Raw genomic sequence first — 123,985 nt, forward strand, 5'->3', positions numbered from 1 at the left:
GTACAGATATACAACACATATAACGTGTTAATTAGTGAGTTTTATAGGCTAGCTTTTCCCTCGTCTCTATTCTTTATGCTAAGCTATGCTAATTACCTCTAGGCTCCAGCTACATGGACATACATGAAAGTGATATCGATCTTTTATTACTTTAAGACATACATTTTTACAGCTCCAGATAGATTCAAAAGCACAAGACTAATCAGTTTGTAGTTTATAATCCTCATTGCAGATAATCGGACTTGTGAGTGCTTCACTTGTGTGTGCTTTACCTCACACATGTTAATCAGCCATGGTGAGTTATCTTTGTAAAAAACTTGTAAATATTAAGTGTATAAGAATTAAAAATATGTCATAATGGAAGAGTTGAAGAATCATCGATTTGCTGCATAAATGTGGCTTTCATTTGATCTTAGCTTAAATATTTGACAGGTCTTGATTCTTGGGCACACTGACTGTTTCTGGAAATATTCAGCAGAGGTAGAGGAGACGTTGTAAATGCATCAGTTGGCATAAGTCACCCTGCCTGCTCTGCAGTTCACACTTGGCTAATGAGAATATAGTGAGTGTGTGTCTGAACCTGAAAAGCTCCTTGTAAAGTGAACCTGTGGGCCATTCATTATTCATTGTGATCAACCGTTGCCATGACTCTCTGTCTACTTGGGAGGACCTTACAAGTTTGGCATGACGCCTTGAGTGTCTGTTTCTGCTGCCAAGTGTTTCTCTGAGGGCCTGAAAAAAAGAGGCCAGTCTCAGTGATACATACAGCGTCTGTTAAAGATGCGGTATGCGATTCTAATCCAATACATGTCTTTCTGTCAAATTCAGCAAATATCTCCTTGCGGTCCACTAGCTGTCTGTGTGTGCGCTAAAAAAAAATCTGGTGTTTGTACGCAGCTCTGGCTCTGTAAATGGGAATTAAAAATGTCTCAGACCGAGCCACACAACACCATACCAGCCATGATTTGTGTGTCAGGTAACGTGAAATTACTTGCCCATGGACTTCAGCTTATTTTCTAGTTTGCCAAGATGGCAGGGGTAACTGTTAATCATATTTTAATTTGGCCAATCAGAGGCTTACAATCCTCTGCCAATTAAAAACTAATTTCACCAATACGCCGACAGAACCAGTTGTCAATCATTTTTTAATATGGCTAATCATTGTTCTCATAGGAGAAGGGGGAGGTTCGACACAAAGAAGCAAACTTACCTGTTTCTCAATGTGTAGATTTCAACTCTAATCAAAGGATCAAAGCATCAACAGACAACAACGTTTTTAATCAACATTTTAAAGTGGAAGTAGACAACTTTTGATCATGACAGAATATAGTAACTTTCACCACTGCTCATTTTAGAAATCATTGCAAGTTTTGTTGGAAAACTAGACGCTGGCGGCTAATGAGCTACCACAGGCTGTATGCAGTAAACTGCAAGCTAATGTTAGCTCACTTGCTACCCTCTATGGGAAATTATGGTTGTAAGCTAACAGGCTAGAAAGTCTGTTAGCCTTACGAAAGTCAGAACAAACTTTTAAATTAGGCCTTGTAGATCTATTATGAGTGAAGATTCAACAATTGGACTGCTTATTTCTCATCTCAAATTTGTTCAGAAACAGATTTTGGTGGACTACTTAGGTCAAATAAGTGAAAGTTTACATAGCCCACTTCATACAATAGAACCCTCCTATGCATGCTCAAACCCCACTGGCTCACAGAACTAGTGGCCTCACAAGGAGAGAGGACTGCTGTTGGACCTGGATCCTTCTCCAGCCACCGGGCATGATCCTGGGAAAATGAAGGCTCGCTAGCTTTGCCAGCCAATGCTTGAAGCCAGAAACAAACAGCTATGATCCATTGTCCGTTTGACAATCTAATCAAAGAACATGTTTTCTTGCGGTGGCCTTTATGAAATGAGCAGTGGTGAAAGTTACTATATTCTATTATGATCAAGGAGTTGATAAGCAGACAGCGTTGAGACAGCTGGTTCAGGCTGCATATTGATGAAATTAGTTTTTGACTGACAGTGGATTGTAAGCCTCTGATTGGCCAAATTAAAAATGATTACAGCTACCACGCCCTCTCAAAGTCTCCGGTCTGCAGAGATACGAACTTGTGTTTGCTGGCTCTAGGAAACTGTCTCGTCCTCTCGAGCTGTTAGCTTCGCAGCAGAAATTGTAGGGATAGTTTGCTAACTTAGCTAAGCTAACCCACAACCTAGCTAACGTTAGTTACATTACTTGGTGTGTCGTTGTTCGCTCTATCTCATGGTATTTGTCATGGTGTTGGTTTTCTCCAGAATCGCATAACCTACCTTTAAGAGACATGCTGAGAATATCAGCTGTGCTACTCCCACCTCATGGCAAATTTATCGTCAATGCAAGAGACTCAGAGTGACAGAGGAATGATGTTTTTTGTCAGGCTTGACTGATAATGTGCTTCATTAGTCACTGCAATAATTTGGGGGGTTGTTTATGCAGAACTTTGTCATACTTGATGTACTTGAAGGCTTTTCACACAAACAAACAAGTCATTTCATCAAATGTTGAAATATCAAATATGGCTTGATGTTACAAAAAGGTGAAAATAACACTTTTCCGAGGTATTGTTAACTTTCACAAAATTTTATTAGGCTGTGTTTGATATGAATATAATCACTGCAGTGGATAAAAGTTTGAAGACACCATGTGCTTGGATAACAGTAAATGCCATTTTGATAATTGTAATGGAAAAAAAGCTCCCATGAAAATGCTGAAGTGACATTTAGTATTTGTCTTGTCTGTCTCCAGGAAGAAAGTTATGAAACAGTTTAGCAGGTTGACTTCAATAAAGGCAAACTCCCGTGATTAATGTCGTACTTCCATCGAGCTGGGGGGCTCGCAACAGATAGATTAAAACAAGATTATAACTACATCCATGGTACTTAGGCACAGTGCTCTTAAATTTTTTTTGATAAATAAAATTATTATTTTATTATTATTATTATTATTATTGTGCTTTGAGATAAATGTTAACATCAGCATGCTCACAATGATAAAGCAACCATGCTGATATTCTGCAGGTAAAATGTTTACCATGTTCATAATCTTAGTGTAGGGTGTTAGCATGTCACTGGTTAGCTTTAAAAAGAAGAGCACACATCTCTGTGTTTTGCTCACAGTGGGCGATCTGACAAATAGACTCCCAGCTGCTCAAAATAACTTCTATCCAATAAATAAAGCTGTCAATGTTCAGCTGATCTGCAGTTGAACAGCTGGTCTTTGTGTATGTTGTTGTTACTGAACAGATCCAGACTTGCATAAAATGTGCAGAGTAAGGAGTTTAAAACCAGTGGTGTGACTTTGCCCTGCATTAGCAGGTGGCTAAAAAACATTATCTACCTCATCTAGGGACTGTTTTTTTTTTCAAATATAGAATTGTGTAACTTGTGGTGGTGGAGGTTTTTATATATTGTTAGAGTTTCGCAACTGAGGATTTAGCTTGACTCTTTTGTGATCCAATTTCAGGCTTTTCCATTTCTTCTCTCTGTTCTCAGTGGCTATAAAACCAGTCATCCTTCTCCTGGCCTGCCTTTGTCAGGTGCAGCATATCCCCCAGTTCCCATTTATAATCAGTATCTGGTCTCACTTTTCCCTCATCAAACACAGTGAAGCGCATCTCTATATTTCTCAGTGCCCTAATTTCTTCTCTTCCTTCTCTGTTGTTTCTCTCTGGCTCTGAAGAAACAGGGAGGCATTTTTTAGCTCGTTCACCAGGATGTCTTTCATGTGCCTTATCAGACGCCTTCAGGAGTTCAACCAACCTACCACTTTTTAGCACAGTTTACACAGTCAGTCTAGAGTTTAACTGACTTGGAACACATTTGTGAGTTCCCAAAGTAAAAGACAAAACACAATGGTTCTTCCTGTGATTCTCAATAATGTAGACCCCAACAGAAAAAGGACTACTATGAAAGTGATATAGATAGAGAATTGAAAGGAAGGATTTTTTCTTCCTTTGACCTGCACAAAGAAACTGTTATAGATATTAGCAGGTTGTTTTTTGGGGGAGGGGTTAACCATGCTAGCATCATGGTGGCTCCAGGGATGACAATGTCGATTTGTCTGTCGATTCACCACTTGGTTCCAGACTATACAAAGAAACAATCATGGATATGACCAGGAAGTTAAGCATGTTTTTTTTTAACCTGTCTTGCCTGACTTGATGATCTGTCATCTTACCCTTTCCTCTTTCAAGGACTTCAATGACAGTAAGCTTTTAGCATTATTGTATTTTTATCCTCAACTATTTTAATTGTATGTCAGGACTAGTTGATTGTAGTGTTGTATTTACCTTTTTACATTGTCAAATCAATCTATTATTGTCAAATCTGTTTCTGTCCCTGGAATGATCTTAATCACGCTGCACAAACTCATTGTAATAATGAGTAATCACTGATGCAGCAGCCGTTTTCATGAGTATGGGTTACTTTTGTGTATAAATTTATACAGGTGATATGTAGAAATGGCTCTCTGCGCCTCTGTTTTTATGCAGTGTCAGTCATCCCTGCTTGTGTCAAGCTGTAAATAGAGCCTCTCTGGCAGCTGCTTCGGCTTTCATCTCCTCCAGGAAACTGTCTTCATGACAGCTTTTTAGAGGTTTCAGTCTCTCAGTGGTTTGTTTGGAGTGTGTTGTCATCCGAAGCCGCCGCCTCCTGCAGACGATGCCGGACAACCGTCACCGGCTCCTTCCTGGAGGTCAGCTCTGTGACATCTGACAGGATAGTCTGCCTGACACAGAGTGATACTGAACAAGGTTTCTGTTTTTAGTTCGGTGTAGAGCTCGTAAGAATCAGGTTTGGGTATTCAGCTATCAAGTCACAGATGAGAGGATGCGCCTGACTGCATCATTTTGGCATAAGGTCAAATCCACCAAAGGTTTCCAGCTAGTGATGATATGTACAGGGTTATCAGAGGAATTCATGTCCCTTAAAGGAATAGTGTGACATGTTGAGAAATACACTTAGAAGAGAAGCTCATTACCACTCTAACTGCCAGCAGTTGCTTACCTTAGCTTAGCTTAGCACAAAGACTGGAAGCAGGCGGAAGTGGCTAGCCTGGCTCTGTCCACAGGTAAAAAAAAAATCTACTTATCAGCACTTCTAAAGCTCACCAATTAACAGGTCATCATTACAGATTCACAGTTCTTCAGGAAGTTAAAGTGTTTCTTGGGATCTTTAAGAATTCCCAGAACCTAAATTATCTCAATGCGGATACTTTATTTGTTCTTCCTGTCTGATTGGTCAGATGCTGTTAACAAACCCTCAAAGTTTTAGGTTTCAGGCCAAATTCACAATCATGTCTTTTTTTTACTCAGTGTAAGTTTAACAAGGTTTTAAAGAGTTTGCAAGACAATAAATAACTTTTATTTTATCACTGTCTGTCCAAAGTCTTTCATCATCATTGGGCAAAATCCTTAAGCAAACACTAATCCACACAACTCATCTACTTGCACACACATAACTGATTCACACACATACACAGACTTACCAAATATGGTGGTCACTTTGTTGCCTTCCATTGCATTTCCTCTTTGGCCTCAATAGAAAGTTAATCATTTCAGTGCAGAGTTATGTGTCTGCCGCATCAGTTTAACATGTGAATGATTTGAAAAGACTCCAGACAGGACAACGACCAGACTCCAGCTATGCCACAGTACTTATCACTCCTGGTAGGTAATATTTTAAATTATTTTGTGTCCACTTCACATTTTTTTCTTTTAGGATGAAGGTTCAGAAGAAGCTCTGTTAAATGAAAAATAACCCAAATACTAGTACTTTCTGTATCTTGCAGAAGCAACATAACCAACATAAATAATACACAGACACTGACATAAGCAACATAAGCTTTGGGAAATGTGTTAAATGATCTAACATGTTTGATATCTAACAACATGTACTTACATTTGTCATTATAACTGTTTACATGCTCAATTTTTGCAGCTAGACTGTCCTGTTGTAATTGCTGCCATTTTTGTCTCTGGCATTGGTGGGACATTTCAATATGGATTCAGTATATCTGTGATGATTTCTCCGTCTGCTGTAAGTAGAACTACAAAAAAATCATGGTAAAATGTAAAGAAATGTAAGGTTTTTTTTGGTATAGTGTATTAATACTTTTCACATCGGCTATAAAGACAACTGTATAGTACTTCTATAAAAAGAAAACATGATAAAACTTGCTTTATGCTGCCATAACTAAAATGAGACTAACTCTACATGTAATAATTGCAGTTTATAAAGGAGCTGGTGAACAAAACATGTCTACAGAGATACAATGTCTCCTTGGAGCCGTGGCAGGTTTCTCTCATCTGGTCCTTCACTGTGTCCATTTTCTGCATCGGGGGATTACTGGGGTCCCTGGTGGCTGGTCCACTGATCTCAAAATTTGGCAGGTACAGTGTACATAAACAGAAAAGACACAACTTCAATTAATGTAGCACCATCAAAGACAAACAAAATGTAACTTTTAACTGTGTTTCCTGTTTTTTGAAATGATGGACACAGGCTTAACACAGAAATATCTGTCTCTCTGTCCCACAGAAAGCAATGCCTTTTGTTAAACAATTTTGTGGCTATAATTGGAGCTGTGTTGATGCTTTTGAGCCAAACAGCCATGTCCTTTGAGATGATTATGGTGGGACGATTTCTCTATGGCATCAATTCAGGTGAACCTACTGTATCAGGAAACTCATTACATGCTTTTTTCTTAAATGTATTCACAGATGGCTGCTCCATCACTCTTGGCTCCTCTTTTAACCCTACATACATTTGATTTCTATTTATACTTATATATTTATACTCACTATTATATTTAAGGTCCCTATGTCATTTGTCATCCAATTATTCATCATTATTGACTCTTCCCAAAATGTATGATTCACTTATGTATGCCTCCAGGAGTCAGTCTTTCAGCTCACACCATGTACCTTGTTGAATGCGCCCCCAAGAAGCTGCGAGGGATGGTGGGTGTGACCATCGCTACCTTCATCTCCTTGGGGAAGTTCTGTGGTCAGCTGCTGGGGATCAGGTGAGGTGGCCAGCGTCATAGATACTGTGGAGAGTCGAATAAGTGGTCAGGTGGTGGTAGGTTCAAATGACACAGAACTCTCCTAAAGACCCATGGTCTCCTCTCTGGGGAGGGGGGTAAATCATCACATTGCCCAAACCTTCTTCATGTAAAAAAAAAACACTTCTGTAGAAACAAGCCAAGTTTATATGATAATCACTGGAAACTCGACTCTCCCCAGTTTACTAATAATAAATCTAATAGTATTATTAAGAAAAGAAGTTTGATTTCAGTTTGAACTTTTAATTGATGGTTTCACGTATAAGTCCCTTTAGATTTCTGTTTATCCAGTGGGAACGCGACGTCGGCAGCACTGCAGTGAAACCAGACTGACGGTTAGAGAACAGATGTTGCCAGATCTCACAAGAGTGTGTGGTTGAGACAGAGACAGTCTCGATGAAGTAAATTTTCTCCTGATTTGTCTGTCTGAAAAATGCCATTTTAGTGTCAGAATGGTCGGAAGATATGTGGCTTCTGAAAAATGGATCCGATATTTACTTTGGTGACTATGGGGCAAAATAATCTGTCATAATCTGTGCTCACGTTCACTTCTCCCATTGGATTGAATAGATTCAGGACCTGTCGCTGGTCTCCTAAAGGGGCGGGGCAACAGAGAAACCCACGTGACACAGTTACAGGAAATGGCTCTCAAGTGAGCCGTCTCCTTTCTAAATCGTCTCTGTTACCATGGTTGTAGACTCTTAGTGTTGTTTACAACTTCGTCCTCATTTTCAAGGTTTTGGTCATCACTTAAATTTCACTTTAACTGTGATAGCTCTATTGTTGCATGATGTTGAAAATTATGTTGGCCTTGCAGTGAATTACTTGGTACACAGGAGAGATGGTCCTGGCTGCTTGGTTTCAATGGTTTCACTGCGTTACTCCAACTCTCCACCCTGCCCTTCCTGCCAGAGTCTCCCTGCTTCCTGCTGCTGGACAAAGGAGACCGCCAGGCCTGCGAAGGTGTGAAGCAAGGGTGTATTTGCATATGGACAGCAGGGACATGTCCCTACCAGTATTTTGGGAGGACAGAATTTTCCCTACCAATATTTGGACGAACTTGTTCGCATTATCTTTAGAGTGAAGTCATATTAGATAATTCCAATGTTCCCTCAAAGAGGCTACGTCAAATTATTGATAAATGTGACTATTGCTTAGCTGTTGTTTCAGAACAATGGACAGCTCTGAGACAGAGAGAGAGCTGTGAGCCGCAAACAGCCGTTTCAACGTGCCTCCCCCTACTGATTTGGACAGAGAATTGTTCATAAATTCAAAAAATAGGCTTATTTAGCGCTCTGCTAGGGCTAAATTCTTAAGTGAGTGCTCTGATTAATAAATGTATTCTTTGATTTTGAAACAGTAGCCCTAGGGCTTGTGTCCATATAGCATTCGTCTCTCTCACGACACAAGTGCTTCATCCAAGTGCCCCCCAGCGCCCTGCCAGCACTATACTGCTAGAGAAAAATGCTATATGGACACACACCCTTATGTTGTTATGTAGCCTTTCTGAGTCTATTGCATGGTTAAATCAATTAATTTTGTTTTATGAAAAAAAAATTTGTCCCCTCGCAATTTTTAACAGCCCCCTCAGTCACTTCATCCTGGTGCTGGGGGGCTTTCTGGCTTCAGGGGATCCTTTCTGCAAATAAATCCTTTTTCAAGTTTGTTTTAATGGTCACTACCTTAATCTCCTGCTTTGTCACACTCTCCTAGCTTTAAGGAGGCTATGGGGCAACAAGGACTACAGCAGGGAGGTGGAGGAGATGTTGGAGGAAAAAGCTGACTTGCAGAGCATTCGCAGCTACTCAGTGATGGAGCTGATTCAGAACCAAACAGTCCGCTGGCAGCTCCTCACCATCATCGTTACCTTCACTACACTGCAGCTCTGTGGCATCAACGCCGTGAGTGATATGTAAAACACTGAACACTCTTTTGCACAAGAGTAGTGAAATGTTAACTGCACTTTGGGCTACAGTACATTCCTTTGCATAATTTGACATTTTACTTCTTTTTAGGTAAAATAGTGTGCAGAGTTAATGATGAGCATTAGGCCTGTATGTCCCAAACATGAGGACTATTGATTGCATTGTTTATTTATTGAGAAATATTGAGGCTATCAGTCTGATGTGTTCGTATGTTAGCAGTGTTACCTGAACAGAGCTGTAGATAGAAAGTTGTGAGAGAATATATATGTAGGACTGAATGGGAAATTCGCTTACTGATTCCGGTGAATATGAGACTAAACCCAGGAGCAGGTTAGCTTAGCACAAAGACTGCAAACAGGGGGAAACAGCTAGCCTGGCTCAATGTCAATGTAACAAAATCTACCAGCACCTCTAAATCTTACTAATGAACAAAAAACTAAATGTAAATAGGACAATTTGCCATTTTACACAGGGTTGTAGGAGCAACATGTAGGTTATAAAAAGCCTCTATAAGTTACATGGCTTTTATCATAAAACAGTTAAGGAAAAACTAAAAACAAAAACAACCTTTCAACCTTTCCGTCTTCATCAGGAAACTTTGAATCCTGACAAAGACCTAAATTGCTCCTTTTTGTATGTATGAGTGCCTAAAGTTTGCCTTTTTTACATTTTGGATTTTGGACATTTTGGATGTGTTTTAATCAGTGACATTTGATAAAAGTCAAATCAAAACAATTAGTTAACTAAGCTCAAGTTGGCATTAATGCTTCATTTTCCCAAAAAGCCCCCTTTTTCCAGTCAAAGCACACCAGACATTTAAATCACACTTTAAACAAAAATGAGAATATTAACTTAAATAAAAACAGAGTGAAATAACAACACCCCATTACCCACTCCTCACTGCACTGCTGCACTCAAGCCTGCCATGCCTCTTAAACTCAAAACTTTAAAAAAATGAACATGTATGAATTTTAGAAGTCTTTAATTTGGGGGCTTTACAAATAGACATGCAATGTGGTTCTTATTTAAATACTTCTCTCCAGGTGTACTTTTATTCTTTTGATGTGTTTCGTGCGGCAGGAATCCAAGAACACCAGTTACGTTATGCTGCCTTGGGAACAGGGCTGTGTGAGTTGTCCACCTCTGTGGCCTGTGTAAGTCCCATTTCACTGATATCCCAGCATGTAGTCTATTACCATAATAGATGTTTGTTTGTTTTCTATTGCTTCTTTTTGTGATTTAGAAAAAAAACCGCTGTGATCTGTGACACCTGTCCTAATGCATAGTTATAGCTCCCCCCTGTGGTTTACTGCTGAACATGTGCTTTGATATTGCAGTTCATGACTATTGAGAATACATGCAAAAAAGTCCTGTTGTTCAGAGGATACATAGGAATGTCTGCAACACTGATCCTCCTCACCATCACTTTGTACCTGCAAGTGAGTCACCACAAAACCAGCAAACCGTTTGGAGATTATTTCTGCATATTATGATGCTTAAAACATGACAAGTGATGACTGACAGCAACTCTAATCACTCATAAACTCAAGCAAACAGATCTTTTCATTTCCCCCAGAGTCAGGTCTCCTGGATGCCGTACTGCAGCATGGGTCTCATTTTCATCTGCATTTTCTTTTTTGCCAGTGGACCAGGTGCGTTTATCACTCCGGATCTTAGCTATTTATCAAGGATTTTAATTTCAGTATTCCCTCTTTGAATCAACAATAATTACATTTTACTGCAGAGTGTCCCTGTCAGTTTTTTACTATTATATATAAGGTTTTTGGATTAATAGTACTGGTGCATTAATGTGTATGTTGCATTTTGCTGCTGTTTAAGGTTGTGCTAATTTTAACTACTCTATATACTGTTGGGTACTTAAGAAGTAGGAGAATTTTCTCAAACCTTAATCCTTAATCCAGTTTATGAGAAACATTCAAAATCACCATATTTGGAGATACAGGCTTTTCACTGGACAAGAAGGGTATGAAAAAATGTAATCTGAAAAGTAAGCTGTCAGACAAATGTAGTGGAGTGAAAAGTAAAATATTTGCCTCTGAAATATGGTGGGGTAAAAGTTGTATAAAATGGAAAGACTCAAGTAAAGTACCTTGTATATGTACTAAAGTACAGTACTTGAGTAAATGTACTTAGTTACATTCCATCACTGCAATCCTTCCTGTTCTTGACCTTCAGCCGGAGTAACAGCTCCTCTTCCAGGGGAAATATTAACTCAGTCATTCAAATCAGCTGGATACACCATCGCCTGCACTCTCAACTGGGCAAGCCTGTTTGTGCTGGGGATGCTCTTCCCTATCTTAGTGGTAAGCACATTATTATCCTGGTGCAATTAAGAAAATAATAGATTATTCAGGTGAAATCAGATTAAATGCATCACTCACACCAATTTACAACTGTCCTCCAAAATGCTTCCTTTCCAGGAGCATCTGGATTACTTTTGTTTTTTCATATTCCTGTTTTTCTGTGCCGGCTGTGGGCTGTACGTGAGGTTCAATGTCCCAGAGACCAAGAATCGGACAGCGCTGGAGATTGCTATAGAGTTTCAGAGGATGCACTGCAAATCTGCAGAATCACAGAGGAAAAACTCCACTGAACAGAAAGTCAATGGAATCAAAACATACGAGACCAAATTCTGATTATATTCACTGAGGTCATAAAGTAACAAACAGAAAACATTTAGCTTGAAGAAGACACTTTATATCACACTGAGGACATTTAAATTGCTTGAATGTAACTAAAGCAGAAATGCAAGATAAAACTTATATACTCATACAGTTTAATTGTATTATTACAGACTGAACTGTACCATGACATTAATAAAAGTGGCTTTCGTGTGTTCCTGTTTTGTGTTTGTTTGTTCTTTATTTTAGTGGTGAACTCTTATTATTGGACTTTAAAATGTCCTTAAGTGGATATTGGATCCAGTTCAAAAGACAAGGCTGTGTTCGTCTTTGCTTTTGTAGCTTAAAACAAGGTTTGGTCCTTGAGGTCATCAATTTTGTCTGCGTGTTTAACCTCAGGCTAAATAGATAGGCATGAGAACATCCAATGTCCAGTTGCATAAAGTTCATGCTGCATGCAGGACAAATGGCCTTGTGTGTGTGAGGGTGTGTGTTGTTGTGTGGGTGGGTGGGGTTCAATTCTATTTTATTTATATTTATTTATATTTATAACAGAAGTTATCTCATTGTACTTTTCCTATAGAGCAGGTCTGGACCGTACTTTTTATAATATTATTTACAGAGACCCAACAAATCCCACCATTAGCAAGCACTTGGCGACAGTGGCAAGAAAAAACTTCCTTTAAGAGGCAGAAACGTCGGGCAGAACCAGACTCAATGGTGGGCGGCCATCCGCCACTGCTGGTTGGGTTTTGAGAGAGAGAGAGAAAAGGGGGGAGGTGGAGAGGGAAGCACAATGCAAATTCCACCTAGAAATTTAAAATAGTAATAATGTAATGGTAGTGGTAATATTAATAAAGTAATAACAATAGGAATGATAGTGATAGGAATAATAATGATAATTATAGTAAAAAGACTAATAACGACAACTGTAGTAGCAGTTGTCGAGCAGGAACGCAGGGGCAGCAGGTGGCCCACAACCACAGATCCAGTCTCTGCAGCTCCGGAGGTAGAAATACCTGCTGAAAGCGACAGAAGGAGAGAGGAGAGAGACGAGAAAGCACAAAACTTTGGGAGAGAGAACATGTTGAGTTAGTAACATGCATTAATGGGATTAAAATGCATACAGATGGAGAGGGAGAGAAGGAGAGAGGAGCTCAGCACATCATAGGAAGTTTCCCGGCAGTCTAGGCCTATAGCAGCATAACTAAGGGATGGTTCAGGACTCACCCAAGCCAGCCCTAACTATAAGATTCATCGAAGAGGAAAGTCTTAAGCCTACTCTTAAATGTGGACATGGTGTCTGCCTCCTGAACCCAAACTGGGATCATTTTGAGACAGGATTTGCCTGATTTTTGCAATGTTGCGTAGGTGAAAGAAGGCAGTCCTTGAAGTTTGTTTCATGTGGGAGTTAAAGGATAAATCCTGATCAAAGATGGTGGTGTTGGAGGCCAGGGCAATGCCATCTAGAGTAACAATTTCTTTAGATAATGTGTCTCAGAGGTGTTTGGGACCAAGTACAATAACTTCAGTTTTGTCAGAGTTTAATATCAGAAAAATTGCACGTCATCCAGGTCTTTATGTCCTTATGGTATGCTTGAAGTTTAGCTAACTGATTAGTTTCATCTGGCTTGATCGATAGATATAATTGGGTATCATCCACATAACAATGAAAGTTTATGGAGTGTTTCCTAATAATATTGCCTAGAGGAAGCATATATAAGGTGAATAGAATCGGTCCAAGCACAGAACCTTGTGGAACTCTGTGACTAACTTTGGCGTGCACAGAGGACTCACCGTTAACATGTACAAACTGAGATAGATCTGATAGATAGGATTTAAACCAGCTTAGTGCGGCTCCTTTAATGCCAACTGAATGTTCCAGTCTCTGTAAGAGGATGTGATGGTCAATGGTGTCGAATGCAGCACTAAGATCTAACAAGACAAGGACAGAGACAAGTCCATTGTCTGATGCAATTAAAAGGTCATTTGTAATTTTCACCAGTGCTGTCTTTAAATCCTGACTGAAAATCCTCAAATAAACTATTGTTATTTAGAAAGTCACACAGCTGATTGGCGACTGCTTTCTCAGGGATCTTAGAGAGAAAGGGAAGGTTAGATATAGGTCTATAGTTGGCTGAAACCCCAGGATTAAGAGTGGGCTTTTTAAGGTTTAATTACAGCTACTTTAAAAGACTGTGGTACATAGCCTGTTAATAAAGACAGATTGATCATATCCAGTAAAGAAGTGCTAAGGGTAAAACTTCTTTAAGCTGCCTAGTTGGAATGGGGTTTAAGAGACAGGTTGATGGCTTAGATGAAGAAATTGTTGAAGTTAGTTGAAGAAGGTTGATAGGAGAAAAGGAGTCTAAATATATCAGGTTTTACAGTTGTTTCTAAGGTTCCTGTGTTTGAAGATAAATCGATACCGGTTGATGGCAGGAAGTGATGAATTTTTTCTCTAATAGTTTAACTTTTATCATTAAAGAAACTCATGAAGTCGTTACTACTGAGAGCTATAGGAATACGTGGCTCACTAGAGTTGTGACTCTCTGTCAGCCTGGCTACAGTGCTGAAAAGAAAAGGGGTGTGTGTTACATTTGCATTGTGTGTGTTTATCTACAGGAAATGTGTGTTCATCTACCACTGGAAAAGCAGTTCTACTCTACTACATTTCAGAGACAAATATTGTACTTTTTACTTTACATGCTTTTGCATTATTTGACAGCTATAGTTACTAGTTACTTTACAGATTAATATTTTACACACTAACTGTATCATCATTTCAAATATGACATGTTCATATAAATTAAACTACTCAACAGTATCAGTTTATACAGCACAGTAAATTTAAAATTATTTCCACCTTGAGCAGCTGTAACATTGAAATACTGCTCACATATTGATGCATTAGTTATTATAGTCCATTATTAATATAATAATTTAACACTGACATGAGTGTTCCTCCCTTTGTAATACTGTATAGTGGAGTTGGTTAGTAATGCCATTTTTTTATATCATGCAAATAAAAGACCCAGCCCACAAGAAATTACAGTAGCATAGGACACCAAATATTCTGTTGTGTTGGTGAAACAACAGTTGTCAGAAAAGACTGTAACTTCTTACATAAAACATTAAATTTCAAACAAAGAACATATCTACCCTCTGCCCAGCTCCACCCACGCAGTGGGGACTTACGGCCCAGGAGCTAAAACTACAACAAGGTGATGAAGTTCCTGAATTTCTAAAAAAGTTCCTGTGATGGAAAAGAGCCATTAAATCAACCACTAGGATGCCTAATAATGTCACAGAAAAGCAACACCAACAACAAAAAGGTCTCTTCACCGTAGATGACTTCTTCCCTTCAGGCCTACATGAACCTCTGGGTAGAACTGATGCAAACAAGCTGATAAGCAAAGACCCTACTGCAACGTAGTATGCGATGAACCCAACACATAACATCTCTGAGGTCTTGTGATTAAACATATTTTCCTGGTCATGTGTCTGCAGATTTCAGTTGTGCTGTGTTTGATCACAGGGTATTCATCAACAGAAGTCTGACACTGGAAAACATCAAATGCTACGGCTTTGACATGGACTACACCGTGGCAAGTATGTAAAGGCGTCGCTGCAACAGAAAGACCTTTGTTTGTAAAATGTTGTATCATTATGAGGAGGTTATTTCTGGTGTCTGTTTATAAATCTGTCCAAAGCTTTACAAATAAAATCTGTCACAGAAAATGTCCCCTTCCTAAAACATACAACACAACAAAGAACTAATCAGACAGACATGAAGATCATCATACAATGAGCAATAAAACATGAAATAGTCTTCAATCTCAAATCACATAACAAAGTATTTTCTCTTCAGGGAGAACATGAAACCTGCCTGTTTCTGCAGCTAAATGTACCTGAATGCAACTGTGCACACAGATCTTTGACTTCATTGGTTTCAATTCTGCTTCACATATGTTTCTACACCACAGGTGTTTTTCATGAGGCAATTTGTTATTTAGGTTTTTAACTTTTAATACTTTAAGTATGTTGCTGACAATATTTGTGCAGTGCAGCTTTTGGTGAAAGGCAAATTAATCATTCAAATATCCGAAATGTTTTGCTTTTGATGATTGTAGTTTAGCTGTCAGAGCGGGACTGACAGTCATCGGGAAACTCCTACCAATTACGCAGACGTGCACATGTGTGCGCCTCTGATAACACAATCTACACGTTCAAAGCCAAATGTCTTGCAGGACGAATGTGTGACAAATGCAAAAGAAGAGAGGCTGGGTGCGCGTGTGCCGCAGCCGTTTACATCACCAGCAAGCAAAAAGTCGCAGGGAGGAGTTCCAGCCTGCGTACGAAATAGACAAAAACACTCCACGCCTACAACATTTTGGTACATTTGGTCATTTAAATGCCTCTCCAATGACTAACAGCAAAAAGTGCTGAGTGCAGACCACAGAACAGTTGCATGTGTATATAAGGAGTCCATTAGTTTCAGGAGACTTCCTTTAAAGTTTGCAGCTGCGCCGACAAAGGACGCAATGGACACAGATCCCATCATCTCCCCTGATGTGCCCAGGATGAAGAGAGGCTTTGACCAAAAGTGAGTCCATTTGAGGTTAATATCAGTGTCATACACATATATACTCGGAAGTTAACAACAGCACTAATGTTTTAGATATCCTTATAAATTAGTGGGAAACTGGTATTTACATGTTCAACAGATAGAAATTTGTTAAGTTTTGTCATTTTTTTAAATCCTTTTTTGTAATTTCTGTGTTTCACTGATCACAACGCCAGGTCAGGAGAAGTTTCTGTATTTATTTCTAAATTATTAACAAGTCATCATTTTCAGTGATGTAATAAATAGGCCATTACAATTTAAAATAATTGTCTATAATATCCACTGTTGTTTTTCCACAAATCACAAAAGCTTTTAAGATTTTAATCAGCAGATACTGAAACCAGTAGCTGCTCCTCTACAGTAAGTGTTCCTGCAAGCTTTTTATATATTTGCTGGATTGATCTCAGGAGAAAGATCCTCAATGCTCAGCAGCAACACACTTACAAAACAAGAGCTTGCAGGTACATTATTTACAGCAACGCTGTAAGTATGAACTGTCAGGGAGGGTTGAGACTGTGCCATCCAGACTGAAGGTGCTGCAGATAGGCCTTTCTGTTTCTGTTAGGGTGTCACTGATAAAGAGCAGCATCTGGTAGCAAGTGACACAAGAAACAATGTGCAGTTACACCGGTGAACAGACGGTTAAAAATACATCATGGACGTAATTGGTAGTCATTTGAAACAGCGGTGGAGATAGTTGAAGGTAATGATAACATCTCTAACCTCCGCCCAGCTCCACCCATGCATTGGTTACTTACGGCCCAGGAGCTAAAACTACAACAAGGTGATGAAGTTCCTGAATTTCTAAAAAGTTCCTGTGATGGAAAAGAGCCATTAAATCAACCACTAGGATGCCTAATAATGTCACAGAAAAGCAACACCAACAACAAAAAGGTCTCTTCACCGTAGATGACTTCTTCCCTTCAGGCCTACATGAACCTCTGGGTAGAACTGATGCAAACAAGCTGATAAGCAAAGACCCTACTGCAACATAGTATGCGATGAACCCAACACATAACATCTCTGAGGTCTTGTGATTAAACATATTTTCCTGGTCATGTGTCTGCAGATTTCAGTTGTGCTGTGTTTGATCACAGGGTATTCGTCAACAGAAGTCTGACACTGGAAAACATCAAATGCTACGGCTTTGACATGGACTACACCATGGCAAGTATGTCGCTGCAACAGAAAGACCTTTGTTTGTAAAATGTTGTGTCATTATGAGGAGGTTATTTCTGGTGTCTGTTTATAAATCTGAACTGGAACTGTGACATCTGTATTAGATTCAGAATCTTCTTTTGAACTGGCTACACAAGATTTACTGGCTTTATGCTAATGTTTTTTGCTGTATGTGTTTTTATGTAGTATATACGTCTCCTGACTACGAGAGCCTGGGCTTTGAGCTGATAAGAGACAGAATGGTGTCTGTTGGATACCCTCATGAGCTTCTACGCTACACATACGACCCCAGCTTCCCCACACGGTTTGTTTTAAGTTTACCTCTGTAACTGAGGATTAATGCAACAATAAAGTAATCTGTATATCTAACGTGCAACAGAAGATTACATTCAAGTGAAAGTTTGGTGAAGCCAAAAAATACATTTTTACATGTTTAGTGCTTTTAGATTTTCTTTTTTTTTCTTTGTCTCTTGCCTAGGTAACACAATTTGGAAAAGACATACGTTTTTATATTGTACGGATGATGTAATCAACGAACCACAGATTTTTTTTTTTTTACCAAAGACAGCTATTTTATTTCAAAATATAAGGATAAACCCCTTGAAATGAACCATCTTGTTTTCAGTTGGGGTCCAGAGACAAATTCATTAACAAAAACTAAAAACAAGGGAAAAATTAAACTTAAAAAATTGGTTTATAATTAGATTACAAGGGCAGACGTTTGTATGAAATAAGCTGAAAATAAGATCTGAAGAGATCAGTCAATTAATTGATTAGTCGATCGACAGAAAAATAATCAAAAATAATCATAATCATAATAATAAATGCAGCTATTTTGATAATCGATTAATCGTTAAGTCACGTTTCAAGCAAAACATTTCCAATTCCAAGAAATTTGATAATATCACCTAGTGCTTTAGAAAATTGTGAAATTTCTGACATTTCATAGATCAAAGGATTAATTGAAAAAATTACAATAATTATATTCTATTTAATTAGAATAATTGCTAGTTGCAGCCCTGAAATAAACATTGTTGCCTCCTTTATATCTGCTTCAACTCTCAGTTCATGTCGTGTCTTGATAAACTTGTTCACACTTCCTCCTTTTCTTTTCTTTTTGTTTTCCACCCTCAGCGGTTTAGTGATCGACACCACATACGGGAACCTCCTGAAGGTGGATTCAAATGGAAATATTTTAGTCTGCAGTCATGGCTTCCGCTTCATCAAAGAGTAAAGTCAAAATCTTTACAGAATACAGTACAAAAATGTTGCCACATACTCTGTTGAATGGTTGTTTTATGATGGACATCTCTAGCTGTGAGCTCGAGTAAGGTCAGACAGACAAAAGGGAAGAAGGAAGAGAGACAGATCAGAGACAGATGTATATACAAAGATAAGAATACAACATGTTTAATAATCGATAAAGGCCATCGTAAAAAGTTCTAAGAAATTACAGAAGAAACACTTTTACTTAAGTAACATTTTTAATTCAGGACTTTTACTTGTACTTTTAGTTCTAAATACTTCTTCCACCACTGGTTATATAATTCAAGAAGAAAATCAGAAGTGTTCTATTCTAAAAAGAAATTCTAAAGTAAATTATGCTGAGTGTGATACTTTCAAATTCAAAAAAGAAAGTTTTGAAATTGACCATGATTTTAAACATACAGGTTAAACTGAAATCCATAGAAGTAGCTTGGATCCAAAAGTAAAAGGGGACATTTGTTTGTATTTTTACAGTGTTTTTGCTGTGAGTGACTGACTGACTGACTGACTGACTGGAAAAAAAATGTACAACTACAGTTTAATTAAAACCTGACTCTCATGTTTGTTTGTGTTTGGATGCTATTCATAGTTATTTAATAATACAGGAAAAACAGACAGCTAAAAATGACTGCAGCATGACAGTCAGCTGGGATAAGCATGGTCAATGGCGTTTTACTTAAAAAACCACAACAGCAGATAATCATCAGTGCGTCCAATTTGTTTTGTTTTTAATTGATTATCCCACTTTTTTTTGTAAATTTGTGCACATTTGCCATCTCAGTCAGTCAGCTTGTGTTTGTGCATCTGTAATATTGACCTGTGTTATGTTTGTGCTCCACAGGGACGACATTCACAACTACTACCCCAACAAGTTCATTCAAAGAGATGACACCGACCGTTTCTACATTCTTAACACTCTCTTCAATCTTTCAGGTATAAAATTTACCAGTCATTAAAAATGTTGACAGTTATATTATTTATATATTTTCTGTGTAATTCTGTAATCTTTGCTACCCCTGACTCATCAAGATTACAAATAAATACTTTATTTGTCTGAATTTGAAACTAATAAAAAAAGGAAATTATATATTGTAAGTTATGATATCAGCAACTTAAAAATGTTAGCTAAGTGATCTGTGTTTCCATGCACCCTGCAGAGACTTATCTTTACACCTGCCTTGTGGACTTCTTCACCAGATGCACCAGATACACAAAGTGAGTGGACTCATTTTTTTCCTCCATACTGAACTATTATAAATTAACCAATTAGTTATTTGTCAAATAACCTTCCCCACTTTTCCTCTGCTGTTAAATTTCTTCCAGTCTCCTGAAAGGTTACCAGCACGGCGACTTGTTTATGTCCTACAGAAGCATGTTCCAGGATGTGCGAGACGCAATGGACTTCATTCACGATACGGTGATCTAACAGATTAAAAGATATAGAATTGTGTCCCATTGTTGGCATGGGAAATGACACTTTGTCTCTCTATTGTATAGTAACTGTTATGCTGTATCTGTGCGCTGTATAGGGAACCCTGAAAGAACGAACTCTCAAGAATTTGGAGAAATATGTTGTCAAAGATGTGAGTAAACTGACAGGATTATGCACCAAAAAGTCTTTTAGCTTTTTGACCAAAGAAAAGTTGAAATATTAAACAAATTAATGTGTTCTTTACAGCCAAATCTGTCTGTACTCTTGATGCGGATTAAAGAGGTGGCCAAGGTCTTCCTCGCCACCAACAGTGACTACAGCTACACTGAGGTGAGCTTCTAAACATATAGTGTACCATGACTAAACACTCTTAACAACAAATTATGTGAAAATAAAGTGGAGACCTTCAAAATGACCAATAAATGTGTTTTTTCTCCTTCTTCATTAAGGCCATTATGAAATACCTGCTTGAAAGTAATGCTAAGGTAAGTCAATTTTAACTTTGGTTTGAGTATTCAGAAAATGTCCATTTAACTGAATCAGGTGAATTTAGTTTTTCTCTTCATTCTAGTCTGGAAGTCCGAAAAAGTCCTGGCGCTCCTTCTTTGACCTCATCGTCGTGGACACCAGAAAGCCGCTGTTCTTTGCAGAGGGGACTGTGCTGAGACAAGTGGACACGGTATCAAAAAGTCTCTCATACTGTAGATTTACATGTTAATGTTTGAACCACAACAGATTTCAGTAATATGTTGAATTTTGGACACAGGACACAGGAAAGCTTCGGATTGGGACTTACACAGGCGACCTCCAACATGGAACTGTTTATTCCGGAGGTGAGATTCATTTATGTGGTTTTGTTTAGTCATTGTTGTGTTTTTTCCCGATATTGTCACATAATATTAACCAAAGTGGTAAATAAGAACAGAACTAGGATTTTGGAGCTGTAGAAGCTGTGACAGTTCTCATTACGTCTACTCTGATTAAGCCAAGTGGAGAAGGATTCCTCTGTCTGTTGTGGCTGTGTACACTTTGGAGAGTTTAAATTGTAGTAGAAATGTGGGTGAAAATGGTTTGTTAAATCCAACACTGAGTGGAAAAGAAGAATATTTAGCCTAGTACAGTTTTTTACACATTAGGTGATAATTGATATGCCCAATTTTGGCCTATTTTGACCATTGGGTATGTAGTTTTCCGGACAGAAAGTCAATGGGTTTCTGTACAGACAATAGTGCAACAACTGGGATTTGACTCCTACAGGCTTATTATTAGGGTATGGTTGTAGTTTGGGGGAATATCTGGGGCTGTAAATTAAGATTATTTATAAGGAAATATAATTTGACCCCAAAACAAGGATAGATAAATAAATGTGTATGTATGTAAGCAAAAAAAAGGCCGTAATAATTTAAATTTCATAAGAATATTAAAATGTGAAATTTAATCACTACTAAGTACTTTTATTAATGTTAACCCAAAGTTTTATTTGTCCAGTTCCACCCTGTTTTATGCATTTTATTTGTTTATTTTTCAGTATTTCTTCTCATTTTATTGTATTTGGGGTATTTTATTCTATTTTATTCTGTACTTTTATTTGCTGGATTTTATTTAATTGTTGTGCATATTTGTTTTAATTTTCTTTTTCCTCTGTAAAGCACTTTGTAACATTGTTTTGATATTTTATTTCTTTTATATTATTTAAAGATGATGAAATTTTTGTTTTCGGGTTCATGAATTCAGATATAAAATATGAGTGTCCGAGGCTTCTGCTTGCTCATCTAAGTGTATTTTTCTTTTCTTTGATCAAAACGTATTCTGATAGGACAAATGCCTGAGTGATCCTCGGCAGCCAGATGTTCGAATTTAACCAATAAAATTTTAATATATAATTAATAATATAATTTTTTTGGCCAGACTAGAATTTTTAGATCCAAAAATGAACAAATAAATATGAGCAACTTAATTATATATATTTTCTGGAAACTTTAATTTTCTGTCTGAGTTTGTGAACCCTAAAAAAGAAAATAATTTTGTGCAAAATCTTAAATGACCTTCTGGAAATGTCAAAGAGTAAAATTCAAACCACAAATTCAGTGGTTCAATATTAATTATTCAGCAGTGGTTCAATTTCACAATTAAGTATTCAGTTGCTTATAAAATTCTAATTATTGCAGCCTTTCTTTACTTCTATATAAATGTGTTTTTATGTGTGCTTTTGATGTGGATGCATTCGCACATTTTTATAATTGAATCCCTCCTCCATGTTAGTTTATGTAATATTTTAAATAAACGTCTGGTTGCAGGATCTTCGGATATCGTCTGTGATCTGCTGGATGTCAAAGGGAAGGACATCCTCTATGTTGGCGACCACATCTTTGGCGACATCCTCAAATCTAAGAAACGTCAGGGCTGGAAGACTTTTCTGGTCGTACCGGAGCTCACCAAGGAGCTGCAAGTGTGGGAGGAGAAGAAAAGTAAGAACTAGTAGACAACATCTGGCTGTTGTATAATTATTGTTAGCATTTTGGTGGTTTTCAAAGTCTTGATGACTTTCTTGGGTTTGCAGATCTGTTTGAGGAGCTGAAACGTCTAGATGTCTTCTTAGCTGAGCTTTACAAGTGAGTTTGTGTCCATCTGTACTTGTAGCATAATTAACAATTTAATGTTTATAAAGTTTATAAATATTAAAATATGGACTATTAAAAGTCTGTGCAAAGTTTGTTGATGTTTTGCAGCTCCTGATTTAAGCTGCAACAACTGACATTTATCAAAATCTTTACTACATTTTTGTAACATTGCTGCCATGACAACATTTTATTGTTTACTTTCTACAAGTACTATGGCGCAGTTACATGAAGTAGCTGTTAATTGTTTTCTGTTTGTCATCTGAAGGCACCTGGACAGCGGCAGTCCAGAGTGTCCCGACATCAGCACCATTCAGACGAGAATGAAGGTGAGCTCCACATATCAAAACACAACGTCATTTTTTCAAGTTTTTTCAGGTAGTTGTACGCAGGGGGATTAGGAAATGGACGTGCCACATTGCTAAAGAAGTTGCTGTTTTAACTACATTGGAGGTTCTTAAGATGTTTCTTTCTTGTTGCAGGGAACATTTAAACTCCCCAGGAGTTTAACACAGCTTCACTATCATTAGAAATGAGTGCAATGAGAACTTTGTTTATTGCAATAAATTAGATCATTAACAACATATAATAATATAGAAATAATGGGACATTTGTTGCGTACTAGGAAGCTCTTGGTATGTTGTCAACTTTGTACATTGCACCAGAATAATAATTTCAAAAACATTCTTAGTCTTAGTGACAAGTGCGTAGGATCAAAAACTATTGACTTGAAAAGAAAACCAAAGAATCCTGCACACTGTCCATATATTATAAAGTATTATATATGTGATATCTATAAAGAGCGACTTCGTAGCTATAACCTTTGTTAAAAGGCAGTTATTTTTCTCTGAAATTATGAATAAAAACAATAATAATGTGGAATATTGTGGAACAAGCTTCCTGACTACTTGACGTCTGCTGAAACCGTTTTAAATCAGGGCTTAAAACATTATTGTTTACTGCAGCTTTCCAATAAATTAGATACATAATTTCATTTTAGTCTGTAATTATTTACTTGCTTTTGTTTTATTGCATTTTGAATGTAATTTCTTTTTAATCCTTAACTGTGTTATTTGCTTGTTTTCTCCTTTTGTTTTACTGTCTTTGAAACGTAATTTCAATTTTTTTATGTATTCCTGTTCTTAACAACTAACCCATTTATTTGTTAGTTTGTTTTGTTTGTTTTATTGTTTTTATTATTGTTTTTATTCTGTGTGCTTTTTATTGTTTGTTTCATTGTTTTTATAGTTCTTATTATGTGTTCTTTGTCTGTTTGCTTTTATTGTTTTTTATTCTATGTGCTCCTGCTTGCTTGCTTTTGTTGTCTTTAGAATTTATTTTTGTGCTTTTGCCTGTGTTTTCTGTAAAGCATGCCTTTGGGTATGAAATGCGCTATATAAATAAATTTGCCTTGCCTATTATTATTATTATTATAAAGTGGGTTTAAGTGATAGACAGTGTGCAGGATTATTTGGTTTTCTTTTGAAGACCAGAATAATAAGTTAAAAAAACTTTGAGAATGCATTATTGCAACAGTCACCGAAAACAGGGCCAAGCGATTGTTTTTCAGGTGTTTTTCATGATTTATTACACTCTGTCCAGATTTCTTTTGCTGATGTGGTTGTTGTTTGTGTTTGCAGGTGCTGACCTACAGAATGGACATGTCCTATGGCCAGATGGGCAGCCTCCTGCGCAGCGGCTCCAGACAGACGCTGTTTGCTAGCCAGCTGATGCGTTATGCAGATCTATACTCCTCCACCTGCATCAACCTGCTGCATTACCCCTTCAATTACCTCTTCATGGCTCCCCCAGTCCTGGTCAGTCTTCTCCCTCACCCATACATACACCTGCACTTGTTTAGCATGATGGCCATTCTTCATCTCACTCATGAACTCTTTCAGATGCCCCACGAGGCAGTGTCTCAACACACAGCAGACTTTGCTTCATCCGAGCTCAACCTCACCAACAATATTGTCAAGATGAGCATAAACTAAGGTTATTATCATTATGATGCAGTGTTAAACGTTTACTTGATCTTCACTGAATTCTCTTAATAGTTTATTAACATTTCTCTGTCTTGCTGTGCTGAAGACAGCTGACCGAGATGTTTCAGAAGAAGAAGAAGGACACGTGAAGAATCTTCTAATGTGCAACATGGACAGTTTCTCACTGATGAAGGTGACTGTTTGCATCTGTGCATGATGCCATGATGTGCCTCCTTTACAAGAAAACAGATTATTGCTCCACCTAGTGGATATGAATTGCTATGCCATGCAGCCCATAAATAAACCCCTAAAGAAATGATGTTGAGATTGTAGGATTCAAAGCAAAAACAAACTCAGGGTTACTGTATATATGAGTGCAAATTTGTCTTAATATGTTGTTACATAGTGGTGTACATGCACTTTTAATCTCAGGTTTGTGTAATTTTTTTTAAGAGGTAACTATTTATTTGTTATTTGTGCAACTTCTGTTGAATCGTTTCAATAAATTATTCACATTATTTGTTTTCATTGTTTTCATTGAAGTACAGCGTCTTTAACTAAACCTGCCGGTGTATATGGCATTAGAGGATCTCGTATACATAATCATTTTACATTGTGTTAGTGGCTTTTGAGGCTCACACAGACATGGGGACTATTTATTTTGTAGAAAGTAGTTCCAATGAAAACTGTTCACAGTGAGGTTTGTGGATTATCCAGAGTAACCAGGACACTGTTTCTGGAAAGATGCGTTACTGTTGAGTGTTTCAAATGTAATTTTTTCAGTGCTGTGATCAATTCCTCTGTATTTAAATAAGGTGGAGGCAGAAATCTCAGGGACAGATTATGTGAAACCTGGGGAGAAAAAAAACAGAACTAGAAGTACTAGAAGTTACTATAGGGAAGTTAGGTAATGTTTGTGTTTTTTTCATTTGGCTTTTGTACTACATCTGTTGTCCACTGGGTGGCAGTGAATCACCTCTGCTCCAGACCGGAAGATCGATCTGTGTGTGTGTGTGTGTGTGTGTGTGTGTGTGTGTGTGTGTGTGTGAAGCTGCTGAACGAGTAGATTATTTTTTAGTCACTGGAAACAAATTAAAACTGTTTTGTCTGACAAAACAATGATCCATCTCAATTTGTCCGACAACATGAATCATGTGTTAATAATAAAATATAGTAAAAAACAGTAGTATACAGTAGACCTAAAACCTCAACAGTAAATGCAGCAGCTCATCAACTGGCAGGTTAAACTAATGCATGTGTTTGTATATCCCCTAATAAAACTAATGCATGTTAATATCATGAGCCCTCAGTAGTATCTTCACTCCTCAACAAAAGCATTCAAATAATCAAAATGTGATATTTGTACTGCTATTAAACACATGCACTCATACACACACACACACACACACACACACACACACAACACACACACACACACACCTGTGTAGTACTGCAATACACACACTCTTGTTCTCTCTTCTGACAGTCCTGCTCCCACGAGAGTTGAACCTTTATCAAGAGAGAGCTGAGAGGAATTTGTTGTCTCTCTGCCGCTCACACACACACACACACACACACTTGCATCCTGCTGTGCTCCTGTACAGCTTGCTTATGGAGAATCTGCCCAACATTTCACTCTGCAGAAAAACTTCAAATTCATAGTAAATCATTCACTGCTCATATGGTATCTGTCTGATATCAGGAAACAGCATCATGGGAGGGAAAACAGAAAGAAAACATAATGTTATCAGTAAGATCCAGTGCTGAATTTGACTTCACTGTGTTCACTAAAATGTTTCAAATTCTACATACACCTGCATTCAAAAATTCCTTTTCAAGTGGGGACTGTTCAAACACCTTGACACGATTCAGATAACTGTGTGGGAATCTATTGGTAGTCTAACTTTATTATCAGTGAAGCTTGGAAGCTCTCTGGATTTTGAGACACGACTTCCTGCTGCTTTGGTCTTTCAAATTAAACATTACAGGCAAGTCTAAATTAGGATACACCCACTGCATTTATTGGCACCTCCCCCTTGCAAACACACACACATATGTTTCCTAGATGATTTAATTTCCTGTATCAGGGCTATTTCAGTTTATTTGGATTTCCCTCATCATTGTCTGCTTGTCACCTGGATTTATTGTTGTTGTTTTTTTTCTTCTTTATTCAGTTTGTCATGTTTTATTTTCTCACCTGCACACTTCCTCAGCTTTCATCTCTCCTACTAGATACTATTTAATCTGTTTTTTTAATAACTTCTCCACTATGTTTTGCCACTGTGCACATAAACAAACCTCAGAGTCCACATCCTTAATTTGATGCAATGTTCTTTATTTAAACTTTAATTTGATCATTTATTAGTCCTTGTATCAGTGAATAATGAAGAATGACTGATTGTCAAAGTCAGTATAGTCACCAAAAATGAAGCCAAATCTTCGATTCTGCACACTTTAGATGGCATTAAGCTGCCATTCTGCAGCAGACTTGATTTAAAAACAGCTGAATGATTAGCCTGACACCAGACTAAGTGCTACCTATCTGTGTGAAGATTTTCATGAAATCTGTACTGAAGCTTTGTATCTTAATTTATCTCTTAAGAAACTAAATTGTTGTGAGAAACTGTAGGAAATTACATAACATATATCACAGCCCTGCTGGTGATATTTAGTCTGCAAACAAGTCTTGCGTCTGGTCCAGAGTGTAGTAAATAGTGCTTCAAACACCTTTAACCTCAAAAACAAAAACACTATTATTTATTTATTTATTTATTGTCTTTATGTCTTTAGCTCGAATGGGAAGTGAATCTTTGGCAGGACAGAGCTGAAATTAGCTTTTGGTTGCAAACTTATCCTGACAAACACACACACACACACACCTTTTCTTACTCTATGACCCCTCCCCTTCCTCTCCTTGAGACAATATACTGCACTGTGATATAAGAGCTGTCTTCTCACATACAGCGTACCTGTACTGCAGAGGTGTGAAAAGCATCAGTTTCTCTGTACTGTTACATTAAACTAATACAGCACTCGATCACACCTTTAATAATGATATTATTAACATGGAGGAGGAAGAGGAGGCTGTTTGCACAATGCTGAGGATGTCTCCGAACACGATTTCAATTTCATTGTATTACAAAACATGAGAAAACATTTGTGTATAGGACAGAGTGACGCTATAATGTGTAAACATGAACCCACCTCCAACTCAAAAATAGAAATCAGTTAGTGGCAGTCAGCATCTGTACAGCTTCATATTTTATTAAAATATAACAACAATTAGCATTTTATGTTGTGGCTTTACATTTACAATGTATGCTATTCAACTTTAAAATCTATTGATTTTCACAGAAGACACCAAACACTCAACTTTGTTAACCTTTTCAACTTTAAGTTTCTTTAAATCCAGAAAAATTACCCTTTCCCACACTATATGACAGAATGTTCTGTATCTTTTTTTCCGTGCCATTACACCAACCAGACATATTCTATATATATATGTAACATAATTTTCTACACATTTCCCCCAAATTCAATCTGAGTATTTGGTGTCTTTGGAAATGTTGTCATTTCCTTTAAAACTGAAAACAATGTGTGTTTGAACAAAGCTTGGCTGCACATTATGAGTTTACAAGAGTGAATTAATGTATTATGAGTTGGTTATGAGATGACTATTGTTGGGGGACATCACTTTGTTACTGAATCAAAACTGTGTGAACATTATTAAAGATGTACTCTAACAAAACCTATTCACACTGTGATGATATATTTTCACTACTTTTTCTAAACAACCATAGAAGCAAGCAGGCCGTTAGCAGGCCTAATGTTTTCAATGTTTCAATGTATTAAGAAGATATACTAAGATTTTTATGGAGGAATCACGTTCTTGGTTTTTTAAAATGTTTTCTAATTCTTTAATACAAGAGTCAGTCAGGCATAAAGGTGCTAGATTGCCTATTTCAAGTCTATATCACATTTTTACATCTGATGGTCAATTAATTGATTTCTTTTAAACATCAAATTCTGTTTTTTTTATTTGTTTTTCCAAGAAAATAACAATGAGCAATTGAAAAGATTAATTTAATCATCTTTATTCAGAGAGAAAATAACAGCGGTTTCCTTCATCAGAAATGTTTAAAAAATAATTAATTTAACAAATATAACAAATATACATTTAACTGTTTATTCCATATTAACAGTTCATCTTTTATTTCCAACACATTCTCTAACAGCCATTTCATTTATGTTTTTATAAAAGCTTCATTAACTGAAGTGTCATGAAAACACACATCAGGCCCATAGACACATTACAAAGGGGAGAAAAAACCCTAAAACATTTGTTTTATGCGTAGCAGTTTGAGTATGTTGTGTCTGATGTATTTAATGAAATGCAGATGTCATTATCTCATAAGCTTGTATTTTCTGTAGTTTCATCTGCGCATGAAAAGCAGCTCAAAAAAGCACTGCTGACATGTTGGGTTTCATTGCAGGATACTTGCTGCTCTATGCAGTCAGATAACTGCAGAAGCACCACCGTCCCCCATTCCACACATTCCAGGATTTCCCAGCAAGCATTGCAAGCAAGCCTAAACAAGTCACGTTCTTTACTCAGGGAGAATTTCACACAGTCGAGTGACTGAGGTCTCCTTTTGCCTTCCCTTTAGTGTGCAGTCACATAAATGCACTTTTACTTCTTCTAAAAATCTAAACTATTTTTTTAAAGCCACACAGAAATGACAAGACTTGGCTTTAATACACAGTCACCACAATCTTTTCACCTGCAGCAGGGTAATCTGTGCCCAGAAATATGTTTCCTTTCTGCTTTTAATAATTACTTGTGTCCTTCTGCTGCAGCTTGTAACAGCAACTGGACTGTGGTTAAAAACAATTCCACCCAGAGACGTCTGCTGGCAGTCATCAAAACAAACAAACCTCTTTACTCTCTTACTTAAAGGTTCGGACATGAGGTGCACACACAGGAGCAGCGACACCTAATCTCAACACAGAAAGAAAGAAAGACAGAAAAGAGAAGGCAAAACGCGAGGGGGAGAGAGGGCCTTGCTCCCTACATTCCTCCCAAATGTCCCCTCCCCCCATCGACCTGCTGCTACCACTGAGGATGCTCAAAAACACACATCAACACCCCCCCTCTTCTTTTTCAATACCTGAAAAATTAAAATGCATCAGAAATATATTTTTGTTTACTGTTTCTGGTTTTATTTCAATTTGTCTTCACCTATTGATTTGCTCTTCTGGTGTTCAGTGTTTTTACAGTTCTCTTTACATAATTAGCCACATTTTTAATGAGCTGTGGTGTAAATTAAAAATTATGTAATTTGTTTTTTTTTTCCTTTAAAATGCCTTATTTCTAAATGTACATCGGTTTGACTGTACGTACCATACTTTAAATTTAGGTCACATGTTAGCCTACAAATGTGTGTAAACTCTCTTCTGTAAATGCAGTTCTGGGTAAATAGTTTAGGAGGCTTTGCTCTGCGCCACCACCTGCTATCAGTCATCAGCTCCACTTCTACACAAACTCGTTTGAAATGAGCCCTTTAGCACCAGTTTAGTGTGAGCTGGGGCCAAATGCTATGACAATACTATTGCACTGCTAGAATGGATGGTACAGTAGTGCAACATTGTCAAAGCAGCTGACCTCAGCATGTGTCAGCACGTGGACATGGGGACAGCCATTCTTCACTGCCAAACTCCAATTACATTTAAATAAGCAACAATGCTGTTTGTCTGATCGACTGTTGGGTGTAAAAAAAATAAATAAATAAAAAGGCAGGTATTGAAATGCTCAAATTGTGCCGAAATTTGAATTTAGCTGATTTCTTTGGTGTTTAAGTGATAATGGCTGTTGAGTGTGGGCTAGAAATTAAATCTGAAGTTGAGATATCAACAGCATATTTACTCCTACAAAATAAAGCACAATAACAGAAGAGAAAAGGGGTTTTTTTGTTTTTGTTTTTTTAACATTATGATACTGGTAAGTAGAGACATAGTTGCTCACAAACACACACCCAAAATCACATTTAAGGACACCCTCATAGCTCCATGTGCAAGAGTTAAGACAGTAAATGGAGGTGTGGGTCTCTGTTTCATCAGCCAATGCCCTTTTAATATTGCACTGCTCATCTCAATGTCCAGTAGTGCAACAGAAAAAGGGCAGTGGACAACAACATGGACACCATCAGACTCCACTGCACATACTGACTCAACTATCCACCTTTTTCTCCATAAAAAAACCCCCAAAAAACAAATCACATAAATTACACTGATAGCACTAATAAGTGGCTTTATAAACTCCTGTTCTTTTATTTTTAAAAACCAAATCAAAACAAAACTAAAGTTCGGTCACAGAAATAATCTAATCAAGCAAAAGTCAAACTGGATTTTAAAGTTTAAAGTTTCTTTTGCACAAAATCAACCTATTAAGGTGGAATTTTCCCCCACTAATTATGCCTCTGTGGGAGACAAAAGTTAGGACATTACAGTTTAACAATATAACTTTTCAGTGGTGGAGTTAAATGAACTTCCTAAATTTAACAGCATTGGTTACTCTCTCCCTGGGAGAATGGGAATTTCCCAGCATGTGGGCCCATACTATTCTCTCCGGTGAATGACATGCATTCTAATTTTGGGGGAGAAATGGGAGGTTTGAGACGGGGGGGGGGGCACACACTCCCAAATCTATCTTTCAGAGAACTACAGGCTGCTGCCCCCAACACCTAAACTATCAAATACATTTCACCATTTCAGTATTATGCGTCCAATTATGCGTCCAAATTAGCGCTGAAAATCAACACAAAGAGGTTCCGACGAAATAACTGATTTCTTAGACAGAGGGAGAAAAAGACTTTACAGAAAAGTTGCTTTGCGCCATTATAGTGAAATTACTTAACAATAAACTGTAACAACACCTTAAAAAAACGCAAAGTAGGTCTTGCAAGTTTGCACAATCAACGCGTTGTTACACAACACAGCCTACAGGATCTATAGCCTACCATTAAAGAAAAAGGACGCTGCAAATATCTAGAACACCATGTAGCTTTCTCATAACTGATCCGCCTGCTTATTCCTGTAAAACACATCAAGGTGTTCTTGTTTTGTTTTTTGTTTGTTTTTTTTTTTTTTTTTTTACCTGTTCTTGAAAGCTTTACGTTTTCTCCGCCATAGGCTACCTCTGTGTGAGCGGCCTATACGCCTCCTGCACGTTAGAAGCACTGGATCTGCTCTGCAAGCCATTCCTGCCAGCTCACAAGCCCACGGTACAATACTGACGACTTGTTAGATTGCACAACAGCCTATAGGCTGCACGCACGCACACACACACACACACACACACGCTAGCGCCGTGAAAATGTACCCCTCAGAGACCCATTACACTACGATAACAGCCCAATAAGGTGCAGGACGCGTTTATCTGCCCACAAGGCGTTAAATCGTGTCCTGATCAAGTTTTGAAGCGAGCTTCCAGATGCGCAGCGCACGAGACTGTCTTAACTCTTACTGCTGTTTTTCCTCCCTTAAGTCGCATAAATAAACCCTCAATCTTCGCGTCTCGACCTTTGCAACTTCCAAGTTTGCACTGCGCTCCTGACAATTTACGCAAAATCGGTTACAACTCACAGTGGACAACCTCACCCCCCCTCCCCTCCCCTCATCCTCCTCCTCCTCCTCTGTCTGCACAACCACCTCCTCCTCCAAAACCATGAATAGTATCTAGCCAAGGGAGGGACAATCCGTTATAGGCAAAAAAAAAAAAAAAAAAAGAGAGAAGGAAAAAAAGTTGTCCATTAAACAAAGAAAAGCAACCCTCTCCACAAACCACACCTCGCGGTCCATCGTTTTGGGGATTCACGCCGTCGTTCCTAACAGGATGGGAGCGAGTACGGATCAAATGTGCGGAGCTTGAAGAGTCAGAAAAAATCGCAAGTCTTCCCCGCACGAGCACACGGCCTCGCAGATCCGGACTCCATCTTTGAATACTTGACATTCAGAGCCTGTCGGAGCAAATTCCTCGTTTGCATGCCTCCCACTGATTGGCCTCTTCTTGCGCTAGTCTTTGCTGTATGATGAGCCATTGGTTTGGTTTCGGCGTGTTCAACATTTCCAGCGCGCACGGGATTGGCTGCGCGCGGGGAAGCGTCACACCGTACAACGAATACCTGAAAAGTAAGGTCCCATTCACAAATTTCTCATCATCTCCCCCTCGCTGTATCTGGATACTTGATCGCTAATTATTTTATTTACTTTTCGGCGCAAAAACCTTTTGTGCGATTACAAAGGGGATTATAATTAGCCTCTGACTCGCCTCTGGAGGGACTATAACGCTATTCATTAGTTTAAATATGGACTCAACCCGGCTTATCTTCTAGCACAGGCAGCGGGGACCAGGACTACAATATTGATCGATTTAAAAAAATCGATTTTATATTAACAATAGTCATGTAGACATACATTTGGCTCTTAATTCCGATCTTTATGTCTCTAATTGTGCACTACAAACAACATTTATTACCATGATAATTATCTTCAACTGAGAAAAATGATTCTGAAAGTTGCTCAAAGATCGCAGTTAGAGTATGCAGAATGAGCATGTGTGATCTGGTTTGTGAGGGATCAATGGTTGGATCAGATCACACGGCTGGAGGCGGACCCAGTGGGCGCCTCGGCCCCTTGCGAAGCTTTGATTGACGCACAGAGAGGAGTAGCGGGCTGTGAAATTTGGCATTCCTGGCCAGAGGAGCTGAAATAATGGCATTATCCAGTGGGAGAGGGCCCACTTTTTACTCCCCTCACACCCACCCGACTCCAGCCCACTCAGAAGGGATCTGATTGTGCAGCCAGTCGGCAAAAAAAAAAAAGTTTGATGAAAGGCGGGGCATGATGGATCCGATGAAGGTTTGGAGCAGTGATGCCCCTTCTGCCTCTCACAGACTCTCATCAAACTGAACTGAAACGTGTCCTGTCAAAGTGTTTGACACAAAAGTGAAGTTTACTTCTGAAACATAAAGACTTGTGAGACATTTTGTTTTTGATCTAATTGTATCTTCTGTGTTCCAAACTGCTGATAAAACTGTATCTGTACATATTTTTCTTTCCTAATTCATAAACTAATAAAAACAGACAGAAAGGAAATGAATGCTTAAGTGCATTCATGATGAGGTTATTAAATTCTTCTGAAATACACGTGATGAACATTTAAAGACACTGATGATTATTGATCTACACAAAAGCAGGACGAGCTGTTCATACTGTGGGAATGAGTGAATCCAGATTAAGTGGAAGTAAAAAGCTGCAGCTATTTTGCACATTTTATGAGATTAATTTCCGAGATACAAGAATTTGAAAATGTATTTAAATAAATGAATTGATTCTGTGTTGATTTAGGAATGGTTTAAGGATTTGAAATCTGATCCCACAGAGAATACAAATGAATCATTATCTACCAGAACTTCATTCCCACTTTCCTCATAAAGTGATTAAAAAGTATTTATAAAGAAAGAAGTTTAATGACTAGTTGCTTTTCCCTTCATCAACACTTGTTTGTTAAAATCATTCCACTATGGAAAAGGACACACAGGCAACATAACTAACGTATAATATGAATAATTGATTTGTTGAAATCATTGGTTGTTAATATGTTTTTGTGGCTTTGAAACAGAATAAACTCAATAAAAGGTCATTCACACATGTTAGTTTATCTACTCTGGTAAAGTAAAATGAACCTACTAAGAGATTTTCCACCAGATTTGTGTAATTAAAATGTCAAATCAATTATATATTTACATTTTTAAATAAAACATCATCAAATAAAAGGAGATAAAAAGCGTATGAGTCAATTTTTCCTTTGTCTAATTTAAAAATATCTTCAAATCATTTTTCATTACTGTTATCATGCTGTAGTTTATATGTGTTTAAGGATATGTTCAACCTTGACGTACATTTGTGTGTAATTCAAATTTAATATTCTTCATTCTTTAAATAAGGAAAATCACACTGCCACTAAATAACTAGAAATTAATTGATGGCAAAACATTGAAAATGATTAGGGATTAACTGTAAAATGTGCCTTTACTCACAGAAATCCACACTGAAAATACACTAAAACAATTTCACATGATTATTTCAAATTTGTCTTACCTGATTTAAATGCCTCATTTGGCTTATTTTGATGAGGTTTCCCAAATTCAAACAAACTACACAACTGCAATATTTTAGAACTAAACAATTCATTAATACAGTCATTTCATAATAATGGAAGTAAATGTATTTACCGTTGTTTAAAGTGCAACTTCTACTGAAAACAGGCCTACAATCTAAATATGAATTCATGTAAGTAGTAATACAATTCCTGAGGTATCTGATAGTGAAATAAGTGCTTTCTTAGCATACTTTATATTTAGTCCTGTAACATAAATAACTAATGTAATCCCACTAAACCAGCCAATTTCATTAGATATATTTAAAAAAAAATGTAATCACATGTGAAGAATTGAAACAGTTATGTTTTATTTGATTTTTTACAAGTTTTCCTGCTTGGTTGCATTTTTAAAAAGTTTTTGTAAATGTATTTTGTATTTACAAAACAAAGACACCAGCAGCTTGGTTGTGTTTAATCAGGTTTAATCTACAGGAAAATATAGAAGGAATATATATATATATATATAAACGTGGAGCATTTTGTGTACTTTGTTGAAAGCAGATGAGATAAAGAGAGAAAAACAGAGGGGGGGAAAATCAGTTTAATTTTTTGGAAAATGTTTCTGTTTAAAATGAGCCTGAGGGGAAACTGCCACAAACCACCACTCACTGCTGAACGGCCTGACTTCAAACTGCTGCCTGTGTGAGGTGTCATGGGGGCTGAGAAAAGCCTTTTAAACATGGGAGTTATTGTTCCCTCTGTTTTTTTCCAACCTCCCATCCTCCGAAAATGTACCTCCTTTCTTCCTCTGCCCTTTAACCTCTCCCAACCCCCATCCCTCCTTCTCACGTCTCTCTCCACATTTCCCCCTCTCCTCTCGTCGGCCAAAGACCAAACAACTGTGATGGATTGTCATTGATAATTTCCCACCAAAAAAAAAAGGTTAATGGAGACGTTTTTTCGGGGGGGAGGGGGGAGGGTGGGAAGTGAGTTTTCTGCTTCATCTTTTTCATGAAGTAGTCGTAGCAGACCCCACCTCGAGCACCGAGCCCTTGTGCACCCTGTCTCCAGGGCTCCCCTCCCCTCCTTCCTCCCCCCTCTGCCTCCCTCTTGAAACAGACTCTATGGACTGCATGCATGACATTCCAGCTGTGTGGGTGGCACAGCCTTTTACAGCGTCTCCAACAGTATACAGGGCTCCTAAAGCACAACAGCAGAGGAACCTCCACCCATGATCCATCTTTAGATACACTTCTTCACTCAGGAGCTCGGCCGTGCTCTCCATTATCTGTGATTTTAACCAGGAAAATTTTATGAGAAATGTTGATATTCTGTAATCTAAAAGCCCAGAAGTCCATAGAGCACAATGTGTAAAACAATAAGTGACTAAACAACACATTTCTTTCCTTCTTTGCCTTTAACCCTGTAGACCCCAGGCCATCTTTAACAGCTCAAAAAACATTCTTAGGATTGTTGTATCAGCTGGATACTTCATGACTTTTCCAAACTACATGAGAATATGATTGTAGAACTAATTAAATGTTTAGAAGTCTGCAGAAAATGTCACATCACTTCTAAAAACAACAGCTAATACAACATATTTTCATGTGCTCTACATCTGTGACTGGTGTTGATAGTACTGCATACGCAGCACTGCCCCTCCAGAATCTCATATAAGTCTATTTAGATTTCTTTTATTGGATTTTTACAACCATTTGTCTACCAGGGAGTTAAACCCCTGATAAGTAACATCACTATGTAGGATAACATACTGTAGATTTCTTTGTCTGTGAATGAGTTTTTGGCAAGCAAAAGCAACATTCATAGCCCAAATTTCATGTGAAACATGAAATATGTCCTTGTTTGGTGTAATAGCAATACTCTATGGTCATTTCTGTATTTTGTTTCCTTCATCAAATGTGCAGGCCCAGTTTGTGGCAAAGAAAATGGTTATCACTTCAATCTATGTATTGGGTTTTAATGAGGTTAGAAGAAAAGCAAAAATTATTTTAAGGAAAAAAAGCTACAGACAAGGAAGCAAAAAGGCAAATGTGTGTGTTTCCACAAAATAACTGAAGAAAAAAAGGTTTAAAAAAAGCATTAGTTTAATCTTTAAACTGCAAAATAGAAAAACGTCTGCACATAATAACTTGTGATTGCACACTTGTTAACGTGTGTCCTGTTCATGTGTCAAGGCACGTCAGTTTTATTTACATAGCCCCAATATCACAAATCACAAAGGGCTTTACAATCTGTACAGCAAACACCATCTATCCTTAAACCTTCACTTTGGATAAGGAAAACCCCCCCTTTTCATTTCATAATTTCATTAATGATATAGCCTACATATTCCTCCACCAACAGAGTTGTAGGGGCAGCAACCAATGGAAGAACCAAACAAACTCCACTTCCTCACACTTCCACTCCACAATATCCTCCATTAAATCAATTAGTCATGATCTCAGAGGATTATTACAGAAGTATATTAAAGCTCCAAATCTGCTGGTGGGAGACATCGATTCTTAACTGCTACCGATAAACAACAAAACCTCGCCCATAACTCACAGCCAACCGATACGTGTACATAGAGCTTGTTTTTCCACTTCCACTGGGCGAGTGCATGAGCAGAGTCCAAAGGATGAAAAAACTCAACCCCATTAACTGAACTTCAGAGGAATTCCTCACTTTACATACGGAATGCACTTTAGGTCAAAGGGCAAAGGGCCAGAGGGGAATCCACCCGCGCCCAGGCAGGCAGGCCTTATTTAAACAAGCCTGGAATGCCTGGTTGGAAGAGAGGAGAAGAAGAAGAAGGGGAAGGAACCTCTCTGCCATTAACATGAGCAGGGGCCACCGCCAATAAATACCAGCACTCTTTAAATTACCTGCACTGGCTGACTTCATGTGCTACTGACTCTGAAATTTATTATGAGCTTTTCTCAGTTATATATTCACCAGTTAGACTGGGAATAGATGTCGGCTGCTGTGATAAGAGGTAAAACCACTGTACGTGTTTAATGTGTTGTGCAGGTACGGGATCCTGGAAGTGCGGTCAACCCCTTAAACATACACTTTTCTTCTTCTTCCCCTTATGTACCTTTAAGGTTGGAAAAATCCTCTCATTCCACTCTGACAGTATATATATATATATATATAAATTCTGCATTGGCTTGTTGCAGCTCTTTGTTGATAGTGTTTTCTATGGCTACCCCGTTTCATCAAATTTAAATATTTGCATAATTTTATACACATTTCAGCCATTTTTGGTACATTTAGCAACTTTGGGATCTCCACTAGAATTTAAGTTTAAGTTTTATTGTGTTTGAACAATCTTTGGCTGCACAGCATGAGTTTGAAATGACTGACCCACCGCTAAAGTTTAAAGGTGTAAAGGGTTAAAGGAAAAAAGCAACTGCACATAGGATAAATGCTCGTATTGTTGTTTATTTCATGTGCAGTTTCAATGACTTCATTTTAGAAAAATATCCTCCAAATACTTGCAAATCAAAAGAAAAAGAAGAGAGAATTCCTGTCCCTCTAAATTCAAACCAACACTGATTCCTGCAGCAGTTACTGGCTAATTGAGGCAGCCCTATCACCTGCCTGTTGATAATTTCAGGATCAATTGAACAGGACCCTACAAGCACCTCTAAATACAAAACCCCGCATTCCAGGCATGGGCCAACCTCTCCATTTTTAGGACCATCTTGCCAAAAATTTCTTACAAATGACATGCTACAATCCCCATGGCCTTGGTGGAATTCTGTCCACTCCAGGGCTTCAAAGCTGCACAGGACTCGTTGGCCGGTCTGGCCAATAGATGAAGGGAAAAAAAAGAAGGGGGGTGGACCCTGCCTGCCTTGACCTCAGTGACCTTCCCCAACCCCCCAGTCATCACCCATCCACCACCCACCCAGTGTCCTGCTCCTCATTCATCCCCCCACCGTCCACTTCACCCATCCATCCAGTGAAGCAGCCAGTCAGTCAGTAGCTCAGGCTGTCCCTCTCTCTGGCAGTTTGAATGTCTTTTGGAGTGTCTGTCAGCAATAAAGAGCACAAAATATTGAAATTTAGAGTCAAAAGTTCCTTTGAGAATGAAACCACAGATTGTACCTCAGCTGAACTTCACAAGGGGAAACAAACATCAAAAATCAGATCAGTATCCATGATATCTTTTCATTAAACTGGCTGTTCTTGGGAGGCTAAATGGATTTGCTCAATGAGCGTAATCACATTTTCCAGAAGAAGTGCAATTCTGTATGCTGTTCTTCATTCCTGACACTGCTCATATACAAGCATTTATCCTACATTTGCCATTTTTATTACACTGATTGTCCACAGACCTGTTATCACTGAGCAGCTAAAGTGAATCAGACAGACAAAAGGCTTCATATCCACTACACATACAAGTACAGTACAAGCTCAGATAGAAGAACTCAGCATTCATGCAGCAGCCTTTCTATAAACCCTTGACTCAGCGTCTTTGGTCTGTCATTGAGGCAGCCATTTTCCCATGAAAGGCTCACGAGATTGCTCCCCTGCAGGAACCAATTACCTTACTTTGATGAGAGCATGCCTTTCATTTCAGTTAACTGCCCGATCAAGGAATGATTTCTTTCTTTTATTGTTCTGATTCTGCGACTTCTCATGTCTCACAGAAGGCTGGCTGTGAAAATACGACTGTTGTGGTTTTGTCTGCATGTTGGTACATTTAAATGTAAAGACACTGCAGTGCTGCTCAAAGATGGTTATTCTGGAAAATTAGCGCATAATATTGGTTGAGCTCTTCATATATAAGGTGAAAACATATTGAGCTTTGTGTGTTTGAGCACAGGAACTACATCAGGCCTTTCATAATTCTGACTTCTCTGGCAGTGTTTTCAGATATTTGTACTGTGTCGCCATCTGCTGGAGAGAGTTGAATTTGCACAGATTTATGCAAATAGCCAGTTGATAGCGACACCTTCAACTAAGGCAGGAAGATGCTGATATTGTTTGGCTTCTACAAGTTCATGCCGATGTGATAACTCTCATATTTCATTGGAAAAGTAGAATATAGATTCAAATCAGCTATATTTTAGTATTTTTGTTTTAGTAGAAAAGTCAAATAACAAATGCAATTCAAGGCAAACCCAGAAAATACATTTTGTACATTATGTGCAGTTTAGACACCATTTGTCTTTGGCACAATTGTTAACAATAAGATGTAACAGAGAGAGAAGATGTCCCTTTCACACCATTTTGAAAGAGCCTAACACATATTATACATATTAATTCGGAAATCTTTTTTTTTTCATTCTGCCAGCATTAATCAAAGCTTCTTGGAGTCACAAATGATGCTGAGTTCTTACGCAGTGTTGGTGTGGCTAACATCTTCTTCAGTCATATTCGAGGTTCTGTAGATATTATAGGTCATTGTTATACTGTTTGTATAAGAAACAGCCCTCATACAGGCAGTTGTTTATTGGTTTGAGAAGGTCTTAAGCTGTATACTCGATGTAGATGTAGTTCTCGGTTCAGTTTCCAAGGAGCCTGGATTTCATTTTTTGTCATTGCTGATAATACACACAATACCTGGGGATTTTTTAATAGTCTCTCTCCATTTGCGAGGAAGGTATTCATGCCAGTTTATTATAATTATCAGTGTATATCATGTTTTTGTGGATAGATATGTAGAAAATGACATCTCTAGTTTAACTCTGGCTTTACAGATGGTGTTGGAAATAATATTCTCACCTGGCAAGTTTCTTCATATCATGGCTACAGTGAAAGAAGTCAGAAAGTCATATCTTGATAATTTAGTTGATATTTATTTTCAGTAATGGACTGACATAAAATTCAACAAAAATATAAAAATTTGAGGTGATTCTTCAAATGCTTCTTTAATGGGTAGAATGTCCAAATATTTACTTTGGTCAATTATGTCAGTGTTTTTGTATGCTGTCCATAGATTCATTTCTGTTGAATGAGTTCTGTCCAACTTTGCTCCAGGTGTCAAGTTGGATTGAACAGGAAGTTCTATAACAGCAATGGTGGAAGAAGTGTTCAAGTCATTTACTTAAGTAGAAGTACCAATCAACAATGTAAAAATACTCTTAGTACAAGTTAAAGTCATGCAGTCAAAATCGTACTTAAGTAAAAGTACAAAAGTATTATCACCAAAATGTACTTACAGCCTCAAAAGTTAAAGTATTCGTTCTGCAGAAAATCAGATTCTGCAGACCATTGACTGGCATAGTATTATGAGATTATTAGATGTCATATATAATTAAATAGAACTATAGATATGTCAATACTGATGCAACAATGTGTATGCAGCATTTTACTGTTGTAGCTGCTTGAGCTGAAGCTTCGACTTTAACTATACTGTTAAATAGTTTAGTGGTTCCCAACCTATAAATCCGGGGTCGTGAGATGATAAATGGGATAGGAAAGAAGATAAAAAACAGTTCCACTACACAAATTTATTGTCATTTTTTGGACTTTTCTCCATTTTTTGGTGAAATATTATATTTTGTCTACTTCTTAGGGCCTCTGAAAAGTTTATAGGGGAAATCTCTCTTTAGTGGAATCGCCAACAACTCAAGAAACATGACAAAGGGCCTGAACTAGACCTCATTTTTGTGAGAGGTCACACAGTAGAAAGGTTGGGAACTACTGGTTTAATCTTTAACAATTAATTGTATTTTATAAGCTCATCATGTGTTTTTATGTAGAATCTTAATCTGAAAAGTAACAAGTAACTATAGTTAGTATACGTAGTGGAGTATAAAAGGATAGGATAGCGTAGGATATGAAGTCTTCTTGCTGTCCCATACTGATTATATATTATGAAAGAGGACAAGTTCATAACAATATAGTGTTTATTAGTTGTTGTTTCCTGTTTTTTTTATGTAAAACCAAAAACTTGACCCTGTCTTTTTTTGGAGTAACTAACAATATTCAAATTTTCTACAGCATAATATTGGTAATGTTAAAACGACTTTCTGAACAGATACAAGTAAGTCTTTAATAAAAAGGCGACCCAAAGAAAACGACACACTGGCGTTACAGTTAGAGTCATGTTTATTTACAGCAGAATCCTGAACGAGGAGGGAAAGAAGGGGAGAGGGCAGAAGGAGGGGTTAAAAGGAGACAAAGTGTTTTAGATCAAGCGCTTCAGGATTCATGTTTCACTACACAGTTCTTAATTTATTTATTCACCATTTTTCTATACAGAATCCATTCAGCGGTAATATCAATGCACCAGCAGAGCTGGAGTCCTCTGCTGGAGGGAAGAAGAGGTGGAAAGAAAAATAAAAAAACTAAACCACTAAAGAAAAAGAAAAAAAAACAACAACGAGGGGGTAAAAAGAAATCCTTTTTCTATATATATAAAAAAAACTTTTTATCACCATGATCGTCATCAATTATTTATTTATGTATGTATGTATATATACACACATATATATGTATATATATATATATATATATATATATATATGTATATAAATCTATATATTTTCTTGCCATGTCCATGGAGAGGTGAAGGGGGTTTGTGGTTCCATGATGTCCGAGTTTCGACGACTGCACTGAGCGGCAGGTCGGACGTCCCAACCTGACAGCATTCAGGTCATAATATCAGTCAGAGGAGGTCAGAGCTGACCAGTCGCAGTCTTTCTGACCTGCAGCCTTTCTCCCACCCACTGACGCTGCTCTGTGTGGGCAAGCTCATAGGTCCAGTGCCTCGGTATCGGCCAGCAGACTCAAAACTGCAGTAGCCCTATTGATGCAGTCCAAGAAATGATACACTGTACACTTAACATGCACGGCCAGATAGCATAAAAAAGTAAAAAAACAAAACAAAAAGCCAGCAAACTGTGTCGTATGTCTCTCTGAATCACTCACACTTTTTCCAGTATACATTAGATATTAACCGACAAGCACCACAAAAACGTGGAAGGACAAAAAGAAAACTGTCAGAGACCAAATGGTGACAGCAAAAACATCCTATGGGTTAGTTTTAATTTCTAAATTTCCATTTTCAATTTCTCAAGGGCATAACTGATTTTCTCCCCTCCCTAGGTCCAAACAGACTTTATTTGATCTGGCGCCTGCGCACGCACGCACACACGCACACACACACACACACACTCCTTTATCTATAACTACATATGTATCTAACCATAGTATGTCTTCATATCTCACTGGCCCTCATCTCCAGGCTTTGACTCCAAACTTTCACAATAGTCAGGTCTTCATCGTCTGAGGTGAAACACTGACATTTACAAAGTTCAGATGAGATGTACTGTTGTGCTGCTCCACTGACTTGTCTTTTGTCAAAACATATAAAAACTGATCTGATATCATCATGCCCAGACATTTATAGACTTGTGAAACCTGAAATAAGATGCTTTTAGTGTTTCCATGGCCACAAATGTGTGTAACTTTAGGATGTGCACAAAGAGAAGTTCAGTACAAAACCCAGCAAGATGTGTGATGTGGTTTCATGATGAAAAGTAACATAGTATACCTTAAAATTAATTCAACATTCATTTATTTGAAAAAAACACTTTACATTTCCACCTGTCTGCAGAGAGACTGATAAAAAGAAAATGAACCCCCTGTTGGGTCTTCGGTAAATTTTTTTTTTACAAGTTAGACACAAACTGTTTCCATTAGACATGTTATGTGTTTGACAGCTGGATCCAACACGCCCAGCTCAATGGAAACCTGACTATTGTCACTGTTTTTAACATGTTCATGATTTAAAATTAAAACCAAGTAAAACAACCATTCACTCATCTGTTTCGCTCTCCCACACACACACACACACACACACACACACACACTTTAACACTAGAGCAGGAAACTAACCTTTTAAATCAACCAGCCACCGATGCAGATGTTTTGTTTCCCCCCCCAAAAAACCCATCAGCTACGTTTCTATTACACAAGCCAACAAACTTTAGAAAACAACCTCTAAATGATGGATGCTCACCAGTCGACTCGACAACTGAAATTTACCAAAATTCGGCTGTTGGCTGGCGTCAGTTTCCCACCCTATTCAACATGCTCCCGAACACAAATACAAACTCAAGATACCGCAAATACACATATATACAAATAGAAGCAGCCCCTCAAACGCTGGGGGCAGCTTAACAATTTATAATGCATCATTTCTGTATATGACAAGAATAAAACTTTTCTAAATAAAATACATAGTTATCTGTGAGGGCGGGGAATGGGGACAGCAGATGAACAGATAGGAGGAGTGTCAGAGGAGGGCTGGAGTGCAGGGAAGAAGCCATTGTGGTGGGGTGATGGGACAGACGAAGAAAGCAGGGGAGAAAGAGGGAGACGGATAGAGGGGGAAGACTCTTCTCCTTTACTGTGTCGCTGCTCCCGAGCACTGTCCTGTGCCACTGCAACACTCCGCCTCTTTTCCGTTTGTTTAAATTGTTCCATAATAATATTAATATTAATAATAATGACCACAACAATGCTAAAAAAATATATAGAAACCCCAGCCATGTCTCACAACCCTAAGTCCACAAAAAGGGGGTAGGCCTGGCCCTCGAGTTCATCTGAGTCAGTGACAAACAGAGATGCAGAGAAAATTAAAGACGCAGAGAAAGAAGGAAAAAGCAGCGAGAAGAGGCCTGATGAATGGAACAGGAAGTGGCAAATGAGACCAACTACAGAAGAGGGGAAAAGGAAAAAAAGAGAGGGAGGGGGCCAGAACAAAAACAGCATAGGCAGGATGTGCTATAATGAAGAGGAAATAAACAGTAAAAGAGGAAGCAGAGATGAAACGGGAAGGATGTAGGAACCAAAGATGAGTCGTGTTGGGGCGTTGTGATCCACACACTGGTGTCCTTCTGAGGGTTTTCACAGAAGACTGGCGGAAAGCATGAACAAGTGATGACAACATGGCCTCACTGTGAGTGCGCCCTCTCTCCTTCCCTCTAATTAAGGTAAAGGATCCGCAGTCCTCCCCGTGCTGGTCGTTTATCCCAGGGTGCATCATACCTCCAGGAAGCGGGAGCTGCTGGTCTTGGTATGGAAGGGCTCGGACCACATGCGCCGCAAATCCCCCTGTGGACCAGAGACACCAGTTTGGACGAGAGTCATGAGTCTTAAATCAAATGTTTCCTGATTATATTTGCAGCAGAGGTGTACCATTAACCTGTCTGACAATTAATTTGTCGTGTTTTGAATTTCATAAGTCACAATAATGAATAAAACCATTTTATGAAACATTTTTACAAGACTAGAATAGAATCTTACGCACTTCAACAGGATGTGTGACCATTAACAGAAAGTATGTGTTAATTACATAATTTCAGTCAACAATAAGATAAGCTGCACTGTTGAAAATGTTCAACAGTGCAGCTTATGCACTGTTGTAAAAATTAGGGATGTCCCGATCAAGTTGTTTTGCCACCGATCCGAGTCATTTAATATTGAGTATCTGCCAATACTTCTATTTTCCTAGATAATACAGGTGCACAGTGCACACTTCAAGTACATTAAAGTTATTAAAATCAATTCAATGTATATGATTGACAATTGAATACCTCTGCATTGAATTAAGAAAAAAAAATGCCTGCATCCAAGCTGTTCCTTAATGTTTTTATTTATATTTTGTTACAAAATAAAGTATATAAGTCTCTGTAATCTTTTTGGCCTTGTTGCTGTCTCAAGGGAATTTCTCTCTCTTTTTAAAAAAGTGTCCTTCAGGGTTTGTTGCTTAGGTGCAGCCTTTGCCTGAGTTACCTAAATGAACTGTATTCCGTTGAGTGTTTATTTTCGTCATTTGTACATCTTTTGCGTGGATTACATTGATAAATTACTCTTATTGGCTTTTTGCTCGAGGGGCTTTTGTTGCACTTGCAGTGGCGTGGTGAGTGTGGTTGTCGTCAGCTCTCCGCCGCTGTCTGTCTTGCCTCCGAGCAGGGGCTGAGCCCTGCCTGCGGTGAAACACCATGCACCATAGATGACAGCAAAACGCAAGAGACTCTCACATTGAGCTGAAATGAACGAGTGCACATAAATTATGTAAATAATATAAATAAACAGTCTCATACTGCATTTGCTGTATTTGGTGTTTCGCCGCAGGTGGGGCTCAACCCTTGCTCTTAAACACACATGGAGCTCAGCAGAGTAGAGCAGAGACAGACAGCGGAGAGTTGACAATGGCTGCACTCGTTCCGTTGCTGTGCATGAAAGCTTCGTGAGTAAAAACACCTGTGTAACAGCTGACTTAAAACAAAGGATGGGACTGGGCTCAATATACCGCAATATAGCCGAAGCTGATCAGTTAAAAAAATGCCTTGACTGGCCCCGATACCGATCTTTGAGATTGGATCGGGACATCCCCAGTAAAAATATAAAAAAGACTGCAGGTGGAATCCAGCTGTAATATTTATCCCTCTCTCCTTTTTTGGCAAAAAACAGTAAAGATGTCCTTTGCGTTCCCTTCTTATAAAGGGTTCAATTTTCTTTACAATTACAGAATTCAAGCAAACTGCTGAATTCTGCAAAACTGCCACAGCTGAACTTCCATCTCTTTTTGTGTCCCATCCAGTAGTCAGTGTACCTTCAGGTAGGCCATAGTGAGCAGAGGCAGCAGGGTGAAGGGCACCAGGTAGAGCAGAGCGGGCTGAGCAGCACGATGGATCCTGGAGGCCACAGTGGCAGTCAGCAGACCTGAAGACACAGTCACATCATCATCAATCACATAATAAAAAACATGCTCAAAAACCCTGAAAGAGAAAAGAAAATACCAAAATAATGGCGCCCAAAAATCACCTCCAAACATATCTAACGCTGAAACAATAAAACACCTTGACCATCCATCCATCCATCCATCGACTGCATGCTTACCCACAAAGTATCCGATGAGAGTGCAATGGAAATAGGAGACGCGCTGCATGCGTCCAGACATGTTACCAGGCCCTGGGACTTCCCCATTTGCTTGCTTCTTATAGTTGTCATAGCGCAGGACGAAGCATAACAGCAGCCCCGGCATCACGATGTCTCCTATTCCCAGCATTGAGAAGTGACTTCCTGTGGAACTGCATGGATGGGAAAGAAGTAGAAATGCGTTTGGAATGGCAAAATACAGAAACACTGGAAACATGGTCCAAAGCAAGAATAGTCGTGTACAGCAAAAGTATTTGTATTTCATAACTTGTTTCTTTTAACAAATTTAGGTCCTGACCAGATGTCAAATTTGAACAAAAGGTTTACAGCTATGCTAGCAGCCCTCTCATGACAGCAGAAAATAAAATTGCTGGATGGATGAAAAATGGAGAAACAACTTTGTTATTCTTAGATTCTTATTGCTAGTGGGGCCTGAGGGTGTTTGTTATTCCCTAAATTGAAAAGGGTCAGAAGGCTCAGCTATACATTGTTTGACTTGGTTTAAATTTATAATATCATTTATTATTACGCTGTACTCAGCTTCAGATGTTGGCTCAGCCCAGCATTAAGGCGTCAGTTTACTCCTTCAGAAGTGCTTGTCGGACAGTCGAATAGCTTTGGAAGCCCCCTCCTCCCACACCTTTCTAAAGTTGGAATTAGGGGGGGCGGTGTGCCACCATTTCTGTAACTTTCTGACATTTGACATTCATACCCACTTCACGTTGTGATTGGTCAGCTGTGCAGAGATGAGAAAATAAATTGGATTTTAATTTCTCTCTCCCCTGTCTCTATGATGACCAGCTTTTCACTCCATCTTTGTGTGTGACCTTTCACAACAACTAAAAACACTTTTGGTTTCAAACACGTATTATGAACTAGCTCTGATCGAATATAACCCGACACTCAGAGGAATTTAGAGGGAACAAATTAAAATTTTGACCTGTTTGTGGCACTAGATGAAAAGTCGGGATCACCAAAATCGTTTCATTCTTTGCTGACCATGAATATCTGAATCAAATCAGTCTGGACCAAAGAGTTGGACTGATAGACCAACCAACACTACAATTTCAAGAGCCACTGCAATGGCACAGCTAACAATTAAATTTCACACACCAGAAAAGACAGTGATCAGCTCAAGCAGTCAGCTCAAATATGCAGCAGAAGCTGGTCAATAGCAGCTACAAGATCGCACACAGCGCTACTTTACCCCCCCATGGTGTGGTTACGTCAGTCTTACCTGGGAAAGACCAGTTTGCCAGGTAAGGAGAGACGGGGGACGTCGCGGCCCATCCCTGGCCCCAGGTGGAGCTTCCTGGACAGAACATCTATGGGATTTTCAGCAGGTTGAGTGGCAACTTTAACCATCACATTACTATTGAAGATGTAGGCTGAGAAGAACACCTGGAGGGAAAAAGGAGAAATTTATTATTATATTTATTATTATTATATATTTACTATTGATAGTTTCAGCTTCATACATCTCCAAATGTTCTGCTACTGCAATCGCCTGTATACCTGATTTATTTCCAAGTAGACTCAATCACTGCTTCAAACTACTTCTCAAAGCAGGAACTCCCAACAAATCATAAAGAGCAGATATTCATTTATCCTATTAATCTCATGTTTGTCTGTTATAACATTACTGTGAACATAAATGGTCAGCGTCAGTGGGGAAATAACACTGAAGGCAGTGGTGTGCTGGCAGGTTGCTAGGCGCCCAATATGGTTAAGATGAGAGCAATTGAAAGAAAATGTGCTCACTGGTAGAACATCACCAGAAGCAGTTTGTTTGTGCAGTGTCAATTATGATTGTTTCTGTTTGAATTTGTGTGCAGAACATAGTTTTTGCTCTGTTTTAATGTTATATGTGACATTTATTTGTGAAAGGAAGTTTAACATTTCTAGTAGGCGTTTCTTTTTTTTTGAAAATGCCAAAGTTATTCACCTTTAATCTTTTCTAAGAAGTAATGAACTGACTAATTGAACAATCTCAAACATCTAAAGCAGCCAGGTGCTCATAGAGAGGACAACAGACATAGATAGGGACAATACCAGATATTTTAATATTTTTTATTTCTCAGAGGAAATAGTGATGTTCATCCTACTTTTGGCTCAGGGAGACACCTGCCTCTTCGCAATTTATCTGGTTCATTTCTGTTTATGAAGGTTGAATTTTGTAGGTAGCTCTCAGCATCGATGCTAACTACCCAGATTCTTCCAAACACACTGCTGCTGGAAAATGTAAAATGCATCACTTCCTAAGCAGCAAATAATCCAGCTGGCAAGGAGGTATTTGCTCGTGTATGTTTAGAAAACAAATGTAAGGGATTTCATAAGCTCAATCATTACTGTTTTGTATATAGTCAGATAGAGGGATATATTTGTGGACATTTTTTAAATGAGTGTGTCCTTGCATATATTGTCTGTTTGCTGCATCTCATAGCAATGGCTTGTATGTCAGCTGTGATGGGGGTGGTTTTGGACAGGAGCACATCTTACCCAGAACACGTCATAAATGAGCAGTCCTGACAGCAGCAGGCAAGACACCTTCAGACTGGGAAGTCGTACAAAGGCTATCATGGCGACACACAAGCCCATGGCTAAAGCTGCGAGGAGGAAAAACACAAGATAATCAAAAAAAAGATCAACAGAAATGAGCTGATATAGCAACATGGGAACTGATTTTAGCAAGTTTATTTAAGAAACATTAATTACTGTGTACACAGGCCTAATTTAATTATGTTTCTGATGACATTTCTCTGGTCATATCCTAATTCACTTTTGGGTGGGGGGGGGTGTGACCTGATAAGACACAAGATGGTGTTGAGATTAAACATGGGAGCATAGCCGGGTTTTCATGCATAGAAGATCTGTATCAATAAAACTATATGTTTGTTATAATGGCTGCATTTTGCATGTTTATTTATTCTAACCAGGTGTAAAGGTGATAGGAACACAGTAAGGGACACAGTAACATTATTACACTGGTTCCAATGCAGGGACACACAGTAAGACAGTCAACCTTGTGTTGAAATCTTTTACAATTTCTGCTAATTTTACAATCAGATTTTGATTCTTGAGATTCTTTTCTAATTCAAACTGTTTTATCTGTCTTTTAAATTACGATTAAGCTTTGCCATTTGTCACAGGGATGAGTTGTTCACATTACTGAAGACTGCCAGTAATATGCTTTAAATTACTGAAATCAACTGGGTCAAATAAAAAAAAGTCCACACACCCACTCACTTTTCTCTGCTTTATCAGTGTTTCACTAAAATATCAACTTTGATCAACACCAGTTTGCTTAAATGCCAGGTATGTTTTATATAGCAGTTGACTAATATAAGTATATTCTTCCTGTGTTAGCATGCAGCACACTGCAGTAAGAGCCTGGAAATAGTGTTGCTAAAACGTTATATTGTATGAGTCATGTCAAGTTCCCTGTTCCCCAGGAGGAAAACTTAATTTTGTCCAGACTCTCGCCTTTATTGAAGATTGGGATGGCTGAATTTATTTGTTTAGCAGCTATGCTAACAAAACTTCTTCTCACACACTTCAATTCATTGTCTAATAATTGGCTACTTCAATAATTAAGAGACCATTATGTGCTGATATTTAATTCCTGCTCATTATTGTTAATTGCTAATGTGAACCAAAAACCGCCCTGCAGTTTAGAGAAATGTTACTAATCTTTGGATCATGATTGGAAAACCTGCCGCCGACACACTGACATAAGAGTCATGGCAGAGAGACGCACCGTCCATGAGAAGCCAGTGTCCAGTCAGCACCCAGATGAGCACCAACATAACAGAGAGGGAGAAGGACAGGAGCTCAGCCAGAGTGAAACGCCCACAGCAGCCAAAGGAAATCCTGCAACAAGACAAATAAAAGACATTCTTGTCTAAATCAGACATAACTATTCATAAGAAAACTTGACACATACGGGCAAACATTTACAGGCTGATATATTTTACCACTTCGCAGTATATGCATACTTAACGACGCAAAGAACAACTAGGGTGAGAGAGCATTGATCTGTATGGGTGAGAGAGAGGAGTGAGAGAGAGCCTGTGAAGATGATAAAACACTTGTCTCTCATAATTCATAAAAACGATTCATCCATGTGTTTGAGTATTTTTTGGATAGTTGTGAGCTAGCTAATTCTAGCTAAGCTGTTACTGTTATAACTAAACAGCTAAATTGCAGAAGTCATTCTTCTTCTGGAGTTTTTGTTTGGTTACCAAGCAGCTTCTGGTGCATTACCACCTCCTTCTGGACAGGAGTGGAGCCGAATCTGATTTGCAAGACGGACTGTAATCAGATTTGTGATCTGGCCAACGGAGACACATACGTGGCTAAGTGAAAATTAAAGTGTCTTCATCTGGATATTATCTGAACAAGACAGACCTGAAATGACAAGAGGCCTGAGATGCATATATGATAATTTGTGTTAAAATACACAAAATAACAATAACCTAAAAACTGAGCAGAAAAGGGTTTTCGGTTGGAGGGTGGTTTATTACTGGCTCTGTAAAGCAGACAAAGGTTTACTGAAACCAGATAGGAGACTCTGAATCTGTAACTAGAGAGGAGGTGTACATATTGGTTATTGAGTAGGTGGGTTGTGTTGTTGGTGATTCCTTGTGCTTTACTATCGCTTGAGACCGGAACAGCTATAAAAAAATATATTTCCCACTTTGGTGTTAAGCCAAAGTGGTATTAAGCCTTGCAGCCAGTTTCAGTTTTTATTGAGAAGAAGCTGATTTATGAATACGCTGAATCACAGAGCTTAACAAATATTTGTAAAAGACATACAAAACAGCATGGAGCAGTTTGAGCAACAACAGACACGATTTAAAAGATACAAAGACTCCACAAGGTTTCCTTACTTGTTCTGTGGGGAGCAGGGTCTGGTCAGATACTGGCACATTGGCAACAAGAGGAATGCAAATGCAATTGTTGCAAGAACTGAGGAGAAGAACAAAGCACAGCTGTGAGACCAAAGGACTAATACACCTAGACTGCTTGTGCCAGTCCTTTTCTGTCAGCTTAATGGGGTAGCAAATGGTCTTCACAGTTTCAATAATCAACACAGATAAGAGGCCTTCCCCGGTGTGTAACTACTGAACAGAAATGCGAAAGCCTCATGACAGTAATTCTACAGCTGTAGAGTTTTTGTGTTATGTTTGAGAGCGGCAGTTACCTGCAGTGCAGATGGTGAAGACCACCTGTACTGAGTCAAAGAAGAAGAACATGACTAGCAGAGACACAGAGGCTCCTATGGGCAGGAACAGGGCCTGTGTGGAGTCTATAGTCTGAATACCTGCAAACCAATACACACATCAAAGTGAGAAGGATTTCAAAACACAAAAAAATTCAAAGTGATTACTTGTAAATCCAAGACAATATTTTGTCTGTATATTTCAGGCCTTGCCATGTCGGTAACACGCACTGTTGTTTGTGTTGCTGTTATTGAAAGTCCCTGTTGTTGTGGGGTTACCATCTTTATCCTTCTCCTGGTTCTCACAATCCATGTTTAATGACCTGCAGGAGCGAGGGAAAAAAGAGGAGAGTGCAGAGAGCAGGAGAGTGAGTTTAACTCGGGCGTCAATATTCAGAATCTCAAAAGAGTGTAAACTGTTGATATGAGGTGAAGGGCTATGCAGGAGCCGTAAAAAACAACCTTTTTCTACAGTGAATGTTTTAGAGACTACAACTTCCTTTCTTTTACATTGACTCAGTGTGAAAGGTTTAGGTGAAATGTTGAATTGATGGCTAAACTTTGCAGAGATTGGGAGGTCCGTGAACTTTTAAGCTGAACTGAGGCTCTAAATCGAAACCTGAGAAAAAAAGTGTCTCACTAACATCAACCCATAAAAAATTAAGATTTTTTTTTCCTGCTCACAATCTGACATCAACAGCCCTGAACACAGTCATAAAAACTGTATTATATACTGTACTGTATTAACTGTATTAATATTATTCCCCTTCATTCCCATCTTACAGGGGTCGGCCTTTTTCACTGAAGACAGTTTGACATGTCACAAAAGGAAAAGCACAGGTGTAAATTAAATGTCCTGGTGTTGTTTATGCTGCTTCACTGTCACAACTTACTGGTACTGGCATGAACTGAGCCATCGTGAATGTTATTAGTAGTGTTATGTTATTAGTATTTCTGATTCTGATTATTAGTTATGTTCTGATTATTAGTTATGTTAAGAGTTGTGCGTTTCCTACTATGACAAGTCAAAATGTCTGGACTGACTGGAAACATCTCATTTAGAGGGCAAAGAGTAGAATCCTTAAGCATCAGTATAGTGACGTTTCCATCCAAATGTAGTGCAAAGTCGTGACTTCCAAATAATAACTACAATCCACCCAACGACCATAATGTGCCCCAACTATTTTTTTCCTGCCATCCAAAGTGGCCTGTATCATGGAGTGAGGATGGAGCAGCATCATATTGGCACTGTCCTCTCTACCTCTTTATATTTGGATGGCAGAAAGGTGGTTCGCATCAATAGCCCACAGTTATGCAGATAAACAGTAGGTTATCTGAGAGACGGACACCTGATTAATTCTGCATCTTAATCCAACAACAGATGGATGAGCAAAACATACCTGCATCTCAATTCAGCCTGAGAATCAAACTCTATGAACTCTATTTACTCAATCATAAGACTTCTCTTATGAAAACAAATGTGTTTTGGTCAATATCCTAATGCAAATCAATCAAAACACCATTAGGTGCAGGACTGTAGATTATTTCCATTATGCCTACTGTTCACCGGGTAAACTTGGACTGTGAAAGAACCTAACACTGCTGCTACAAGTGTTTTTTACTCATATTAACCAGAAGGAACACATCCATTTTCACATATTTACGATAACAAACCAAACAAAACATATTTTCTTTAGTTCTTAAATTCTTGCAGCCTGAGACCCAAAATGGGAACATTTTACTTGATCCTGTAGGGCAAAAGCTTATGAAAACATATAAGTGCTTTTGTTATGCGTGATACTGAGTTTAACTATTATTTAAGAAATTATACTTTATACTATTAGGTCCTTGGTCATGTGGCAAACAAGACATGCTCTGCAAGTCATTATCCACTATCCTCTTGACAACTGAAGTGATTATTTATTTAGTGACTCACCTGAAGCTGCCATAGACGATGAGAAGGATGGAGATGAGGAAGGTGGACACCTGGCTGGAGTCAACTAGGGAGTATGCCCTAAAAAAGAAAGAGGAATACAAACATGAGTCTCAACACAAACGTCTATGTAATGAAACTATATATCTTCATAGTGATATTACATTGACTGTAACAACTTGTATTGCTTACTTTTCTACTTAACACAAGTTGTCACGTCCATAAACATCATATGCACAGCCGGAAAGTATATCAGCCTCAAATACACAAATGATACTATGAAAACACTCCAAGCCCTTGTTAATCTGCTGCTTCCTCCTTTTGTTGGTTCTAACTGGAAGCTTTTACGCATTGCAAGTTGTCCCGGCGCCAGTAAGCTAACTGTGACTTGCCATTTCCCCCCAAAAACACCATATTACTGATTCATTACTAGCTGAGGTGAGTGATAACACATTTGTTGTTTGAGTTCAACCCCCATCTGATGTGCTGAGACTTCCTGTTATCCATCAGATCATTACATGTTTTTCTCAGTATGTAATTTCATGTTTGATAAGCCTCACTGATAATTTCTGAAAGAGAAAAATCTGTCCCTCAAGCCATTTGACCCTGCATGATGCCTTTCCAAGCGTGATAGTGGAGGTTTTAGCCAAAGGACACACTATTTCAGTTCAATATTACTGAATGCTGTTGTATGATTATCTGACTACACATTTATTATTTATAATAATGCACACTGTAGCACACCAGCAAAAAGACTGTATAGACCTGATTCTAGCACATCTACTTGAACTTGGATTATGAGAGAAACAAATCTGAGCTTTAAAAGCAGGGCAGAAAATTCTACCCTTGGATTTGTTTAACTGTGCAAGTATCCCTTTCTCTTGGAATAAAGGTGGTTTTCCTACCGGATTCTTTGCTATAATCAATTCAGACATACAAACCATCAGTATGAAATCAGAATAGATCATGGTTACACACAGTTCTCTCTCTCTCTCCCTCTCCCTCTCCCTCCTGTGGAAAATAAGAAAAATGGAGACAAGTATGCCAACTATAATTTCAGTCAATCATTTCAGATGCTGCACATTGGCAATCTCACATTGGTTGTGGCAATTTTATCACCACCAGGCAGGCAAAAATACTATACCAAACCAATCAGGAATTAGGATTACACACTACAAGAAGATGCTGCTGTTGTGCACAGAACTGAACATATTCGGTTCCCCTGAGAACCGTGGGCCTCATAATCACACACAAGAAAGCAGCAAAGAAAGGAAAGTGAAACAATTCGATAGTAAAAATTAGAATTGAAAATCTGTGCATTAAAGAAAACTGGGGGAAAACAAGCGAACGATTACGAAAATCAATAAGGCAAATCTAATCCATAAGGTACATTGGAAACTGTTTTAAAAAAAAGAAAAAGAAAAAAGTGGTCTCTGCTCACAATAATGGTAAGGTCTTCTACATTTTGATTAGGCCTATTGATGTAATTTAGGAGCATATGACTCACCCATAGTTTGGAAAATAAGAATCAAATAGCTTTAGTTTTAAAAAGCTCAAAAATGTCATATTGTAAGCAGGTAACTTTGTAAAATGTATTTCTAATTGTTTTATTTTTTGTTATATTGTTTTACATCTGTCTTTTGTACAGCACCTTGATTTTTTAAAGCCGCTTTATAGTTTAAGTTTAGCTTCTTACTCACAGTCAATGACTAGTTATTAGAAATTATAATCAGTATTAAATGATGTAAAACAGAATTTATTAGTTGTGTAATACAACATATTGAAGGCAACATACCTAGTGAAAAACTATCAAGATCATGTCCTGAAACATCACATTTATGTACAGTAACATAACAATAGCTGAAATTTTAACATGAGCATTAAAATGCCTGAGAACCATGGTGTTCATGTTCACGTTTTCTATACTATCTAGTATAGCAAACAAACAAGACATTACAAAATACAGCATACCAGTCTGCGCTTATTGCACATCATCTGTAGACTTTACTGAAATTACTAACTAATTGGTCACACGACAAAAAGAAAAACAGAATTTTCCCTGCAAAATAAAATACCTCTTGACCTAAATCCTCCCTGTGCAATCTGTACATTGTTAGTGTTTTGTGAGACAGACTAGACAAAATAAAGAGCAGCAAATGAAGGACATCATAATGCAAGTCCTCAGCTAAGGGTTGCTGTTAAAAAGAGAATCCATACACTTCTTATTGAAGATGGTTAGCAACTTAGTTCTGGTCTAGGAAAGATCAACCATACTGAACATACTCTTGATGAATATGGCTTAAAAACTCAACTTATCCATATTCTTTTTAGTCTGTTAATCAGTCAAACAGATTTTCTGGTCTCTCTGAAACAAGAGGTTGTAAGATTACACATCTGACTAATCCGAAAATTTCAGCATAAAGTCATCTCACTGTTCAGACAAATGTGTAATCAGGCTTCTAGTTTGCTGGGTGATGCTGCATCTAAGCACAAAATTGTTCCCATATCAATGATCTGGAGCCTTGACATAGTGTAGACTTGACATGCAACCTTATAACGCAGGTCTTTTTCAGGGGCAAAGACAAGGCTGGCATTGTGAAGTGCCTGCCTTCAATTGAGCGGTGCAGATTTGAGCCCAATCCGGACTTGTCTGTCTCCTGTCAAACTCTCAGGCCATGGGTGAGGAATGCAGGCCGGAGTTAAAAAAAACAACACCACCACCATTGACCCCAATAATGTCATCATCATCACTGCTACACCTGTGTAGAGGCATTAAAGCTGTTCTTAGTCTGTAGTTCCCCCCGCTTTCATCAGTGTCTTAAAAGGCATCAGTGCATCTAACATTGCAATCTATTAGCTATCAGCATATCCATTTGCCCGGCTTATCGGCTCCATTCAACAAAGTGAAGACACTGATATCGTTTTGTAGTGGTATAAACACAATCATGGGCTGTATCTGAAATTGCCCCTATTTTGCTACTTATTGCACTACATTTACCCTCCGCCATTATATTTGACTGTCTGAATTCACTATATGGCCCTTAAAACTTCCCACAATAGAAAAAAAACAACAAAAAACATGCCCAAGGCATGTACACTACATTTTCTAACAATCCATGCAATGCGTCACATTTTATAGATACATAATTACACTTGTGTGAAATTACACCTGTCAAGAGTAGAGAAAAGAGTAGAGTTAAACAGATATATCAGCTAATATTACTTACTGAATGTTGGTTGTTAAGTAAACAAGAACTTGCAGTACATTAATGCTCAAGATATGTTTGAGGTAATTAATAAATAATTTCACTATTGCAGTTTATTTAGTTATATATAATAAAATGTCACGCTCCGTACAAATCTCACCCCACTAATTTAAGGGATCCTTATCATAAATATCTGTTTATGGTTATTTCTATTTACCAGACTCAAAAATTCTGTATCAGTTGAGCTATCTTCATAACTGTTTAATTGTTGAATTTACTGCTCACTATTAAGTAAGTTATTGAGTGTTTATTATATTGAGAATAGTAAATGAGAGAAAGGGAGACACAGCTTTGGTATACAGAAGGTGCAAATTGGTAGAGGGTAAGTGATGATGACTGATACTCCACATTAGCAAAACGGAACAATAGTGACAAGTTGACCGCCACCAACACTGACTGAATGACATGTAACAGGATATTTGTTTACAAGACAGCTCTAAAAAATACCCCATTAAGTTGAATCAGCATCTGTAAACAGTTTCTGATAGTTTTCCATTACTGCACTCTGGCATTTCTTTTTTTTCTCATTAAAGTTTGATTTAGAGAGCTCTGGGTCAACTTTTTGAAGGCAAAAATGTTTCCCACTCTACTACAACTGTAGCCAGCAACTCAATCCTTACTTGGTTATAGTGAAGAAACATACAGTGAGTATAAATGGTTTTCCTCTGCAACATACTCTATCATGCAGGCTGCATTTCAGTTTGTGTTGGCAATGCCTGCAAAACTTGAAGGAGCGTAATATGTTGGAATCCAAATCTCAATGAAATCTTTGTTTAAATTATACATTGATATGAACATGGAGGATAACATAATAAACACTATCATGGTATGAACAGGGCTCGTGAGGTAATGCATTTTGGTTCGGTCAGAGCTACAGAGTACTAAAGAAATTACTATTTCATGTGTAGAAATATCAGGCCCTGCAACTAAAATCAATCCTTTTCTGTTGCCACGCAGTGAATCCTAGTTCAGAAAGTATCACCGGGCTGCATTAATAGTTTTCTTCCTTGTACTGACAGAGAACAGCCCTTGCATAAAAAGACTCAACGTTCCAAATCATTTTTCATTCTGGTGCGCATGTGACACATGAATTCACAGTTTTATTGTGATGCTGGGGGGGGGGGCAAGAATCCCCTGTTACTTTCATTCATTCAGTAGCACAGGAATGACTACAGGGTGTCTAGGAGGGGAGGAGTAACATGTAGTTCACTGTGGAAACAGGACACAAGGACAATACTGCATCATGTAGCTTTTCAGATTTTGTTTGTCCAATACAAGCCTCTACTCAATGACTGAAAAACACACTCAGCAGGCATCATCATTACAGATACGTCACATTACAATGGGGCCTAACCTAAGTTGTAGGTCATAATAAACATCTAACAATATAGCCGATCCAAATATGACATCCTATTCAGGCAAGTGGTTCTTTTGTATGTTCTAGCCTAAACTGGTTGAATGTCTTACCAAACAGTTTGGCCTCAAACATTAATAAACTGTTAAAGAAACAGATCTTTTTCTTCGACACACAGACACTAATGATGTCACTGCCTCACTGTCAACACAGCATGCAGATAGACAGCTAGTTTAATCTACCACAGACCTAATTCATATTCTAGTATCGAACTGCTTCGTCTGAATTCTGCGCACAGAAGCCTGTAGAACATGGGTGAGATAGATGAATGGAACATTTAAAAACAAAATACAATCCCGGACTGTTGAGAGCTGGATGGTGGCCCAAAGTGCCATAAGACGTCCTTGTTCACTGACAGACTAGGTTTTCAATAACACAATTCCAATACCGTCCTCCATCAACCCAGTTGCATGCATGACTTGACCACTAAGGGCCGGGTCACCAGGACACAATGAAGACTTCTGCAAATGCTGCCCCTGAGAGGCATGGATATTAAAGATTGAGTGTCCAAAAATAATATCTTACTCTACTATTTCACCAGATTATACACATGGAGTTAGATTCCTCAACTGAAAAATTGTGAGCCCCTAGCATATATATTCCCTTTACTATCATTTACACCAGTTTACAGTAGTCACTGGGTGGAGTTGCAGCTGGACCTCCAATTGGGAATTAACATTTATCTGCCTCCACTTTCTCATCCAATTATAGATGTAATGGGTTACATCCTTCAGGAACAAGAATGTAATTTGTGATCAACAGTGACCTTTTTGCCTCCATGAAAATAAGTATACCTCCCTTGCATTGCTGCTCTGGTTTGTGTTTACACCTTTCTGTGGCATTTTTGTCTTTGTTTTAATAAGAGATCAACGTAGAAATGGATAGAAAAGATTGACATAGAGAGCATGTGAGGTCCTGGGTTGTGTTTGTCCATGATTTTACAATTACATGGCCCGCGCTTCAGCTTAAGAGTCATAAGAACACGCTGCAGCAAATGTCTTTTAGAAGAGAGAAAAGACAGATCTAAACTAGCTGCTGGGCATCTTATCTAATCATTTTGTTAATTTTCAGAGAGCACATGAACACAATAAGTGACACTCTCAGCCTCAAAATGTTAGATGAATTAGACTACTGTCAAAAAAAATTGGAGGGCTAATCTTAAGTAGTGCTTCTGTTCAGGACACAAGCAACAGGTGTTTCAGTAATCCGTTGGATTCAAAACGGCCAATGTGTGCTCTTAGCTGAGAAAACAGCAGCATTAGTTGTGTCTATATAGTTACAAAATACTGTATACAACAGAAGACTTAAGAGTGCGTATGGGACTGTGCTTGCTGTCATTTTTGTTCTTTGATGTACCTCAGATTCTCATTACAAAAGACTACAAAGGCTCCTTGACAATAGATATTACTGCTGATTAGGTAAACAAGATTATTTTACATGTGCAGAAGTCAACATTACCTACTTTGTGAGTTGTGTTGATTAGTCAGTGTCTAGAAAGGCTGAACTTGAATTAGATTGTACTGTGGATATTCTTAATAATACGATTTTGGGATTAGATCTTAATAATAAATCCTGAGGAAGCATTTTTTTTCTTAAATTCGTTAATAAAAAGGCCAAAGGGAAAGGGAAAAGATACTTTAGGACTAGTACTTAGTGGATGTTGTCAATATGGACCTGCAGCCATTAAAGTAAAATGTCTGCATGATGACATATTTATATTATTTGATAGTAATATTAAAAGGGCATATTTAAGATAAAAAAAATTGACAAACCTTTATAAATTCAGCGTGATAATAGTTTCTGGACAATATCCTAAATTGTTGGTTATACACTATGGCAGGCAGTTACACAGATGGGGACAACACCATGTTATCAGTTTGTAGTCTGAGGTAATAACAGTGACAACTAATGGCAGGCAGCACAGAGGATCGACCAAGTTAAAAAAACTAAAATCCTCTCTAAACCTCCCTATCTCTACTACAGGGCTGATCTGTTATGGGATTGCAGAAAAAGAAAATCTGTTGTTGGTGATGGCAAATATATCAACACATTAGCTAATAACCTCTGCTTATGTTCATTAGCTAAGGTGATTTTACTAGATCGCTGTTGAAAACATAACGTACAACACAACAACCTCAGTCATGCTTGCAAGAAGCACTATAAACTTAAGCCTATTAAGGCCTATTAAGCACTATAAGCAAAAACAACATTGCGTTGTGATGACACTGCATAGTTATGGTAATGTGCTCACTTTCTGCTTGTGACACTGAGAAATAGGGAGTGCTTTGTGTTACTGAACATCAAAAGATTTCCTGCACACATGGATAGCAACGCTTACAAATCAATCCTCCATACAATCTAAAGAATTAACTGTAAAACATTGGTGCTAAAACAATCAATGTATCAATTAGTTGATGAACAATTAACAATGTAAGTAATTTATCAAGTAAAAATATCACAATAATGCTGGTTACAGCTTCTTGTGGGTATTCGTCATTATTTTTAAAATGTTATAAACTAACTTACGTATTTTAACTATGGTCAGCCAAGAATAACCTACAGTAAGTGTGGGAAACACTACGCATATTGCTGAATTTTAGACTTTCAGGTCGATAGATGTGGTTGCTGCATATGGAATATTATATCATTCAAAAAGTCGTACTTGAAAACAGGGTTTTGTATCTGTAAGCTTAGTTTTGTAGACCTGTACTTTGTTTTCTGCCTGAAAACTCCGTTTTGCAAGTGCATTCAGACACAGGCTTGCTAGCTCAAAATACTTACACACATGTGTGTAGGCTCACAGACTTTTGACCGGTTTACTACGTGGTAATGTTTTGTACACAGGGTGTCACAAAAGAAACAGGCTAGCCACAAGAGAGAGAGTGCGGGATCTTCAGTTTCTGACCAATCAGTGTCTTTGGATTCGCTACGCACAACACAGTTGGTAGCTAACGATGTTATTATAAGAACAAGCCAACATCGTTAGCTACCTGCTAACAACTAGATTGGACAGCCCATTATTTAAAAATACATTCTAATAACATTTTGTTGGACACAAGTTTATGTATTTTGTTGACTCACTGGCGGTCGCGGAGACCTGGAATGTATTCCAAATCCTGTTTGGATAATAGCTTATTACTCAGGACTATCTAAAGTTACCACTTTTACGGGCTGTCAGTCACTTATTTGAACAGCGGTTTTTGCCCTCACGTTCAAATATTACACAGCATCAAGTCAGCTCAGAATAAAACCTCTGCATGAAATTCTTTTGTAACACTGTAACTGTGCACACAAGATTAATTATCTCTATCACTCATGATGCGATTGGTCGCACTGATGAAACATAATTTCTGTAATATTGGAGATTATATGTTAATATTTCTGAGTGAGCAGGATTGTGGTGCAGCAGCAGAATGTTGTTTGAAATAGTTTTCTTTAAATAGGCTGCGTATAGTCTGAATGTGTTTTAACAGCATTTCAGTGACAATGTTTAAATCTACTACATTTGTTGAAGTAGCTGAAACAAAGCCAGTGAATGCTGTTGAGTTAAGATCCGAATAGATGTAAATTTAAAATCTACTGTATTTTAACCTCAGAGATGTAAGTCTGGTAAACGATGAATTAATGAACACTGAATAAAACTGTGTGTTAACTTAGACACTTTTCCCTGCTCTGATTCATAAATAAATGTGCACAGTCTGCATATACAAGCATTAATATCTTTATGTCCACTGGATTGGACTGGAGAGCCATTGATAATAGCTTTTTTCATTCACCACACATGAGCTTAACTCAGAGTAAACATACTCAGAGTTGATTGAACAAACTTTGATCAGCTGTTCTGGAACCAAAAACTCAATGGTGGAAAGAGTTTTCCATCTCAGGGTTCATCAACTCAGACTTCAGGGTTATGCTCTGAGTTTGTTATACTTGCTTTCTGGAACAGACCCCTGGGGGAGTCCATCTTTCAGGGTTGGAGGAGTTGACTGAGCACCATCAGTGTTGACTGACAGTGTTGACTAGCCAACTGTGTTGTGCGTAGCGATTCCAAAGACACAGATTAGTCAGAAGCTGGAGATCCCGTCGTCTCTCCCTTGCGACTAGCCTGTTTCTTTTGCAACACCCTGTGTACAAAACATTACCACGTAGTAAACTGGTCAAAAGAGCAGATCACTGCTATGAATAACAGACCATTGCTATGGACGCATGTTCTGATCACAGACTCTCAAGTACAATCATATCAATCTGTAGATTGTGGCAAAAAAAAAGAAGTTGTAAAATCATTTTTGAATCAGTTAAATCAATATTTGGTGTCAAATTATTGATTTCTTTAGTAAGTATACGTGTAATAAGCAGGATAGCAGCGAGTTGGTCATTATTGCGAAATTAACCCCTCCAGGGTGATTCTAGACCTCTCCACTTCATGTCGGGTTCCTGCATCACACTGTCAGGGTTGAACATGAAAAAATTATTATTTATTTTTAACAATTGAGCAGATGCTTAACATTTTTCAGTCTAAACTAAATATAAATGGAATTTATTATGAAATGAAACATTATATTATTGATGGCCATTATCAAAGGCAAACTCAATGTAGAAAGGTAGAGCTGGCAGCTGTCTGTGGGGACACCACACCAAATGTAAATGACAGTTGTCCGGGCATAAAACCAATGATCTGTTGATCTTTACCAGCCGTCAGTGCTGGGGGAAAAAAAATTCTTTAAACCGATAATCAAATCGAAACCTTAAAATCCAAAGTCAAAATGAATCATGGATTTGGAGAATCATGACACCCCTAGCTGTAATGCTTACTATTGCCACATCAGAAAAGTCCTGTCTTCCTCAATTACATTCTAAAACTTACTGGGACATTTGTTATGTACACTCTTACAACCAGCCCTGAAGATAATATAGTCTGGACCCATTGGTTGTTCAACAAAGCATTCAACTCAGATGCTAAACCAAAGCAAAGGCACATGACAATTGGGCAAAAAACTATTGCTACAGTAAAATTTACACTGAACGAAGACCATTATTTTACATTGTCTATATTGGTTCTCCCTGTGATAGCAAATAGTGGCAAAACATAATGGTTTATGATAAAAGACAATTTCTTTGTTCACTCCTAATAAGCAGATTAAAAGCTTTCACAAGATACGAGTGCAGTAACTGATCAGTGTTTCCCCAGATACAAATACAAAGAAGAGTGGCATTTGACATTTGCCTGGATGGATAAGTATATGACAAGTGCATAGGGCTGCTCTCACCTAATATGTATATGTGACTGTATAGCACTGTGTACACTTCAGGAAGCACTATTTTCACAATTTCACCTCAAATGTGATGGTTGAAAAGTTCAAACATCCACAGCATGCATTTGCCAAATGCTAAACTGAAAATGAGGAAGAGAAAATAAGAAAAACAAGTCCCTTGACATATACATGTACCAGTGTGACAGCAACATTAAGTCACCTACAAATGGTTAGGAATCAAGTAAGCTGCAAAGCTACCTGCTGCTGTAAAGCCTGTTAAAAGTGGCATCAAACAACTTGCCAGCTTCAAACAAGTCACCTTCAACACTGTACATTAGCCAGTTGGTTACAAGGTTTAACAGGGCTCGCTGTGGTTTACTTATTAGCAATTCATCCAGGCACCAACATCTCTATAAAACTAATTGTGCAGAACAGAATGTGCAAATGCTGCCGAGCACAGAATCCAAACCAAATGTCTGTACACATTGTAATTAGAGGTCTGTGTCTTCAAAGACCTGGTATTGCATTCAATGGTTCAAGATGTGACAATGCCTGGGGTTAGTCTAGCTGCTCCTCTCCACCTCTCCAACAGTGACAGAGACTAAAGGCCCCCACACTTGATCAGCGGTAAAACCGCTCTGTGCTGGCTGTGCCATTGTTTTCTTATGGGGAGAACAGTGGTGCCCAGTAGGTGGAAGCGCAACCCTTGGCAGGGCGCACTCCTCGAAACTTCCACTAAGTGCTGCGCTGAAAGTTCAAATTATTTCAACTTTGACTTTGGTTGCCACTGACTTTTCTAAGTGTAACCAATGAGATAACAGCTGTATGCGACGTAGCCAGAAGTGACACATGGGATGGGAAAAAATCTCATACTCTGTGTTTCACAGGCCCCTGAACTCTATAACACAACATTTAAAAACATACCACAATTTCGCTAGGAAAAGTAATGCATGACGAAATGTCAGCAGTTAGCGGGAGCTACCACGTTTTTGAATAGGCATATAGTTTACGAACTTAGCTAAATCCAATACTAAAGTTAGTTTAGCGCACTTTTTGATGACGCTTTGCCTCTGAAAGTGTCTGCACTATGCTCTGCGTCCTACCTCGGGGTGAGCTAAGAGTACATTTCTTATCACGTGAAGGCAGCTTCAGGCATAGTAACAAAAACAAGCAAAACTGGCAGAAGTAATATTTCCAAATGACTTATGTTTGCTCTAGCATCTAGTGTAACTAAGTTATTTTACCTCACTGATGTGGTATAAAGTAAAGACACCACCCACTGGCCAGGTAATGTAAAGGAAAATACGGAAGTGACAGGTGGATAGGATAACAATATAATTTGTTTTACAGCTCCCAGTCTTAGATGTACATACTCCCTCACAACTTAATGTCTCACCTGAAACAGATTCAAATTAAAAGGGACATGCAAAAAAAAGCAACCAGTCACGTGACAGTGTTGTAAAATTGACTGTATGTTGACGTGCAGCGGTAAAAGCAAACGTGACTTATCTGTTTGGTTGCAAAGCAGACATTTTGCCTGTGTGAAAATATAAGCTTTGATTTAGCTTCAACTACTTAGCCACCTTTATCTCTCCAGTTCTTCAGTGACTTTTAGGCCATTTCTGGTACAATAGATGGTCACTGTCCTTAATAATGTTTTTCTGCTTAGCTTGCACAAGCAACTACACACTCAAGCCCCATTCAGATGGGATTTATTTCTTTTGCAGAGGTGGGGAGATTTTATAGAAAAACACCAAAATGTTAAGAAACACACTTGTTGTCTTAACAGGAGTTAGATGAAAAGATCAATGTTAATTTAACGTTGATGCAACATACAAAGAATGGTCCCAGACATGTTTAGCCTAGCTTAACACAAATACTGGAAGCTACAACACAACTACACAATTTTTAATCTGGATATACTATCTGGATAAGGAAAAACGCATGTTAACATCAGGTGTAAATGCATGTAGAACGCATTATGACCACATCTTGAGGTGGTCAGGCTTGCACTGTGATTGGATTGCAGCCAGGTGTAAATGAAATCCGAACAGCGTGATCACATTCTTAAGAAAAAAAAATCTACTCAGCAAGTTGAAAAGTCATCTAACTCCACCTCTTCCTGCAATCTTAAGCAAGCTTGGCAAAAGTTACAAGTAGTAGCAGTAGCTAGCAAGTCTCCCCTCACAAAAAGCAATTTAAAAAATAAAAACGACCATCTATAATTAGTACATCTCTGTCACAATCCATTACGGTAAAGAAGCACTCCAAGCAAAGTTTTGCAAAAAAACAAAAAAAAAAACAAAACATAAACATCAAATTAATATTAAATCAACTGTTTTGGGTTTTAGGCAGAGCCCTTTAATGGCTCAATCCTGAACATACAAAAACATGTAAAACAGGATTTTCATCACCTGTTATTGGCAAACTAATTCATTAGTTTCAGTCTTCACATTACATTTAAAAGATGATATTTGTGTCAGTGTCTATGAGGTCACCTGTTAACTGTTTTCTAGTGACCGAGCTGCTCAAGTTCAACCCCCAAAATCAAAATTACTCAAACATTACTACATAAATGTTAAAGGGGAACTCTGGGGGGGGGGGGAATCCAATGGATGGGATTTTCCAAAACAGTGGCTCTCCCTGATAAAACTACAGCCGTTTCCTACATGCTAAATATTGATAGTAAAAATGGATGTCATAACAGTCCCCCCCAACCATACAAAATGCAGGTCAAATTTTAAATATAGAAAACACTTTAGTCCTGTTTCGATATGCCAGATGAATGAGATGAAGAATAAACAGTTCATAAATGTGAATTGTCTGTGTTGATCTTTAGCCTAATCCTACACATTCTGCTGTGGTTGGGCTTCTTTCTCCTCCTGTAAGCAATTTCCCTAACTGTGCAGGTTTGTGACTACAGTGACCATGACTATAACTATAACTATAAGGACATAAAGCCATTCTATTGACATTTTTTAAAACGTCATGGTGTTTACAAATATCCTAATAGCAGGAAAGGCTTCTGTTAACTGATCTCAAACTGATAAAATTCATACAATTGATGTTAAAGACTATAAGGATGGGCATTTCCAGACAAAAACTCACAATAATTATGATATTAAATAAGAGTTAGACAAACCCATAAGATGAAAACACAGCATTTCTGAGAACCTCTACCATTCAGTGAACCTAGTCTGCTCTTGGAGAGTCATTGGTTTGGACTATTTATACACAACAGGATGCTGTTCTAAAAATGATCATTACAAACACTCAACCCTCAAACAAGCATAATTTAGCCTACATTGATTAGCTAGGCCTCAACAAGACAGGTCATTTTCATTCATGGGGACAACGCATTCCAGTGATCACATCATCTCTGTCTGGCTTCCGTTTAATCTATTCTTCACCAAGTACTAATATTCAACAATAACGTTAGCTACGTTAAGTGTGTATACCTCACAATCTGCTAATATGATTTGTGACAACCTGTCGTGTATCACAATGCCAAGCTCACCCTGAAACTGGCAGCTTGGGACATGACTGCGATGCCCGTTAGCTAGCTTAGCTCTACGGAAGAACCTTTGTTATTGTGTGCAGCGGGTCGACGACGACTGCTAGCTATCTAAGCTGCTAACGCTAATTTGTTGGCACAGCTAACGTCAACTTATCTAACTGTCATACAACGTTGTGCTTGTTGTACCAAATAACAATTTTTCAGAAGGCAAGCGCTGATATAATGAGCGAAACAGTCATTCACCAACTGGCTAACGCAATGAGCTTATCAAGCCGTCAGCTAGGCAGCTAGCTCTTTAGCACTTGCTCACAATAGCTCCATTGGAATTGTGCGAAGCTGGTTAGCGTTAGCACAGCATTAGCTCGTGGAGCTGATTAGCCGCTGCTAGCTAACCAGCCAGCTCAAGTTAGCAATATCAAAGCTGCAGGAAAATATATTTGGATGAGTGACATTTTGCTATCTAGACGGTGACATATGCATATGAATACGTAGGCGTGAAGGGCCAAGTATTACAGTGAATTGTCAGAAATATAATTCATTGGTTTAGTGACCTGTATCAATCAGGCTCATAGGTAGCAGCAGCTAACGGTAGGTAGCTACTACTAATCGGTAGCGCGATGCCTGTGCGCACTCACCAAGATGTGTAGCCCTGCTCCGCCATATCGCCGAAAACAGTGGGTTCCGCGACTGTGGCTAACACAGATTCAGGTCCCGGTGACAACCCGTAAGAACCTCGGAGAGGTTTTCTGCTTATCCTTCACAATCCAACGTCCTAGCAGTTACTTTTAGGTGACAACATGATGATACATCCTGGCAGCAGCTAGTAATCACTAGCTGAATATGTTGCAATTGAAATGGAATGATGGTTTGCTATCGTTAGGTGGACAAGACAAAGCACCCCGAGAAAAAAAAACACTGATGTTATTTTCGTCGGTTTCGCTAATGTCCTGCCGTCACCCCAGCCGAGAAGGCTTGGTCTCCAACGATGCTACACCCCCTGTAAATCCATATTCAGCATGATGTATCCAGGTTAAATTCAGATATTCCTCAAGTCTGCACCCCTAGCTGTTATGGAAGACGTTCAGCTTTGTTTTCTATGGCGAGAGTCTCGGGAACGCGCAAAATCGCCCTGCTGTAGAGCTTACAAGTAGGACGTGCACGGAAACGCTTCTGTGCACTGAGAATGCTTGCAATGGTTTCCCTTCAGCTGGCAGCATTGCAGCCTATCATATACACCTACAACTAAAGCCGTGAGCATTACGTCGATTGTAAAATGTAATTTATGGTTATACATTAAGACGTTTAATTCATTGCCGAATCAATTGATATAATCGCGAAACATGATTTTATTTACTGACAAAATACTGAAAAACGGACAACCCCTCAATATTAGACTCCCAAAAACAACATTTTGTGAACCAATTAGTGAATACTGAGGTTTATAAAAAGACTAACTAGTATAAATGACATGTGCTTTAGGTCTTTTTAGGCCTATATTATTTTTCAAAGAAAGACTCGTTTAGTGATGACCAGGCCTCTGTCACAGAAATGGTTTACAGAGTTATCTGAACAATTTGTTGATTCAAATCTTTAGCAGGTTATTTTCAGTTCATGCTCCAGGGTCTGAAGGCCCCTAGTCAAAAGACAGATAAATTAGGCTGCAATACACAATGAGACTAACACAACAACTAAATATAAAACATCATGGTGTGTTGCAATAAGCCAGTCAATTAAAATCTATTAAAAATATGTTAGACCTTACATGTTGTGGCGCCCACCTAGGCTGATCAGTGTAATTACAAAAATGCTGGATCCAATGCTGGCTATCATTCCCCTGTTTGGTGAAAATCAATTAATTCAGGACTTTGCCGATGATGTACTGTATAGAAAGGTAAACAAGCATTGCAGTGCTGCCATTAGTCAAAGTAGAGGCCTCATTAGCCTAGTAATTGCAATTTGCAATGAGAATGAGCAATAAGACACATTTTTCTACTGGACACAGATCTCGAGAGGGTCCTCTGATAAATGTTGGCAAACCTGTAATATGGGACTTTGTCCTTACAGATTGTATGTTCACTCGTTATCCCAGTTTTCCCAGTTTCCCTCGTATTTGTAAAGCTCTCGCAGGGTGGTAGCCAATCACAGCACTCAAGCTGTGCTGGTTTAAATATTATTGCATCTACATATCCCTCAAGAGCTTCAGCGAACGGGCAGGTCCTTATTGTTGACCTATACAACCCTCAATATAAAAGTGTTTGTTGGAACAAACAGCATACAATTTTTATTACTTTTTATCACTAGAGGAATGGCAATATCAGTCTGTCAAGTTTCTCAACAACCATTGGATGGATTGCCATGAAAGTTTGTAGAGACATCCATGGTCTCCAGAACATGAAGTCTACTGACTTTGGTGATCCCCTGATGTTTCCTCTAGTGCTATCATCAGGTCAAAATGTCAATTTGTGCAGTAATTAGTTTTTTCTCTCTTACAGTTTGTTTTCCTTAAAAATGAGCATTACTGCCTCATAGAGCCGTTAGCGTGGCTGTAAACTCTTTGTCTTGTTCTGTTCAAAGAGCCTTATCAGTATGCAGCACAAAAGACCAAGACTGAAAGACCAAGGGGTCGTTAAAATCAGGGTTCGTCCCCTTTGGGGAAAACCCAAAGAGATAGTCCCAATATACTAACAGACAATATACTGATCAGATTATGAGATACTATATTGTGTGCAAAGTTGACATTTTGACTGAAAGTGCACCAAAAAAAGAAATAGGCTGATGGATCAGTGAATTCAACGGCAATCTGCCCATTAGACTTTGATGGAGTGGCTATTTTGGCCGAATGGTGGTAAGAGAGTAAAGGTCAGGGGATCACCAAAAACATTAGGATTCATTGTCCAGGGACTGTGAAAGTCTATAGAAAATTTGACCTGTGGTTAAAGGAGGAGTGTCCACAATAGAAATGGTAAATCCTCTGGGGATCATGGATGTGGTCAGTGGCAATCTGCCCATTAGAGTTCTTGTGTTCAAGTGGAAATGTTAGTGTGAAAGTGACACTACAGAACCAATAAAGTGATGACCAAATACAGGAGTTATTCTCTGGGGACAATGAATATCTACAGCAAATCTTATGGAATTCATCTATTTTTGAGATGTATTGTCATGGTTGGTCAGGGGGAAATTTTCATGTAACAGTGGCATTGGACAAAAGGTCATAGGGGTTAACAAGAGTCAATGGGAATCTTCCACTTCAGGCTCTGAATATCCATACAGAATGTCTGGGTAATCTGGATAGTAGCTATTGAAATATCTTACTTTGGATGAATGAATACTCAAACTGATGCTCAGAAGTATGCATGGATGAATGGACCAAGTGAAGGAAGGATACATATCCATAAATGGTGTGTAAGGAGTACATCAGCAACATGCACCTCTGTTAGTGCACACTGGTTCTGTTCAATGTTGCACATTCAAAAGCAACTTTCTTTAGTGTGTTAAAGACAAACCATGACGTAATGTAAAAAAAGCAGCATAAGGTCACAGTGATGTGTGCTCATAAGCCTTCACAGAGCTGGTGTTAAAAATGGTGTTGGTGAAAATAACATAGTTTATACAATGGCCAGACAAATAAAAAGCACAGCTGAGTCACACATGGAAATAAGGTCAGAACCTTACCTGGCAAGGCATTTGTGAGTGAATAGTGCACCCAGATTTGACCATGTGTACTGAAACATGTGAATGCATAATTTGACATGAATGTAGAGAAAATTGTAGATGTGCCTTTAGAAATGCAAATGCTGATTTGAGAGCATCTAAAGTTATATGAATCATGAGCTTCCTTTAATGTCAGTTTACACATTTTCAATATTGAGGTCCTGATTTCTATAGCTATGTGGTGTAGACACAGCTTAAGTGTCTATTTGGATCCGTGTTGTTCAGTGATTTTAACAAAACAATACAGACTCTTGGTTTGGCTGTGAAACCATCCACATGAACCCACTAGAATGCTATAAATCATGTGTGATCAATTTCCACTCATTGAAAATCGACCATTACATGAGAGACATATTTGTATAATACACATACACAAGTCTCTTGTTGCGGTCAATATACAGGGCTGCAGGCATAACATTGCAAAGCTTTTATTTCCATTCTGATTAAGTATAAATCACAAAGAAAAAGTGCAGGAAAGCCTTGTTTTTCCTTTCCACTATCTCCACTGTTAAATATGTGTATTGATCTGAGGTAAGTTTTAGTTTTAAGTCCAGTAGAATGAATAATCGTGCTTGACAATAGAAAACATTTCCTATTAGGGCTTAGCCGATGCCAGACGAGACAGTGTCTTTCTTGTAGATAAAGATGGCATTAGGGTTTAGAAAGAGGTCAACGGGATTCCCTCTAGCCAAAGAGTGTGGGGATTATCAAAGTCTGCAAAGAGCTGCTTTTCTTACAGATTATGTACAATCTGTTCTCAGCAACAGAACCCCATATTCACAAGACACAGGAGCAGAATTAACCAAAGGCCTTATTCATTCAAGGGCAAATAAGGTTTTTCTGCAGCATCCATCAACCTGCACTCAGCTACCTTGTGACACAAAACTAATGCTACCTGAGTTTTATTTAGTGCCCATCACTCTGAGCTGATCTAGACAATAATCAGTTACCAGCTAACCTGCAGCCCACTATCAGCAACACAAAAAGTAAAGCCAAACAACAGCTAAACGTTTTGTGATTTCGAAGAGAGGTGTTTATAATAACTACTTAAGTACATATAGTTAAGTTAATAATAACATAACATATCACAGAACCCCTAAATTATGTAATTTAGTGTACATGATAACCACGTTGTTGTGTAGAACATTGAGAAAAACATTGGTCTCTGTTGTCTTTGTTGGGTATATCTATTATAAGTCTGTATTTGCATTCTTAGAAGTCACAACTTTACAAAGAGAGGAATATCAAAGATGCCAGGAGGGAGTATTTATAACCACAAAATTAGCTGCATCCAAAAGCTGTTCATAGAAGCAAGAGTAGATACACAGAACGGGCAGCCACAAATTTGAAATCACTGGTAGTTTAACCATCAGCTGATAGTCTCAACCAAATACTGAAGACTGGAGTTTTGTAGTTAAAAAAACAAATTCACTATTCTGGCTCCCACCAATTATGGCTAAGATTAGCGTACAAAGAACAATAAGGGCTAGTGTATAAATTGTTAACCAAGTCTTGACTACTAACAGGATGTTTACATTATAAATTTAAGTTAATGACAATCATTTTAAAAACTCAATTTGTTGTGCACTGATCTTATATTGATGTCAGCTGCATCATGGCTACAGAAAGGTGTTGCTTATAATGTAAGTGTAAACAAAAAAGCTGTAAAAATGTAGATAAGAGTGTATTAGCCAGCTCACTGTTGTGTGTTAAGTGCACTCAAGATAAGCACGGAGGTATAGCCATCATTAAGTAAATATATGAGCAAATTACTGGGTCCGGTGTATTACTTTAATGAAGAAAATACCAATAATAATACCAATACATAATATAAATCATATTTATTTCTTACTAATTAATTTTTGTGCTTAAAACAAATGCAAAATGTTCCCTTTTTACAGTATAGTACAAAGGCTGGGCCACTAGATGTCAGCCTTTACACAGAGGGGAAGACCAGTCATTCAAGGGCAGGGAGTTGTACAAAAATACTGTTCATATTCTTCAACAGTTTATTCAAGTCTTAAACGTTTTATGTACCATTATTTGGTGCTACAAATGATGCAGGCACCACATCAGTAGGTCTTGTTGGCAAAACTGACACCTCTCTCTAACATTTCATAGACCAGGATTATGAACACAGTAATATTATCACATAAAGAGTTGGCCCTCTACCATTTTCAGTTGATGATGGAGCTCATTAAAACAGGCGCTCACATATCAGATGTTGCACATCCTGCACGCAGACTGGCCCTGCTAAATGCTTAATTTCTTTAGCTGATTTAAAGTATCTGATTACACATCTGAAGTGATTAAATGGGGAGACTGAGTACACTCTCAGTATTGCTGTAAATCTGCAGAGTCCCAACCTCCAGGTCATGTGGTTGTGAGAAGGAAAAACCTTTATATACCATTTCTGTTGGTTCTCTTTAACATGACCCTAATCTGGGGCTCCCCAGTAGCTCACCTGGTAGAGGGCGTACTATTATTAAGGATAAGAGTCCTTACTGCAGCAGCCTGGGTTCGAACCTGTCCCAGGCACTTTGCTGCATGTCATCCTCTCTCTCTCTCTCTCTCTCTCTCTCCCCTGCCTTTCCTGTCTGTCTCTACTGTGACTATCCATTAAAGCAGAAATGCCAAAAAATTATCTTAAAAAAAAACAAACAAAAAAAACCATGACCCTAATCTAACAATGTAGGACAACTTTTCCACTTAGAATATCTGCACTATCTATGTACAGGCTGTGTGCAAAGAATTACTAAAAGAATGCAGCGATAAATTAATTGGTTATTCCAATATTTGCAGTGTTACTTATTTATGCACCCTTGTGGCATTCATTCCAAGTCAGTAACAAAGGTTTTACAAAGGTTTCCCAGTTCAAACACTAACCTGAAGTGAAAGCAGCAGGTTTGTTGGAACATATCTTCAGGGTAGGATGTTTGGATTAAAATGTGGGCACAAAGCAGAGATCGCTTTGGCACAATTCAGTGTGTGTATTTTTTTTCCTGACTTTGTTAGATGCTCTGTGCCAAGCTGACCTTTGAGGAAGGCTAATTTTCCTGCATGATTCATTTGTGCCACAAGATCGCCAGGTGTTTTGTGACATGCCTCCCACTCAGGCAGGTATTATCCCTGGCCGTGGATCACAATACCAAAACACCAGTGACATTCAGATTCAGATTATTCAGAAACAGATTCCATGCGTGCTGTCAAGGACACCACTGACAAAAGCAGAAGCGACTTTCACATCTAGTACTGTACGCAAATGGCATTACACTGGCTTCTGATTTCTTTTCCCACAGCAAGTTTAGTTCATGCAGAAAAAGCCAAAAGCAAAGGTGCCATCACACATAAATGGTGTAAAATTATGATGCAAATCAAAAAAGAAAGACTGATTTCAGAGTCTGTGGCTGGCAGTTGAGACAGGAACTCTGCAGCCTCTCGTTCCCTTTCCTCTCAAGCAGAGTCAGGGGGTGAACGCCTGTTTGAAGCTCTCCCCCTGGGCTCCAGGGTTCTGTGGGATCCGGGTGTGCTGACACTGTTAGCACGCCTGATATGAGAGCCTGATCAAAGCTGGCTCATTCTGCCTGACCGATTTCCACAGGATTAAGGATTAGGGAGACAGGAAGCTGGGAGAGGCACAGAGACAATCTGGGAGAGACAAAAAGGGATAGTGAGGGTTATAGACAGTGAAAGGGATGGAAAAATGTTGAAGAGGACAGAGGGGTCATAAGGCACCGGCAGAGAACATCTTGAGAAACAGAACAGAGAGTAAAGTCATTGAAGTGATTTACAAAACAAATAAATCACTACACTAATATGTAGAACAAAAAGTACATTAAAAAAAAACATTATACAAAGGCCTTTCTGTCATTTGGAGTGATTTAAGACTTCTTCTTGCAGCTTTAGCTTTTCTGGCTGGGAACCTTGTGGGAGCTCGGGCTTAGGGGTAATTCTAAGGCTAGGCTGAAAAATATTAGTCACCTTAAGTCATTTTATATAGTTAAAAAGGAGGTCTGTAATTGTTGAGACTCTGGGTTTCAAAACTTGAGTGTTCTTCAGTGGATGATAGCAACTTTAAAGTAATGTGAGACCAAAATAAAAGTCAAGATGTTTTGAAAACCTTTCAAGAGGTAAAGTGGTTGTTAAATGGCAATAAAGCATATCATCATCTCCTATGATCATCAGGAACTTGTCTGATTGCTGCTTTGTATTTCTATCAGCCTACTAGATCTCCTCATTCAGGATAGAGACTGAAACCTTTTGTATTCAAATACATCAAAACATGTATGATGTTAATGTTTCTATCACACCTGGAGATTTATCTCCTGTGTGATGTGGTCAGGTTTGACATTTGAAGGTGAAATGTCAACAACAGCTATTGAGCCCAAGTGGAAACAACCTAGTTTAGAGCCAGGCACTTTCTTGTTGTCCTTTGTGTATCAAAAAGGCCTTGAAAATGGTGTCCTCTTGACTGTCAGATATGTTTAAATGTGACTGATATGATATGGATAGGGACATCCCAGTGTGGGTTTTTGGTGGTTTTGTGGCTGATGTCAGTTCTATGCACCTGACTTGCATTATGTTATTCCACCATCGTCTGTGGTTTCTGTTCTTCTCATTTTTGAGAAGTTCGTTTGACAGTTCACTCTGCACTAACGGTGAAATCGAGAGATGATACATTTCTGTAGTATTAAATAACCGCTAAAGAGGTAGAGACTGTATGCTGAGATTAAGCAGCTGTTTAAGGTAATTAATGATATACATTGAATGGAATAACAGGGATAAAGAGACACAGTGAGGGTGGAAGTGACAGGGAGAAAGAATAGGGACAATACACACCTGCTTGCCAGACCAGATTAAAAGGGCTGGATGAAAGATCAGTGAGAGGCAAAGTTGTTCACCCCCACCAGATGTGCACTTGCGCTGGCCTATAGCCGATTAATTATCTCACAGTTCATGACACCAGGCTTGGTGTTCAGGCAATTACGTTACACTACACACCCTGAGCAATCTGATCTGGGGATTTTTTCCTGCTGGATAGTGTGTGTTTGTGTGTGTGTGGGGAGGAGTCTTTTTACACACTGGTGGCATCCATAATGACGAAGCGATAATTCACATCATGCTCCAGCGCTGTGATTATGTTTCTGTGTGTTCTCTGTGCATGCAGTCAAGCAAGACACATTCTTTTTCTTTTGTTGTTGTTCCCAGAGATTAACAAGAAGTAGAAGAAACACATGAAAAGAAACACTCATCCACACCCTGTGGCATGCTGCCTCATTTGCCCGAGCCTCTATCAATTCTTGGTTATAGCCAATAGCAACAAAGGAAGTGGTCCCACTGTCACAGAAACAGTTGGCACGGAAACAGCACATTACACCATCGTCCAATCCCCCTCCCATTCCTTTGTCGTCATTTCTCCCCTCCCCTGCCTTCCTCTCCTCTCCAGTCCCCTTCTCCTCCTCCTCCTCCCTCTCTCCCTATCTTGTATGTTTTTTCAGTCATCAATGAAATCACAACCAATCCTGCTGCTGGCCTGTCAGTAAGGATATAATAGCTCAAGAAACAGATCTACTCATGGTCTCACCTCCATTCTAGCCGGTAGGGCTCAGATTCCTTAATGGCTTAATGTATATTTTATCATTGTAGCATGAAATAAAGATACACTTGATGCTGTAGCTACCCCATCAAAGCCTGTTTTTTTCTCTCTCTCTCTCTGTTACTCTCATGATTTAATCCTGACCATTTCCCCCTTCTCTCTCTATCCCTGCTGACTCCTCCCTCCATTTCTGTCCTGCACTCCCTCTATCTGCCTCTCTGTCTCTGACACACTCAAACACACGCAGACATATATACACGCCCTCCACCCCCATCGCTGCAGTGTCTCAGCTGCCTTAGAGCAAACAAGAGAGGATATAGAACACATTAAAAGAGAGAGAAAGAGGGTCGCTGAAAGAGAGAGAGAGATGTACGTTTGTGTGTGTGCGTGTGTGTGAGACCCTGTGAATATGAGGAAGATATGAAGATGGAGCAGCAGGACTAAAGGTGGATTGCACAGAGTCTTTCTCTCCCTGCAAGGGCTTGTCTGCAGTATCCTTTGTAAATGGATGCTGGCTTGTGAACACGGTAAGCCTGACTACTCTCAAACACATACAGCTTTTTTGTAATCACCACAAGGCTAGCCTGCTTTGGACACAGAGGAGGAGCAGGATGCTATTTCATTATAGCCATTCTGTGGAGGGCGAGTGTGTTTTCCTGATAAAATGGGGAAGGTGATGTTCAGAGATGGCACCAAGGCAGGCAGCCTGTCCAGTCCCCTCCTCCACCCTGCTAGCTCTGTGCCAACGGACGCTGCTATCGTATGCTTGCAATTTGACTCATCATCTCCCCAGAGCATCCTCGATTCTTATAGAACACTTTTATCTGAACGCAGTGCTTAGCTGTAATGTAATTACTGTATGTAGGACAAGTGAAGGATGCATCAAAGATGTGTGAGTGCGTGTGTGTGTTTGCGTGTATGTCTCTGCACTCTGTCCAGGCCATGAGCTGTGAAATGGAAAGAGGCGAAATGAGAGAGTAAAATCACACACGATCAGGTGTTCAGTACTTAGAACTGGCTTTATGAGACGTTGAATGTGAATTTGTAGTGGGAGCTGTTCAAATCCCGCGGAGCTCAGCTCTGCGGGCACTGGTATAAGCGGGCAAATTGTGGCCTGACCGAGGCACAGGAACGTTGTAGGATTTGCCAGTGGAGCTTGCTGTCTGCTGTTCTACAGGGGAAATTTATATCAGCACTCATTAATAATCTCGAACTGGGATTTATTTGGTTCATTTGTGTCTGGTTGTTTGTGTCTGTTTATGAATGTAAATCTTAACAGTGAGAGGGGGGGAAAGGGAGAGAGCAGAGCGTGTTCAGCAGGCAAAACAGGATGATTTGTGACATTTTCTGTTTCATATTTCTAACAGAGCATTACTGTATTTTTTTCAATGGGGGTTGGGATTGGTTGTGTAGCATCAGGAGAGCATGTGTATTTGTGTGTACTGTATTGTGTGTTTGTATTACATGTTTGAGAGAGAGAGAGGAGAGAGAGAGAGAGAAAGAGAGAGAGAACCAGTGCAGGGAGGGGTCGAGGGGCTGGGGGGGTTTAACAGTAGGGAGGCAGATGGGGCAGAGGGGCGGAGGTTGATGCTGCAGAGAGCAAGCGAGAGAAAGAAGGAAAGAGAAGATCTGGAACAGATTGGATGGGGAAAGACCGTGATAATTTCACCGTGGTAGAAAGACAGTGCTTTTCTGAGCATGTGACACAGAAAGAATGCTGGATGTGTCTGCGATAGTTCCACCGGCAGCAGCTCACATTGAGGCCCTCAGACATCTGTGGAGAAATTTCACCCTGCCTTTATCTTTTGAGCACTACTGATAGATAGATTTTCCAAAAAATCTGTTTCCACAGTGTGCATTATGTGTCTCCAGAACAGAGATACATTTACATACGATACAACATAAATATATTTATAAAGAATACATGAGTGTGTTATTGTAATATACCAAAGTGGATCAAGAATAGGCCTGATACTTTTGCTGAACCCTCTGTAACTGGGGTTTGTGAAAAAACGCAAAAAATGGATAGGAATATTGATCGCTGTCATGGTGTAATGCTGACAGATTGGGATAAGCCTTTATGGGTGGCTGCAAGTTGAATATACTGTTCATACTCAATAAAATGCTTTACATTTTGGAATTCAAATATGTACTTTCTGCAGCATACAAGCCATATCTTTTCAGCATGTGTGACTGAACGCTAAAATGTATCTATATCATGTTTAATTTCTTTCTTATCAGTTCCATTGTTGATAAATCAAACGAATTAATATCCATGTGTTTTTCAAGTAGGGGATGATTGAAAGCACTGTAAACTGATGTATTGTTGTCATTTTGGTTTCATTAAAACTTCAAGGGGTCTGAGTTCTGATTTTAGAAGATAACCAAAATCTGCAGATACTTGATTCTTCATCAGAATCAGAAATACTTTATTGATCCCAGAGGGGAAACTCTTTTGTTACAGCTGCTCACTATCACGTCAGTGCACACAGGGATAGAAGTTCTAAGCAAATCAGAATATAATACACTATAATATAGGCGACATCATGATGCCATCTCAAGAGAAGATGCATGACATGTTTCTGCCATGTCAGTTACTGGGAGATAAAAAAAACTGTGGCTTATAATGACAGAATCAGAACTGGGTGCATGACAAAAAATTTTTTGCACGCAAACAACATTTTGCAGGCAAGACAGTGTCAAATCAATCCTGAAAGCTGCACTAATATCTCATTCATCTTTTCATTAAAGCTGTAAAATGTTCGGTTTTCCTCTGCAACATGTCAAAAAATGTCAGAGGTCACTGATGACCTTGGCTTTAAAATGAGAGATGACGACTTCCAGTGTGAAATATAAAGGTTAAACACATGCTTATGTAATGGGCCTTCACCAAGTTTCACACACAAAGACACACACATGCACACACTGAAAAATGTCGTCACACCCTTATACAAACTGAACATAATATTGGAAGAAATAACTTTGCTTTGATTTTGTGTTTGTGCTTTAAGCCAAATACACAAACCACAACATGAATTCTTTAATCAGTGGAATATGCATCACATAAATTGAGCATAAAGTTTCTTCCAACAGCATCAACAGCTAATGTTTTTGTTCTCTTTTTGTTTAAGCGGTAGTATGCAGTATGATGCCACTCAAGTAACCTTTATGCATATAAAAATTAGAGCAATAGTGTGACAAAACCTATGCTGAGTTGACCTCCTTCCACCTCTTTTGTTACTTGCTACATCCACTCCAGTGATATAATGGCAGGGGACAGGAGGGACAGACTTGGTTTTAAAGTGACAGTGGCTGTTGAGTTAGCAGCTCTCGCACTGAGGAGGTTAATATCACCGTCCAGTGCACTTTTAGCCATCTTTAACCTTGTAGGTAAGCACACCGCCGACTTGGACAATTAAACTCAGCTCTATTACACTTAAGTACCAAGGGGGGCAAGCATAGCTCCCTCGGCAGCCTACTTAATAAAATGATTAATCTAAGATGTCATTTATGTCCCGGAGAGGAAGTAACAGAATTTACACATACGTCTTATACATTTGCTTTAGTAGTTGTGAGAATTAACATGAAAATTGATCTTTAACACCATATTGAGGCAAACAAAATGTATGTTCTGACAGGGCATTGCTCTGATTCAGCTGTTTGTTTTGGGTCTTTAATCTTTGCCAGCTAGTAGGACAAAGTGTCATTTCAACGCAAACGGCTGTAAGACACTGTTTCCTTTAGACAGGCACTGATGTAGAGAGGACTAATACATTGCTTAACAGTAAGGCATCAATGAGGAAAGCAGTCGATTGAATTGAACAAAATCTAAGGGCGGGGCTCTGTGAATGAGTAAGGATTAGGTTATCTTTTGGTGTTACATAAAATAATATCAGCTCAATTCACCCCTCTCTTTCTCTTTGCTCTCCTTTCGAATCTTTGCTGGTGGCTACATACAGTGGCCTGTCTGTTTTCCTGAGGCCGGCGAGTGAGAGGGCCTCACTTCCAGCACTCAAATCTGAGAGGGCAGAGCAGAGGGGACTAACAGAGCAACTTTGTGTTTCATTGCACACACATAACAGCGGTCATATGACAACAAGGAGGTGAACAAGAGGGAGGGGGGATGATGAGGGAGTGTATAGCCTACTACCCACTGGTGAGGGATGTTGGTCTGTGCTTGAAATAAATGAAAAGAGTGTGTGTGTATGCATGCATGGATGCATGTATATGCCTACATGCAGTATGTATTGCATTCTGCAATATTAATACAGGCTTTCAGGAATAAAGCAAAAAATAGAGTTTATAGCACAACAATTAGCTTGTTTTGATGACGCCGTGCAGGTTTACACGAAAGTGAAGTGAAGCTAGTGGTTTATGTCAGCAACCTTTACAGCCCACTGGCATCCTGATTTTACCGCTTTTACGATACATAATAGAATATATTAGTGTTTGTGCTGCGGTCTGATTTCCAATGTTTAACATGCAGTATAATTGCGTTTCCCTGTTTGAACAGGTGACATTTTCTCATATCTCTCCCCTCCCCACACATTCATCCTGTAAACACATACACTTTAACTGTACTAGCGTTGTTGGCTGGCATCTGTTGGAGGCTTGGCAATATAGCAAGATTATACATAATTTAATTAAAATATAGGTTTGGCTTTTTTCATCATCTGATGTACATTTGCAAGGTCACACTGCAACATGTAGGATATTTTACTCTTAATTATTCCTTTTAGCATGATCATTGATCACTGTCCCTACAGCATTTATTTTAGATATTTTTCCTTTTCCTGTTCCAGTTATCAAACCACCAACTGCAGTCTGTGGGTTGTAGAAGCCTGAAAGTGTCCGTTACCCACAATTTCCTTATGTTGCAGAAAGCGTTTATCTTATCTGTCATGACCCAAACGAATATTACATTGGAGTGAGTGTTTGAATGTTGATTAGAATGCTTATTGTACTGATCAATTGTTTTGATCTACGTGATATACACTATAGTGAGAGACATTCTCTATAAAAGCAGAAAAACGTCTGTATGCACCAGCAGCAAATGTATAACAGACAGATATACAAAGGCTCACACGTGTACTCACATTTGCGTGTACACCAGTGCACACGCACGCACGAGAGACTCTAGTGCCCACCTTGTGCCATCTTATCCCTTCACATCAGACAGCCTACCCATAGCTCAGCCTGTGCACAAACATGCCATTGTCATTGCTGGCTGGCCTTGTGACTCAGTGTGACCCGCTGGATTGGAAAAGGGGGAACACAGCCACTGAGTTCAGGAACGTTAAACAGAGCATTATCACGGAAAAGCATCTAGCATACAGAGACCTCACCCCCACCCCGTCTCCACCCTCTAAACAGCCCAGTGTTTTGGGGGAGTAGAAAGGAGAACACTGCCCTTCATTGTTTTCCATAATGAATGAGTAGTGTCCTCACATGTGTACAGTCCACATGCAGGACAGCATGGAAGTGATAACACGAAATGTTGAACAAACAATTGTGAGAGCTATATTAAGAGTTTATTATAACTTGGTCTATATAATATATTACATATAACAAATTTCAATAAGGGCAATGACTGTAGTAGCTTATGTTGGATTTAGCTTCAACTCCCAGATGATTTGGTACATTAATAATGAATAGGTAGATTCACATCGCTGGAAAAAGCAAACATGACATGCTTTCATGCATTTGGAGATGTTTTGCGAGGTTGTTTGACTTTCTTCACCCGCTAGTTGTTATTGTCTGCTTGGCTTTTCCTCTTTTTCTTTTTTTTGCTGAAAAAGGCTGCCTATGGGTGTTGATGAGAGCGGATGGGACTCAACCATACAGTAAATACCCGGGACACAGAACCAAAACAATTAGCTAAAACAGGCTAAAAAGCTCTGTAGAGCTGCAGAGAGGGGTGATAGTTGATTTCAACCACTTTTACATTACACAATCATTAGAACCATATCAAACATATCGATTAATACACAGATCTGATCTTCGGAGATTTTGAGTTCACCTAACAGCTCTACTCCAAGCACAAAAAACCTTCTGATGGTCTCTGACCATAATGACAATATGAATTTAAATTGTGACAAGAATCCTGGTTAATCCATTAGACACAATGTCACCTGACATATGATTTTGAAGCGAAGGTGCTATCTGACAGTAGAGGCTTTCAGACACCTCCTCCCAGGAGACTTTTTGTAGAAAAATCCTAGACACACAGTTGCTGACAGGCTCAGTCTTGAGACTCTTTGACAGCCCATTTAAATATGTCTTCACTGCATAAATGTGATTAACTAGCAATCCTTGTTCAGCCTGAATAACAAGGTCCACTGCTTGTTCAATTTTGGCTCTATAGTCCAATCTATGCTATCTAAGAGAAGATGACATACAAGGAGACAGAATTTAATGTTGGAATATAGAATAATAGAAAAATGAAGGCTAGTCCGGATGCAGCTCTTTTAGGATCAAATGGTAAATCTTGCATAAAGTGGTGCAAACTGTTGAATGTTGCTGAAGATAATGCTGGATGCGACCTATATCTCATATGATTCTGACGTAGGATGGGGCGACCACAAAGCTCTGACTCATCACACAGATGCAGGCCTTCTCGGTTGGAAGACTTCATTTATTGCATTCCACTGAGATATGCACAGAAAAGCATGCATTTTGGTTATTACTAGCAATAAGACACACAGTACACATGATACAGTGTTATCTACAGGATCTGTGTTAGCGACTGGCATTGGGGTGACATTGATCTACCATTCTGCTGCTAGAAGCATGATATTGACTGTCTGCTTTTTGTCCCAGATTCCACAATGTTATAGTTGAAGTATATCAAGTCCATTAATTGCACACAAAAAACCATTTGGTTTAGTGCCCTGCTGATCACCCACCTTTTTTTTTTTTTTTTTTAAATTTACAGTTTCCTTCTGTCCTTTGGTAAGTCATAAAGCTCTCTGTACACATGATCTGTTTGGTGGAGCTGGATATCTGCCTTGCATGTACTGCTTCACTTTACATGCGATTCAATAGTGATTACAGTAAAGAGTCAGTTGTCAATTCAAGTCAATCTCTGTTTCTGTCTTTGGTCTTTGGAACTGGAACAAAACATCTACCCCGTTTGCTACTATTACTAATTACTAAGTTCAAAATGCCATTACCCATTTGTTCTTAGTTTGCATCTAGTCATACAGTAAATACAGTGTGGTAAAAAGACTATAACACATATTGGAAGGCGTTAAAGGACAGAAGCCCTTTTTTATCTATTCAGGGTTCCCCCGTTTAGCGTGTCAAAAGGATTTTGACAGATTAAGATTATAATCGGCAAAGTAGCCAGCTCCATTTTATTAGAAACTCCTCTGTTGTACAGTATTAGCTGCTAGATGTAGGAATTCCTGGAAACATTGCCAGACTTGTAACATCTCTAGTACTCTTTCCAGTATCTCTAGAACAAATGACTGAAGACTGGCTCTACTCTGAGGCAGTAGGCCTAAAAAGATTGGAGTTGGGATAAATGAGAGCACACAAATAATAGAGCATGATTAAATAGTATACTCATACAGAAAACTGAAGATTGGGTTATATAACTGCTTGTATTGCTCCTAGTTAATTTGTCAATGGTGCTGTCTGTAAAACAAAAAAAATCCAAAAAAACCAAAAGATTATTTCAATATATTTTTCTTATTTCAGATTTAAAGTTTCCCCCTTAAGCTTAGAGTCAAATGAGAAGTAAATGTTTTTAAAAACAAATGCAGCCCTTGAAAAAGTTGCTACACGTCATGTGCAGAAATATGTGGCTGAAGTATTACAGACTTCTTAAATCTTAAGTTGACACAGCTGATCTTCAGATCCTTATATTTCAGAATCTGTCAGCTAGATTTATACATTTCCCCACTATCAACATAGGAAAAACAGTCAACTTAAAATCAATGAATTTTGTTGTTCTATGGTCATTTTAGAGGCTGTACTTTGTTCCTACTCTTTTTAAATATGTGTATATCCAAAAATGTGTTGCTTTTAACACAAAATGTATCCTGTACACATAAACATATAGTAGGTATATGGTAATATGATAGCATATATTTTAAAGGACAATGTGTAAGTGGCTATAATTATTTAACATGACTGTCCACATAATGTTCACATACAAACTATAAACACTTTACATATTACAACATACAATATGATTCCAACAGATTTCTTTCATATGGGTATGTACCTCGCTCAAACATTTTCTAGGCATCTCAAGCCAGACTAGCTTAAAGTGAGTTTGGGCTTTGCAGGTGAATCTAATATTGGTTACCTTTGTTCATTCAGTAATAAAGAAACAAAGCAATAAAGAATACATTCTTCCAAAATATGCAAATTGCACATTGGAAGTCAAGGGAATATTTACGGTTACAGTGCTTTATTGAAAAGGCAAGAGCTGCTAGAAAATATCTGCTGCTGATTAAATTTTTAAAAACCTTCAGCAATTACAGCCTTACAGATTACGATTGCTTTGTCAATGACCAACCAAGCAGTACTAATATATATCAACATTCAATATTTTAGCCTCACACTTATTATTTTGTGATTTTTTTTTGTAGGTGGCACCCTGAAATGAAACTTTAGGCTGTTCTTTCCAAAGTAGTGCGGTTCTTCTGTTTACTGTTTTTGCAGTTGCATATGATATTCTGATAGTGTGTGTTTCAACTATCAACAGTGTCACTACCAGAGTTTAAAATTCTCATCCCTTTCAAAGAAATGCTAAGGTCCATGGAAAATTCACTAAACCTTCAGCAGGTGTGTAGTGCCGGTGCTCTGCTGTAGCTCAGTAACATCAACACACCTCCAGATGATCTACACAAACCGGTGAATGTCACCCTGACCTCCACCTATAGGGCCAACAGCCTTATTCAAGTGTGCCACAGTGCATTTTTATCATATTATTTAATTTCATCATGATGAAAATCAATAGTCATGATGTTTCTCTTCCCTGGTACATTTCAAATATCTGCCCTGTGTGGAAAAAATGCCAGCAATCATGTCTATCTGAAAGAGGATTAGTTGGCCCCAACATCCGTTTACCAGATTTTCTGTTATATATGCCTTCATTTGGGAATTAAAGCTTTGCATATATTCCTTTTTGTCCTTTCAACTCAAAACAACTCTCAACTATTGGTCAAATTCCCTTTTTTGACTTCTGTAAAACTCTGTCAGCTCTGTCCACATCAGTCTTATGTGTGACCTTGTGGTGACTAAGCTGTTGAAGACAACAGTAGTAGTGGAAAGCATGTCTATTGATCGCCACAGATTTTCTCTCTAATGCAGTGCTTATAAAGAGGCCTTATTAGAGGCCTTCTCTGCTCAGCCAGGCAACTTTTCTGTTTCAGGAATCACATAAGGCTGTTTTTTAAAATCTGCTGATTTCTATACACCTCTTAGTCTATCCCAGCACAGTTTGTATTTGATCTAAAGAGCTTTTATACAATTTTGAAAACAAAGACTATGAATCCAGAACTGAAAAATCGCATGTAATTGGTCTTGACAGCCACCACAGAGTTCATAAATATCCGGCACGGCCCAAAGGTTTGATCACAGTTTCACTCTAACTGCTTAATCTTGATACAATAGGACTTAGTACAGATCTGGGGATTAGCTACTGTTTCACTCCTGGGGTTTCAGATATTATTGTAAAAATCACTCTGCTAGATTCCAGTAAGACTCTGACACTGTATATGGACACTGACCAGACAGCCTTAAGTCTTTCAAAAACCTCTTTTTGTCAGGCAGCCAGGGGAAAGCTAGTCAGGAAGCGCTAAAACAATACCAAACAGCTGCCTTTGGATGAGAAAGCATGAGCATGGTGCAGCTGATCGTAAGGCATGTGAGCTGTTTTATTTTCTGTGTGCATGTACTGAATGTTAGTTTGCTGGAGGGACTCTAACTGCTGGGATGCTTCTTTATGTTATTCCAACATCCATGTTACAGAGACAGATAACACCGCACTTTATATTAGTATTTATATAATAACACGTTTACTACACAATCCAAGGCCTATTGTGAAAATGCATTAATGATGGAGGCACACAAAGTTCTGTAAATCTGGTAATCCATAGGGCATATGGATATGAATTAACGCACAGTCATCAGAGTCACATTTCCTTAGCACCATACTGTTCTGAATAGTCAGTGTTAAATTGGCCATACATGTGCCTTTCTGTATAATCCTAATGAGAATACTGACTGTAACAGCAGCATTATTATCACTTTCCCAACACAAGTGCCAGTCCCCAGGTTGCTGTTCAAAAGGCCTTGGCCTGCTTGGCTGTGATGAATGGGCTATTTCTATGGAATGTCATTTAAATCAATAATAAATAAATACATAGATAAATAAATATGCCTATGAAATAAATAAATATGGCTTTGAAATAAATCCTTAAATAAATAAATGAGGCAATAAATATATAAATAAATGTAAATATTTATTTATTCATTTATTTCCCAGCTTTTTGTATTTCCATCTGTTATATTTAAATGAATGGGGCGTGGTTATCTCTCAGATTCAGATTCCTGGCACCCCTGGCATCCTATTCTGCGCCAGCTCTCTGTGATTTATGGCGTTTCCTTTGAAAAACCTTTTTTAAGTAAAAACCTATTTATTTATTTATTAAACTTTATTGACTCATTTATATATTTATATTTACATTTATTTATATATATATTGCCTCTTTTATTTATTTCAGGATTCATTTCATAGCCATATTTATTTATTTCACAGGCATATTTATTTATGTATTTATTTAATATTGACTTAAATGGCATTCCATAATTTTCTTGCTTTGGTTACTGGTTACTGGTTAAGTGGTTTATGAATGGGAAACATGAAGACGACAGTTGTTTATGACTGACAAAGGTTGTGAAGTGCAGTATTCTTCCTGCTGCCTGTCCACAGCAGGTTTATTCTCACTGGAACACCTCATCCGATCCCTCTTGAAATGCAAGCCTGCTGACCACAGCACTAACACACACCTGCATGCCTCATTCATAAACCATTACCAAGATGACTAAAAGTGCACCTGTGCCTTTCACCTTTCTTTTACCATCACACACTTTTGCTTTTCATTCATAAAAATAATACATTTTCTGCATTTGATCTTCCCAATCTCTGACACACCTAAGCACAAGCAGGACTCTCATTTGGACTCACATTTGTCAGTCTCATACCACTGCGCCAGAGCATCACCTGCATTCATACAGCATGTGGTTTAATTTAAACTCACGTGTCTTCAGTAGCACTGTGAGATTAATTTCACACTAACACATAATGGATTTAACATGCTTGTGTAGCTCTTTAAAACAGCTGCTATGAGATACAATTAAATGTTCTATATATGCTTAACAATGGCTGTACTGATCTGGAACACCAAGTTCATTGTCACCATTTACCAGGCTCACTGAGCCTGCAAATAGATGAGGGTCCAGACAGTCCAAACTGGCATGGCATCTGTAGATACTGTATAATGCATTTTTCTTTAAGCAAATTTTGTGTCTGAACAATGAGCCTCTGATGGATTAAAATCACCTCTCAATCTAATGTGACTGACCCCAATTTTAATAGCATTTTTGTGGACTCAACAACCGCAGCAGGAATGTAGAGACCGTTATACAACAGACACACTCTGTGACTACAGGTACTCATCTCTAATAAAGGGCGTCATTGTAATTATTTGCAGCATGGTAAATTAATAATAGGAGTTAAGCACCTGGGAGAGTGATGAAGGGAGAGCTGATGGGCCGTGTGCAGCAGGAGCTGTGAAGGAAAGGCAGGAGAGTGACTGGACTCGGTCTCATCTTGGCTATCACATTACCTTAGCCCTCATGATACATCGAGTGACACGCCTCTTCTTCGTACCAGAGGCGAGTGTGTGATGGCACAGTCCTCATAACACTCTTTTTTGGATGATGGTTTGACATATATGAGGACAGATATGAGTTACCAGAGGAGGTGAGCCTGGAAATGTATCCTTATTAAGTAAAGATGATGAAACTGCAGGCATCATGTGGAATCCTGCCACAGAGATGGTATTTTATTGGACTTGCATAGTTTGCATTGTTTGTTGTTGCTTACATTCAGAGCTATTTCAACTTTAAATTAGACTATGTAATTTGTTACAAAGAGTAAGCATGTTTTCTTCCTGTAGGTGCTTTCTTAATTAATTTTTGTTTATTTTTTGCTAAAATTTTTGAGTTCCAGGCATTTCATTCCGCTGTGTTATGCTCTAGTTATTAGGGTGTAGGCAAGCAACATACCATGTTTTCTTCTATGCAATGTAATAGCATGAGGAATATTATTAATTAGGGTTGACAGATAAATCGGATTTTCATCGTCATCAGAAATGCAAGTGCTGCATATTTCTGAAATAGCAAATTGAAAAGACTTCACACACAGTTTTAATGTGTTTCATGGGCTCTCAAAATCAGTCATGTGCATTAACTGGTTTGGCTGGCTATGCCTTTTTCAGAGGGTAGTCAGGTGCCTGGAGCCAGGAAACACTGCTCTCCACTCTGTTTGTGTTGTGATGCTTTGTTATGGCTTTGTTCTGCTCTGTTTGTCCTCTCAGTCATTTGAAGAGTGGACCTCACTCACTGAGCTCTGAGAAATGCTCTCTCTCTCTCCTCCCTCTCTCTATGTGACAGGTCTGCAGAGTATAGTTTCGCCAAACAAAACTAGGCCACAGTATGATTTCACATTTGTTGCTCAGCCAATAGCATGCAGCCTGTTTCAATGTGCATCTAATTTATCACAGAATCCCACAGCCTTTCACTGCTCCAAATTTGTTTTTGCTTTAAATCTATTGCATACTATGAGACTTATTTATTATTAGTATTTTATTTGAATTCATGTCCCCAAACTTATTAGAATTCAGTATTTGTTTTATTAAAAAGCACTGCCTCCTGAACAGCTACTATATCAAAAGAGGGGCAGAATAAAACCAAATATTCCCAGAAGTATATATGTATTTTTCTGAATCTTAAGGATAACAACACAGATGTCTGGGCAAGGAGAAGGGGCTTTACAGCGGTATGAAGGCATGAGAGGCACTTGCTGGCTTCAGCCTGTTATTTTACACTGTGATAGTAAATAAGCATTTTGACAGATGTCATTATGCTGAGCAGCTCAAAGTGTATGGCAGGCCAAAAAGAGGACAGTCAGAGCTGCTGTGTTGTAGTGTGAATAATGTGATGCTATTGGTTACAGGGAAACACATTTATCGTGTTAATCCTTCTTCAGTTTCCTTTCAAATAGTGGAGTTTGTTTTTCTCTGCCTGTTTCTATGCGTATGTTTGACCTTGATTGTGTATATAATGAGTCTGTGTGCGTGTGTGTATGTGTGCAGCGGTGTTAAATGGGTAGGCGTGGTCAGCTAAGATCTACTTTGGCTCAGAATCTATGGTAACACAGGACTGCAGACGGAGAGAGTTGGGGTGTGTGACTGTTGTTGCTGAAGAAGCAGTGTCCACAGAATAAGAGTAGCATGGCAATGGGAAGTATGCAGGTTAGTATGCATGTGACTGTATATGCGTTTATTGCCAATCAGTCAATTTCCATTTGATGAATAATGGTGGAGTATTCAATTTTATATTTTTTGTTAATTAAAGTAAATAGTCCAATTATTTTCTTTATTCTTCATTCTTTATTTTATTCCTCTTCTTTTATTAAAGTAATAGTTCAGCAGTTTGGGAAATAAACAAATTTGTTTCTTTCCAAGCTTGAAATAAGAAGATTGATGTCACTGTCATGTCAGTGTGTTAAGTGTGGAGCTAGAACCAGGAGGCAATTAGCTTAGTTTAGCATAAACACTGGTAGCAGCAGCAAACAGCAAGCCTGGCTCTCTCCAAAGTTAAAAAATACACTTATGAGCACCTCCAAAGTTCTCTGACTGACACATTATATCTTGTTTGTTTAATCTGTACAAGTGCAAAAACAATAAGTTTATCCACCCACCAAGCAGTTCTGTGCAGAGTGCTTCTGGTTATACCGTGGGTTGCTAGATTCGGTTGGTGAGCACATATTTTGGTATAGGTAAAACCATACATTGTCATTTTTACATATCTGTTTGTGTAAGGATTAAACATACAAGATACGTGTTAATTAGTGATTCACTAGCAAGGACCACACCATCAACAGATGCGTTTAAATGATTTATTAATGAAAACGAAAGATTGTCAGTGAAGCTTGAACTCTTGTACTTCTTCGGTCTGCGTTGTGGGGAAGCTTTGGTGGGGAATCTGCCATAGCACCCGGGAAAATAGGAGAAAGAAAGGGGTGGGAGGGAGAGGTGCAGAATACGAGAGCGAAAGAGTCGATGGGTTAGGTGGGTATTTATGGAAATGCCGGAAGTGGCATGATGTGGTCCTGTTCCTGAAACTCTGCTAAATAGCTCCAATTAATGTTGGTCGATGTGTTTTTGCCAATTAATGTTGGTCGATGTGTTTTTGCTAAGCTAGGCTAACTACCTCCTGGCTCCAGCTCCATACCTAACGCAGAGACATGAGAGTGGTTTTAATCTTCTCATCTCACTCTCCAAGTGGAAGCAAATAAGCATATTGTCCAAAATGTTGAACTATTCCTTTAACATATACTGTATGTTAATGATGGGTTGGAAAGTGATGAAATTGCTCTTCTTTGTCTTAAACATGCTATTCATGTCTCTTCTCTGTCTTATGTGTTGGCAGACTCGGAAGCCTTCAGTTGTCGGGGATATATCACACCACAGAAGAAGCAGAAAATATTTTATCAGGAAGATCAAGCAAAACAGACCAAATATTGAACTGAGGTGGATAGTTGCACAAGCCAAACAAGTGCGACGCACAACAATAGCCATGTGGGAGGAGAGTGAGGCAGTTTTGCTATTCGCACGCATCAAGCCCAAACACTTTCTTTACTGACATACTCTGAACGTTCCTCAGCCCTCCTCCCGAGCTTTTCCTCAGGGGGAGCTCCTGCTATGAACCCAAGCTCCCTTGGCTTCAGCAGGCAGTCCAACCTCAGTGCTAGGCACTGTGTGGGCATCCCACAAGTCTGGGTTCTGCCCACACAGGACTCACAGACTGCCCCTGAACAAAAAGAATGAAATACTTCTGAGTCACTCCTCTGTGTGGTGGCTCTCCTGTCTAGTGTTAAATTGGTCTGTTGTGAAGTTTTGTCTGCCTCTTCTCCAGGAAGTTCTTACCTTTAGTGAAAACCCTCTGCAACTCTTCCACCAGCCCCTTTTTGGTAACCACTTCGTTATAATTTGCTTTCCCATCAAGCAGCAGCACGAGTTCCTTTGTGCTCACCACGTGGTGGAGGACCATGGGATGCCGTCAGAGCTCGGAGGAGAAGGAAGCGGCGCGGCGCTCGCGGCGAATCGACCGCCACTTGCGCTCAGAGAGTCAGCGCCAGCGGCGTGAGATCAAGCTACTGTTGCTGGGCACCAGCAACTCGGGCAAGAGCACCATTGTCAAACAGATGAAGATCATCCACAGCGGAGGCTTTAACCTGGAGGCTTGCAAGGAGTACAAGCCCCTCATCCTGTACAATGCCATTGACTCGCTCACCCGCATCATCCGGGCCCTCACCACCCTCAAGATCGACTTTCACAATCCTGATCGCGCCTACGATGCTGTGCAGCTCTTTGCCCTCACAGGGCCGGCTGAGAGCAAGGGGGAGATCACTCCAGAGTTGCTGGGGGTCATGAAACGTCTGTGGGCTGACTCAGGGGTCCAGGAGTGCTTTCAACGATCCAATGAGTACCACTTAGAGGACAACACTGCCTACTACCTGAATGACCTGGACCGCATCTCTGCAGCTGAGTACATTCCTACTGTAGAGGACATCCTACGATCCCGGGACATGACCACCGGCATTGTGGAGAACAAGTTCACCTTCAAGGAGCTCACCTTCAAGATGGTAGATGTGGGTGGACAGCGTTCAGAGAGAAAGAAGTGGATCCATTGCTTTGAGGGCGTGACTGCAATCATTTTCTGTGTCGAGCTAAGTGGCTATGACCTCAAACTCTATGAGGACAACCAGACGGTAAGAAAAAAGAGCCCACATTTTCACTCACAGTAAATGTATGCACAAATACATTACATGGTTTCAAGAGGGATGAGGCAGATATCTACCCAATTAGCAGAAATTATACAAATACTCTCTCTTATTAAGTTTTTATACCATGTCTAAGAAGAGATGCAACCTTTACTTCTCACCATTGATAATTTAAGTGCCTTAAGTGAGACAGATAATACTTGACTGATAATAGGATATACTGCAAAGATTTTAGATAACAATAATCTTGGTATCTAGATTCTAGTCTAGTTGTTTTTCATATAGTGCATAAAGGCAAAATACTGTGGTGTCAATATTACCAAGCACGTAATATTTGAATAAAATGGTTTAACAGTTCCGAGAAGCAAAGGGAAAACAAGCCTGTTCTGCTGTGTCATTTCCTCTCTGTACATCCCCATCTTCAATACAACAACCATGCTGTGGTTACACAGATATACAGGGATTACATTCTTTCTTTTTTTCCCTACACATATTATTTGCTACAACATGCACAGAGTGTTAAAGTTCATTCTACTAAATTGACTATTTCATGGACCTTGAGTTGAACAGGTCTACAGGTATAGGATACAACTATGTAAAACTTTAACTCTATGCGAAAATAAAAATGTCTACTGAAATTAGGAGGTCAGAGGTTGCATGAATGATCTTTTCTGTTGGAGAGAAGACTACCTGATTTGGAGGTTTGCCACAGAAAGCCACAAACACTATCCTACCCTTTTTTGGTAGATATTCATTATGGCACAGACTAATTTGGATTTATTGCATTAATGTGCTGAGCAGCTACTCTACCAACCATATTTTTCCTTTTTTCATCAAGTTGTAACAGGCAAAAAGACATAATTGCAGAGGGAAATTTCCTAATATCGCCACAGAATATCCAGGACCACTCTACACCTTTTATTGTCATCCTAAATAATATTACTACATGCTGTAATTCCTCTACAGTTCATTCCGTTTTGTTTAATAAACAATTTGGAAAGCCTTATCCAGATTTTATGGTCCAATGTTCTTTGGCTGGGGGCATGAGTGGACTGATTTTGTAGAAATGGCTGAAATGGATTCACTTGCCTTAATGTGGTAGCAAAACTATTTTAAATCTGTCTGAATGAAGAGAGTGGCTTGTGTTCATTATCTCCTCTTCATGGTTGCGGAATTTGAATGATTAGCTATCCATAGCATATCCATCTTCTTATCTGAGTGTTTTGAATAGTTGGGTAGTTATTGCTTGTTTAACTGCCTTTTTGATAATGGAAGGTCAACAATAGATACTAATTTACTTTTTTAGTCTAGACCAACTATGGCGGGTCAGCTATTTTCTATTTCTTCACAGGCAAGATCACATATTTTTTCCTAAAGAGGCTCCAGTATCAATGTTTACCTTGATGTCTGTATACAGTCTCCACAAGAAATAACTTGACTACAGAGAAAACTTTGTCTTCCTGTAACTGAACTAGCCTGATAATTCATGGGTTACCTGGATAAAACAGGGTGTACACTGTGCCAGGTTGGAACATGAAATCAATTAGTTTTATAGGTTAAAAATAAAGTCTGAGGAGAAAAATGCAGTATGGTGTTAATTGAGTTCACAGAATAAAGTGTGAGGCTGTACCTGTGAGAATTAACAGATTGTGAAGACACTGTGTAGCAATGGGAGTTCAAAGGTGCTAGAAAAAACAACTTTTATTATTCTAAGAAAGGAGAGGAAGAAGAAAGCAATGGATCAAAAGTACCAGAAAGAAAGACATCCTGGAATTAGAGCAGCCATCTTGCTACAGAGCCTACGGGGATGAATACGATTTCTGCAAATACTGACATTTTCATGGTTGGTTTATGGTTGAATTATTGATTGCCTTTATAGTTTTATTTGTTTTAACACGAGGCTAAGCTAAAGATCTCTTTGAACATCCCAACAGGGTTTCTTCAGTTGGTTGATGGTAAACTTGTGATTTAGAAGTGCTGACATTAATGCTGGCTGTGATTTTCAGTGGCCAGACTGTGACATGCTATTTGTGAAATCCTTTCACAACTAGATTGTCTGTGTGTTTGTGTTGCATTAGCAGAGAAACCTACGAGACATCAACTGAACGAGTCCAAACGGTACATCTTGTACATTTTAGTTTTAGATGTACTTCAAAGTATTTTAGATATGCCATTGTTGTCTGTATGTTGTTGCTACTGCTGGAGTGTCCATGCATTTTCTAAACAACTGATAAGAATACCATGAATGAATCTAGTGATGGCCTTTCTTGCATGGGTACTGTGGAAGGCTAGTTTGTTAGCCATATTCATATGCGAGCCATTGTACTGTGACTATACTGTGAGACCAAAAACAAAGCAAATAGCATACCATTGGTAAGCAATAATGTCAATCATCTGTGGCTCTGCACAAGAGACAGCAGCATACAGCCATGGTTATGGCCCTGCGTAGTTGCTCAAACCGATAAATCGGTTGGGCTCTACTTAGTAACCGCCATTTTCTCCAAGTATAGTTATATTTAGATACAATATTTAATGGATGAATAGAAAATACATGCAGCAGAAATGTGCAGAAGTGTTTCAGGATGCAATTAAATTATGACCTACAGATATGATATACTCACATGTATTTTAAACTGAACATCACACTTGTATTTAGTCTGATGCAATCACACCACAGCGATGCTGAATACATTTGTAAATTTGAACTCGTCAGTGACAAAGTACTCATAATGAGTACATGGAAGCACTTGACTTATCTCATGGCTGAGATGTTGCAGTCATTTGTGGTACAATGTAGGCTGAACATTTATACAAAAGCCTTATGCAGATTCGTGAAAGAGAGGCTGTACTAGCATACAAACCACATAATGGTAGCCATACAGGACATCAGGCCACACCCTCATAAATCTACAGGACCATAAGGAAAACAGCATAACGTAGCAGCAATTAAAAATGTCACATTCACTGTACACCTAATCTAAATGTTACTGGATTGAGTGCAGGTATGTCGCTGTAGTTCTTTTGACATCTACAGAAAGCTCCACAGTGAATTCCTACATCTTGGAGTCACCCGTTTCGATAATCACTGTCAGCTGACACAACACTGCTGAACAGCTGTTACCTGACATATAGTCTAGCCTCTACATGCTCCATACATCTGCAATGTGAGAAAGAGGAGAGTGTTTGTATCTGTGTCCTGTACGTGTCTCTGGTCACAAATTTTACATGATATACTAGCTATTATATCAACAGTGAACCCCAATTTTGTTTCTGTTAAGTTGGTTTAAGCATCAGTTATGATTAAGGTTAGATACTCCATGGAATGCAGGTCAGTACAATGTGATGGTAAAGGATTGGGTCATTAACCCTTGGGTCATTTTTTACAGTGTTGTCAAGCTTCAACATTCCCAGAGTCAGCACAACCTCAGATAATGATCTATATCAATAAAGATTTCTATTCACTATAATAGGGGGTATTAGCCCATAAAACAAAAAAAACCCCAACATTTTTTAAAACTTATTTTATTGATAACAGCACTGAAAACCATAATAACAAAATAAATATCCCTAAATATGATATGCATCATGGCAGTTCCTGTCCACAATCACCCACAGGGGCATCTGGCATACCTTGCACCAGAATGGGGTATTCTTCCTGGTCCTGGCGGGTTGGTCAGGGGTGAAACGGCCTTCCTCTTTCCTCCTTCCACTCTGTTGGTGGCCAACTTGTCAGCATCCACACTATTAAATATGAAAATAAATAAATAAAACTACTATTTCACTGGGTAATAATGATTACTCAAAGCCTTGTTCAACACACACTTTCTCAGTGGCCTAACCCTTCTCCCCCCATCAAACACACCTTCTGGAGGGTTTGAAATGACTAAAATAATAATAATAATAATAAAAGGCTAAGTTTATTTATATCTATATACTGTAAATAGTTTATGGTAGTATTTGGTTTATTTCGAATACTATTTACATCCATCCTATGCTATTCTACTGTAATAGTCTGTTTATTTTACATACTATACATTTACTTTACCATGCTATAATGATCAGTATTGCTTACAGTGAAAACACACACGCACACACATCAGATTCTGTAGGTCTGTGTGCATTACAGCGCAAATGCTGTCCTAGTGTGCAAAAACAATATATCTGCAATCCAAAATTACATTTCCCTACTCTGTAGCCTACATAATACATCACAATGTATTTATTTCATAATAGCATTACTTACTTGTCCTTGTAAGGATTTACACATCGGCGAAAATCCTCTCATCCTCTGAATAGCACGACTCGGGTGCAGACTTGTTGTTGTCACTGTCTTTGACATCTCCTTGAAAAATAATCTCCAACGCGTCAGCTGCACTTATGTCTTTTTTGTCATGTGTTTGTATCTTTGTATCTGTCTATATCTCTTTGTTTCTGTACAAACTTTTCCTCTCTGGTTTGCTCCTCCTGTCCCATTACGATACACACAACACAGCCATGCCTCTGAATCAGACATACCGATTGGCTGTGACATCATCCACTCTAGCCAATAGAAGTGTCCGATTCAGACATGTGACTCTTACATCACCAACAAAGATGGTGGATGAGAAATGATCGCTATACACAAAGAAAGAATGAGCAAAGCGCTGGGCAGAGGGTGAGATTATCCACATTTTTTACAACTTTTCATATTACTTTTACTAGCAGAAGTAAATTACTCACATGCACAAGCGCAGGGGCTACCCGGTCAGCTGAATTTCTGTACTTTAACAGGAAAAAAACAGTCTTTAGCTCAAGCCGTTGAGGAGTAATGACGCTCTAAAGACAACATGATATTTGGGAGCGTATACACCGCCTGTGGGTTTCAGCTGACCCTGATTCGGGTATAAAGAAAGAATTATACTGACAAGCTATTGAAGTATAGAAAATAAAAGAAAAATACAACAGATTAGGAAATATCCCTTTAGAATAAACAAACCAATATACAATACCTACAAATGAGATACTTAGATACAAATATATCCTGAGGAATTTTACCAAGTTACAGTAGCCTACATTACGAACATGTCAAAATGCTGAAGCCATCTGTATGTTAGGCAGAAAAAACATGCTTCTAACACACTAATAGTTATGATAATAGCAAAAAAACATGTCAGCTAGCATGCTCAAAGCACAGACAATGTAACAAGTGAACATATTTCAATCTACTGGAAAACAGTTACTGACAATTGACTGGAGCAAGAAAGCTTCTACTAAACGCAGAATATTAGGCAGACTGATCTCAGGGGAAATGTGTACATATTTAAAAAAAAAATGGTTTCCATCTGTTTAGTCAGCTTGTACAAAAAGGAGATGACTGTGCAGGCTCAACATGACCACATCCTTCCCTTAACCTTTTGCAAGATAATTTTGGGCGAACCTTTAACAAATTAACCTAACCTGAACTTGACTTAAAAAACAGCTGGGACAATATTAGAAGGCACTGTGAAAGCATGACCTGTGTCACATGTATTGGTTTAAATGTTGAATACATTTGCACTAAAGCTGTTGTACATATACTGATTGCTAATTAATAGCTCTTTTGCAATAAAAACAATGTGTTATATTTTTAATGCCAATTCCTGTATTTTTAAGGGAAGCTGTAATTTTAATTAGTTTTAACTGCCTTAGCAGTTTTTCCTCCAGGATCAATAATATTCACACTTTTGACTCAATGCAAAACGCTGACATCTGATTAAGAGACCTTCCTATCCCCATATAAGCCTAACATGAACCTGCCAGCAATCATATCTATGACCTTCTTTACCTTAGCACTAACACAACTGAGTCAATAAGTGCAATGTATTCTTTTTAATATATAGGCATGAACAGTTACTTTAATTAACTGAAATCAACAAATTAATTGATGTGAAATAAAACTTTGTTGAAACAATCATCAACTTTCTGGACCAGAGGTGACTCATCAATTTTAGTTCAAGTGCAACTCTGACTCTTCTATTTCATTGTCTAAGTTGCAAGGACTGAAACTCAGTCTCTGTGGAAATCTGCTATAATAATAGCATAATGCTTTGTTGATGAGCATGTTTGAAGAGAGGCTCCATGAATTATGTCTTATCTAATGGAAAAACAACAGGACTGATTATGGAAGTTGAATGGCACGGCCAAAGGTGGCAAAGCTCTGTGTTTGTCGAAAAATTCAGTCAGTCATACAACTGTCAATTTGAATTTTGAGACATTTGTTAGTTTTTATGTGCATGCGAATGCATGATGATCCGGTCTGCACAAAAGGTGTCGTTTTTATAATGATGGCTTGTTGTGTTCAGTGATCATCTTAGTGATCTTAACCTTCAAAGCTTTATACAATGTCACACAAGCAGAAAACAAACCAGACGTCAGACCAGATCCTCATGGTTCAGTTTCAATGCACCAGCTCACACAAGATAGAAAATACACCAGAATAATTACAGTACAACATTTACCCATCAACCCATTCCCTGATGTATTTTCCCTGTCCCATCCCTGTCTTCATAATGAATCGGTTGCCATGGTTACTGTTGCTTAGCAACAGGCCAGTCAAATGCTCCTAATCCTGTGCTGTTGACAGTGAGCTGTGACTAGGGTAGGGAGGATGAGAAGGGGAAAGGAGGGGAGGGGGAACAAACAGCAGCGCTGGAGAGAATAGATATGAGGTGTATATGTGCATGCATGTATTGTGTGCCTGCGCAAGTGTGGGTGCGGTATTATGAATGTGTAGTGCAGGTTTATATGCAACGGCTGAGGATGAGCAACTGCAGTGAATTCTGTGTCTATGTGAGGTGAAAATTAAAAGCCTAGATGTGAGGTTAGTGGTTGTTCAAGCTTGTGTTAGCCAAACATCAAGGCAGACACTGACTGCAGTGTCAGCTCTATTTCTCTTGTTTCAGTTATTAGTATTTTGATAATCTCTCGCAGAGGAATTAAGTGCCTATCACATGAAAGACTGAAAATGAATTACTGGTGTTTCATGCTTTTATGTCAAAGTTTGTCATGTGCACTTTTCCCTTCAAGCCACAGCAAAGATGACGTATGTGATCTGAATGTAAAATGACAGTTTCCCTGATCAGTGGCTTTAAATCACACCAACCTTCCCTTCAGAAACACAGAGGTAGGTGTCAGAACGATGTCTCAGAATGTATTGTCTTCAGGAATATTCACCCTCACTCAGCTACAGCATCTTAACCGCCTAATGAGTTATCAAAGGCATTACTATCATGTAATTCAATTGCTTCTTATGACATAATGGTGTTTTGAAAACGAGCTTTCCAGGAAACAGAATGAGACTGTTCAAGGAGGTTTCGATGTATCCCCTATACTTGCTAGCTATTGCACTACTAAATTGTAATAGCAAAAGCTTATTTATTGTATGTTTCCCAGATTCAATTTATCTTGTGTTATTGAAATGCACGAAAGATGACCTCCAGTCTGAAGGTTTAGTGCTAAACTATCCATTTTACATGTAGTATTAAGTTAGCTCACCCATAGTAGTCTCGCTTTATGCCTCATAATAGAACAAAGCTATTCTTTGTCATCATTTTAGGTTTGGCTGAGTGGATACAGAAATCAATATTGTATTATCCACATCATACTCTTATGCATTACAAAAGAATAAAGATACAGCAAAAGACAATTTTTATGAGTTTGAACAAGTTTACCTTCAGCTGAACATTATCTACAACATAAAATAAACAAATATACAAAATTGTTGGAAATACTTTATTGATTTAAATGTGGTTAGCTGATAATAAAAAATGTAATTTTGCAAGAATAATATTATGTACAATTGTAATGTGTTTGTCTGTTTGTGTGTTTGTTTTCAAATCTAAACCCAGCAGTGTTGCCCACAAAGTGTGCCCACAGTAACATTAGTAATAGAGACAATTAGTAATTAAACAGACAGGGAAAACAGAAAGGGAGCAGCCTAAATAATGTAATTTTCAGGTACAGCAGAAACACGGTGACAGAGAAAATGATCTTGGTAGATGGATAAGTGCAAAGCACCCCTTTTTGTAAGGCAGTGACATTTAAAATGAACCTTAATGAATTAAGAAGGGGTGGCTGCACACTTAAGTGATTTGTATTTATGGGAAACAAAGCAATGACACTGGGATGAACTTCCTCATTAATACTTAAGCTTAATTAAGGCATGGACTGGACTACTCTGACAGGAGGCGGTGAGGGGGAAAGCAGTGTGTGTGGGTACGTATATGTGTGTTTGCGTATCTGTGTATCAGTGGGTGTTTGAAGCGAAGGAAGGGGATCTGCATGCTTTAGTGCTCCTGGATGTTGCTCTCCCCCTCCTCCCACTCCCCATTAAGAAACTCTTACTGTACGAGCTCTGTAGTGGCCAGGTGAAGAGACTAGAGACTCCCGGGGCTCAGCTGGTTGTCTCCTGCCATGCTCTCTTAGCAGCTGGGCTCTTGTTTTGACACCCTGGAAAGAGGAGGCGTGAGGTCAAACAGTGTGACATGTCTTTGTGTGGTCTACAATGTTTAGGGGCCAGTCTTAGTCCCACATACTTAAACAGAAAGAAGAGCTTATAGTTTATGTTTCAATCTGAACGGCTAAATGTGAGAGAATGGGAGCAAAAAGGAAGACATATGGATGAAAAAGGAGCAGTTTTAACTAGGGTTGCACGATATGGTAAAAAAAAATCATATTGCGATTGTTTTAACAGATTTTGCAATATGATTCACAATTAATGGGAATAATCATTTTTGGATCACAATTTTCATTTTCACTGAAAAAACTAGTGAACTTATGATGATGTGACATTTGTTGGGGTCTGTATCAAACAAACATGTTTTCTCACATCTGGAGAACAACATTTGTAGGCCAGGGCATCTCTGCAGCGCTACAGTACTTCATTTTAATGCTGTTTTGTTACACATTTCACCTTTATCAAAAAATTACAGCTTCTGCAATTTGGATATTGCACTTGGCCATATTACAATTTCGATAATATTTCGATTAATTGAGCAGCCCTAGTTTTAACCCTTCAGTGCACAACTGGGGTCAGCAACAGATTCTGCAGACACACTCTTATGCAATTTGTATTGAACAAAAGCTACATTCTTTTCATTCTTCCTGTGGTGTGTCATTTTAGTTGTTTAAACAATTATCTCATTTATTAGTAGGACAAAAAGTCTTTTGGATACTTTTTTACAGTATCTAGTGGTAAGTTTGCAGTAATTGTGGTTCAGCAGACCTCAATATATTTTCAGTGTGATTTTGGAAGCCTTTGTCCCTTCCACAGTTTTCCTTCAGGGATGTTTTTATTATGGGCTACTCTGTCAAATTTGACAGACTGCCTAGAAACTTTCTTCTCTTAAAAAGGGACCAACATAACCAAATAACATATTACTGGTTTGTTTTGCAACTAATATTTATTAAGGCAATATTTTTAAGTGAAACCATTTACGTTTTTCAATAATAATTAATTATAACGAGGCAGCTTTTGTGGACATAAATAATTCAACATGGTAATATAGTTGTTTTAACCTACAGTACATTAACAGCTGTAAAATGTTTTTTTTGGGGCTGCATATAAGATTTAAATGCAACTTTGATTTCTCATGACTGTAGCCCTTTCATCATTATCCAAAAATAGTGCACTTACACCACTGAATAATCAGAGTTTACTTTGAGTCTGCACTATGATTGACTAATCCTTCGTTGTTCCCCTCAATATCTTTTTTTCATGCTGTGCAGATCTTGTGATTTGCTCAGAGCATCCTGTTGTTTCTGTAACCTTTTAAACAGCAGTCTTCCTTCTGACAACCTCCGAGTCACAAGCTACTGGCCAGTCACCACATGCCAGCAGCTGCCATGAACAGATCAACTTTCTTTTTCTCTTATACATTCAACGTCACATGAGCACAAACTGTATGGAAGCACATGGATGCATACATGCACATAGACACTTATACACACAGATGCGCATAGACTTTTTCCTGTGCACCAAAACCAGCATATTTTACCATTCTGCAAATTAAATGTGGAAATTCGAAAATGTTGAATGGAATGGTTGAATTTCCATTTAATATCATTATTTTTTTTAAATGAAACTATTTTATTTATGGTACAGTGTTAAAGGTTGGATTTAATGTTGATACCAGTCACATTGTTCATATTTTTGTTTTTGTATCTTATGACTAACTGCAGGACATGGCAGACAGTGATTTTCATTATAGAGTTGAGAAATAAATGTATTAACTTAATTTTGAAGAAAAAAAAGTCACCTAATGTGGTTCTACTGGCTATAAATGATAATACACCAACATTTGGAAGACATTTATTATTAAGCTGTATTTATGAAGCTGAAGGCAGATGAAGAAAACAATATCATAGAACAAGACCAGTTATGGTGCACTGGAAAAGTCTCAGTGGCTGAGACTTAGAAGAGAAGGTTAGAACAGTCTGTCCTCTGTGTAAACAGCCTATCGGTCGACAAAGAAAAGAGAGTGGTGGTAAAAGAAGTAATCAGCGGTTTCAGAGGAGAATGTGAGAGTTCAAACTCAGGTCTTCATCTGTCTAAAGTCTCAAGTCTCTGTTGACATAACAGAGAAGCCGTACCTTTGGCTAAGCAAGTGGATATGTGTGACTTGTGCTGGATGACTTTAGATCTCCTCTTGTCTTCTCTTCATTTTCATCCTCAAATCTTGCCGTGACCTTACATGGTCTAATTTTCTCTCTAGGGTTTTGCCAAATCACATGATCCTGCTTGTGTGAATCAGGTCTGATTGTGTGATAAATTGGGCTGATTTGGGTCGTTGCTTCAAAACATACTACATTTTTCTTGCTGTGAAATCATTTCTTCATAGTCTGATCTTCTTTTTTATTTCCTTTCTCTTTCCACATCCACACAGAGCCGTATGGCAGAGAGCTTGCGCCTGTTTGACTCCATCTGTAACAACAACTGGTTCACCAACACTTCGCTCATCCTCTTCCTCAACAAGAAGGACCTGTTGGCTGAGAAGATCAAACGCATTCCTCTGACAGTGTGCTTCCCTGACTACAAAGGTCAGAACACCTATGAGGAGGCAGCTGTCTATGTGCAACGGCAGTTTGAGGACCTCAACCGCAACAAGGAGACCAAGGAGATCTATTCGCACTTCACCTGTGCCACTGACACCAGCAACATCCAGTTTGTGTTCGATGCTGTCACGGACGTGATCATCCAGAATAATCTCAAGTACATTGGGCTGTGCTAGGACCTGGCGCTGGGTGGGGTGGGGGTGGGGGGTGGATAAAGCTAGTTTGCCCGCCATCAGGCTGGATAAACAAAAGGCATATCAGTCTGCCTGACAGTTTATCTATTTGAAGAGGTGCAACAGAGAACTGCAAAGGCAATGAGGTAGTAAGACAATACTGTTGATTCAGTGTTTCAAATGTTTCACTTGAAACAACAGAGCTGTTGGGCCATGGTCAAGATGGGATTTTTACCCAATGTGTTTGCACTGAATATGAGTATGCAGAGACACCCAAACACACACACACACACACACACACACACACACACTGACACACACACTGACACACATCCTTACGTTTGCTCACACATAAGATATTTGGATCAACAGTCAAGCACTTGTTTGACAAGGCAACACTGGCAATTTTACACAGCTACCAATACCTGCCTGCCAAACCTGAGGTAGTAGGTCTGTACTGGTGGCTTTCGGTTACTTTTGTCTCCTTTATTTTATTTGCCTGAGTCAATTAATGCTGCTTTACAAGAAGAATTTTGTCAGAATCAATCTTTTGGATTTTGGAACAATGGTAACCAGTGAGTGCACCTGATGAGACGTGGGGAGGGCCTTTATTTCTGAGGGTGAAAAAAATGTCAGTAGACATGATGTCACAGGGTTTCTGCCTAAAAGAGGAAACTGCCACAGTGTAAAGCTGAAGTAAAATACGTTTTCTACACACTATTTCTGTTTTGCCCCCTGGTCAACTCTCTAATGTTGTTCTTTTCCCCTCTTTCTTTTATTTTTTTTTTGTGCTTTAAAAAAAGAATATGTCTCGCAAACCTGCCTTTTATAGCAGGTCACTGACTTATAATATCCGGAGTGTTGTGCTCAGTAATGTCAAAAGTATTCTTTATGGCCACTCCCGTTTCCAGCAAGAGACAACAAAAACAGTGCCAAGATCAATTTGTAAATAAAACCAGATCCCATCCATTATGTAATTTTTTTGTTTTGTTTTGTTTTTATGGACAAATACATTAAAACATGCATGATTTTGTTACTTTGGGATACTAATATATTTTATTTGGGATTATGTTTCTCTTTTCTTAGGTTTAAATAATATATTCCCAAAAATATATATAAAAGTCAAACACTGTGTACGATTGTACAGTTGTCAGAGAGAAATCTATTGAAAAGAGCTATATCGATATAATAACGGTGATTATGAAGTTATGATGATGTTGATGATGAAAAAGATTACAATGATGATGATGATATTGGTGATGATGATTACAGTGATGACAAGGAAAATCTCACTACAAAGTTAGCATGAAAGGAGAAAGTGGATCAAAGGAGAATATGACTGTAGAAAAATATGGAAATGAAGAAGCAAACCATGAAAGTTCATTATCTAAATGGAAATTGTTAAACAGCCAGTCAGTATGATGTGTAAATATACTGTAAGGTACACTCTTTGTTCAAACAAATGAAAGTAAAGGTTGAGTTGGGATACTGTAAGAGAGTTAAAGAGAGAGCGAGAGAACGAGAAGGAGGAAAACCCCACTCCACTCCTCCTCTTACCCTTTCTTTTCTGTTCAGAGGGTGATGTGCAAACAACTCAGCTAAGGGCTTCAGGCTTAACTTTACAGGATGTCCACTTCAACAAAAGACAAAACAGTTATATAAAAGAAATATAAAAAGGACAATAACTATGAATAAAACAACTTATGCAAATTTTCATGGTGTAGTAAATGTGTTTTTGGGTGGTGGTTGTGTTAAAAGTGCTTTAAATGTGTTTGGGAGGGGGATGTTCATAGATGATGGACTGGTACTGGCCCTCGATGCCGCTGATCTTATTCTTTCATAATAATGTTGCATCAAATGCTTTGCACCTGGAATAGAAAGTACTGTCTGAAATCCTTGCTTTCACCCTCAGTGTCCAAAATCATGACATAAAGTGTTTGTCCTCGCCATACCATGTAGCTGCTGGCGCAAGAATAATTCAGACATTAAGTATGCAATTAAATTACTCCTGAATGAACTTGGCCTATGCGTGATGGGGTGACAGCGTACAGTGTCGTACAGATTCCACTCTAATTAGTGTAACCCCAGCTGATCCAACATGTCTGCTAATGGGTCTGTCAGAGTCCCCAAATAAAAGTTTTGTTTTGCAATTTTTAGTCTTTATAGAGTTAAATATCACACTTATCATACATATAAATTTCATTTAATTTAATGCAATATTTATACAGTTTTGGCAAACCTCAACCACTGCAGAAAAACTGAGAAATTGTTATGTAGAACACTAACATGACAAGTGTCTTCTGAAAGACATTATGCAAGACATGATACACTGGCAGTGATGAAACCTGTAACAGGATGATGGCCTGCTTGGTAGATACTTCATCCTGTTACAGGTTTCATCATTACTGGATTTTTGTTACGCTCATGTGGTGTGAGTGTTTTTCATGTTTAAACATTATTTGTAAGGCTTTCAGTATGTCAGACTGGGGCCATACATAAAACATTACAGCACTGTGTGGCTGATGTTTTTTTTATCTGAACTCTTATCTCTTTAGCTTAATTTACATCACTGTGTAAAAAAAAAAATGTTTTCAGGTTATGAGGGTGTTCTTTTGTGGATTGATTTAAGCAACAGTGGGAATTTGTTTGAGAGATGAACATAAATAAAATCCACTGTTGAGAAGGGTGAGGTCCGCTGAAATCATGCCTTGTGACTGTCATGTGGTTGGAGTTGGTGCCAACCATAAAACATGACTGAGTTACAGAATGGGAGAATAGCTGTTAAAAAAATCAAAGGAGGTATAGAAATGTTCTCTATTTATTTATTCGCATGAATCAGGAAGTAACTTGATATATAAAGTACAAATGGTAAACTGGTGGGGCCTGGGGTTTTCTCAGGACTGTTTCGTCACAAGGTGGTGCTAAGCAACTGATGTTGAAGTAATAGACTAGAAATTCACGGCCTGGGAAAAAGTGACATAGGAGTCACTTATTGACAGTCTAGTTACTCTAGTTACAGCAATACTAAGTAAATGCAGAAGTACAAATACTTACTAAATTATTTGGCCATTACTGAATGCTTAAATTCCTAATTTAAGCTTGGCAAAATTAAAATTAAACTGCTATAAGAAAGGTGAACCAAATAAAATTAAACATTCTGTAGCACATTATAAGACCAAAACTACTGTAATTGAACTCAAATGCCTCCAAGTCTTAGCATTTACTGTAGAAGATGTTTTATAAAAACCTATGGACAAAACATATTACATGTAAAGGAGCATTACACTGAAAACCAGCTGGGTTCCAGCTGAAAAGATGTGCAAGGTCATAGAAGGGAAAAGAGAGGACATCATCTAGACCAAACGCACACTGTGCACATAGAATTTAAATGTGTTCGACTGGAATACCATTAAAGTGTGGCATACATGGTCAAGCGCAATAAATGCAAAGAAGTTTGTATACTTGACACAGACAAACTTACAGTTTCACTGAGAGGATTTACACATATAAAAAGCATTAGTACAACACACACTGCAAAAAGTAACCAAAGTAACAGATACAGTAAAAGGGAGTTAAAGGAAATGAGACTGAGCATGAGGAAAGGTTCTCTCCACCACTTTGCTCTGAAAAATATGACAATGAGCAATAATTAAAAAATCTATATATACATGTTTTCTGGGGCAGAAATTATCCAAGCTCTCAACATTTTGTGATATCTACAGTATAACATTATGGGTAACATGATGTTTAACACGGGTCACATGTCACAAAGTTGTATGAGAAAGTTAGGAAAGTAAATATGCCAGTCAGTTGTTCAAATAGATCAAACAGACAGCCAGACGAGATGAGATGTGATAAGATACAGTATGGAGGAATTGGGTGACATGGGGATAAGACACAAGACAAAGTGTCTTTTCAACATACTGCATGATGCAATGTAGGGCTCAGGGTAGGAAATAAACTTTTAAAATGTGAACAGCTACCAGACACTGACAGATACATGTTCAAATTTATCAGCAACTCAATAGTAAATCATTGTCTGAAATCTACCAGCCACTTTCATATTTTACCATCATTTGGCTGGTGGCTGGTGCTAATTTCCCAGCCTAAACTAACGATTATTTTCATTATTGATTAATCAGCACATTATTTTCTCTTTTAATGGATTAATAATTTTGTCTATCAAAATAGTGAAAAATGTGTAATTTCCCAGAGCCCAAGATGACGTCTTTAAATGTTATGTTTTGTCTGACCAGTCAAAAAAATCCAAAGCTATTCAGGTTACTATTATGTATGAAAAAGAAAAACATAAAATTCTCACATTTAAGAAGCATAAAACCAGCCCATTTGGCTTTTTGCTTAAAAATGACTAAAACGATTACTCAATTATCAAAATAGTTGCCAATTAATTTTCTGTTGATCAAATAATGGATTAATCGACTAATCATTACAGCTGTTGTACCAAATGTACCAAACCGAGGAAGTCGCATACCGAACCGAACATCCTGTACAGAACGGTTTGGGACGATAACGTTAACGTAACGTTATACCCCTAATGTCAAGTATCAGTAAATCCGAAGCAGATTTGTAAATATGGATTGGTCTATCGGATTTCACTTACAGCAATAAGTCTGACATATTGCTATAATGTTTAGGAACCCTGAAAAGAAATATTGGAATACTGGAAATGTCAAAAGACCTTTGTCCATAAATGTAAGATTTAAGGTGGGCCCATGCCAAACTCAGATTTGCCATCAGCATTTAGACATCCAATTTCTAATAAGGAATAGGGATTGAGGGCATTTCTAAAAATGTAAGTAACTCGCAAACAACCATGGGTACAAAGAGAAATTCTTGGTCCTATGATGACAGTTCTGAAACAATAAATATCTATAATCCCTGGCATGTTCCACGACCCTCTCTATTTCTAGGCCTCCTAAATCATTCAGACATTGTTTTAAAAAAAAGAGAGAGAGAAAAGAAGAAGGCCCTTGCCGCTAGCCTCTCTTGACCCTTTCCGTGTTCTTAACCAGCACTTATTTCCCTCTCCACTGCCCTCTTTAAGATCTCTTCTAAACTGGTTTTCCTGACACCACCACCACCACTAGGTATATCTTGTGATCGCTCTGCTTCCACCTGTCCTCAGCTCCCCTCTCTTTACTCCCTCCAGATGACTCCTTCCTGTGTCTCCTCATTGACCTCAACATTTATACCTGCCCTCTTACCCCCTCTGGACCTTCTCTCCTTTCCTCTAAGCTTGTCTATCTGCTCCTTGGCTGTAAACCACCTGGTGAATCAAATGGACAAGCCTTCAGGCAGCTAGGAGAAAATTCCATAAGTCTGGCTTTCTTGGAAGAGTTTTAGTATCTCATCTCCTCTCTCTCTGCCTCTATCTGCAGTCCCCTGTTCTGACCCACAGAAACTCGTGTTTATCCTCTCCTCTCGTCTCAGCACTACTCCTCCCTCCTCTGTTCACTACAGAAGCAGAGTGATGACAGCAGAGGCTGATCTTCCGGGCTACCCTCTGCTCACTGTCTCCTCCTCATGAGTCCTAAAAAAATTCCCATGAGCGGACTTAACTTCTGCCCTCTTGAACCCACTCCCTTCTCCCCCTCCCGGACCATCGCCACTGATCTGCTCTACTTCCTGACTGATATCATCAACCTCTCCCTGACATCTGGCTGTGAACCATCTGTCTTTGACTCAGTTAGACCCACTGCTCTCATCACAAAATCTCTTCTTGACCCATCTGACAGCCATTATAGACTGCTGTCAAGCCTTTCTTCTGCACTCCTTGGTAATTGAGTGTAATTTTATCAATCCAGAAACTGGACTTGTATCTAATGCAGCCATTGTTAGTCCCATGAAAGACAAACATATAAAATATTGCCAAATATTAAATTCTTTTTATTCAAATAATTAAATTTCTTAATGTGAGAGTCCAGATTAGTGGCTTTTTAGTTATACAAGCCTGTGCTAAAAATGCAATGAAACACAGCTAGTGGCCAGTGAGCAGTATTGCTAACATGCTAACATCAGCATGCTAACATGCTCACAATGACAATACTAACATGCTGGTATAATGTTTAGCACTGAATATAAAGCAGAGCTGAGGCTGATGGGAATATTTTGCAGGTATTAGTCATAAACCAAAATATTGTACCAGTTAAAAATTTTATCTGGTGATGCTGCTAGATGAAAAGTCCAATGTTATTACAATTCATTCTGAGGGGGACATGAATGATTGTTGCCAGATTCATGCTAATCCATCCAATAGTTGTTCAGACATTTCACTCAAAACCATAAATGAAAACCACATGTTGGTGCTACAGGAAAGTTAGTGGATCACTTAAATCATTAGGATTCTTCATTTGGGAATCGCGAATGTCTGTACAGAATTTGATGGCAATCCAGTAATAGTAGTTGAGATATTGCAGTCTGGACCAAAGTTGTGAGTGGACCATCCAGCCAACCAACAGACAGACCAATCTACAGACCAGATCTTTTTCTTGTTAGATATCTAACAATCCACAGGAAAGCATCTTATCTGTTGAGGATAAACAGCTAAAATAAATGGCCACATGGATTTAATATCAAAGCAGGGCCCACCAAGCGTCAAATCCGGGTAGATTTTCTGTTTGATGAGTAAATCTCGGAAGGCTATTCGCCACACTGGCGGGTAAATGTTTGTACCAAAATAGTCATGTATTAAACAAAGTATGCTGATGGTACGTGTCCACAAGATCCGCCATTTCCAAGCTTTCCATTCATTGTCTATTTAGAAAGCCCCACAATGCATTCTGGTAGCTGTAGTGTTGCGTTTTGAGAGACAGGCCGTCATGCTGGCTGTTTACTCATTTACATAAAGTTGATTCTAGGCTACTTTATGCAAATCAGGGGCGTCCAGCACGACTCGCTGCCTCTGGAAAACCCCTGAAAAACAATCTAAAATGAAGACAGATTTAGCAACTGCATGACTTATTTCTCGCCTCAAATGTTTTCAGAACTATTTTCATAATATAAGAGAAAGTTTCCAAATGAGCTGTCATGTTGGTACGGTTTGAAATCTAGGAGCAGACAGCCCACGAGTGAAAACGTTCGTTCAATCAGGTGCAGCCAGGAAGTGTTTCCTGTTGTGTTTCAGGCTAGGAGAGCACCTGTCAATCAACTATTGTGACATCTAGCGGCACACCTATCAAACATCCAATGCTGGGAAGCAGTGCAACCCCTCGTGTCCAAAAACCCCTATGGACACATACCATGAGAGTCTATACCACGTTTTGTTGTCATTTACGGGTACGCTGCTTCTGTCCTCTGCTGTCTGTGTTGAGTTTGACACACAGACACACACACACACAACACACACACTGGCACTACCATATGTGTTTTTATGCACATCTAAACAGTGCCGTGAAACTGATGGTCTCGAGCGCTTCTAGTTTCGTGGCACTGCAGACAGGCTGGCAAGTGAACCCTCAACAGTCTACCTCTACAGGTAGCACTTCTCCATCAAGTCTTCATACATACTGTAGCTCTTGTTCTCTTATGGGCCTTCATACAATGCTCCCATGGTTAAGTCAGCTCAAGATTGACCCTCTCTGTTGATATATTATAAACAGAAGAACAATGCCTGTCCTGACAAGGTAACTGTATTTGCTGTGCTGCTATGAGGAGCAAAACCAGAACTTTCTGACCTTACCAGGCCTTTGGTGATGCCTAAAGCCTTAATCAAGTCCATCTCACAGTGCTTTTGGGCATCAGATAAGATGTGGGCCAACATTCCTCTGCTGAAGCAAAGGGTATAAATGTGACTGATATTTAACTCAACAGCAGAGGTTGGGTGTGATAGCACATGGCCGACCGCTTGTGGAATCATAAAAATAAAGCAGAGGGTTAGGGCTCGGTCACACCAGCCTTTATAAATTTGAGGCCAAAATCCATTCATTTCAATGGAATCCCCATGATCAGGGTTCAACTTCCTTCAGTGTTGAAAACATAAACTTCCAGCCATCCAGCATCACCTATTTTGTGAGGACGCATAAATGAATTGAAAATGAAGGAAAAGAAACCAATAGAAAAACATCACATACCAGTTTACGTATTTTTTGTATTGAACATTAGGCATGATCAAATCAGGCTATTCAGGGTCGACAACGATCACCAATACCAATCGCTGGACTGAATCACTGAATATTACAGTTGTACTTTTCACTACCGATTCACTTAATAATAAAAACCAGACCAAAACTTGCTGCATCTTGAGTCCCACCATTTCGGTGTCTGAGTGAGCTCAACACATTGCAACTGAAGAAAACACATACAACTGCAGATAAATAAGACACAAGCAAATTGAGAAACAGATTCAACAATCTGACAACACATTCACCACAAAATACACACTGAAAATACAGACAGCACAAGCAAATACATAAACTAATACCCTCAACCCTTTGTAGCACTGGTAGGCCTGCCAGTCTGCAATGCAATGCCCACCTAAGTGCCATCTGCAAAGTTGGACTAGTCTAGACTGGAACATAAACTGTCAGACTGATGGACAGAGACAGAGAAAGAGACTCAGAGTGTGCTAGCAGTCGCATCGCAACACCCAGTATGGGCAATGATAACTGGAACGCTAGAGTACTAAAACTGTATTGCTATTTCTCTTACTGCATGCTCACTGATTCTATTGGTTGCAGGATATGTGAGTTTTATGAGTTTTGCCTCTTGTGTGTCTGTCCTCTTCCAGGTCTCCATGGTGAAGAGGAGGTCATGTGACTCCATGGTCTGTTTGCCAACACCTGAAGTTGCTCAACATCCTCCTGGAGCCATATTCTTCATATATGTCATAATCTATTCATAACTTTGTCATCATGATTGTCCATATTGTAATTTTACTATGTTGGTCTATTCTGTACACACAACATCTATTGCATGTCTGTCCATGTCTGTTCTATTCTTCTGTTAAGCAAAGGTTGTAAAAAGCCTCATCTTGGCACAGTGATTTTTTGAACAGCTTGCTCTATATTGAACTGCAATACTTATCCAGCTCTTAGGACTGTGAAGGAACAACGTGCCTGTTTACATTTCCTTGCCATAATTTATGGCTAGTCTGTAGAAACATTACTGTGTCTTTTTACACTTTTCAGGTGTTTGGATGTTGGCGGAATTGCCTGTAGGTATTATTAGGAGTAAAAATATACTGACTTTTGGAACTCCACCTGTCATTTGCTGTACTGCCTACTATATACAAACACACACTATATTTTCTTTATTGACAGACTTGAAAAGACCAAAACCAGCAATGTTATACTCCATCTCTCAATACTTTCTGACTTCCCTACCCTGTCTGTGACCCTCAGGCCTAAGTGCAATGGTTCCTACTGAAGATGTAAATCTTAAAAACCAGTTCACAAATATATAGTTTATTTTTTTTAAAAGGTTCAATAATTTACTTAAACAGTTGGGCACTGTAGTATTTAGTAAATGTTACTCAAAAAGGAGTAAATAGTACATTTGTTAGGGACTATTTTCAGCGGCAGATTAATACATGTTTGTTTTTGTACAATAATAGAGGTATAAACTATATCAGTATTTAAAATACACAGACAAAACTTGTAGGTAGGACCAGTTTTTTTGCTTCATTGCTGGTTTGGGTCTTTTCATTGGATTTGATGACAATAAGAATATTATAGAACATCACAAGACTTATTCTTTAAAGAGGAGGAAGTAACTATTATTGTTTCTCTACTGCAGCATTTACAAAATTTGATTGACTGGTTTAAGAGGGGTGAGGTATACTAGTCCTGGTCACACAACTGGCAGCAATGTAGTTTGAACAGTAGGTTTTTTGGACCATCTCTGGCCAACTATGAATATTTCACGTTACCACTCAAAATAGAAGATAAGAACATTCTTCATACTCTCTCCTGAACAGGATGACTAGAGTAAAAATCCTCTGTCCTGGTAAATGAAAATACCTGAAATTTTCGAGAAATAACTAACCCTTATATATCAAATCCTAATTTCCATCCACATCAAGAACGCAGCTGCAACCATTTTCCTGTTTATCTTCTATTTATCTCCATTTCCATGGTGACCTTCCATTTCATGACCCCACTTAAAGACATGATTCAGCCTCTGTGAGTCTTTTCGTTGTCATATGTTCCATTACCTCACAAAGATTACAAAGATTTCAACGATTTCAGCGAAGCAATCTACCTATAATTAATAGGCTTACTGGCTTCCAAATTCTGGGCAATCTGCCCTCCTGCCATACTTCATTACACCAGTCTAAAAGTGCCTCTAATGCTTTATCACTAACATGATCTAACCTAACCCTTTTGATCATTTTAGCCTTGATTTATCCTCTTCTAATAATAATTTAAAAAATGCATTTATTACAGACTCCCACTCAAAACATTATAAACTTTCTTTCCTTGTTGCTTCCCATCCATTTCTTTCTGATTTTGACATATTCACAGGAGTATGTCGTAGAGCTAAAAAATAAATCTGATGCTTTTTTCAGACATAACTGTCAATTCCAAAATAATATATGTGGTTTACAGGGTTTTTCCTGGCTCAAAATGGCCCTTTGGGGGGTGACTATGCACGACAGCAAGCATGATCGGTCCACATACAGTAAAGGCAATGAGTCTGTGTTACCTTATTTGATAGAAATCTATGCATTTCCTGTTATTTCTGACCATTTGATAAACAAAAATGTAGGGCTAAACCGAATGTAATTTTATTTAGATTCAAAGCTTCTATTGAGGTTTAAGAATGACGTTTCAAATGTCTGTCATCATATTTTATGACATCATCACCCTAAAAAAAATGTTTTAATCCTCGAACAAAATCCTCACTTTGAATAAAGTGGTTCATTGGATTAAATGAGTTACTCTTTAAAGGCAGAATGAGTAGGATTTGTCAAAACCTTACTGTTTGCAGCGGTGACTGAGCGAGCTAGGGAGTGAATGAAGAGAGGGAGCAGTGTTAGTGAGAACAAAGCAGCAAATCAGAGAAATAAAACATTATTTTCTGATTGTTTCACAGCAGTTACGTAAGCAAAAATAAACATGGCCACACCTTCGCACAACCCTGCAGGAAGGCGCCACATTGCTGGATTTTGTGTGAATGCAGCCGAAGCCACACTTCATCCTGACCGCCTCAGCTCTGCATGTGTGTGTAGCTGAGCCCCGCCCTCGGTCAAACACAGACCTATAGCTCTTTATACATCCATGATAGAGGGTGACATGGTAGTGCATTTTCACTCCTGTCCCATCCCACCCCCGCAAAAAAAAAACCTGTCCTGTCCCAATCCTCGAAGAATGACTCCCATCCCATCCCGTTCCCAATAAAAAAAATCAGAAAATAATGTTTTTTCAGAAGTTCATATTTATATGTAAAAACGGACCTATGATTCCCAGTCCCGCCCGCTCCCATTTACTTTTTTTCCTGTTCTGCCCTAGTCCCATGAAGAATAGTGAAATTGACTCACAATTGCTATTTTTATTCTCAATTCTTATCATTGCTGCGCTGGTGATTTTCCTTTGGCTAAAACCTCTGGGGGGGTGCCAAAAATTCTTCTATGCAGGAAAAACCCTTTATATATGCTCAAAAACCTTTAACATAAACTAATTGTTAATATGGTTAAGTGGAGATTGTATAAACTATATGTCTCTGTTCAACAGAGCTTATTTTGTTGATCAAACTTCCTTTGGAAATCTGCTGTGGTAAAATCTGAGAAGAGTTTTTAAAAATGTCTTGGCGACTTTATTACCACCAACTGGTATTTCTTTGAATGTAAAGGTCCTCCATGAGCCTTTTCCAGTGAAGCCCTTTCTCTGTATTTTTCAAAACTTCACAAGTTGATTCTGTAGTGCTTTCGAAGCACAGGCCAAATAATCAAACATTTATAGTTTAATTCTTTTAATGGTAGTTTACTATCAAAGGGGAATGTCACCAAGTACTAAATTTGCCTAACTACAGTTCTGACATACCTTAATGTGTATTTCCATTTTGTGGAACTTCACTACACTCATTCATCGATCCACTCTCTAAACTGCTTATCCTGTTCAGGGTCATAGGGAGCTGGAATCTCTCCCAGCACACATTAGGTAAAAGGCATGGTACACCCTTGACTTGGTCACCACTTTTCTCTGGACTACTCTGGAAACCTCCTCTGAGCTACAATCCCTAGCGTTAAGCGCCTACCTCCACATTTAGCTATTTTCAACTGTCTTCTCCCCACCATAGTCCAATTATCCATACCCTGCTCCACCAACATTTCCACCATTCCCTACAGGCCCCATTCAGGAGAGAGATCAGTTTATGCACAAAATAACACAATCCAGTCAGTTTATATTATAATTTCATTTTGAGTATTTCCTTATTGAAATACTACTTTCAAATGTCATTAAGTAATTTTAAAAGGGAGATCGAGTTGAATGTCAAAGTAATTTTTCAAGCAAAAATGCCAAAAATGAATTGGTTCCAGCTGAATCCATGTGAGGATTTGCTGTGTTTCTTTGTCTTATGTGATAATAAACTAAATATCTTTGAGTTTTAGACTGATTTGACATTTTGTATACCAAATAATTAATTGATAATTGATTAATTGATTAATTATGGATTACTGCCCCAGGCTCCCAGGGGCCACAAAAGCCCCATGTTCACTTTGTGCCAATTGGTCTGTGGTAATTTAACTAATTGCAAACAGGTCTTTTTCACAGCAGACATTTTGACAGGAAAAGCACAGGTGTACCTAATAACATTAATGATGGCTGCATTCCATTTAGGTGTGTGTATTCGGTATCGTGCATGCTCACTCAATGACTGGGCTTACTGGGTTACCATCATTAAGCTGTTGTTAACAGTATTAGTTCCACCTGTGCTTTTCCTGCTGTGACAAGTAAAAATGTCTGCTGTGAAAAAGACCTATTTGTCTGGGAGTATGCACCACTAAAGCTTAAAATAAACTACTGGCTTCTGCATTATTACCTAATCTTATTATTTTAGTTTGTGTAATTTTATGTTCACATGGTGCATGTTCCTAAATAGTTTTGTGTTTAATCAAATTGCCACACTAATTGACAAATGGTAAACTTGAGGTTAGGCAGGAGTACTGATTAGAGGAACTGACTTGATTCTTGTACTCTAGCTAGAAAAATGATAATTAAGCTGCCATGTAAAGCCTGTTGTTTCCAATGATGGGTATGCCTACTTGATGGCGACATGATACATAGAAAATCTACAGCGAGTGGGAGGAATTGGGAGGGGTGTGGGGGGGGTCAGGTTTGCCGCTGCAACTTAATGTGGTCATGCAGTTTTTCCATGGAAAAATATCAACTATTGTGACTCAGTAACACCATGTGTTAATATTACAAATTTAATTGAATTGAAAACTTTTTATACAAAAGTAGCTTTTCTGGTTAAATGATTTAATCAACTGATTGATTATTCTAGAGAAATCTTTGATTTTTATTTGTTTCTGTTTGATTATGATCTTGTATTCCTCAGATGAATACAAGTAAAAGCATGTCAAATGTATCTTTACATATTCCGTGAGATGTTTGACTGATTATCTCTGTGTGGCTTCAAAATAAAGGGTCTCAAATAGTAAATACAAGAGAACCACTGTCTTTGTTTAAAAGGTTGTTTCAAACACCATGAAAATAAGTATCAAAGTAGGTGATATCCCACAGAAAAGAGAGATGGTTTTAAGATAATGGGGCCTTAAAAGCAGGAGGCAAAGAAAACGTCCCTGGAGTTCAGAAAACATGACTGAAATTGGTTTAAGATAGTTGATGGACTGAATGAGACGGACTTCCCAGGAATCATCTTATATCATTATGCTCTGACAGGTATAATAAGGCAGTAAATGATCTCCTGTCTGTGGTGGAAGGTTTACTTCTTCCATTCTTACCACCTCTGCTTATAGCTGCTTTATTCAACACTTTCTCCTATTAGCTTTGAATCAAATGTGTAATGTGGGTACTCGTTTTCAGGAAAAAGAAATCTGATAAAATCACTGTATGACACCTGCCCACCATAAAAGAGCAAACAGGCAAAATGAGTAACTAGCTAAAGACAGTCAAACATCTAGCTAGCTAGCTAGCATAGCTTTATCTCTCTTGATTTGATGGAGACCAAAAAACGGTTGAATAACGGCTCTGTTAGCCCTAGCTGGGATGCTACTATAGCATTGTGTTGGGTAAAGTTACATTATGCTAGTTAGCATTTTACCCTGCTCTTTAATCTCACTAGTACAGGAAGTTTACCGATATAATATGTTACATTTGGCAAACTAATTCTTTAATATTTTTTTCTTGTTAAAGTTAAGGTGTTGTTTGAGAGTAACAGTTACTTTCAATAAGTAGCTTCACTCTATTTCATTTATGGTTCTCTCCTGTCAGGTCCTTTCTTGGAAGCATGCAGTTTTGGGAAACAGAAAGATTTTCTTTGACTGTGCTTTGCTTTAGCCTCCTCTAACATATCAATCTGTGACGCCATGTGTCTTGAGCTTCACAGTTATTTCTGCCTAGCAAGATGTCGGGCAACGTTTTCCACTTGTTTCTACTTGCTATAAATTGATTTCCCTGTCAGCAACAAAACAGGAGCGAGCAGAACAAAATACCAGTATGTTAACCTGGACTAACTAGAAACTCGTTAGCCTAACAACATTAAAGCTACAAACTATACACGCTCAGTTGCTCCGTCTGCTGTTGTGAATGGGTAACTACATGTTCTCAAATGCAATACAACGCCACTTTTTCAAAGGCAGAGTGAAAACATTGATTCCTCAGTTTATTTGTTTTCACACCATGGTATGGTGTTTGAAATGGATTGCCTACACACTCAGTGATTCACACCCATAAACACAGTCAGTAATGGCAAGTAAGATATTAGGATATCAACTGGGCTTTACTCAGTGATTAGCATAGACTGTATGAGGTGGCCAATGACATATTTTTTGTGATGCTGAGTTGCTGCCCAACAGTATATCAGCTGAAAGATATCCTTTGAACTACCATTTAAACATAAATAAGGCAGTATAGTTCATGAAATGAGGCATAATTTAGAAATATAGACTCCGATCTAAGGGTATTTTTGTAATGTAATCTAATTTTTATGCTGCCAAAGCTGTTTGAGTTTCTTGTCTGTCACATCACAGTAATGCACCATTTCTGCAGTGTTGTACTACTCTGCCACCTCGTGGCAAACATATCCTTAAAGGTTTCTTGTATAGTTTTATAAAACTAAAACAGAAAAAGTGAGTGTTTTTTTCTACTTCTGTGCAGAATAACATCAGGAAAGACCACAGTAAGTTTTGGAAAGTATTTTATTTATAATGCAATCCCATTCCTGACTCTCTATGATCTCTTCCAGGTTTTGCTACTCTGGGACCACACAGCTCATACTAGTGGACTACAGTTCTCACATGTAACCCTAATGATGTTATGTTCGACTTCCTAGTTCATCACAAACTTACAGCTATGAGTATCCCACAAGACCCGTATTCTCTGTTACGCACTGTAAAGCAGTGGTTCCAAAATGGTAACAATATTTGGAGAAAAAAAAGTTAAAATCTTGCTACCCAAATCTTGATAGCCTTGCTAATATCCAAGCATTTTTGTTCCCAAATCAGTTAGATTCATAGAACTTTTTCATAGCAGACATTTTGACTTTTCATGAGTGTGAGTGGCTGAAGCTCTGGCTCAGCACATGCAACTAGGGGCTGAAAAAGGGCATTAGACTCGTAGTCCCAGCTCCCACAGTTCTGCTCACGTGAACCTCAGTGTGATCAGAGGGAGTGGGCATTGTGGTTTTGACGTACTGGGGAGCCTCACCATTAATGACTGCCGCGGGACCCGTCTACTACCCTGTCTGACATCAACAGCTTCCTGGGTGAAAACCCCTCAGTCTTTGTCATGCCTTGTGGTTACAATGCCCCTCTGTTACTGAATATGGAACCGTGCCTAGAGATGGTGTCGCGATCACAACTCTTGAACTAATGTACATGAATTATGCTGGCCTACAAGTGAACTCTGCCATATCCTTCTTTACTGTTCATTGACTGCACAGTAGATAAGTTCAATAATTTAGTCTATTGATAAGTGTTTGCTGCTTTTTTTTTTTTTTTAAACTTCAGTTGGCAGTAGAAACACACCTCTAGCTGCAGGTTAACAGATATGCAGACATCTTTTGTTTCATCCAGATATGCACAGGGGCCACTAAGAAATAAAATTTGATTTAATACCTAGTTTATGAACTAGTATTGTGTAATTAACTTCATTGATACATTTTATATGGGCAGTTGTCGATCATGGACTAAAAAAACATTCAGATCAACAACAACAATACTGCCCCAACCATGGCTATTTTTTGTATTAATTTAAACTGTAAGCATGTACAGTATATAGATGCAGAGAAGACCAAATGGGTGGGGGTGTCTCCTTATAGTTTTACCCTAGCCTGGTCTATAAAGAAAGATATGATATTGAAAAGTATTTCACCCTGCCTGCTGAGGCTGTGATTGTTGAAACCTGCCAGACCATTATTGCATGCATCTATAGACAGGATAGAAGAAAATAGAAAGGAAACGCTATAGGTATTTTTTAACACTTTTCTAAGGCATTTGACACAGTTAATCACCATATTCTTCTTCAGAAGCTTTCAGATCTTGGAGTAAGAAACAATGCACTGCTCTGGTTCACCAGTTATCTCAAAGATAAACATACTCTGTGGTGTACCACAAGGCTTAATTCTTAGACCCTTGTTATTTTTGTTATATATTAATGACCTCCCCAATGTCTCAAATAAGCTGTCTAAAATTGTATTTGCAGATGACACAACTGTTTTCGCTTCTATTACTGACACCATCATTAAGGTGTTAAATGAAGAACTTAGTAAGTTCCAGCAAACTATCACTTAACATTAAAAAAACAAGCTTAATTTTTTTTTGGTCTTAAATCAGGGATTCTCAGCTCCTCAGCTAAAATTGTAATTGAGAACATCCCCATAACTAATGTCCATTCTACACGATTCCTTGCCGTTCTGCTTGATAAAGTATTATCTTGGAAACCTCATATCAGGGCCATAACCATGAAAATGGCCAAGAGTATTGGTATACTAGGCAAAACCTGTCACTTGATCAACACTGAGGTAGCCATTATGTTATATTACTCAGTGGTTTCTCTATATATTTATTATTGTAATACAGCTTGGGCTAATACTCATCAGACCAAACTTGAGCCCATATACTGTCTTCAAAAATGAGCAATAAGAATATGAGTTGTGTACATCAAAGACATTCCTCTCAGCCTCTATTTCTTCAATTAGGTTTCCTCAGTGTTTATCAAGTGAACCATCTCCAGATTGGTTTATTTGTTTCTAGTTCAAAAAAAAGAACCATTCTTTTCATGACATACCGTATTTGCATACAATTATCAGTTTCATACTTATTCCACACGTAGCTCTTGTCTCCTTAGACCCCCTCATTCCCGTACATCCCAATCTCAGTTTAGTATATTCTACCGAGGGTCCAAAATATGGAATTCTCTGCATTTACATTTTTTTAATTTGTCTTTTCAGCAGTTTATAAGAGCCCTGAAATCACTTCTTCTAACCAACCAATAGTTTCCATATGGACTGCCTATATAAGCTGGGTCCAACCACTATTTAACTTGTCATACAGGCCTATTGCTTGTTATTCATTCTGTCATTAGTTGGTCTTATCTTTTTTGTCTCTAAGCCATTTCACATGAGTATATGCTCTTAGTCTATTAATGATAGTGTTTGTGTGTCTTGTGACTATGATTAATTATACTTGAGTAATAGATGGGTGTTTATGGGATGCATTGTTGTAAAGTATTATGTTAAATTATGTCTCCGTTTTTTACCATGTCTAAAATTCGTAGAAAAGGTTTCAATCGTAGTCATCTGGACACTGTTTTCAGAATCAAGACGTTTCTGCTCCCATCAGGAAGTCATTCTCAATTGTGAAAAATGGTCTGAGAACTCAGAAATTCAAGATAATCTGTGTTACTTAAGCCCTGCCCTCAGGAAGGAGTCTTCCTGAGTTTCTGAGTTTGGAAAGTCAGGAAAACTCTTTCCTGAGGGCAGGGCTTAAGGCAGGGCTGAATTGGCCAGGATTATGCTCAGATTTCAGTCTTGGTGAACATAGAAGTAAACTGGGCCACACAAAATCAAACACATCGCAGAAAATCTTGAACTGTCTAGAGCCGTTAGAACGCCAAAGTCTCCTTTTGGGTTTAAAATCAGGACTGAAATCTGTGAGTGTGACCCAGCCTTAATCCCCACAGCGCTGGCCTCATTCCAGTGATTGATTCTCATTCAAGTGAATATTGATTGTCCCCATTTAGAGATTTAAGCAGCCATTTGTAACGATACCAGTCTGATAAAACCCCATCTCACCTCCTTACATCTCTTCCTCTCCACACTGTCCAGGCTGTTAGAAGACTAAGGTGGTCACTGCAAAAGTTTGGCATTTTTTCATCTTTAGTCAGCCTTTTTGATGTGGAATGTCAACACAACACAAATCACATGTGTATGCTTTGGTGCCTGGAACAGTGAGTTTACTGCTAGATCTGCCAAGAGTAAGGCACATTAACTCATGTTTGAAAAACATCCTGTACACTGAGATGCAAGACTATTAGGTACACCTAATGCAATTCAATACAACATCCTTCAATAAATTAATCACTGAGTGTTTTTTTTTGGGGGGGGGGGGTTACTTAAGGCCATTTAATTACAGGACTTAAAGACTTAATTACTTTCTTAATTATAGTAGGTTATAATTGGGGTATTTCACATTTTGAAGATGCATTTATTATATTGCTTAGCTCATGTATATATTAAAATATTAAAGTATTAAAATCTAAATGGGTGTTTTCTGGGTGTTGAACCTGTAACCATGCAGTTTGTTACAGTGGACGTTTCCCAGTCTATCGTTACATTATTGCTACGCAACCTATAAAACCTGTGCTCAATCACACTAATGAAAAAGTAAATATGGTCTGGTTCATCAAAGGTGGCTGTTTTGTTCTTCTGGATTGCTGTTTGTAACAAGACTTTTCCAATTTTATTTTTATTTCTCTTTGCCAATGCCAGGGTCCACTGTATGCTGGAAGCCTGGGTGAGCCTCCAGGACACCCTAAAGGCACATCTGGCCGGCCACACCTTCACTACATACATTGCATTTCACTGAGCAAAGATATTATTACAGGCCCCATGCACACACACAGTTGTTTTTAATTCTTCTGGCTAATTATACCTCTAGTCAGGCTTAAGTTGGGTGGCGCTATGTCGGAAATAACATGATGTCACCAAACTAGATAAGGTAATAACAGTGATAACGGTGTAAATTGTCCCACCCTAACAGGTGCAACACAGCTAACAGCAGAGAGAGGGAGCTGTCAATCAAGCACAGTCTGTCCACATAGTTTTGAGAAGAGGTCTAATCAGGCAACATAAGTGAAAACACCTGTGTGTGTGTGTGTGTGTGTGTGTGTGTGTGTGTGTGTGTGTGTGTGTGTGTGTGTGTGTGTGTGTGTGTGTGTGTCTGGACCATAAGAATGTATTAACATTAAAAAGTATTAGCATCAACATACACTTAAAGTATCAAAAGTAAAAGTACTCATTATGTAGACTGGCTCACTTCAGAATGATGTGTATTATGTTATTATATAATAATTATTGATGCATTAATGTACACATCACTTTAATGTTGCAGCTGGTAAAGGTGGAGCTAATTTTAATTACTTTATATACTACTATAATAGATCATAATTTATTTGTTGATTATAATTTGTAATATTATTGTGAATCTGCAAACTATAACTAAAATTATCAAAAAGATGCAGTGCAGTAAAAAGTACAATAT

The 123,985-nt window shown here is 38.6% G+C and overlaps 4 protein-coding genes and 2 long non-coding RNA genes across 12 annotated transcripts; 3 read left to right on the top strand and 3 right to left on the bottom strand.

Annotated features, from left to right (window-relative positions):
* Positions 1 to 2,638: 2,638 nt before the first annotated feature.
* Positions 2,639 to 6,073, bottom strand: LOC122866058. The gene is made up of 3 exons (XR_006375599.1): positions 5,938 to 6,073; positions 5,525 to 5,778; positions 2,639 to 5,097 (listed from the first exon to the last, which is right to left on the bottom strand). It is a non-coding gene; the product is annotated as an uncharacterized LOC122866058 (long non-coding RNA).
* Positions 5,581 to 11,890, top strand: slc2a11l (solute carrier family 2 member 11, like). The gene is made up of 12 exons (XM_044175192.1): positions 5,581 to 5,705; positions 5,977 to 6,075; positions 6,268 to 6,428; positions 6,577 to 6,701; positions 6,934 to 7,063; positions 7,920 to 8,065; positions 8,816 to 9,003; positions 10,071 to 10,181; positions 10,365 to 10,466; positions 10,604 to 10,679; positions 11,224 to 11,351; positions 11,469 to 11,890. Exons 1-12 carry the CDS (start codon positions 5,682 to 5,684, stop codon positions 11,682 to 11,684), a joined length of 1,506 nt encoding a protein of 501 aa, XP_044031127.1. The 5' UTR covers positions 5,581 to 5,681; the 3' UTR covers positions 11,685 to 11,890.
* Positions 6,277 to 15,925, bottom strand: LOC122866059. The gene is made up of 3 exons (XR_006375600.1): positions 15,015 to 15,925; positions 6,963 to 7,087; positions 6,277 to 6,408 (listed from the first exon to the last, which is right to left on the bottom strand). It is a non-coding gene; the product is annotated as an uncharacterized LOC122866059 (long non-coding RNA).
* Positions 15,926 to 16,071: 146 nt separating this feature from the next.
* nt5c2l1 (5'-nucleotidase, cytosolic II, like 1) lies at positions 16,072 to 25,294 on the top strand. Of its 2 annotated transcripts, none has more exons than XM_044175190.1 (18): positions 16,072 to 16,275; positions 17,394 to 17,467; positions 17,662 to 17,779; positions 18,610 to 18,705; positions 19,583 to 19,674; positions 19,899 to 19,956; positions 20,065 to 20,158; positions 20,271 to 20,324; positions 20,420 to 20,503; positions 20,623 to 20,658; positions 20,745 to 20,852; positions 20,940 to 21,006; positions 22,471 to 22,641; positions 22,734 to 22,785; positions 23,060 to 23,120; positions 24,432 to 24,608; positions 24,693 to 24,786; positions 24,883 to 25,294. In XM_044175190.1, the coding sequence occupies exons 1-17, from the start codon at positions 16,214 to 16,216 to the stop codon at positions 24,783 to 24,785; spliced, it is 1,497 nt and encodes a 498-aa protein (XP_044031125.1). In that variant the 5' UTR covers positions 16,072 to 16,213; the 3' UTR covers position 24,786; positions 24,883 to 25,294. The 2 variants fall into 2 exon arrangements, with proteins under 2 accessions (XP_044031125.1, XP_044031126.1); XM_044175191.1 differs by having other exon boundaries at positions 16,234 to 16,275; positions 17,394 to 17,463.
* A 16,688-nt stretch (positions 25,295 to 41,982) lies between these two features.
* sppl3 (signal peptide peptidase 3) lies at positions 41,983 to 68,643 on the bottom strand. 5 transcript variants are annotated; one of them, XM_044175196.1, is made up of 12 exons: positions 68,081 to 68,643; positions 54,975 to 55,007; positions 54,000 to 54,077; positions 52,295 to 52,386; positions 52,046 to 52,165; positions 51,732 to 51,810; positions 50,600 to 50,712; positions 49,342 to 49,448; positions 48,080 to 48,243; positions 46,804 to 46,994; positions 46,517 to 46,626; positions 41,983 to 45,012 (listed from the first exon to the last, which is right to left on the bottom strand). In XM_044175196.1, the coding sequence occupies exons 1-12, from the start codon at positions 68,104 to 68,106 to the stop codon at positions 44,941 to 44,943; spliced, it is 1,185 nt and encodes a 394-aa protein (XP_044031131.1). In that variant the 5' UTR covers positions 68,107 to 68,643; the 3' UTR covers positions 41,983 to 44,940. The 5 variants fall into 5 exon arrangements, with proteins under 5 accessions (XP_044031131.1, XP_044031130.1, XP_044031133.1 ...); XM_044175195.1 differs by having other exon boundaries at positions 52,277 to 52,386; XM_044175198.1 differs by lacking the exon at positions 54,975 to 55,007.
* An 8,339-nt stretch (positions 68,644 to 76,982) lies between these two features.
* On the top strand, positions 76,983 to 106,099 carry gnaz (guanine nucleotide binding protein (G protein), alpha z polypeptide). Of its 2 annotated transcripts, none has more exons than XM_044175200.1 (3): positions 76,983 to 77,279; positions 91,486 to 92,827; positions 103,741 to 106,099. In XM_044175200.1, exons 2-3 carry the CDS (start codon positions 92,105 to 92,107, stop codon positions 104,083 to 104,085), a joined length of 1,068 nt encoding a protein of 355 aa, XP_044031135.1. In that variant the 5' UTR covers positions 76,983 to 77,279; positions 91,486 to 92,104; the 3' UTR covers positions 104,086 to 106,099. The 2 variants fall into 2 exon arrangements, with proteins under 2 accessions (XP_044031135.1, XP_044031136.1); XM_044175201.1 differs by lacking the exon at positions 76,983 to 77,279 and adding an exon at positions 90,085 to 90,305.
* The last annotated feature ends 17,886 nt before the right edge of the window (positions 106,100 to 123,985 follow it).

This window comes from Siniperca chuatsi, linkage group LG18 (assembly GCF_020085105.1).
Source record: "Siniperca chuatsi isolate FFG_IHB_CAS linkage group LG18, ASM2008510v1, whole genome shotgun sequence".
Lineage (NCBI taxonomy): Eukaryota > Metazoa > Chordata > Actinopteri > Centrarchiformes > Sinipercidae > Siniperca > Siniperca chuatsi.

Excerpts from the sequence above, each read along its gene's own strand:
- sppl3 (XM_044175195.1), bottom strand. The coding sequence starts at position 68,106 with ATGGCGGAGCAGGGCTACACATCTTG. Across the intron at positions 46,995-48,079 it reads GGCAAACTGGTCTTTCCCAG|TTCCACAGGAAGTCACTTCT; the intron begins GTAAGACTGACG and ends CCATCCATGCAG. Across the intron at positions 46,627-46,803 it reads TCTCATCGGATACTTTGTGG|GTCTGCTGACTGCCACTGTG; the intron begins GTAAGCATGCAG and ends CTGTGTCTTCAG.
- slc2a11l (XM_044175192.1), top strand. The coding sequence starts at position 5,682 with ATGCCACAGTACTTATCACTCCTG. Across the intron at positions 10,680-11,223 it reads CTTTTTTGCCAGTGGACCAG|CCGGAGTAACAGCTCCTCTT; the intron begins GTGCGTTTATCA and ends CTTGACCTTCAG. Across the intron at positions 11,352-11,468 it reads TGCTCTTCCCTATCTTAGTG|GAGCATCTGGATTACTTTTG; the intron begins GTAAGCACATTA and ends CTTCCTTTCCAG.
- gnaz (XM_044175200.1), top strand. The coding sequence starts at position 92,105 with ATGGGATGCCGTCAGAGCTCGGAGGAGAAGGAAGCGGCGCGGCGCTCG. Across the intron at positions 92,828-103,740 it reads TCTATGAGGACAACCAGACG|AGCCGTATGGCAGAGAGCTT; the intron begins GTAAGAAAAAAG and ends ACATCCACACAG.
- nt5c2l1 (XM_044175190.1), top strand. The coding sequence starts at position 16,214 with ATGGACACAGATCCCATCATCTCCCCTGATGTGCCCAGGATGAAGAGA. Across the intron at positions 18,706-19,582 it reads GGCTTCCGCTTCATCAAAGA|GGACGACATTCACAACTACT; the intron begins GTAAAGTCAAAA and ends TGTGCTCCACAG. Across the intron at positions 24,609-24,692 it reads TCATGGCTCCCCCAGTCCTG|ATGCCCCACGAGGCAGTGTC; the intron begins GTCAGTCTTCTC and ends GAACTCTTTCAG.